Source organism: Athene noctua, chromosome 18, assembly GCF_965140245.1.
Source record: "Athene noctua chromosome 18, bAthNoc1.hap1.1, whole genome shotgun sequence".
NCBI classification, from domain to species: Eukaryota; Metazoa; Chordata; class Aves; order Strigiformes; family Strigidae; genus Athene; species Athene noctua.
This window is the reverse complement of record NC_134054.1, coordinates 7,166,685-7,288,580: the sequence shown is the minus strand read 5'-3', so window position 1 is coordinate 7,288,580 and position 121,896 is coordinate 7,166,685. Positions and strand designations below refer to the sequence as shown.

Genomic DNA, 121,896 nt, shown 5'->3' with positions numbered 1-121,896 from the left:
TTCCAATCAGTCTATCCTGCCTGTTTCCCCTGCATTTAATTACTCGTGCTATTATTTTTCTATTTATTTAAGCTACTGGGAGGCAAGAAGCACCTGTGACTAGAGAAAACAACATGCTTCTGTACAAATCCCCCTCGCACAGTCTTGACGATGTATCGGTCTCCTACAATCTCCCTCCACCTTTTATTTTAGCTCTGAAGAGGAAAGGGCAATGCCATTTGGACCTTCTGAAGTCCATTATCACCACTAGGAAGCAGGACTAGATGTGAGAACAAGGAAATAAAGCATCTTAAACCCCACTCTATTCTTCTACTTGGTACACAGCTTTTTTTAAGTGAGACTCAAAACACACCGGGTACTTTACAGAACAAAAGACAAGTGCCATTTCCCAAAGGACCTTAAGTTCTATTTTTAGAAATGATGCAACATCACAGAGAAGCAACCGCTGTGAGGAAGGGATCACAAGACTGATGTTGCTCCATGGTCCTGTTTTATTTTGCTCTCTCCACTTCTTCCTCCTTCCTATTTGAAGATCTCTGTGCTACAGGTCCAGGAGAAGGATTTCTTTGGGAGGTGGGATGAAACTGGTCAAGTCCTGAAAGTGGCAAGGACTGAGTGCAGGAATGGCATTAAGTGAGACATACATTAAGGCCAGCATCACAATTAGAAAAAAAATGTGCTTAAAAGGAGACAGGAAATGACACTAGATGAGAATGTATGGGATTTCAGTAACACTGGAGAAGTTATATGCACTCAAAAAAGCTGAAAACTCAGCTGTACCACCAATGGTCTCACCACCAATTACACAGATCTCCAGTCACAGAGCAGGTTTCTACAAACCTCCTATTTATATGGCTTTTCTTGTTATAGAGCAGCAGAGGAAACTCACATTATACAGGAGATTCGGTAGAGCTAACAATAAACGGAGTCCTAAAACCCACAAAGATAACTGGCTAGACAGCAGCACTCAGAGTGAGCAGCAGGGGAGAAGCCACACTGGGAACTACAAAGGACCCATCCTGCAGGGTCCAGGCTGCAGCAAAGAGGGGAAAAGGAGCAGCTTTTTGTCTCTCTGAGCTCCTCAATACATGGAGTTGAAGGGAAGTGAATGGCAAGCATCACAGTGAGAATTCCACAGAAATTCCATCTCTGGGAAAAAAATGCCACACGTTCCCTAAAATACTTCCATGCCTCGTTTCATTCTCGTACAGTTTTATAAGGAAGAAATGCAATGTGTCTAGATCTTGTAGAGCTTTTTGGCTTAGTTCTCCACCCTCTTCTGAAGAGGACAGGGAATATGGGTGTTCAATATACATTTCCTTTCACACCGAGATTTTAAATGAGATTTTTAAGACATTAAGCCAGCTACAAGCAGGTGTGTGCGCAGTGGCAAGCATAAGCCTACAAAAACAACTTCCAGCGCCTTCAAAACTGTGTATTACTTTGCAATTAGTTTAATGCAAGAATCAAAAGAAAGTGAGTAGGGCTAAGGCTGCCTTCTCAGTGTTTTAGTCAGGCTTTGCTCTTCATTAATACTAGTTTAGCATCAGGAATAGAAAATGCCTTTTGCCTGGGGCACTGCCTGTTCCGTGCCTTCCATGTTCATGATACTGATTGTTCCCTGTTCCTCAAGTCATGAAACAGCTTCCAAACCTCCTGTTTCACAACCCAGTAACTCCCCTCCTCATCAGGCCTTGATTTCCCCCCCACCCCTTTTCTTTTTCCCCTGACTGGAAAACAAGAACACTGTTTCTCTTTGCCTTTCTCACGGGACCCTACTCCATAGCCTTTTGAGCAATATGAAGTTCCATGCTGACATGGTGGTTCTCAATTCTGCTGAATTACATGGACTGGACAGGCACAGAAGCATTTTTGCAAGGCATGCAGGAGTCTCCCTCCTAGATACGTGCAGACCTCCAGCCAGAGGAGGACTAAGGAATGTCAAGATTTCATACTAAAACTCACCTTTCCTGATGACTTCCCCAGTAACCAGCCACCTTCCTTATCAGTTCAAGAGCATCAGATGCTGCAGATATGAAGAGTCACTTAAACTCTCTGTGAGCGAGCAAAGTGGACTGTACATGCCAAGAGACAGCAGGAGAGGATCACAGAGTTCGTGGACCACTTTTAGTGTCTCTCCAGGATGAATCCTGGAGCAGAAGAGGACACTGTCCCACTCCTAGATCCACCACCTCAGTAATCAACACTTCTCTCTTCATGCTGATGAAGAGAAAATAGGACCAGTGAGACTGATGGGCACTCTGCAGGGTTGTCAGGCCTTGCAATATAGTTAGTAAAGACTGATCACCTGCCTTTTGGCTGCCTCTCCCTGCGTGTATAGCTGTGGTTCCCTACAGAGTGATCCACAGACAAGTGTTACGTGTGGAAAAGGATAAAAGGAAAGCAAGAGAAACACACACGGCACGGTGAAAGCACATGGGGATGATCCAGGCACTGGAGTGTCCCTAGGAAAGCCTCAGGTGGCAAGTTGTGCTATCACAGTTGATACTCAAATGAGTTCACAGGGAGAGAACTCCTTAACTTCACTGCATGCAAAGCAGACAGCAACTCCCAATCCTTCTAACAAGGATCTCACTTGGTAGGCAAGTCTCAGATTTCCATTAAGACAGTTAGTCAGCTCTACAGTAATTAAGCATTTTAGGTCATTAGTAGCTTTTAATTATGATGCCCATACAGGCAGCGGGCTCTGTATTTTTCTTAAACACGCTGATAGCATAAGCCATGAGAAGTCTCCTACCAGTCACAAGAATCCGATGCAGTTACAGAAGCAGCACCTTACCCTTGAATAATGGTGGCAGAAGGCCTCTTACTGCTGGGGTTTCAGGCATCCAGTTTTGATTTGCTTCTGGAGCCGTTTTAGTAAGGTGTGGAAGGATATTTTGTATCTAGATATCAGCACTAACATCCTTGGAAGTCTGCAGCACCATTTTGTAAGACAGTAGATCAATCTGTACAATAGAGATTCAAATACATGCACATACCCCAGTTCCCCCCAAATACAGGACTTTTACCCACAATAAAGGATGAGTGTTCTTAAAACTGATGAATCTTACTTTCTCAAGCAGGTTTCTAAAGATTTAAGTTGTTCTACCCTGCAACAAGCCATTCCTCCTGACAGACCTGAGTAGGCACCACTCCCTTTTCTCAAGCATGATTGGTATCACAACATGCTCTTACCAAAGATAACTGCTAGCTTTATTTTTATTGGAAACGATGGATGCAGTAGCCAATAAAGTAAAAAAAAAAGAGACAATTTGCAGTATTTGTCATATGAGGACAGCGAATGATTTAAGCTATCTTGAAAATTTCTCAGCTTCTCTGGAAAGGACCAGTCTGAGAGGGACTGGCTTCTAGCTGCGAGTTCTGCGAGACAGCATTGCTATTTTTCTTAAGTGTATCGCTGCACGTTTGTTCTTGCAAGTAACAGCCAAAAAATGAGGAGAGCAGAATGGAGGGGAAGGACTTGGTTAGTTTTATCACAGCAAGTTATTAACAGATATTGAAGTTCAACTCCATCAGTACGTGAGCTCCCAGAGTTCGCAGCAGTGTCCAGCAGTCTCAGCAAGCAAACTCTGCCCAATCTCTAGGGGGTCTTAACTCCAACCCTGACCCCTGCCAGGCAGAGAAGGGAAAAAATTCTCATGACCCTGAGTTAAGTGAATGAGGCAGTGCAGAGTTCTTCCTGACACCTGCCAGCACGTCTCCCTGACCTGCTGTGATCGATCTAATGCTTCATTACAAGTCCTTCTCCAACCTGCAGGCAACCCACGGAAGTCATAAAGCACGTAATTTGATTAGTCAGCTTTATCAATGAGCTTGCCCGAGAGCTCCAGCAACTCCACTCCAGAGAATGTCACCTTCAACAACCTGGAGGCTCATCTATCTGCAAGTGTTTGAAGTGCGTAAAGAAATAAGAGAAACTGGTTATCGCACGGCAATCAAGTCAATGAAGCCAACACGAAGACTGTGTGGACTGACCAACTAGATTCCCGCGCACCCGGAGCCGGCACCGCATCCACGCAGCATTTAAACCCTCGAGACAAGAAAATAAAGCCGATCGAGACGGGGCGGCCTCCTTCCCCCGCTCCTCCCCGCCCCGGGCCCTGCGGGCCGGGTTCAAGGTTCAGGGGAGCAGCCCCGGGGCTGCTCGGAGGCACCTGCTGCCTCGCCGCCGCCGCCGCCGCGCTGGGCCGGGCCCCGCCCCGCCGCGGGCCGGCGCTCGGAGACGCCGGGCAGGGACAGCGCTCCGGAGACCGGCTCCCCCGCCGCGGGACTCACGGAAGCCGCCGCGGCAGCTGCGGGCGAGAGCGAAGCGGGGCCCAGCCCGCCCGTCCCGCCCGAGCCCCGCTCCCGCCCCGGCGGGGCCTTTGGGGCCGGCGGCGCTTCCGGGGCGAGCGGCCGGCGCCTGCCCCGAACCGGCGGAGACGCGCCGGGCCCTTTCCCCCGGCCGGCGCCTCAGCTCTGGCCGGCAGCGCCGCGGGGAAGCGCCGGAGCGCGGGGGGGGCTGCGGGGTGAGGCGGGCAGCGCAGGCAGCGGCGCGGGCAGCCGCGGCGGGGCCTCCCCGCGCACCGGCGGGCGGGAGGCGGGAGGGGAGCGCGGCCGCCGCCATGGAGGAGTTGGACGCGGAGCCACCGCTGATGGTGAGGGCCGGGCCGGGCGGGCGCGGTGCGGCGCGGCGCGGTGCGGGCGCCTCTGACGGGCCGCTCTCCCCTCGCAGGTGGTGCCGGGCGCGGACCCGTCCGCCAGGCAGCTCTGCTTCGCCTGGGGCCCCGCCGAGGTGCTGGTCTGCGAGACCCTCTTCGGCCGCAGAGGTGGGTGCCCGTTCCGGGGCGAGGCCGCGCCGGGCCAGGCGCTTTCCCCCGGGGCGCTGACCGGGCGTGTTGCAGGCACCGGGGACGGAGGGCCGAGCTCCTCCCGCGTCTTCGTGGTCCGTAAGGATCAGGACATCTACATCCAGACCTTGCGGAAACTCTTCAACGAGTCGCACGGGATCTTCATCGGCCTCCAGCGCAGCGAGGAGGAGCTGGCGGGGAAGTCGAGGAAGGCGCAGTGAGTGGACGGGGCGCGGGAGGGGGAAATACCCGCGGTCGCTGCTCATTCCCCAGCCAGGCAAGTGCCACTGGCTTACAGACGCCTCCAGTGAGGCAAAAGCCATTAACCGGGGCGCTTAGAGCTGCTGTGGGCAGCAGCAGTGCCGAAAAAGTGACTGTTTGGGGGTAATTTTACAAAACAAGGCCCTGATCCTTCCAGTAACCGTGCTGACCAGCACCCTTGCCTGCCTATAGCTGTTGTGTGTACAACCACCGATCCCCGCCGGATTCACCCGCGTACTGGGGGTGTCTTCTGCTGCAGAGAAACTCGCCTGGCTTTAGTGGACAGTAGGCATGAGGCTAAACCGCAAACTGCTCTCTCTAACAGGAGCTTTTTTGTGTTTGGCAGGTTGGTTCAAGTGAGTAAAAACTACCGGTCAGTGATAAGAGCCTGTATGGAGGACATGCACCAGGCAGCTAGTAAGTTTGTTCTCTTACTGCAATAAAAGGAAATGCTATTTGTGACTCCAGAAGTAGCATTTCAGTTATAAGTTATTGCAACTACTGTAAAATAGCATGCATAGATTTTAGTCATTATCAAGACTCCATTTCCATCTGGGAGATTTCCAAGTTGGTTTGTAAATCTGGTCAGAGATTTTATTTTTTTTTTCTTTCCCCACTGTGTTTTAAGTGATGTTCTGGGGACTTGCAGTCTTTTCGTATCCCAGGTTGCAGTTTTATGGGAAACTGAGTCCAAATTAATAGCTTGCTTCCTGCAAATTTTTACTCTTCCTTTCATCCATGCTCTGTAGTCATACCCAGATTTGCGCAGGATTTATAAAAAAAAGTTATAAAGTTTTATATAAAAGTTACCTTTGCCATGTGTGTACTCATTTAGGTCTGTGCTTTGTGAGTGATCAGGTATTGCTGTCTTTATTTGTGAGCCCAGAAAGGGCTGTGAAAGGTAAATATGTTGCTTTTTGATTTTCTTCATTCTTCCCTCAGTTTCAACCCGGGACCCTGCCCTGCACAGCCAGTACAGCACTCAGGTAATCTGCTGTCCTGTCACGTAGTCACAACTGAATGTGAATCACTGGCTAGTAAATTCATCAAGGCCAACACCGTGGCAGTAAGGCATTTGAGATTTAACTCTGGCTTGGTATACTGGATGCGTTTCGTGACCAAGAATGAATGGGAATAAATAGTTAGCTCCTGTATTTCTAAAACAATAAAAAGATGCCCAACATCTAGATTCACTGCCATTTCTTAAACATATATTCAGTGGTACAGGTGTGATGTTTTCTTGTCATAAAGCCAGCAGTGGGCTGGTACTCACCTGTCTGAAACTTCACCCCTCAAACACTCCAGTTCCAGTCAGCTGCACCTGAGCCCCGCAGCAAGCACTAGGTGCTCCCCATGAACTGTCAGACACTAGACAAGGGTTACAGGACGAGCAGGTTGCTCACAGTAGTTTTGTCCTATTAGCTGCACCCATGCTGCTTCATTGGCCTTCCTTCCTTTACTGTCTGTACTCTTAAATCTTGGGAGTGCAGAAAGACTGAAAATAACACTTCCTGTACTATTTAGTATTGCCCACTGATGATGACAGATCATCCCTGCATTCCAGTACAAACAGCTTCAAGATTTTCTAAGCTGAATGTGTGTAGAGAAGTTGTGGTTTGTTTCTGTCTTAATCTGTATCTCTGAAATGTCAGGGTGACATTTCTCTTGTCTGTAAGAGCTGAGCTTAACTGACTGCTATGGACAACAGATGCCTTTGTGTGGTTAAAAAAAAACCCCTAACTGCAGTAATTATTAAATCTCAAGCATGACCCTGCTCTTTTCAGGTTTCTATTCTCTCTGCAATGGAGCTGATCTGGAACCTGTGTGAGATTCTGTTTGTTGAAGCAGCTGCAGGTGAGCAGGGACTATCCTGATGTTAAGACTGAAGGGCTTTTTATTTACATATTTATTTGTTTAATAAGTGTATAGCATCCATTGTATCATATTTTAACATGTTTTAGAGATACGACAAGTGTCAACAGGCCTTTTAATATCACTTCTGCCTCAGTAAATTGCCTTCTTCATATTGAATTATGTCAAGCTATTAAATTTGCCTTCTACTTTTTCCCCTCATGTAGTTCACTACAATTTAAATTGTCTTTTTAACAGAAAGGTAGTGAAGAAGAGGGATATCAAAAATTGCCAATTTATTTGACTTTTAAGCATAAGCATATCTTTAAGCATCAAATATATTGCTACCAACTAACGTTTATGCGTTCTCTCATGCAACTCCTTTAACTTTAGGATGCAATTTTTGAAGTCAGTTTGTTTACACCAGCATTTTAAAGTAGTAAATAGTTTTTTAAGGAAATTGGATTGTGCACATAAATATGCTGCTTGCATAGTCCTGGAATTCAGAAGAGAGAATCACAAATCGTAGGTTACTTGATCTACAGATTTTCTCCTCATAATGAGTCGATGCAAAATTAAACAGAAGCATTCTGTGTGTCTTTTGGCCTTGCAAGATTTATAATTTAAATCACTCACCTTCTATTTCTTCAGGTAACTGGTTAGGGTTTTCTGCCAGACTCTGCTGCTGTTCTGTCTAAAATTTGTGACACAGAAATCTGTCAGGAGCCTGGTGCTCCCACAGCCTGGCTACTTAACAAACTCTATTCCTGTGTAATTTGAGTGTGGCAAATAGAAACCCAATCAGTAAACGTCATCTAATGATTGTCAAGCCATGAAGGTTAGAAGCATGTAAAATTGGGAACTAACAGAATGAAATCTTCTCTACATAAAGCTGGTCCCCTCCTGCTTCGCCTCCTGGACTGGGTTCGACTTCATGTCTGTGATGTGGACAACATGGTCCGTGAAGTCCTGAGCAGTGAAAATCCATCGAAACACGAGCTCTTCTGGAATGTGGTGAGTATAGTCACTTACAAAATTCTTCAGTGAAGAGAATTCATGCCTTTGTGTTTTCCCTTCCTCCTCCCCACTCACCACTAGACTTACATCTCAGAAGCCTATACCTAGGACACAGCTGCTCTCTGCCTGTATAGGTTTTAAGATTAAGCCATCCTGAAGATCATCCTACCCCTCATTCCCATCCTGATCCTTTCGCTTTCATGCTCCATAGAGGTCAAGACTTACACTGTGTATTTGAACTAGCAGGGCCTACAGCTTAAGCATTTTAACTCCACTTAACTTGCCTAATCACAAGTTAAAATCCCCCTTCGATACTCTGCCCCGGGTGTTTTGCAGCCTTGCACAGTGTGGTGCTCACAGACAGGTGGTTTTGCAGGTGGATGTCTTTGTGCTGCAAGGCCGCATGGATGAAGCACGGCACTTGCTCGCCAAGGAAGCCAGTGCCAATCCCACGTCAGTGAACATGTACAGGATCTTGGATGACTTAATGAAGAAGATGCCTGTGCCCAGTGTATGTACAAAGTGGATTTTTTTCATGCGGTTCCACTGGGAAAAGAGTAAGAGAGTTGACAGTATTAGTCCAGTCTATTTCATCTCTGCTGTGGCTCCTGTAATGTCACAATTTGTTGACCATTAAAACAACTCAGTCTTAATCCTTTACAGTAATAATATTTCTGTTCTTGAATTGCCCAGAAGACCCAACTACATGGGTAAAAACCTGTTAGGTGACAAACCAGCACAGTCAGAAAGATAATTTTTGCAGCAGGATACATTATTCCAGTTGTCTGGAGCAGTTCCTGTTGAGAACTGTTCTCTTTTACAGAATGTTTTCTGAAGACTCTGCCAGCAGTTTCCCTCCTTGTGAGGAAAAATTGCAGCTGCATCACAGTAACCTTTTGTGGGATGCTCTGAAGGTCCTTTGCCTTATTTAGATGGGTAAAGAAAGACACTTCAAATGTAACTGTAGGGCAAGGAAAAATTTGATGGCAGCCCCATGTTTAGTTTTTTGGGATGAATGAGTGTGAGTTCAGCCCAAGCGCCTGTTGTGATTTGACTTGGTGTTTATTTTATGTATCTTATCCCCTGTTCAGCTTGGCAACACCCAGACACTGACTGAGATGGAGCTGAAATGGCAGCACTGGCATGAAGAATGTCAGCGGTATCTACAGGATGGAACTTTTGCTTCCAACTCTCACATGGAATCCATCTGCAAGGTGTGTTTTTGCTGGGAAGGAAGGCAAGTGGACAAGTATTGGATCCATCCTTGTGTATTGCAGGAGCCCTCTGTAGCCATAAGTAACTTTAATATTCTGGATGATCTGTTCATTAAATCAGGAGATTTCAGCCAGTCGTTTGTACTGTGTTCTTTGTTTTGCAACAGCCTTTCAAAGCCTGGGCAGATGGTTTTCTCTTCGTATCCAAGGCCATAAGGCTGATTAGGAAACTGGGCTCTGAGAAGGATCTTTGTCCTTTTGTTATTTAATTTTGATTACATTTTCAACTTTTCAAAATGGGAGTGATGCCTCTGAAGAGTTACGATGAAGCTGTATACGTTGCTGAATTTGCAGAGTTACTCCTGTGTTTTTCTCCCGTTAGATCCTGCTGGGAGATGAGGATGCCATCCTGGAGAAGAAGGAACTCATGACTACTTGGTACCACTTCCTGGTTACCCGACTCCTCTACTCCCATCCAACTGTGAAGCCGATGGAGCTGCGGTTTTATGCACAGGCATGAAATAGAATTATTTTTACACTCTCCACTGTTTCATGCACACAAGGGTTACTGCACTTGAAGAAAAACTTTGGGAGGGTTGACATCTTATAGCAACTAACTAATGTAAGACATTTCCTAGAATTTGTAAATGGACTGGGAGACTGATACAGTGGACAAAGAATTGTTGAAGACCAACTCTCTTCAGTGTCTAATGTTACCAGTCTTGTTCCTGTGAATTGTTTTCCCAGTTTCCTTACGCTAAAAGAAGGAAAAGTATTTTTTGTTAATGTGTTCAGTCTCTATGACATATTCTTTACCATAAAATAAGCTAAACAAGGCTGCTACATCCAAACAAATGTCTTCCTTTTACCATCTCACAACTTCTGCATTTATCATGTCTTGTAATCTTATTCCACAGTCTAGTATGGACCTGTTCCTCGGTGGAGAAAGCAGCCCTGAGCCTCTAGACACGATTTTAATGGCAGCCTTTGAATTTGAGATGCATCAAGTGATCAAGGAATGCAGGTTGAGTTTTCAGGTTTTTGCTTTACTACTACAGTATCATTTCTGTGTGCAGTCTCTCCAATAGTATTTGGGGTAGAGGATAAGGGAGCAGCCCACCTGATCATCCTTTCAAAGAATTTAGCAAAGTATGTGAAGCAGACAGCAATTAAAAGTATCCCAGTAGGTTTGGGACATTGCATCCAGACACTGTACTGTAATACAGCTTCGGAGTTGGTGAGTGCCTAAGGCATTCCTTGGCACTGGGAGGCTCAGTTTTTTCTTTCTTTTCTCTGCTTCGAATGCAGCATTGCCCTGAGCAACTGGTGGTTTGTGGCTCATCTGACTGACCTACTGGATCACTGTAAACTCCTGCAGTCCTACAATCTCTAGTAAGTGTTTATTTGCACTGACTATTCAGACACCCAGCAGCAAGGATGACTGAAACAGCGTGTAGATTTTGGTTGAAAAGGAGTATTTTTGGCATTTGGAGAATAAAGGTGCTGCACGTGCCTTTGAAGTTACAGGCAGCCCAGATGCTCTGAGCAGCAGAAGCAGTTGTTGAATTTGACAAGCTATTCAACAGTGCCTCGGTACAGTGTTAGGATTTTTTTAAAATATAATTTTATCTGAAATATAATCAAGGACCCAGATATTTGTGGTAATTGGGAACAGTGAGAAACTAATTAACCAGTTTCTGTACTTACATTCTCAGTAAATTCAAGTTTGAGCAATTGAGTTTTCCTATCTGAATTCCCTTGAAGTTTCAGTTTCTTAAAGCACTTTCAGTTATATTTGCTAAGTGCTGTAAATATTTGGCAGGTGTCTCTAAGGAGAAAGGTGACCTGCATGCTTAGGCCTGAGGTACGAAGCTTATTAAGAGAGCCTGTGAGAAAACACGATGCCTAAATTAAAAGTACTTGTGAAATAAAGTCAGCAGTTTTTTTTCCAATGAGGTGCATATAATAATGCCTGTTTCTTTTCTCTCTTCCTCCCCAGTTTTGGTTCAAACATGCGTGAATTCCTTCTGCTAGAGTATGCCTCAGGACTCTTCTCCCATCACAGGTAGTAACTTTTTTTTTTTTTTTTAACTCGGAGAATAGACTAACATTGAGGCAACCAAAACAAATAACTCCACGTTAACGAAGTAAAAGGCAAAACTTAAAGAAGCCGCTGTTAGGATTTCAGCAAAGGTGTCCCTAAGGGATCGTACTACACTAGCATGTTTCCTCTCCTGAAGGAAAGGCAAAAACTACCTCTTAGAACCCATCAAGCCTTCTGACCAGGGTAGAATTACTCCTGCCACTGTGGCTTTTTTGGTACAGAGCAGCTTGCACTGAAGCACTTGTGAGATGCAGGTATTTCAGGGTTGTATAATAGGCAGCTGGTATTTGGTAGAAAGTAAAAGCCTTTTCAGTTCTGAAAAGTTAATCAGAGCTGTTTTTCATGCAGACTCAGATTCTTCTTGTGGCATTACTGTTGTGCTTATGTAAGATTTGATTGGAATGCTTGATTTTTTTTCCTCTCTCAGCCTGTGGCAGCTGGGGGTGGATTACTTTGACCACTGCCCAGAATATGGCAGGGTATATTTGGAGCTTCATATTGAGCGGATACCCCTAAACACAGAACAGAAGGCCCTCAAGGTGCTGAGGATTTGTGAGCAGAGACAGATGCATGAACAAGGTGATTGATTTTTAAATATCTTTGTTTTGTAGCGATACAGGTGGAACTACTGAAACTAATTCTTCCCCTCTTCTCCTGTGTTTTCTCCTAAGTTCGTAGCATCTGTAAAATCATGGCCATGAAGGCTCTGCGGAATAATCGCTTGGGCTCTGCCCTGTCGTGGAGCATCAGAGCCAAGGATGCAGCTTTTGCCACGCTAATATCTGATCGGTGAGTCCCAGTCAGAAGCTCTCAGATGGCTCCTGCTGTGGTGGTAGGAAGGGGAGGAGGCAGCTGGTCCACAGCCATCTGCAATGGACCACAAAAGGTCCCGCTGCAGGCAGACAGGGATCGTCTTTCCCTCAGAACAAGCACCAGCTTCTGGACTAGAAAATGACATCCCCAAGTACTCTCACCTGCAGTACCCTACCTGTTTCTTTTCTACACTGTTTTACTTCATGAAATCTAGAGATGAGACAGATTGGCTTTATCTCACAGTCCAACCCTCTTAGACCTTGCTTTGATAAACATTTCTTCTGGCAATATATCCAATGCACCGCCCTTCTACTTGCTCCACAAGGGCTGTTTGACGTACAGTGAACCAGGGAACTGATCTGGGTGGAGGATAATCCCCTTCTGAGCTTTATTTGGATTATTTTTAACCAGTCTAGTTCACCGTGCGGTCTCCAAACAAGTCAGTGGGAGCCACTCAAGCCCCCATTTCTGAAAAAAAATCTCAAGCCACAATTACACATAACAAAGAGTAAAGTTTTATCGTGCCCCTGTTTTCCATAAACTTGTCACATTATCTGACCTTGCAAGGGTGGGAAGGTTGTTATAAAGTTGAAGAGGATGCTAACATTTTTGCCTAGGCCTAGACAAAAGATAGGGGAACGTTCTTTATGCCTTTTAGATCGCCAGAGATTGTCATGTATTTTTTTGCTAATTGGAAAGAGGCAGGTACCAATCTCTTTGCATAGTTAAGAGTATAATTTTGAAATTACATTCTGGGCAGATGGCCAGGCAGTACTCCATCTTCAGCAGTGAAAAGAGGGAGTAGCAAGAGATTCTGGGTTTCTTTTTCATTTGTTCTTTGACAGAGTGGGAATCATTGTATTTCTTTCAACAGAAGGTAAAAGAAAACCATCACAGGAAGCAGCTCGGAAAAAAGCAGCATAATGAAAGCTGTGACAAAACAGACGAAAAGCTTTTAGAACTGTTTTTATTCCTGCTGCTTACCAACTTTTTTTACACAGCAGAAAAATAGAGCTTTTGTTATGATCTGGGAGTGTTATTTATGCATCCACCACCCTCAGCTTCCTGTGCTCCTTCCTTCACTTATTCCTTTTAAAGAACGGATCTCACCTACCACAAAATCTAGAAGAATAAATAAGGTGTCTGTTAAACACACACTACACCAGTTCATTGGCCACTCCCAGGAAATGTTTTGCTGTCTCTGAAACCCTCACGGGAGGTTGATTAAGATGGAACTCAGTTGTAAAGTTTTCTGGGAAGGGATTAGGAGATACAAAATGAATGTGGATGATGTTCTCCCCTCTAAGCTTTTATCGTGTTTTATTTTCTCCCTAGATTCCTGAAGGACTACTGTGAAAGGGGGTGCTTCTCTGACTTAGATCTCATCGATAATTTGGGACCATCTATGCTGCTTAGTGACCGGCTGACATTTCTTGGTGAGTAGTGTCTACAGTTTTCATTCTGCTCTGTTGTTTAAAACATAGTTAACTCCACAGAATTGCTTGGATTTGTCTCTTCCTCCATCTGGCTACATCCTGTGTTAGTGATGAGGGGAAAGCAAATGCCCGAAGGTGATTTGGGATGCAGCCTCCTTGCTACTGGGAGACTGCATTTCCAATTGCACTCGCAGTGGGCATCTGTTCTGCTAGTCTGGAATTCTGACATCTGTATGCTTCCCCTTTTTTAGTCTTTTTCCAGAATGTACCACTACCTAAAGAGACTGAAATATTAACAAATGCAATCTGGAAGACCTTAGGGGGCTTCCTTGGAAGAGTAAACCCCCGGTTTAAGTTATTTTGGCAATATGATAATTTTACTAACTTCATAAAGATCTCCAGAATCTTAGCTTTTCTTGGTTCAGTGTGCCAATTTCAAGCTCCCTCAAACAAAAGCTCTCTCCTACCCTTTCACTGTAGCAGTTGTGCCAAGTAACAGTGGAGGGCCTCCAGCTAGTTTCCTTTAGACACCGCAGCTTCCCCCTGGCGGGCCAGAGTGTGGGCTGTGGTAACCTGCCCGTCTGGCTGCAGCTGCTCTTTGGCCTTTGATTAATGAACCAAGACAGGAAATTGAGCTAAAATGCACCTTTCTCTGGAGCTGTGGCCGTTAGCAAGCCCCACTACAGGCGCCAAAATCTAATAGGAAGTTGGAATAGCTGCTGGCAACTGGACTGACTCCCTTCTGGCTGACACCAGCATTACAGAGACAGTGATCCTGAGTTTGATCTGTTCAGTACTGGAACTGTATTTCCTTCATTTAAATCTTATCCTAAATTAAGCCTAGAAGCTAACTGTGATTTACCAGATTCCTAATCCCTCATATCTCTGTATGCCCAGTGTCACCCAGCCCCAAAGAGTTGCAGTTTAACTATGTAACTGTTTATAAACTGTGGTGATAAACTACCTCCCCCTTTCTGCTTTTTATAAAAAATCCTAAAAGGCCTGAAAATATTTCTGCTTTGTTTTCCTTTGGAGTTTTTAGAAACATAGGTGTACTTTTGCTGGACAACTTCCACATGTCTCTGTCTTGAGCTCAAGCATGAGCCAAAGGTGAAACTGAACAGAAATTGTAACTTCCAGTAGTTTGACAGTTTAGTGGATACAAACAAAGCCCCAGAATAAAACTCACTTTCATCCTCAGTCAGGATATTGATCTAACTAATTCTTAGCAAAAGCAGAACTTTCCCCATGAACAAAGATCTCAGATTGCATTTAAGCAATCGAGAAGACAATGAAGCCTTTCAGACCTCCTGATACTCTGTGCTGTCCAAAAGAACATTCTCTCCCCCGCCTCTCCCTTCCCATTCCTGGTTTTTGCAGACATCACCAGTCTTGCTAAGCCCCTCGTGCTGTTGCTCACTCTGCAAACAGGCTGGATCAAACAGCAGACCTTACCAAGAACAGTAACATGTTTTTGGGCTGCCTTTTCAGCCAGCCTCTATTTTAACCTTCCTTCATGCCCAAGATTCCCATTCCTCCAGCCGCTTTGGACACTCGTTTCAGGGGGGTGGTGGTTCTACTCCAGGCTTCATGGGAGCGAAGGGACCTTCTAACATCCAGTAGCCACGGCCCAAGCAGGTCTGACAGATGCTGATGCCTTTTACCCTTCCCCAACTGCCATGTGTGTAGGCAAGTACCGAGAATTCCACCGGCTGTACGGGGAGAAACGGTTCTCTGAGGCTGCCAAGTTGCTTTTGATGTTGATGACAGCTCACATTGCTCCTTGCTCCTTCTGGATGACCCTGCTGACAGACGCCCTTCCCCTGCTGGAGCAGAAAGAGGTGAGTGCACTGGTCACCCCGACAGAACCCCACACACCCTTTCTCCTCTTCCTGACACAGTGTCTCAGAGTGGTGCCCCCTTCCTGCCCCCACGCTGGGACTGGCAGTGCAGAATAACTGCTGGTGGCAGCTGTGGAATGCACAGCGTCTGCGTGTCCTGTCAGTGGGAGCCCAGGGGATACCCACGATAGGATAATCAACTCGTAACTTGGTTCCCTGCTTTTAGAAAACGGGTGGATATGCTGATGCGTGAATCAGTACATGCTGCATCCAAGTACTGGTACTTGGCTTGAAGATTTTTCTAGTGTGCTTCCTTCTTCTAAGACCAATTTTTGCTTTAAGATCCATCAGCAAAACGACAGCTTAGCAATTACAGACCCATCGTTCTTACCTGGTGGCTGACCCTGCTTTGCACAGGAGGTGGCACTAGAGACCTCCCAAAGTCACCTCCAGCTGGAATTCTCCTCTGATCCTGTGATTTACAGGGTCAGAATGGATCTGTGGGAGTGTGAAAGCTTTCTCTTCCTCTCAACTGAGTTTTTCAGACTCTGTGATGTCCTGACACATGATCATTTTCAGTAAATACTTTCATCTCCACAGGTCATATTTTCAGCAGAGCAGACTTACGAGTTGATGCGATGCCTGGAAGACCTGACAGCAGGGAAGTCGGATAAGCAGAAATTCCAGGTAACTCCTGTTTTGAGGACAACTGTCTAATGGCTGGGTGGGGCAGTGGGGAGGAAAACAAGCTCTGTTCCTATGTGGGGGCAGAAAGGAGGGAGAGCCTGGGTTTCTGAGGCTGCATGAGGTGTTATTTTTCAAGGCCAGCCAAATGAGGCATCATTAAGAGACAGTTAAGAATAGGCAAAACCAGTACAAGAGTACTTCCGCTTCTCACTGTTGTGCTGATTTGGATTGGACTGTGATGCTTTTCCAAGATAAATAATTGCAAATTACACAGGCAGTGAGAATCTGAGATGCTGCCATCTAACAGCTCCAGCTATGAAGTGTTCCAGGCACGGAATAGGGAGCCATTTGCTACACATGCAAACCTCTGCAGCTGCCAGAAAAAGAAAAGTCTTGGCAGTGCTGTCTTGTGTTGATCTAAAGAGTAGGAAACGTAGCTTCTGCTCTTCTCAGGAGGTCTCTCTAACAGGTACATACACACGTAGTCTTCATTTTAATGACCTGCATCCTTACTTCCCAAAACTCAGAAAAAGAACCTACTGCCAGCTCATTACTGCATGTAGCTGTCTAACCCAAACTCTGCTGGCTTTTAGGATGATGACGTTGAGACTATGAAAGTGGAAATGCTGAGACTTGCTCTTGCACGAAATCTTGCACGAGTCATCGTCAAAGAAGGCACGTTGGAAGGCTCCTGAAGATGGCCGGGTGTGATTTTATTCTTCCTCTGGCTCACTGTACATAAACCTGACTGCTTTTCTAAGAATAAACGTCTTGTTTTGCATATGTTCTTATCTTCCATAATCATAACTTTAAAAAAACCTCTAAGTGTAACCTGTAAGGAGGAGCTGCATCGTTAAGGTTGCCTGTTCCAACTTGGCCTGATGACCCTCCCCCAGCAAAGTGAACCCCACTACCAGCAGCTGCCTCACCCTGGCTTGCTCAGCTGCTTTACCTCGAGCACCCAGAACTGAAACTAAGCCCACCTTTTAAATCATGGGGGTTTTAGAAAACAGCAACTTCTCTGTTTTTGCTTAGTTTGGATGGTCTTGAGATGATGGGTTGAGTTCTAGGATTTACACAAACAGCACTGCACCCCACCACCAGTCACCAGGGCTATCCACTGAGCAAAGTAGGGAAAACAATTTATTTAACATGCAGCAGAACAAACGCATTTGAGATGTATATATACAGTCAGGGCTGTTCAGTATGAAGCAGGAACCTCACCCTACAGACAAGGAACATTCATAGTTTCGTTTCCAAAGCTTTTAACAACGCATTTCCACCCAGCAAGACTACGGCCCCTTTCCATCTGGCTGTAGGCGCGGGCAGTGCGCTGCCGCTAACACTGAGAACAAAGCTGCTGCAGAAAGCACGTGCGCTCTCCTGCCTTCCCCCAAGTCACAGTGAGTTTCACCTGTAGGCATCTATAGCAGTGAAACCTTCCTCAGGACACACTGCCGGGACCTAAGCACTACCCCCATGCCTACTGTGTCTAAAGTGCTGGCAAGAACAGGTCGGAGGCAGAAAGAATTCTCTCCTTGTCCACTATCCCAGTCCATCGATTTAAAAGCACTTTAAGGATCCAAACAACATCCCCATCCCTCCCGCATCAGAAGCTGACAAGGCTGGGGACTTCACGAGCTTTGGACCATGAGTTTATAGCAAGTTCCTCAGCTGAGCTTTGATTTCACCTTCAGGGCCTCTACAACTGCCTGGTGCCTCCTGTGATCAGGACCTCAGGCCTTGGAACCTGCTGAGTTTTTCACCTCTAGTGATTTTTACTTTGCAACACAGTAAAGAAAAATTCAACTACAAGTAACTCGGAGCTGCGTTTGCAGTAATGGGTTTTACAGCCACCATTAATTTTCCCACACCAGGCCAGGGTCTCTTCCTGTATACTGATCTCAGTGCATTAGGTGACAGCTCCCACTCGAGGTTTGGCAGGACCTGGTTTCCAGCACGGCTAGAAATGCTGAGCTTATGCCCAAGGACCCGCCCTATCTGTGCTTTTGTCAATAGATGTTAAAAAAACCTGTTAATTTAGAATCGTCTGTCTCCAAGCTAGCTGAGGCACTGCTTGAGATGGGCAATCAAGAGGGAGAAGGAAGGGACTGCTAGAATCAAGTCCCAGTGATTTAAACCTAGTTACTGTGAGACTGTAGCTAGCGGGGTCAGCTCCTCTGCCCCCCATTAGCGCAGAACACTGATGTCCAGCAAAACTGCTTTCCCCCTTGGAGACAATTGCACTTAGCCACTTAATACAGGGAACAGCTAAAACAAGGCATTAAACCCAGCACATGCATCACCACAGCCCAGTGGAGCCTTCCTTCCTTTCACTGTCTGCTCGCTTCTATTTAGATATCCTATAGCTCTATTATTTACATCTTGTATGTCATTGTACTCATCTGAATAAAACACAGTATTCGACTACAATAATAATACTGCCTGCATGAGGGGAGGCGAGAGCCATCTCTCCTTATCCCTGGATTCAGTCACTGCACCTGATCAGCGATTGTAAAGACATTTCTGCCCTCCAGGCGCTGTCCTCCACCAATACTGACGGCTCCCTTCCAGCCCCACTTGCCTCCTCACTACGTATTTCCTCTTTTTCCCCACACTATGGAATGCAATGAAAGCAGAAAAATAACCAGTGTAACCATCTGCATACAAAACTGAGCCCCAGCTACCCCCAAATGTATACAACGGGGAGGCAGCTGGCAGTATAAAATAAATATAACAACTAAAGAAACAGCAGTGTCGCACAACACAGAGCGAGGGTCTGCTTACGTTGGCCGTTGGGAATGAAGCAGCGGAGGGGGAGGAAGGGAACTAAGTGCCATTTCAGTGTAAAAAATAAGCATTCCCTCACGGAGCCAGCATTATTGCTCAACATGCTTAGCGGGTCCGGTCTGGCACTGAGGAGGTACAAGTCCGAGGGAGGGCACGTGTAAGGGCTCTGCACTGAGGAAGCTCACGGTGGCATCATTACCCCACCAGCCTGTAGGTATCTCTGGACAGCAGTACAGGAACAAGCCAACTAAATCCCCTTCTGCTGACAGGTCTCCCCTCAAAATACAATAACTTCAAGTTTACTAGAGTGGAAGATAGAACCAGATTCACCCAGAGGTCAAGATAAAAGCAGCCAGCACTGCCTGTTACTGGCTGCCACTCAGTTCATGCTTGGCATAAATGTTCCAGGACCCCTTCAATGGGGGGCAAAACATTCTGGACTAAAGCTACAAGCAGAGTGGTCAGGACATGTAAACAAAGCTGAACATCACCAGTGGATAGCATGTGTGTCCCTCCCCACGTCACATTCATTCCAGGCCTGTGGGATCCTTTCCTGGTCCTGTCACAGAGTCTCTGTCAGTGTCCTAAGGTCATAGATTCCCCCACTGCTCTACCGGGGGAAACTGATCCACTTCGCCCACCTCTGTGCTGGGCTGGTCTCCCAGCGTGAAGGTCAGTCGGTATCTCAGCCTCACCTTCTCCTGCAGGAAAGACAAAACCCAAGAGCAACATCAGAACAGCCCCAGTTGCTCTCAAACAAAACTGTTTCAGCTCTACAGAGAGAGTAAGACTTCTGTTGCACAGAGCAGGGGGAAGAGGGCCAAGGCTAAGTTCACAGAATAGTTCAGCTATTTAGCAAACCTGAGTTATTTACCTCACAGTTTTTATACCGCAAAAACTTTATTGCTTAGCATGGAACAGTAGGAGAAAAGCACAAATGACCTGTGATAAGAGTTTGCACCAGTGAGCCTGAAGAACGCTGCTGGAATAGTTCAATGTTTTCAAAATTAAATTCCTCATTATGTGGAGGAAGATAAAACAGTTCCTGGCTGCAAAATCCCTAGTAAAACAGCAAGCAGGAGATGGTAACAGTCTGTGATGAGGGCAATCTCCATGTATCTCATGAAGTTTTTCAACAATCCACAAAACGCCCCTGACATTCATCCTTTTGGATCTCAAAGTTTTCAGCTGATACTTTAGGGACCCTTTTGCTGTAATTCTCAAGTAGTAACATCTAGATTTCTCAAGTAATTAGAAACTATTTCAGCATATCGAGCTTTATGGAGCAAGGTACTTCAGTGAGTAACCACAGTGAGGAAAAACAGCTACTCAGATGCTCCCAGCACAATCAGCAGAAAAGAGTTCACCACGTCGTTTCACTAGTCACAGGTACATCCTCAAAGAATAATGGAACAGACACAATCTGACATTTGTCTGTTGGTTCGGGTCTGTCAGGCTATAGCCTCAACACAGCAAAAAAGCATTTCGACAGCACCAGCTAATCTGACATCAATCTATCACCAAAGCTGGGCAGTTCCAGTGCACAAGGGAGCCAGACAAACTCCTGACACAGCTCTGACTGCTGCCTTTTAAAGCTGAGCCCTATACGACCATTGCCCTTTTGCTGGGAGAAAGCACAGGTCCTTCTCACCACCTCTCCTCGCTGACAAAGTCTGTTAAGGAAAAGCCTCCCTCTGGCCCTGAACTGAAGCACCGCTGTTATGGAGTAACCACCTCTGGAGGGCAAGTTAGGAACAAGCAGCTGTATCTGCTCAAATGTTTGGTCCAACCCCCCTGTAGAAATCAGCTTACATCAAATTTGTCTGACAAGGCCAGGGTAAGTCTCACTGCCCCTCTCACCTTTGTAGGGTTTGCCAGAAGCATGACTTGGGTGATGGCAGCAGGTGGCTGGATGGGATTGAATGGAGACAGCTCTGTGCCAGAGGGTGGTTGTAACTTCACTTTCATGGACTGCAAATGAAAAAGAAAGTGGAACCTCAGGGATTATCTCCTACCTTGGGGACAATGCAAGATGCATGCACAGGCTGGGGACATAACAGCATACAACCAAACTGAAGAGAATCAATCCACATGCGAGGATGAGGAAACGAGAGGCAGCCCAGCCTGCACAACACACTAGGAACAAGTAGACTGACAAGTCAGCCCAGAGTAAAAGTGAGGTGAACACCAACAGCACCTTCCTATCTGAGTGCTCTCGTGTCAGAGGTTTTAATGTGAACACCTTCATGACAGTAGGCAGATCTTAGCTGAGACTGGGTGAGTTTTCAAAACACAAAGCTGGTCATCCAAAATTATCTAGGTGCAGTAAGACTAGAATGGAACATACTGCCAGATTTAGGATATCTGTTCAAAAATTCTTATTCTAAAGACCTCAAAGGTGGCTCTATCCATGCAACAGTCCTGTCATGGTGCTATCTGAGCCACCTTCATGGACAGGCACAGCTGCATTGAGCTTAGGTAGCAAGAAAAACAGAACACTAACTTCCAGCAGTTCTTGACTTATCCTATTCAGGGTTCTCTGCCTATGACAACCACCTTTATGTTTTGGAAACAGGCAGAACACAGCCTGTAGAAAGGCAGAACCAGTCTGTCCCACGTCCCCGAGTTCAGACCCAGGCCTTCCCAAACACTTTCCTGTCGGCCTGAGCCACGCACCCCTACCTTTGGCACGGCAGCCTGCAGCACGATGTTCTTCACAGGAAGCGGTGCCGTGTTCAGCATCGAGACCACCACGACCAGCACATCCGACCTGCCTGGCGGGCACTCCCTGGCAAAGTGCAGGAGGATCCGGAAGCCGTTCTTGTCGTAGGCTGTCACCGGGAGGGCACTGCCTGCCGCGGGGAGAAGGGCAGAGGAACGCGGGTTTATGCTGCAGCAGATGGTCTGCAGCAGCATTAGGCAATCTGTTTGACTGGGACATCTCATCCTTGCCCTCTGCTTCATAAGCTTTGTCAGGAAGCTTTGCTTTTAAAAAATGTTCAGAGAAAGGTGAAAAACCTGAGATACTTACTGGGTTTAATGGATTCCAAGGGAACATGGACATTGGCCAAAGAAATTTCAGGTGCTTTCATGGGACTGCCTTGCTGCTGGAATGATGCTGGCTGGAAGAGAGGACTTCCTGAGCCAGCAGTGCAGCTGCTCGGGAACGGAATTGGAGGGGCTCCAGAGGCAGTGGCTGGCAGCCCTGCGGGTGCAATTAATGGGGCAGAGGTGACAGTGGTTGGCAAAGTAACCCCAGGGAACACCGAGGGTGTCGCCATGCCTTGGGTGGCAGTCCTGCAAGAGAGACAGAAAAAACATCAGAAATTGAGCTGAAAGTGAAGTGGATATTTCACCACAAACCAAGAGATAACAGCACATCACCAGGACAGAACAGTGGCCCGGAGCCAGACTGAAGTCTGTGACTCGGGATGGTGTCATGTCAGAAGGAGAGCTACAAGGAAATGGGTGGTGGTAGGGTTAGGTGTCACTTCTCTAAGTCAAGAAGAAAGCAGAATCCCACCTTGGCAAAGGTGGGCAAAGGCCTCTGCACCTCAGCAGCCTGTTCAACTTTACACCACACGTTTGTATCAGGCAACAGCCCAGCTGCTGTGCTCTACCTGGGAGTGCTGCCTTTCCTCCCCGAGGTGGGACCCTCATATCAATTTGTAAACTGAAACCCTATGAGAAGAAAAATCCCAATCACACATTTCTACCAAATCAGAGAGCTGAAAGTCTGTTTGTGAACGTGACGCTGCAGAAAGTTTGACTTTCTAACTGCAGAGAAAGCAAAGTCCAGGACTTTTGGTTACCCTTTGGCTTCTTCAAGGAGTTGTTCCAATGCATCCATCTTATGTGGCATATTGCTCCCCACGGATGAGCTGAAGTACCCAGGAGCAGCTGGAATAGTTTTAGGAGGCCCCACAGGGGCAGGTGGTCCAGCAGAGAATACAAATGGTGCTGAGTTCGGTGCTGGAATGCTGGGAGCAGTCTGAGAAGCTGTGAAAGCAGAGGGCAACGTCACCGACGTTCCACATGTGGTCTGTGATGTGTGATGGAGAAGAGGGTTCCCTGCAGGGTTGCAAGCAACAGTCACCATCTTCGGATTAAAGAAATCCAGGTCCAACTGGTCATTCTGAAAGAGAGGACAAGCAGATGCTCTAACTGCTGCCTGCTGTTGTAGAGGTGGCACTGTTACAGAGGGAGAGAGATTTACCGCAAAAACAGGTGCTGGGTGGCAAGCAGCAAAGTCTGTGGCCTATGTCAGGACTACATCTGATCTGTAATTTAAGCAAAGGAAGTGCTAACATCATGGGGGACAGATGGGAAACTGAGAAAGCCAGGTTCAGGGATATCTACTCTGTTTAGACACAGCTATCCCAGATTTTAGGGCTAAGTCTGTCCCTCAGGAACAGCTGCCCCTCTGCCTGTATGTGTGATCACACAGTTCTCCAAGGTGACAGAGTGTGTCCCAAGATGTCTCACCAATGACAGCCCCTCCCTCCCCATTCCTTGAGATCCTCCTTTGTACCTCAAACATGTTCCACTGATTGTTTTCTGATGTCTCCTTCAGTGCTGTAGGGGCTGGGTCATTCAGGCCTGAAAGGAAAAAAAACAAGTAGGTGACTGGGGGAACAAGTGAGTTCGGTGTCATCCCTTGGCAGTTGTTTCAGAACCATCAAACTACTTGATTCAGCTCTGCCAGAGCCCAAGAACCTGATGAAAGACTGAAATGGGCTGCAAGTCTATGATGAGGAAAAGAGACTGACAGTCACCCCTGCACGCAGCTCTTCTAACCCTTCCTGATCTGCAGCATCTTCTGCTGTTCCTGCCTGAGCTCCACAGGCATTCTGCAGGCTCCTATACACAACCCCTCTAAGGCACCTTGCTCTTTAGCACAGCCACAGTCAGGGGTGAAATCTGTACCAAACTGCAGCCTGCATGTCCAAGCACCCACAGAGATCTGACTGCAGTTACACTCAACCATTACTGCACTCGCAGCCTACTCTGGGAAGATCAGAGTTTTCAGTACTGACACTGACCAGTCTCATATTCGGGACGATGCAAGGGAGTGTCCCTGGACTTCTCTAGAAACCAAAGGCCTCTCATGCTCCTTTTAGGCATGCCACATGCACAGCCAGCCCTCACAGTGAAGGAAGAAAGCAGTCTTTGTTAGGCATGGATTGAGTAGCCCTTTTCTGGGCCCCTCAGCATCTTACCTAAGCACAGAAGCTCCTCATCCAGCAAGGAGAGGGAGTTGGCCGTGCTGCTCTGCTGAGCGGGTGCGGCTTCCACTTGGCTAGAGGAACTGCTCCGCAACTGGGTGAACGTCTGGGGAGGAGGCGGGAGAATGGGGATCTCGGCTGGGGCTGGGGCTACTGTGGGGGCTGGCGTCAGGGTGGTGGGTGGCATTGGAGGTGGAGGGGTGCTGGTGACGTCCAATCCAGCAAGGTCAATGAGGGTGTTGAGATTACTTGTGGAGTTACTCCCTGCAGCGGACAGGAGAAGAGCACTACTAGGAAAGAAGGCAAAAGGCTCAGAGCAAACCCAAAGTACAGAAGCAATGATCAGAGATGGTTTAGATAACACAGATCCTCATTTAATCAGAGCTTATGGCCACATGCTTTCCACCTAACCATTTACTGCCCACAAGCTACTGAAATCAACCCAAACACTTAGGACACTTCTATATGAAAAGCAACACCGGCTCCAACCACTGCTCCTTCCCCAGGGCTTCAGGGTACCATAACTGGTCATCTTTTCAAAATCTTCTGAGGTCAGATGAGGCTTTGGGAGATCCTACAGAACTACAGTAAACAAAGGCTACCACAGAGCTAGAGAGCTGAGGAAAATCTATATGGTCTGGATCTTCATATTTAGGACAGTCTTGTCCAGTAAGATGCTGCCGGGCAGCATTATGCACCCCTCTACTGCTCTCCATGCAGAAAAGTTTAAGTGACTCCCAGACGGTAGTTCTGCCACACACACGCCCAGAGCTTTCAATGGCGAAGCTGAAGTGTAAAGCAGGCAAATGGCCTAAAGTCACAAATGGAATTGCTGGCAAAGCCAGGAACAGAACCCCTGGCCTGGCTCCCACAGTCCTGCTCTTGTCCTTTTGATAAAATCGTTGTCTTCTTACACCTCACCATTAAGAAACAGGACAAATGTGGAGAGGAAAACATACAAGAACTTCTAGCCACAAAAACTGTTCAGATGCAGGTTTGCTACTGATGGCATCAAAGGTTTTGATTATACAAAATGAGCAATGGAAAATGCAAAGCTGCAGCACTGTTGCTCATGTCCAGAACTGTTTATCCACAGCTTATGATGATGAGTCCCCCTCTGATTCACAAACTGTTGGCCACAAGAACCATCAATAGCCTACTTTACCACAATTAACAGGAAACCCTGTCCAACAGACTTGCAAGATTCAAAAATTAAACGGTTGGCTTCCCAGGAACTCACCTTCCACTACAGGCACCACAGGGAGATCCACTTCACCATTGATCACTTGCCCCTCTATTATTTTTTTATAGGAGTTTATCACACGGGATAAATTGTCACTGGCCTGCAGAATATCCCCTATGTGTAGAAGAGACAAAAATGACCTCCGAGACATCAGTCACTTTGCTCCCACTAAATGCTGAGAGTAGTCAGTTATCAAATAAATAATCAAGCAAGAAAAAACATAACTATCTGGCTATGAGCTCCATTACTCTCTGTCTTTGCCATACTTCTCTAAGCAATATCCTGATCTTTCTAGGTCCATGCACATTTCAATAACAATGAAAAAATGAGTCCAAGGCTTTGTTCCCTACAGCAACTCCCCTTCCCTTCTCAAGCAGCAGCAGTCCCCCATTATCACCCCCAGCCTCCCTAACCACCAACTCTACTGTCAAGTCCTTGCCTGAATTTAAATGATAAGCATAAAGAGGCAAGGGTCTTGTCTTTTATCTGCCTGCTCAAAGCAAAGCACATCCACAGTGAAGAGGCATCTTTACAGCAGCTGTTCCCTTGCCGAATCCTTGCAGTCTCAGGTCACAAAAGCAATTAAAAAAGGAGAAGTGTAGCTTAGTTTACCCAAACTGCTGTCATTATCCTCTGTCTCACTGGCCAGCTTGAATAATGTCCGTCTTTTAGTTTCACACCTTTCATAGAGCTCCTAGGAAGACAGATTAGGAGAAAGGGTTTCATCAGCCAGAAGCCACTGTCAGCAACACCAGCCAGCACAGAATGGCTGCCCAGGCATGCACTGGAAAAGCCCAGAACAGAGAAACCAGTCTCGCTGTGCTGAACTTGCCAGTGTGACTGGCCAACCAAGATCCCCTGCCCCCGCCCTATGAGCAGACCTGTGCAGCATTACATTACCCTGGGAATCTAAACACAACCTGCATTTTCAACACAACATCTCTCAGTCCCGCCTCACATCAGCACTTATGGCCAGGAATGTTCATTCTTTCTTACAGTAACCCCTAAAAGCCCAAGGAAGAGCAGAATTGTGCTTCAACAACTATGCTTCAACGGTGCTGCAGCCACTACTCGGAGAGGCTGCAACCACAGAGAAGAAAGGTGGCAAGAAAGAAAATGTTTCACAGAAACAAACGAGTTTCTTAAGCTTCTTACCATAGTTTCAGGAGCTTGTTGTTCAAAATGAGTAGTTTCAATTTTTTAAATTAGATAAGGTGCAACTCTCCAAGGCCCTGTGCCCTATCCAACTGTCCCTGGTGGCTGTTTTGATTTTTACTTTCTTGGTCTTGTCCCAACTTTGTAATGCTAGCTAAAACTCTTCCTTTGAAGGGGAGGACAGGACATATCTTCTGCCCCATTCAGCCTTTAGTTTATCCATCCACAGTGCTGTAAGAGACAGTTACAATCTGCAATCAGTGTGTCCCAACAGGAGCAAGAATTACAAACTGCAGCTTCTTGATTCTGCCACGCTGCATCTTTGAAGAACAGCTGTACCTCACTTCAAGCATGTGCAAAATCGAGGTATTACCCACTGAGTCCTTTGGTAAAAGCTGTTAAAAGCATGGTTATTTTCTTTCCTGCCGTTTCCAACAACTGCTCTTGTTTCTCCCTGTTGCTCTCCATTTTACTGCACTGTTTGTAATTCTCTGCAAAACTCAAGTCTCTAAGAAGAAAAGACTGAGTGCAGGATTTCTGGGAAGAAGGAGCAGCTCAGACCCACCTTCATGAGCTCCCTGTCAGCCTCTGATGAGTCCTCTTTGCTGTAATGAACCAACATCTCATTCAGCAGCTTCACGTTGTTATTTACTTCCTCCAGCGTGTGCATGCGTTTCGTCACTTTTTGAATGCGAGCCTCATCCTTCAGGGTATAAGACACAGACATAAAAAGTGAGTTTCCCTGTAAAGGTCCACAGTACCACAACAGGTATTACCTGTAAATCATGTCAAGTACTGTCTATTTAAGGTTTAGCTAGGAAAAAAAAAAACAACAACACCCACAAAAACCCTCTCCATTCATGCGAAGCTTTGCTTAGTTTACTGTCTTTTCACCACCATTCTGAAATGATAGAAAACCCTGTATTTCCAAAGTCTCATTAAACAGACTTTAATGTATAATTATACCACTAAAAATAGAAAAGTTCCCAAAAGTTCCTTCCTGACCTTTTTGGAAGACTTTTTTTTTTTGTCACTTGATGCCATTTTACAGAAAAGATGTGTTTCAAGCAAAATATTTACTAGGAACAAAAAGCACTCTCTGGTAGAAAATGTTCACTCTGCTCTGATTTGAGATTCCAACTAAAGATGTAGGACAGTCTGCCCTGGGGACAAGAGAAGCTTGAATGGAAACATTTCAGTAACCTATACATCCTCTTCAGTCTAGAAACTATCCTTTTTTTTTTCCCCAGGATCACAGTGAGTCATTTCCTGGACTCCAGAGTTTCTAATGACTGCCATGGGTGGATGCATCACAGCTCTACAAACAGGAAGGTGTTTCCATGAAGGCTGCTTGTGAGAAGACCCAGTCCAATGACTCAGTCCTCAGTATCCAGGGGTGGTATTGTGGTGCTCCCACCCAATCCTGACATGAAATACCACCCTGAGTGATGAGAATGTAGTTAATTATAACAAGGGGCATTTGATACTTGCCCCTTCTTGCCCTGTCCTCCACTAGAGACACCAACTGTAGAGATCTTTGTGATATAAATTTCTCTCAGTTGTGAGCTAGAGTCAAAATTACAACACATTCATATCACAAAGAGCCCTACTAAATCATCAAATGGTACCCCCTTTATGCTGGTAACCACTGGAGCAGATGCAAGTTAGCCTGTTAGAGGTTTTTAAAAATAATAGAAGTCTGGATGTCGCTGACGGTCAGTCTCATTCAGTGCCCACAACTTAATTAAGGAATGTATTAACACAATGATCCCAGAGTGTGAAAAACCCAGGTTCTGCCATTTACATGATCCTAAAGCTCTCCACCATTTTGCAGTCAAATTGCTTAAAACATGGAAAGCAGACTGCTGACTGGGACCAATCCTACAGGAATTTCTTACCTCTTTTACCATAGATTTTATAAGCTTGTTGGCCTCTTGTAAATCATCTGGGTTTTTGCTTTTCAGCAGTTTGGCTAGAAGCTGTAAGTCGAGAAGAGGATATTCAGGAAACAAATAAAGATCCTTTGGCAAAGGAAAGCAGTGAAAGGAATCTAAGTGAACAATTTAGGGGTAAAGAGATACAGCCCAGTATTACAAGGCTTACACTACTTTCATAGTTACAGTGACTTCAGCAGGACTCACTTATGGTTTATTATTTTATGTGAGTTGTTACATTTTTGCTTCTATACAGGACATATACTGTGAAATCTCAGAGACTTCTGACACTAGGCAATTATTCCTCCCGTACATCATTTCTGGTCCTGTGTGTGAAATTCTCTGCCTTCCAGTACTACAGCAGGATGGTACTTTTAACCAGGAATAACCTCATAATGGTAACACAGACAAGGCCTTAACTGGAACTTCGGGTTAGGCAGGTGAAGAAAGCAATGAGTTCTGTGAAACTACACACCACCATCCCAAAAATAAAAGCCAAATCAGCATACTTTACTTCCTTATTCTAAATGTGCATTTGTCACTTTGCATTAGTGATTATGATAAAAGTCTTCACTGCACCTTGGACTTCTCCTCATCATCAAACACAGGGTTTTTGGGACGAGGCGGTGGAGAAGGAATCAGGGTTCTGTCTGCAGGAATCACAGGATCAAACATAACGATCCCTGAAAGCAGAAAGGGAACCCACACGGGTTTGCACATGCAGTCACACCAGGCAGTGCACCCAGATATTCACAGGCTGCTATCAAAGCAAACACACAGCCAATCTGTCCACTGATACTAGCACACTGTTCTAATGAACAATATAGGAGCAAAATCACGGAGCATGCTAGCTGGAAAAACAAAGCAAGTTTTCTTTGATAAAGGCTAAAGCCCCAGCAAACGTGCCCATACTGCTCCTCTAATAGCTCAGTACAATCAATAGCTCTCCACTACCTGTCTCTCCCCCTTTCACTTTAGCTGCTGAACCACTAAGCGAGCCCCAGACAACCCAGCTTTGTGCAGACTCAAGGGCATGACATTTGTTTCTATAAATGAGCTAAGCAGGGAAGCAGACAGCAATGCAAAATGGGGTGATGAGCAGACTCCAAACCACAAGTGGGGAAAGAGCTAAGCTTCCTGCTCGTTCCATTGTCAAATCCTTAGATTTGTGCTCTACCTCAAGAGCTTTCCTGGAACCAATTTTTCTTATGTTGAAGCCGCACGCTTCTCAGCTGAGCTTTTTTCACTGTGCCTACACAAGAAATTTGTATCAGTTGAACTAAAGGTACAATTGTAAAGCGATCCAGTTAAAAAAACACAAAAGGCTACATGGAGGTTCTTACTTCACTACAGACCTGTTCAAATCATTTAATAACTAGTTCCAGAAAAACTCAAAAAAGGCTCTGCAAACCGAAACAAAAGCATTTGCAAGGTGTCTCATTTATCTAGTTAAAAAAGCCAACCCAACCCAGCCCAAGGCATTTAAATACAATGAGAAGCTTTTCAGGGAATTTCTCCCTTGTTCTATCTCCCCTCAGAGCTTGCCTTGACCCCATGTAATTAGAAGACGTATATTTTGTGACACCCCTGCTTAAAGCACAGGTGGGAGAAAATGCATGAACAAGCAGCTGACTTCCTACCTTGTCGCTTCAGCATGTAGTAGGCATCCTTGATTTTGGATTCTTCTGGCAATGCCACTGTCCAGCTATACAGCAATTCAATGACTTTGGTCTTCACCTTCTCTGAGACTCGGTCCCCCAGGTACTAAAAGTGGAAAAAAGATCTAAATTCTCCACCTTCTTTTTTTTTTTTTTTTTTAGAAATAAAGCCCAAACCCAGAGAATGAAAGTTCAGTGATATACGTTAAAATGTATATAATAAAAGTTCCAAGGTGATCTACTATACATCTTTTTAAGAGGAAAAAATGCTCCTCTAATATATTTGAAATAACAGTAAAGAGAACCTCTGTGATTATCTTCAGCAAAAGAAAAAGCAGTTATTCTGTTGGTGTCAGGATTTTGCTATTTAAAAACTACAGCAATACAGATAACCACTCCCTCCCCTGACTTAATGGGAAAGAATCTGGGAATACTTTGCTGCAGCAATCATGCCATGGGGTGCCTCTATTTTTCACCACCTTAAACTGATCATGAACGTTGAGGGACTTAGCCAGGCACTCTACACACCCAGCCAACAGTAGAGCAAGGACTAGAATTCTATGGTGTGCTGCCAAGTCTCTTGTTTCAACCTCTGCATCACACCCCTCTTCCACTAACACTGGAGTTTTGTTTGGTTTTTTAAAGAAACACAGGACAAGCTTTAGAAGTCCTTGAGTTACATGAAGGATTAGAACAGTACAGAGACTATACACTGATGGTAAGGAAGCAGAGCTTATTGAGAAAAATAGTAAGCAAAGCATAAAAAAAACCCCAAAACTTAGCTCTTTAATATAGGCTAATAAATGCAATGAGCAAAAGAGAGCACTACAAACATTTTAGATGTTGCCTGTAGCTTATGGAGGCCAAACAAAAAGTAAATACAGCTCTAAGGCTCAGGGACTAACCTTTGGAGACACAACTTTTATTAACTCGTTTAAAAAGCGAAACTTCCCTACTTCATTATGAAATCTTCTCCCACAATTCTTCATACAAGCTTCTAGCACCTGCATTCAAGGAAGAAAAACAGGCTGAAATGAACATCAAAACTCTTCGGTAACAGTGTAGCTGTGTTCTGCTTTATAGGGGAACTGAAGGACCCATGTCAGTGAGACACATAATCCTGCTCTGCGATACAGGCATGAATCTCCCATCTTTAGGGGTGCCATGTCAAGACAGGTTGGTCTCCCACCTTCAGCCACGTGTATATATATGGGTGTAAGTTATCTCACCATTAGGTCTCGTAACAATGAACACAAATCTTACCTGAAGGTAACAAAGCAAAGCAGCTGAAACTAAACCAGAGTTATTTCTGATTGCTCTATTGCTAATGAGCAATCTGGACACTTCAATTACGTAACTGTGCCCCCTCTCACTGTCTGCTCCCCCCAGCAGAGGGGAATCAGGGCATTCAGAACTAGCCCCAGCTAACCCCACTGACACACACTGTGCCCCCTCTACTCTGCACAGATGATGTCACATGATAGATAACTGGATTTAAGAGGAGGGGTAAGGACTACCTACTGTCAAGGCTTGGACTGCCTCCCATTCCTGTGGCGACTGGATTTTGTGAGCCAGAAGTCTCACAGCTATCTGTGGCCTGAAACAAAGGAGAACCCCATTACAAACAAAGCAAGTGAACACTTTCACAAATTCTACTATTTAAACGAGATGCCTTTTACATAATTAAAAGAAATGCCATTTAGTTCTTTTCATCTTTCCATCAGTGTACAAAGACTAACAAGAAATATTCAGGGCATCTTCATAAGCCCGGGTGTTTGCACATATAAAAGGAAGTGAAGGCTGGTAGTCTGAGCCAGCAATTCCAGATTCCTGCTTGGGAGGGTTCAAACAACTCTCAGTATAATCCCCAGCCCAGGAAATCACTTCATTTCTCTTGCATTAGTTTCTTTTTTTGTAGAACAAAACACTTCTTCCTTAGCTCACAGGAATGCCGTGACCCAGGTTTCCCCAGTTAAGCCTTGTGAAGATTTTAAATACATGAAGCCCCCATCAGGCACTACGAGTTATAATCCCATTTTACAGACTGGGCAAACAGACTGAGTTTGGATAGATGAGAACACTGCAGCTGCAGAAGCTGACATTAGAGGCAGATTCAGAATCCCCTTTTTTCCTAGTGCTCTGTCTGTGCATAAGCCACGTTGCCTTTCACAAAAGCGAAACCACACTCCGCAGCATCTTCCTTCTTTTGTAGACAGATCTTCCTTGTGGTATCAGTATATATAAAAGAAAACATGGAATTCTGATGATCAAATGATGTATTTTAAACTGTGAATCTTAATTTATTAAGTCTAGAGACACCCACCCTTCAAGTTCTTTGTTGATCTGGTCACAGAATCCAATGATGTATTCCCAGTCTTCTTGCCTGTTAGATGGGTTAGTGGCTTTATCTTTGGTAAGGGAAAGAGAACATATTACTAATCAAGCAAAAGAAACAGTATAAAAGGTCATGCATTTCCTAGAGAAAAGCGTTTGACATCTGTTGCCAACTATAAAAAGAGGAGAAAGAAGTTCACACATGGTATGTCTGTTCAGGGAAAAGGGCATGTCCAAGTTGAGACATCCAAATATCCAGAAAAAATCACTGCTTTCCAAAAAACCAGGTGCCAAATCTCAAGTACTTAGAAACACACTCTTTCCATACTCTAAATGAGAGTACAGGATAAAATATTTAAGCTCACACAGTTTCCCTCCGCCTGAAATGCTACCTCTTTCTATTTGGCTGTAACATTAAATTCTTTAAAGGCTAAACCCTCACACTTTCTACATGGGAAATTATTTTTGTATTCCCTGGGAGTTTTGTAGACGTAAGGGCTGGAACATCAGATGTTTAATACAAGTCATTTAGCATTAACACTTGTTTTTAGATGATTTGTTAGATGCCTTAGCATTTCTCCAGGGAATTATGAACTGAAATTTATTATTGTACATTGAATTGTTCTTGCAAGTAACAGACACCACAGCCTGTACTGATCAGGAATTCAAATCTTATATGCTCAAACTGAGAGACCGATGCTCTACCAACTGGGCTATTTCAGGCTCCTGAAGGATCCTCCCTCGGGTACCAGGGCCTCACTTATTGTACTGATTGCATAATAGTGAGGCTATCAGCATCTTTTTTTGTTATGAATGCATCTTCTCCATGTATTCTACTTAACTCTGATAGAGCATCGAATTTACACTAGACAGGATTCCTGCTTTAACCTAATTTTCCAGTCAAGATGACTAGACATGATGATTTTTCTTTCTTGTAAGGGAAGAAACAACACACTGTAGCTATATATCCAAGGGCTGGCATTTAAGAAGCCTTCCTCAAAATTTTAATACAATGGAAAGAGATACAGAAAAGAAAATATTGCTTTGGCAGATAGTACAGAGCAGGGGATGAAGGACAGGAAAAAAACAACACCCTGTACTTTTATCATAAAGCACAACAAAATAAACACATGCTACATAACAAATTGTCATTTTAATAATCATTAAAACATACCCTTTTACCTTTCCACAGGCAGATAAAAACGGCTGTCAAACATCTCTGAAACGTCACTTTCACCTTAGTCCTCCTACTCTGGCAGTCCCTACAAGGTTCACTCATATTTTCCTCCTCACAGAAGGACAGTTGTAAAGAAAGCATTTTTGTAAATTGTTCCTTGGATTGCATCTGTAAAATATTCCACAGAGGTGAATCTCTGTGCCTGCTGATAACTTCCATGGGAGCCTAGATAAGCAAAAGGCAGGGCCAGGGAGGACTAACTGTAGGATCACATCTTGTACTAGCTAAGCTACCAAGCTATTTTTTGAACTCAAGAGATTCAAGGGAGGCTTAGTTTAAAACACAGCTGCTGCAGAGCCAACAACTGTTCAAAATAGCTGTGGCACTTAAACCTTATTACTACACTCACAACTGCTGAACACCCTGGAAGCATCATGGAATCGTGGACTTACAACAATCTAAAGGCTTTTCATGCAAGTCAAATGGCATCGGGTATGGTTCGGTGCTCCAAAGCACCTCTGCTGCTCTGCAGGCCTAGATGAAAAAAATACAGTTCTTGCTGGAGTTAATGGAATTTATTTAATAAATACAGGAAGAGCACAAACAAGTAAGGACACTCAACCAAATGAACTCTTTGTTGGTTGCACATCTTGAAATTAGAAAAGAGATGTGGTAAGACATGTTCCAAGTGCTAATTTTAAAGCTGTTGCCAACATCTCCAAAGATTTCTTGGAATGACACTGGATTATTTCACACTCTCAGATTGGGTTCAGACTCATCTGAGTTTTTGCACCAAAAGCTCTCACATAAACACAGTGAAGTCTCAGAAGGAGAGAGAGTGATTACTGAAGGGAAGGTACGTTCCACATGAAGAAACTCCCTATTTCTAACATTCATAAAATCTCCATGTGAAACCCTAGTTCATAAAAGTTAATAAGCTTGATCAGAAGTCCTGCCCTGGCTCTGGAGATTGATGTGTTTCCATGATACAACACAACAGATCGTATGGCTGCTCATTACCAATCTCAGTACAGCCACATGAACACAGCACCCCAGGTCAGCTAAATTACTCTGCTTAACCTTTTCTGGACATCCCTACCTGAAGCTGCATCACATCTACCAAGGCGTAACTTAAAATCCTCTATTTTTTATGCAGAATCTTAAAATGTGGGCAGGGAGCCCCTCTGCAATGCCTTTGAAATATGCTTCAACCCTTACATGAAAGGACTCACTTCAGAAAGGGGAGTTTGGTGCTCTGGAATATCAAATCCTTGGCTTCTCTGTTGAAACTGCCAGTAAAGGCCCATTTGGTACTGGTTATAAAGTTTCCTTTCAGAGACACTTCTGTACCAGGTCCCAACTTGAAAATCCCATCTCACATCGGCAACCAAGTGAATGTGAATTAGCAACCTGGGAACAAAAAGCCTCAGCACTACCCCACAGTCCTGCCACCATCTCTGAAAGCTCGGAGGCAGACGCTGCTGCGCTTAGGACCTAGAAAGTTGCTTCACCTACCCTAAGCACCAGAGCCATTCAGCCCTCAAAAACGCTAACGAGTCAACATTCAGATGCATCAATAGATGTGAAACAAAGGTGCTTATTTTCTCTATAGATAAACCACACTGGAATGCAGAGAACCACAGACCATTAATTGACTGGTAATGAATGCTTGTATTTTCCTGGGTTTACTTTTCTACTGAAATGAGACAAAAGCCAACCCAACAAAGGTTTTCCCCAGGTCAGGCTTAGGATATGAATTGGGAATCCCCAGCCCAAGCATGTCAAGTCTAACAGTCAGATTCTGTTTGTATACCCGGGAGGAGAAAGAGAATGCTGACCCATGACAATACAGTGGAAAAAGAAATTAAGACAAACATAATATTTTATCTATCTGCATTTATTACATAGCTGGCCACTGCCTAAGCCTGACCTGAGTGGGATACAATAAGCTTCCTTTCGCAGTAGAAAAGGCAGCACTAAAGTCAAAGGATCCAGCTGTGTTTGTACAACTGACATTATTTTCTAACCTCCTCTATTTCAGCTGAGTGCAGAAGAAGAGCCTGCCGGCAAGGAAAGAATAGAAAGCATCACCTTCTCCCATCCCAGCTGCCTGAAATGAGGCAAGGGACATGAAGATGCTAGATCATCCCTGGCTGAAGTGCAGATCTTGCTGCAGTATTAGGACACGAGGATGATGTTACTTCATGAGTCTATGACTCCACCTGATGACAGAGACAGTGCACTGTGGAAGGCTTTATACCACCAGTACAGAAAAAAATAATCATTGGCAATAAGAAATTTTCCATCTTTCCATGACTGGGAAGTTGGCTGCGATGCTGAGCAATTCTGGTCCTTCCCTTTAGTAAGGGCACAGCAGGTGCATGCCCTCAAGGTTAGCATCAGACACAGCACAGCTTTCTGATGGTTACAAGAAAAAAAACCTCAGGAGGCCTGGTGAAAGCACTCATACGCACCAGCCTTTGCACTCTTGCCTTCCTGGTCTGCACGACTCCTCCGGTAATTTACGTACACTAAATGCTCCATGCTCCCCTACAATGGGAGGAGCAATATAATCACAGCAGCGCAAATCACTGTAGCAGTGACCTGGCATAAATGCATCCTCTTCAGTGAGAGCACTGAAAAACCAAGCCTTGAAAAATGTGTACACCTCTGCAATCAGGATCACTGCAATGTTTCTTACAGTGAGTAAGACCTTTGCAACACTACCCTTTAGCATATGTTCTCCAGTGCAGAATATCCTTCCTACTGCTTGGCCAAGGAGAGATAACTTCTCTCTTAACTTCCATAATTAAAAAATAACCCCACAAAACAAACAGTCAGGAAGCTTTCCAGGCTATACAACCTAAAATATCCTTCCTACTAGAGATATTTTCACACACAAACTGAACTTGGTGAGTCAGTTCTCCTCCGAGGAAGATTAAAAGGAAGGGATGTGGGTGTTTCTTCATGTGTCTCACTGGCTACAATAAAATATATTGACAAACTGTGGGAGTTCAGAGGAGGAGCAAAAATGGTGAGGGGACAGAAGGGATTGATCTAAAATGAGAAGGGCGAGCTGAAAGCATCATTTAGCCAGCAACTCCTAGAATAGATGATGATACCATGTATGCACTGGAATTTTATATAAAAATGCCAAGAAAGAACATGAAATATTTAATCTTGTTTATGAAAGAATAATTCCAAAACAACAGGTTTTATACGATAACGTGTTTAGGGTAATGACCATCTTCTGCTGTTTGCCTTTTGCCCGACTACTTAGGCACTTCACTGACCGCTGTAATCAAACAACTATTAAAAAAAGAAGAAAATCTAGGCAACAAGCTAGCGATGTGCAGGATAACCTCCCAGGGACAGCAGCAGGAGCCCCTGTGTGTGGAATATACAAAACCCAATTATAGTTGTGACTGATTCATTCAAGAATCATCTCCTGATCTGCCGGCGCTGGGTCAGGATCCTGCAGTGCTCGGTTCTGTACAGCCAACAGCCCAAACGCCAGCCGACTCACGGGCAGCACGGGCAGACACACAACGAGGAGATACTCAGCAAGGGCCGTAGATGAACAAGCCGTGTTTTGGGTTTTTTCCCCCTCTCTAACATTTAAGATTCTGTGATAAAAAATACTTTATCTTGACAAAGGATTTTTAAATATTCCAGTCTGTATGGAATGGACATCCATAACTCCTACCCTGAAACTGCAGCTAAGCATAAAGCAGAATTTGTCTGCTTGAAAATCATGGTTGTATAACACACGAATACAATTTATTTGAGAAATCCCTACAGTTCTCAACCTCAAACAGCACTAGGGCTCTACACCTGGCTAACCAAAATCCAGGCGAGAGAAGAAGGGACAGCAGAGACCGACACGTACCACGAGCCTTTATGGTCAAAAAAAAAAAAAAAAAAAATCAACAGCCTTACAGGTGTCGAGCAAGGTGAGCTACAAACCCGCCCTTTCCTCACGCCTCCCAACCAGCAAATTGATTAAGAGACCCAAACCGCGGCTGTGCCCTACAACCACAGCTCTGCCCCTCTCCCTCAGGGATGCTGTCGCGCCGAGGGCGCTGGAGGCCAGAGCGGGCGGGCCGGCGGCACTGACCACCGGGAAGGGGACGGGGGGAGGCCTCAGCTCCTGCCCCGCGCCGGGAGGGCGCATCCGGGGGTCTCTGCTCTGGGGGGACCGTTCCCGGGGTGCTCACACCCACCGCAGCCTCCCCCGGCCGGCTCAGGGGCCCCCGCCTCGCTGAGGGGGGCGGCGGGGAAGGGCGGGAGGAGGGGGGCGGCGAGGCGATCGGAAGGGCCGGGGCTGAGGGGGCCCGGGCCGAGGGGAGCGGGGCTGGGAGGCCGAGGGGCCCCGGCCGGGGGAGCCGCGGGGCTGAGGGGAGCGGGGCCGGGGGTACTCACTCAGCCACGACTCCAGGCTCTCCCCTTCCGCCTCCGCCATGTTGCCGGCCCGGCCCAAGGCCCCGCCCCGGCCGCGCGAGAGCCGAGCGGAGGGGGGCGGGGCCTGTCGGAGGACCGCCCCCTCCCCGGGCGCGGCCCCGCCCCGCGCGCGGAGTGGCGATGGCGGCGCCCAGCGCGGCGGGGCTGAGCCGGCGGCTGCGGGCCTGGCTGCCCCGGTAAGCGGGGCCGGGGGAGCGGGCGGGGGGTGCGCGCTTCACCCGCAAACCCACGGGCAAGCGGCGGGGCGTTCCCCGGGCCAGCTGTCCTCTGGGCTCGCGCGTGACTTCGCCGTGGGCTGTCCGGGGAGCCCGGCCTCTGCGCCTGGGAAGCCGCCATGCTTCTCTCCAAAACACGCCAAACAGCCGCCTCCTGCTGAAAAAAAATGAGTAAAATTCCAGTGTAAGGTCTTTGCCCCGCTCCCAGGAGAACAAAAGAGTGTTTATTCAAGCCTCCCGAAACTTGGGAGCTCACGGTGCGGTGTCAGGCCTGTGGGCCGTTCGGCCCTGGGGAGGCTCGTCCGTGGGTACAGGCAGGGCCTGGCAGGGAGGCGAGCTCAGCGCTGCCGGCCCGGGACTCCCAGTTCAGCCCATCTCTTTGGCGTGGGCATTGCCCGGTAGTTTTGCAGCAAAACTGTGGGCCTTGGTGTTGATTTGTGCCTCTTGCTCTGCTGCAGTAGAGGAGCAGTGATGGAGAGGAAGGTGGAGATGCCTCTCAAGTCTAACATGTCCTGAGACGTGTTCACATCTATCCACATCACCGTCACAACGGACCATGTGCGTAAGTTTACAGCCCTCCTTCTCCTCTTGTTTGTTGCAGGCTGACGCAGGTGAGATGGAGTCGCTACAACCCCAGTTTTGTAGAGCCAGAAGTGAACAGAGAATTGTATCAGAAACCTTGGGAGGAGCTGTCTGAAGAGGAAAAGAAAAAATTCGAGCTTAAGGCTGTTCAACCTGTAAAAGCTGCTCCTCCCAGTGTCTCCAGCTCTGTGTTCAGCGACCCTATGGTCAGGTCAGAGAAAGCATCATCTCCTCCTCTGTTACAGCTAGGTCCCATGGAGCCAATATGCTTGGGAGCTCTGCTGTCCTCCTCAGCCTCACTGCCTTCTGTTACAGCACAATCCCTTTATTTGGGTTAATTTTTTCCCACAAAGCCAGTCCGTTGACTGGCAGTGATTAGAGATAATTACAGCAATTCTAGCAGGACCCAGACTTAACCATGGGAGCAACATAAAGGGAAGGGGCTTATTTCTGTGGGTGATAAAATCAGAATTTAAATCAGATTACATTTGGCTCTGTGTTTACAGTAAATTCACCAACATGATGATGAAGGGTGGAAATAAAGTGCTGGCCAGAAGCCTCATGTCTCAGGTGAGAACTCATGTTTCTTCTCACTATTATGTTAAAACAATATAAAATGGAAGGCTGGGACATCAAGCCCACTGGAATTAGGAGTTAACAGAACTCAGGTCATCTCTGCAGTCCTAACATATTTCTCTCTGCACACACTCTCACTGTTATTTATCTGATAAGATGTACATTTTGTACAAGCCCCAACCTCAGTCAGCTCTCACACCAGGTGGTGATAGCTTAATGGCATTCTCTCTCCACTCCTCAGTATCTCTTGGACCTTATGTACTGCATAAACTCAGAGAATACCCTTAAAAGCATAATCTTCTCAAAAGATCTTCCTTCCAGCTCTCTTTCATGCCTTCTGTATAACTTGCCAATGAAGTCCCACAAACATGTCACCTATATGACACAGCTTTGACCACTGCTCAGACCTACAGTAACTGGTATTAGCTGATCGTCCCATCTGGTGTGTTCCACCCTTGAAAGCCCTTGAAATGGAGATATGTGTTGCCCAAGTGTTCTCTAAGTAACTGCTGATTCCTTGTGACAGAAGAACACAGGCTCTGGGCTCCTGAGTCCAGGCTTTGAGGGAAAGGATGCTTAGCACACAGAGACCTGTATTCTTGTCTCTACTTTGTCCCTGCCCTTCCCTGGCTTCTGGCCCAGGTTTGTGCTGCTTGGCCTCCTCACCCCAAATGCAATGTCTGATAAAGAGACTGAAGAGCTGGAAGAGGAGGAAGTAAAACCTGAGTTAGAGAATCCTCGACTGGCCTGTTGTCTATAGAGCTAGAAAACCATCTGCTCAAGTGAAAAGGGAGTGCTTATAAAAGTGATGTAACTTCATGGAGTGGGATAATCTGTCTGCATGTCTCCTTCCTTGTCTTTGTCCCAAGACTCTAGAGGCCATTAAGAGGAAGCAGCTGGAGAAGTACCACAAAGCTCCAGAAGATGAGAAGGACACAATTGAATGCAATCCTTATGTCATTTTCCACCAGGCTCTGAAAAACTGCCAGCCCATCATTGGGCTCAGCAGCATCACTAAAGGAGGCAAAACCTACCAGGTGAAAGGGGGGGGGGGGGACCTGGGAGCACATCTGGTTGGGAGAGAATTAGCTAGGGAAGCAGATGAACTGGTTTCCGCCCCTTCAGCTCAAGCTTTCCTCTCTTTTGAAAGAGCCACTTTGCAGACTGGATTAAAACAGCACCTAGAAACTCTGTCCAAGATCAGGACCCCAGCCTGTGAGCGTGGTGGTTCCCCTGTCAGCAGCGGTCTCTGCTTCTCTGACTCGATAAGAGGAGCATGCGGCTGTCCGAGGTGACAGAGATCAGTGTCAGGCAGTAAAAGAACTGGCAGTTTTAGGACTACCAGTCCCATTTTCTCTGCTGCAGCATGTTGCTTGGGTAGAGGTCCCAAAGCCCTGGGGCAGGTCAGCATGGCAGAAAAGGTCAAACTAGATACAGTGCGGTGTTTAAAATGTGAGAACAATCTGTCCCTGAGTATGAGCTCTGCAGCACTTGAGACCTGATGGAGAAATTCCTGTAGAGGCATTTCTCTGTCATTGCGTGCAGGGGAGCGGTGACCACCTCCCATCTCTGCTAGCACAGACCAGCCTGGATCCAGGTCCCAAGCAGGCCAGAAGTCCTTACAAAGGCCAGTGTCTGCCGGCAGTACCCAAGGCTGATCAGAATTTCTGTTCTGGTGGCAGTAGCCAGTTTCTGTGGACACAGGAGGTGAATTGGCACAGATCAGTCATTGGGAGCTGGTCTCACTGCAGAGCACAGCATGCTGCCACTGGAGTTGCAGCATGGTATAATCTGCAGGTGTCCAGCCGGAGCTGTGTGACTGCTGGGAAGAGCAGTGACCGCAGCCTCGCAGTGCGCTAACTGCTACGGTTTAAACCTTTCCCAGGTCCCAGTCCCTCTGAAGGACAGTCGGAAGCGCTTCCTGGCCATGAAGTGGTTAATCACTGAGTGCAGGGAGAACAAGAACCGTCGGATGCTGATGCCGGAGAAGCTCTCCCTGGAGCTGCTCCAGGCCTTCAACAACGAAGGGCCCATCATCAAGAAGAAGCACACACTGCACAAGATGGCAGAGGCCAACCGGGCTTACGCCCACTTCCGCTGGTGGTAGGGACTCTGCCCTGGACACGGTGCCACCAGCCCCACAGCCTGGTGAGCAGAGCCCCAGGGCCTGGGAGAAGCTGGGCAGAAGAGGGAAAGGTAGAAGATCCCTTCCAGACGGCTTCTGAACTAAACCAGGGAAAGCTCATCTGATCCCCACAAGGTTCACTGCCTTTGTGCTTGTTTGGATGGGGAAAGGGGGAATCTGAAAGAGTTACCGACCCCTGCACGGATGCTCTAGTTATTTCATATCACTTTCCTGTGAAGACAAGCCTTAGATGTTTTCCTTCGAGCAATGATGTACAAAATAATCTTCCACTTACCTGTTTCCTGGGGACTTGTAAGTCTCTCTGCTCCTGTAATCGGCAATGTTTTTGGCTGCACAGCTAAGAGCAGAGCTGGATTTTTTTTTTTTTTCCACATTATAACCAGCCTTAGTGGGATTGGTATGAAAGGCAATAAAAGGCCCTTTTTGATTTTTCGTTTTGGTCATCAGCAATGTTGTCTGCACAGATTTGATGGGAATGTTAACAGAAAAAAATAAAACCAGTTTTATGGGGAAGGTTTCTCGATTCCAAGCCTTTGTCTCTGTTGCTTGAATCTCACACTGCTCTTTCCAGCTACCCTGGTTGTTTAAAGCCACCCTGACACCCTACACCGGAGGAGAAAATTAGTATCACAGCCTTAAGGCTTCACTCAGGAGCAACCTTTAAGTATCGTTCATAGCTCAGCAGCTGTGTAGAGAGAAAGCAGGGCACCTGTTAGTGGAAAACTTTTATTAGAAAAAATCCTTCAATAGACTATTTTGCTTCCTTTCTTCTCTCATTCTTATAAGAAACATACCATAGTTGAAACTCGCTAAATTCTGAAAAAACATGACAATTATTGTATAAAACTTATAAAACTTGTTCCTAGCTACATGTGCTCAGGGACGTGTCTTGCTGCAGGCTGCCGTGTGGCAGGTGTTGGTGGCTCGTGACCCATGAGGGAGGCTGTGAGCATGCAGGTACAGCCAGCGTGCTAGGAGTCTGTGAAAAAGAGCACTTGGTTGAGCTGTTTGTGAGGCCACAGTGTTTTCTGCAACTTGTCCCAGAGAACCAGGTACAACCTGAGCTGTGAAAAACTTCTCCTCTGCCTCCCGCAGCTCTGCTGGTTCTCGGGTGAACCAAAATGTTCTCAGCCTAAACTGTGTTTCCCTTAACACTGATATAAAATGCTGGTTTGAGCTAGAAGCCTGCCTTGCCCTTTGGCAGTAGCCCAATATTAAACAAAATCAGTGGGAAACTTGCCCTGCCCTTCCCACTTCTCCGAACCTCCAAAGTCAGGCTAGCACCAGTTGCAGCCTGACAGTTACGTGCCCAGAGACTCTAGCCAGTATAAATCCTATTTACAGGTAGTGCTAGAAAAACATTAACATGAAAAGAAATTCAAACTTGGTATGAAGCTTGCTGGTGAAAGCGCTGGGGCCATCTCTCCACCTCTACTGCAGAGAGGTTAATCCATCACTTCGCTGTAATAGTATTTCTGGGCAGCGTCCGTCATCTTCCAGTCGGCAGCTCGAAACTCGATGATCTCCAGCAGCAGGAGCTGGGACAGGGAGCTGAGCCCCTCCTGCAGGAGGAAGCCATCTCGGAGGAGGGAGAAGAGCTCATCCATCCGCTGGGAGTTCATCTTCTCCAGCTGCTCGCCGATGCGATGGAGCTGCAGGACCAAGCAGTCCACCTTCAGAAGGAAGAGAAGATGGCTGAGTACAAAGGACTGGGGAGCTGGGGCACATTTCTGCGGAGGTCCCTGTCAGTCACTTATGGACCAACTCATCCTGTTCCCCCTTCTGGATTTCCAACAGGCGACAGTTCTGCTTCCCCCAAGTCGCTGTGACAGGAGGCAGGGGAAGCTGAATGTCTCTTCTGGCAAAAGCACTGGAAAAGCACGTCCTGAACTCACGTGTGTCTCAGACAAAATTGCCAGAGAAATGCACCAGCAACAGGTGGAAAAAAGTTAATTCCCTGCAGGATGTCCGAGAGATGATGGCAAGGCTGAAGCCAAGGCCGGAGCAAGGAGGTGCCTCCAAGAGCAGAGGGAAGTGGTTGGAACATGCACTAAAGCTCCTAAAAAGTTTAGTGATTTGCAGGCAACAGGCACTAACTGAGTCTTCAGAGAAGAGGGGAAAGTCGATGGGCTGCTGGGGTGGGAAGGTTGTGCTAAGATGGAAAAAAACCCAAAGGGCCCATCCAAGGGCCCCTACATTTTACAGGAACCCTCGCCTGAGGGGCGGCTCAGCCGTGCCCCACGCAGGCTGCTGCACACTCAGACGTGTGTGAAGCTCCAGCTGCAGAGGAGCCTTTTCCAGCCCGCTGGGGTCGGGCACAGCCGCGGGCCCGGGCAGGCGAGCAGCAGCTACACAAAGCACTGCCCAGCACGTCCCGGGACCTGCAGGCACGCGGAGCGGCTCCACACACCTACAGTCACTGCAGCTCTCTGCCATCACCTCCCCCCACAGGTCAGTGTGACAGCTGGTCTTCCACATGTCCGGCAACCAGAGCTCTGGAAAAGCAGCTGGTTTCTGTGAAAATGGGGGAGAGTCATCTGCATTTTTCTCACGTGATGGGAGGTGAACCTGTGTAACACCGGACAGTCCCTGCTTCGAGGGACAGCTGGATCTCCAGTGAGGACATTTGGGCAACGGGCAAAAGCTGCCCCAAGGGAGGACGTGCAGCCTGGACAAGGGACTCACAACCAGCACCTCCCTCCTGCTTCTGGGCTGCAAACCCTCCTGCTCAGCGGGTCTCCTTCCAGCACATGCCAGGGAGGCAGCTCTCCCTCCTCGGCACCAGCACCCACTGCACCCCCCAGGCTCTGCCTTCTGCTGGTCCCTGGCAGGACAACAGGCGCATTCACAGAGTCACAGAATCTAGGTTGGAAAAGACCTTGAAGATCATGTAGTCCAACCATTAACCTAACACTGACCAGTCCTCTTCCCTGCACTCACCTCTTCCTCCTTCCGCAGGCTGTCGGGCTGTGCCAGCCGGAACAGACAGTCATAAACGGGGTTCACCAGAGCCATCATGGGCATGTTGTTCACCTGTAAGGAGGCAGGAGCCATCATCAGCTTGGGGCCAGAAAAGGAGGAGCCTGCAGCTATTTTAAATAGTCGTTCCCTTGCTGCTCTTCAAAGGAGAAGGGAACAGAACTTAACTGTGCTGCCAAATGCTGTATTGGTGGGATTTATGTAGGAGACCAGACATTCGAGTCTCCAGGAGCCAAAGAAGCTGAACAAATGATGTAAAAACCACCTATTTTTAAACGTAAGCAGATACTCATGGGAAATACACTTGTTGCAACAGCATTTTTCCTGTCTGCAGCTCTACTTGTATCATTTTTACATCTACTCCAAGCAGGCATCCAAGTACACGCACTGCAGCGAAGGCTTGCAGACAAACACCATCAGTACATGGGCTAGAAATTATCTGAGCACCCACCGGTCCCCACCAGGACCTCATACCAACTACAACAATCCAGTCTGGGACATTTGGGAGCAGGCAAATCAGGGGATTTCAAACACCGCGTACAAAATGAGGAAGCTCAGACTTTGTGCCTGTTCCCAGAGCTGGCTCTGTCTCTCCATGCCTGTTTGTAGCACCAGCCCTGGCAGCATCCTCGTGCTGAGAACCGGCTCTGGCCCCCACTGCTGCCCCACAGCCCTGGGGCTCCCTACAATACCCATCCAACACCCCTGCCCTGTCATCTTTGGGTGCCCAGGCCTTTCTGGCATCCCTCGGCAGCAGCAGCCGGGTGCTCCTGCTCCAGTTCCTTACCCTCAGGTAGTCGAAGATGTTGCAGATGAAGGTGACGTAGCAGATCCATGCCTGGAGCGAGCGGGTGCGCAGCTCCTCCCTGTCCTTGTACTCCTGCTGCAGCCGGTTCAGCAGGCTCCTCCGGAAAATGCTCTGGCCAACTTGTTTGCTCTCTGCCTACGAGCCCACAAAAGCAGGACAGAGGGATGAAATAGGGATGTGAGGGGGGTGGGAGGATGATGCAGGACCATGCAGATAGCTCCTGTGATCACCCAGAGAGGCAGGAAAGCTGCAACTAACAGCTTGCGCTCACCAGCTGCTCATCTGGATGCTGCCACTGCACGGGGCGAGCAGCAGAAGAGGAAAGCTGACTGGGGGGGTCAGAGCACAGGGCTGGGGCAAAGCCTCGCCTGGCCCAGCCTCGGGACAACCCACATAGCTTCAGTGTTTTGCTGTCTGGACACAAGGAGCTCTCACCTGGATGATGGTGTAGCAGATACGCCCTGCCTCCTTGCTGAACACACAGTCTTTGAGGGACTGATCCACTATGATATTGGCCACTTTCTCCAGGTCCACGTTGCTGGGGTCTGCAGAGAAGAGAAACCCTGTCAGGACTCAGCACCCTTTGTGCCCTGCTTGCTTTGGGGTACCTGGAACAGAACCAAGGTCAGCACAGGGCCTCATACGACCATGTTACATGGTGCAAAACCTCCCGCTCCCTCCCACAATGAGAGTCACAGCCCCTCTAGCACACCAGCTGCTTTGGAGATACCATCTCTAGTGGTGCATGGTCCTTCCTGGCTGGAGACACAGGCATCACGATGGGAAAGCAATGGAGGAAAGCAGGTAATATGGGAGGCAGGAAGCTGATCTGAAACCAAAGCACTGCTTCAACGCTGGGTTAGCAGGAGCCAGACATGCAAACTCCCACTGGGTTGTGACTAGAGATGTGACTGGTGAGCAGGAGACACCGGGAGGACAAGACGGCCCCGCAGTGGGGACGGGCAGAGGGCAGGAACTAGTCACTGGAGAGGGGTGAGAGGCCAGGTCCAGGGACAGATGCTGGGTTAGAGCAGGAGAGGAGGGTACCCCAAAATCAGAGAAAACCCCAACAATGAGAACCAGGAGCTGTTTGAACCACTGCACCATTAAATATTGGGGAGAAGGTGAGAGGGGGCAAGAAGAGTCAGGGAGTGAAGACCTTCCCGGAGAAGATTCACCAATGAGACCCAGTCAGGGATGAACGGTATTTATGAAACAGCTTTACTACACTTAGCAATCGGTGTCCCTTAAAGGGGTCCAAGCATCCAGCCTCATCTGCCAGCCACGCTGCATGTGGCAGAGGAGCTAGTAAAAAGCCTGCTGACCTTTGAGGGCTGTTTTCAGCAGCTTCTGAGTCTCACTGTCGAATGACTGTATTTTATACTCTTCTTTGCCTGTTTCCCCCATGACTGGCTTCCTCCAAGGGCAAGAGTCAAGGCAATGGATGGGCTAGTGACAGTGCCTGGGGAAAGAGCACAGGAAGCTTAGTTGGACAGAGAAGCAGACCTTCACCCAGCCATTTGGCAAATCCCATCTCAGGCTGGAGCACAGGCTGTTATCCTGACAGCCCTCCCACCTCTGTTATTAGGGGCACCCAGTTCAGCCCTAGATCTGAGCAAAGTCTCACTCCCACATCTTTTCAAGCCTTGTTTCCTACCAACTTATGATACAACTCCATCTTCAGAGCCTTTACGTCTCTCTGACATGAAAAATGTGTTTCAATCTGTTGATCTGCAGGTTCAAAGCAGACAGCACACCAAGGCAGCCCCAAAATATGCCTATCTCACCTCAGAAGGCTTCCCTATGGCTGTATCACAGGGAAGCACACACAGGAGCACCCTATGCAGCTGCTCCCTTAGACCTTTGAAACACCAATTCAGCCAATTTCACACCAAAGTCTGGGAAAAATCAAACCCAGCATCTAAACATCCAACTGTAAACTCACCAGAGTGAGCAGAGCACCTCTCCTGCACCAGAGCCAGGCCCCTGCAGCTCCCAGCGAGACACAAGCTCTGCAGCCAAACCCCCAACAGCAACAGCTCCTGCCTCATCCCCCTGCAGCCGAGCACAGCTCGCTGCAGTACAAACGGTGCTCCTAAGTAGCCTCTAGATTAATTTTCTTCTGCTTCGTGATAGAGCAAAGACAGCAAGAGGGTACGCACGGCACAGAGAGGAAGGGCTCTTTGACAAGCACACGAGATGATCTGCTGGATGCAAAATGCCAGCTGGCCGGACCCGCAGCACAAATACGAGAAGGCAATCGGCCAAATGAATTTCGCCAGCTCGTCGAAATTCCTGGGCCATTACTCACCCCTCTCTACAAACAGGTCCCTGCCCCGATTAAAGCTGAAGAGCCCTTTAGAGGCATGGGGCACGTACGGCAGGCAGCCCAACCCCTCGCACACGCCACTGGCCATGAAGCCATGGCACAACGTGTAACTCGGAGCAGAGATCAGGGCTCACTGGTGGGTAGAGGCCTGTCTGCCCCCCACGTGAGACCCAGGACAGACTTTGGCCCACGGGGGTGACAACCTGCTCTCGCAGCTGAAGCTCTCACCTGCGCAGTGTTACCTGCCCTGGGACCTGCACAGAGGTTTCTTTCCCAGATGGATTCACAAGCAGCTGGGTGCCCTCTGTGCCGCATCTGCTTTGCAAACGCCTTCCCATCCGACCTCTCTTCCTTCCGCATGGTTTTTCTCCCTCTGTATCTGCACTCACAGCATTCTGCGCTGCCAGCAGAGCGGCCCAAGCTCACCAGCAGCCCCGTGTCCCACCACCAGCATCACCGGGCAGCAGGAATCGGGCGAGGGCTCAGCGCCACACGCAGCACGGCGGGAAGCTCCTGAGCCTGTCTGGCAGCGTCTCTGCCGCCACCACCCAGCACCCCTCCCAGAGCATCCTTCCCCCCGGCTCTGCGGGGACGGGCACGGCTGCTTTGAACTGCTGTGCCAAATAACCCTGCCCAGAGCAAACCACCGCAGCGAGCGTAAAACCAGCCAGGCCTCATCTGCCCCAGAGCTTGAAGGGCGGGTGGCAGCAGGTGACACTGGGCACAGCGTGGCCCGTGGGGACCGATTCCTCCTCTGCGAATGGTCCCCACCAGACCAGCTGTGCCAGGGGCTGGCGTGGCTGGGGGGAGCACCCTCGGTCTGCGCGGCGGTACCCAGCGGGACGGGCCCTGGCACCGCAAGGAGAGGGAGAAGAGCAGCGGGTCTCCTCTGCCACCCCTGGGGCACTACCAGCCACCCGGGACCCCCGTCCCACCCCCGCCGAGCCGCCTCCTGGCCGGGGTACCTGGACCCCGGGGTCCCTGGACCCCCGGGCACCCCCGGTGCTGCCCCGCCTCGCCCCAGCCCCGCGGGGCAGCACAAGCCCAAGAGGCCCCGGGGACGGAGGGAGCGGCGGATCCCGGGGGAAAGCGTCCCCCCCCGCCCCCCGGGCAGGGCAGGGGTTGCCGGGCGCAGCCCCACCGACCTGCCGGCCGCCCCCGCTGGCTCCTCAGGCCGCCGGGGCATCGCCGGAGCGTCCCGGGCGCCGCCGCCCCGGCCCCGCTCCCTCCCGGCACGGCCCAGGTTTCCTCTTAGGTCATTTCCTCGCCTGAGCCGGGGGAGGGACGGGCCGGGACAGGGCGGGAGAACCGCGGCAGCGCCACCGCCTGCGAGCGCCGGGCCACGGCGCCGATCCCCGGGGCTCCCCCGGGCTCCCCCGGTTTGGGCGGCAGCACTTACCCCTCTGTCCCGGTCCCCTCGGGGCTCCCCCAGCGAGCACCGGCCGGGCTCTCCCGGCGAAAGCTGCACCGCGCTGCCGCTCTCCGCGTGAAAACCGCGTTTAATCCGTCCTCCCCTCCAGGGCAGGGCAGGCAGCAGCGGGGTGGCATAAACAAAATAAACAGCAAGAAAAAGAATCAGGAAAGGGGAGATGCACTAAACTAACTCACTGCAACAGGAGCAGAGCGTGGTAGAACATACTGCACGTTTTAACTTTAAACTCCCAACCATTTCACAGGGGAAGACCCGTCGGGGGGTGAAGCCTTCGCAGCATTTAGAGGAGAGCAGAGCAGCCAGGCTGCTGAAACCAGAGAACAGCCTCGGGAAACGCAGACTGAGCAGTTTGGGAACATTTTCTGCAGCGCTGTGGGGTCTGGCTAGACACAAAGCCTGAACTCGTCCACCCCGAGGGCCTGGCTCAGGACCAGCCGCCGTGGCTCCGACAGCCCCTCCCGGGCACAGCAGTGGGACCGGCACAAACCCCTCGGTGCGGTTCTCAACAGCCACACCATACCCAGAGTCTCACCCCGCACCGCAGAGGGGACCGGTCGGTCCTGCCCCGCGGTGAGAAGCACCCAGCGATGGGAAGGGAAAACCACATGGCTCCTGGCACCCCGCACTGTGGGCCCGGATCATCCTCCCCTCTGGGCAGCAGGAGGGCCACGGCTGCCCTGCAGAGTCCAGCCGAGCGTACGTGCTAGGAGGAAAACAATAAATATACTGCAGCCAGACACAGGCATAACAAAATATTTAATGTACCTTTTCTCAAAGGTAGGCACGCATTGTGCTCGGATGCTTTCAGACAACAGCTGCTGCAAAAGATCCACTCAGGCAACACAGCAAAACGCCGCAGAGAATTACAGTTCTACATCACAAGAGAAACTTAACCCCAAATTTAATACAATCTATTCCAAGCCCGACTGTAAAACATTCATTTCTTTTCAAAAACGATGCTGTGCAGCTCTGGATGAGCATCCTGAGAATAGGATTGTCCTAGAAACTCGGCAAGCCAGCTGGTGCTGCAGAACAGTGTGTTCCTCCCCAAACTGGTGTGCGAAGGCCAGCGAAGAGCGATGGTGGATCCCCTGACAACCCCCGTGCAACCCGACTGGCACACTTTGCCTGCTAAAGTGCATTTGGATGTTCTGATGGTAAAAGGCACTAGAAGAAAACAGATGTAACTGCTGAGCAGCTTGTGAGGTGAATTTCAGGCAACGCAAATCCCCCCCGATCGGATTACATCAGAGTGAAATCCCAGTCACCCCAACCGGCAAACTCCGGCAGTCTCACAGCAAGTCACTCACCACGTTGAGTCACTGGAAGCTGAACTGGTGTGCTGCGTTTCTGAGAGCAAATCTGTCCCAGCACATGGGAGAACAAGGTGACTACAGATCTCTCTCTCCCATCTCCTGCTTCTCTATTTCTAAGAGATTTATCTTCAGTGTGTGTTTTGCCAGAGCAGCATCAGAAATAAGACCTGTCCCTCCTAGTGCTTTGCACTTAAACCACTCTCATTCCCAAAGAGAAAACAATATTCCCTTCCCCAGCAGCGACTCCCAGTGAGCCAAGTGCATGTCGGAAATTTGAGACAGATGCTGCTGTCTCAAATTTGCTGACCAGAGGCAAATGATGAAACAACTGTTAGACACAACTTCCAATATTGTTTGGCTGAGGTCGTCACTTCTTTCTCCCTCACTCACTAGAAGACCAGGTGCCTTTCTGGGTCTATAACATTCATGACAGCCTGAAGGGATACATAAAGCAGGCTGTGCCCCAAAGCCCTCCGACCAGGGAGCGTCTTCGCAGCCTGGGCCAGACTGGCACAACTTAAGCTCTGACCTTGCCATCTGTTGGATGGAGGCAAGCTCACTTAACGGAGGGTGGAGGAAAAAACTATCCCAAAGAGGAAAAAAAGCTCTATACTCTCCATTGCTGCCCTCTCCGTGGAGCAGCTGAGTTGCACGTCCCTAAAGCTGTATGCCTGCTTCACCTCAAGCTCCACAGCCCTTGAGGAACATCATCTTAGCAGAGCACATAGTTTTCTGTTTATTCATTACCCCTGTGACAGCCAAAGCAACTCACCCCCTATTCCAGAGGTTGCAATTCCCACTTCTGAGTTCCTAACCAGTTTCCCCTTGTTTTGTGCAGTTTAACAGCAGCTCTGACATAAAGTGGAAAACGCGAGTCTTGTAATGTTTAGACAGGATGCACGAGTCCCAGTTTCCTATGGAAGCCTAGTTCAGCCCAGAAAATTTTCTGCTGTGGCCAGTCCTATCCCTGCTAACCATGACAGCATTCCCCTCTACCAGCAGCCAAAAGACAGTAGCAATCCCAACCTGTTTGTGTCTGTTTCGAAACAAGGTATTTCTCTCCCTCAGAAGGATGTCATGAGGCTGAGTTAATTCCAGTTATGATGCCTTTCCAAGAACAACAGATGAACAACAAACAAAAGCAAAATATTGTTAAGATTTTGGGGAAGTCTCAGAAGAGCCTAAATAACACAGGAAAATGCCAACAGGATTGAGGCACTTTGAGAAACTTTACTCCACATTCTTTGCATTTTCTCCTCTTTTTAGAGTACTTGCAGCTAACACTCACTCTTCTTTGAGGATCACATATCAGCCTCCTGCCTGACACTGCTCAATGAATTAGATTTTACATAGCTCTCCATCACCTGCAGTGAAACAGCCACTTTTTGCACTCCAAGATCTCAAATCACAGCAGACACAAAGTTATTTGGCCTGGGCTTGGAAGGAATCTCTCTAGATACCTCAGCCACCCGTGAAACAGCTGCTCTTTAAAAACCAGTTCAGGATAAGTGAGCAATGCTGATATGCTCAAAATCATCAGGAGAAGTTGCCGTCAACAGAATGGAATTGGTCAGGCTGGAATCTGGCCAGACCATTTGGGATTAACACCCTGAATGTTGCAAGAGAGCCACAAAAAGCCCTGCATTAAGAGAAGAACCATCAAATCATCCTCTAAATAACTGCTCTGCCCTACCCACCACTTGCCAGATGACTAACATGCTTTTGTATCACAGTGGCTCTTCCTCAGAAGTCTGCCTTCCACACACTGGTCCAGCCACACCCTGCTCAGCTTGAAAAAACAGAGAATAAAAGAGGAGGAAGAAAGTAATTTTCCTCTTTTTCCCCTGTTAAGTAAATCAGAGTCGGGTTTGGTTTTTTTTTTTCTTCAACCATTCACAAACCTTTGAGATTCCTGAAAAACACTTCTTCAGCTCCAATTCAACCATCTTTTTCTTGTCAAAAACCATCCTAAGTCAACCAATCCTGATCAGATGTTCAGCCCTGTCACTTCTGCTGATCTTGTCAAAGCATTTTCATCTGTTAGCACCACTGTAGGACTGAGGTTCAGAAATGTTTTGAGGCCACTACAGAAATACTTGCTAGAAACATTCGAAGGTAGTATTTTAAAAAGACATTTGCTAATTTCCACAGGACTCTTCCTTCATTATTCCAACTTAGACTAAGTATTTCTAAAACTCTATACAGCATTTGTTTACTCACTGCATTGAAGCAAAGAACCCTGAAGTAAGCATTGGACTTGTGCGTTGAATCCCCTTAGAGCGGGGTTCTTCATCTGCAGGTCTAAAAAGCATGACTGAGGCAATGCAAAACCCTAAGAGATGCATGGCAAGACATGCAGGAAGAGAAATGGGCACTTAGGATACAATCAAGCTCTCCAGAGTTAAAGAAAGTTTGGGTCAGCATGATCCACTTTTTCTGTGTTTAAGGTGGCTGAGAATGTGCAGCCAGCAAGTGGTAATCAAGAAGCAGCAGCTGGCAGCAAAGGATAACCAAGGGTCAGTGCACATTAAAGAGGTTGTAACTGAGTTCACAGCAGCGGGACAGAGCTATCTGTGCAACACAGAGAAAAGAATATGGTGCGGACAGCAGGCCGTGGAGCAAGGAAATAAAGCTGTGCGGATGCAGTGATAGGAAGTGACATTGGGTTGGTTAAGCAGCACTAGGCCAGGATCCCTCCCTGTGATCCAGCGCAAGCACAGGAATTCACCCACTTGATTGGGCGCCTTTTCAGAGCAGAGTCTCTGCTAGGTAGTCGTCTGCTTGGTTCCCCCCCCTCCACACTAAATGTATGCTGATATTAGAGAAAAAAAAGTGCTCAGCTAAACAGCTTCCAGCAAAGCAGTTCAGTATCTTCAGCAGAACTGCGGTCACCTTCTCCTTCTGCTTGGTCCCAGGAGGTGATTTCCTCCAGGCTGGTGGAGCTTTGGAAGCTCTGACATTTCCAACATGCTCATGACAGAGCAAAGCCATCAGTTTCCCCTCCTTGGGGAGATACCAGGTAGCCACATACATGTCCCTTTCAGCCTTCTGTCCTTGTAGTGCTGTCGCTGCTCTTCAGGGCACACAGCAGGCTGCAGAACAGCTCATACCAGAAGAAAACAAGGCCAGTCGAGACAGCAGCCTTCAGCAAGCTGGGCGAAAGGCCCTTAAAGAATCCACCCGGGCCCTCCTCTCGCATGATCTGCCTTATGCAGTCCAGGAAACCCCTATAGATCCGTACCTGGGAGAGAAATGGCAAAAAGATTAAACAAGGAAACTCCAGGACAACTCACCTGGAAAAGAACTAAAATCCCCAAACTATACCACAGAAACATAATCTGGATGTGCAGCCTGGAGATGTCTTTCTGGCTATTATTATAACTAACTGGAAGTTTCAGAGAGCCAGTTTGTAGAGAGTGGGGTGGAGGAGAAGTACATATTTTGCATCAGCAATGGCTTATGCAGATCATTCTAATTGAATGGCCTAAGATCTTTATGCTACAACAGCACATACTATTTGTGGTACAAGTTTGTGAAGTTATTTCAGACTGTGCTGTTACTGTTTTCCATTCCCTTTGCTCTATAAGGAAGAAAAATTTTTCAGTTTTCTGACAGAAAGAAAACACAACTTCAGCACTTAGAAGTCTCTAAATTAGCTGTCTGCATGTCATTGTGTCACACTGTGAAGGGTTAACATCCTGTGACACATCAATGCTAAGAACAAATTCTGTACTTCACTGGAAAAGCATCCACTGAAATAGGTTAAGACTTCAAATTCCTACCCCAGAGTTTCTTGAGGTACAGACTGATTTGCTTCTCAAATCCAAGGAATTTGAAGGAGAAAAGAAAATTTCCACATTTCACGGAAAAAAAAGAGATAGTTCCTGAAAAGATCTGTATTTATCTTACAGAGTATTTCAAGGTAGCAAGGATGGTGCTGAAGAACACTGAAAGTATTTAATTTGCTTTGAATTTCAGGACGTTCTGGTACATAAGACACATGCTGAACACTTGGTGCCCATTCCTTGTCTCAAAATGTTAAATGTTAACTGCAGGAAAGGATCCTGACAGTCAGGCAATCCCATCATAAAGCTAGTGTAATCCTCTGCTAGTAATTTGGTCCTGAATCAGAAATACCAAGCTGCAACTAGAAAAGTAAAGTAAATCAAAACTCCTTTGCCTGCCTAACTCACCCTCAGCTCCAAGACAGCCAACCTGATGGAGATGGAGGAGGAGGCAGAGCACAGATATGTTGGACAATGTCATAAAATTAACCCAGAATATTTATGCAGCTATTCTCATCATTAAGTGAGACCAACGCTCAGCTCTCAGAAGTTCCCGGGGAGTTCCCAACCCAAATATGACCCAACAGGTACCACTGGTGAATCACTGCTGCATTCTGGTGCGATGGATAGGCTCTGGATTGTCGTGATGCAAATCCACATTCAAGAAAATCAGACAATTCCAACATCTCTCACCTGCCCAAAGGCTGCCCGGGCATGCTCAAAGCCACCCACTTGTAGTCGTTTTTTGAACACGTCAAAAGGGTAAGTGAGGGTTTTGCTGATGATTCCAGCACAGCTGCCACAAACAAGGTTTTTAACGTTGCCTGAGAAGCAGAAAGGGGAGAGGATAGTGGTGAGGGGAAAAAAGAGGATTAGCAGGGAGTTCTGATTAAAGATCATGAGAGGTGAAGTTAAAAATCACTTTTCACAAGAAGTAAGGCCAAAAAGTTACCTCTTCAGGACAGTTTGGGCCACAGAACCTCAATCTGTATTTTCTACATCAGTCTCGCAATGGTTGTTAGAGCCAAAGCGTAACAGCTCATTTTGGTTCATTACACTGATTTATGTCTTTGCTCTGCCGAGTGGCGTTGCACAAAAAAAAAAAAAAAAAAAAATCAATCCAGTCACCAGAGAACCTGCCACTAGTGGGTGGAAAAGTTTTCATGCCCCCCAATAAAAGCCCAGTCCCGGGAAATCTTACACTCCTGATTGCTCAATCTGATTTATTCTGGATTGGAATAAGTCACAAGTTGACACTGCCTGATGACTTCAGAGGCTTGAAGGAATTGAGTTTTGTGATATTAGACTATTTCCCAAGTTCCCAGCACAAATCCTCTGCCATCTAAAAATAAATATGCAGACATAATATTGAAAAGTATAGTTCCTCCACTGAAGAAATTCTATTAAGGAACAACACCATGCTGATGCTGCACACCCTCTCTCTCAGGGAGGCACTAGTATCCAGAGCTGTCAAGGGGACAGGTTCCATCAGGATGAGGTTCTCTTAGAGCTAGAAATCAACATAAAAATATCAAATCAAGAGCTTGGCAGTTTTAAATTAGGCTAAATGAATCCTTTTCTGTAACAGCTGTGCTAGAATCTGCAGGCAGATTTCCGACGGAAGTCCAAGAGTCCTGTCCCCATAGCACTAATGAAACAGAAAGATTACATCAGCACTGTCTTCCCCCAGTATCAGTAACGTGACACAGCTCAAGAAAGAGTACCCTAGCCTGTGACACTTCACTTCCCCATCCATCCACATTTTGATTATGGTTATTCCATAACAGGAGCTGTTTGTAAACTTCCTGTACTTACTTTTGCACTATTTGTGCAGAATGAGAGAAGGGAAATTGAGATACTTTTCACATGTTGCATCCAAAAAGGGTGATAGAAAGAAAACTGAGCTTATGTCAGTCTCTCAAACTAGCATTCATCCTCTCTTTCTCTGCAGGTCACAGACATCACTGTCCCAAGTGCCTACCTCCTTTCTTTCCTTCAGCTGGGATCACCCATTCAGAAAACTGTTGCAGGATGTTGTAGAAGGAGAACTGGAGACCAGCATATGGAAAGATAGCAATGATTGTGGGGGTCAAGCCTCTGTAGAAAGTCCGAGGCCCTTCTGCCTGGTACATCGTCACCACTGCATGGCGAAGGTTGTGATAGATCTAGACAATAAAGGAGAGGCTGACTCCCTAGTGAGACAGGCTTAAAACCAGCAAACCAAAGGTCAGGCTGTTTCCCAGTAACAAGGACAGGCATTTCCCACTGCCCAAAATACAATGGACTGATTTTCAGCACAAAGAGATGAATAAAGTGATTTTGCATCACACAGTATTCGGAATATTCGAATATTATGAATCACACAGCATTCTCAGCTAAGCCCTTGTGCCTCTTAGAAGTAAACTGACAATCTCAACCTACCTCTGAGCCGCAAGAGGCTAACGAACAAACGGTCCTTAGCTCTGCACTGAGAGGCCTGGGCTGACATTGTATCCCACAACCAAGCTGTGCTGCTGAGGGGAAGAAACATGGCACAGAGCTGAGAGCTGTGGCCTGAGACCACCTGCATCACAGATATCTATTTTCCTCTTAACAGCTCTGCTTGCTCCTGCAACAGAATTCTTATTATATTGTGATTCTAGTGCAGGCTAAGTCAAAAACTAGAAATGGCTGATACAAACCCCTATGAGTCTAGTTACGACAGTCCTAATTAGCCTGGAGACCGATTCTTACACAAATAAGAATACAAAACACAGGTGAAAGGTGACTGGTTTCAAGTATCACCACAATCACTATCTAAACATGACTCTGTGCAAGTGGAAAGTTTCAAACACACGATGTTCAACAGACTGGGGAGTGCATTCTGTAAATGGCCAACAGGCAAAATGAAAATTGAGATATCCTGTTAAGGACAGTTTCTCCTTTCTGGATCACCTGTCAGGAGTCAAACACAGTCTGGAACTGCAAAACATAATTAAGAAAGCTGTGTCAACAGCACAGGGGATAACTTGGCAACAGTGCAAACACTGGCCAATAACAGCACCTGCTCCTTTATGTTAACCCACAGACTGTTACGTACTTTTCAAACCTCCTGTAGTCATACACGTAAAATACTGCTACTGTTATGGATGATAATTCCAAAGATTAAATCCTCAGCCATACCTTAGGCTCACCCTGAGCAGCAAAGCGGGTGCGTAGCGTGTCAACAGGCTGAACTGCGACAGTGGCTGTGCAAGCTGCCAGTCCACCGCAGACAAAGTGCACAAAGGAATCGCGGGCATTGTATGAGGTGACGTTGTGCACCAGTTTTGTCAAGCTTTCAAATGCCATGAACTTAAAGAAACAAACATACACAGGTCAAGGAGTCAATCCTTATCGCTGACATGGATGTCCCACTCCTCTCCCATTTCACCAAAACAGCTCCACCCACTGCTTCTAACCACCTTTTCTCTCTGTCCTTCAAAAGTCCTCCCCAACTTGTAACCTGTTGGAGCATGTGCTGAAAGAACACCTTGTAAAGATCACTGAGCAGCCTGGGGAATGCTTGGGATATTCTGATCTCTGACCCTTTTGCTAAATCTTGCATTTAGAATTGGGAAAAACTCGTTTTAATGCTCTGTGTGTCCTGAAGAATATTTGCTATATTACAGATAGGTTATCCACTACTCTTTCACCCATGGCTCATTAAAAGTGTTGTTAATACTTATAAATTAAGCATTAACAACGCTGTGTAACACACCATCATCAGCTTCACTGATTTTCTCCTATCAAGCTGTTAGGGCAACAACATTAACAAAAGGAAAAAACTACACAGACTTGGAACACAAACAGTTAAGCCAAGTGCCAGGAACAAACAGGGCTTGTCTGTGATACCAGATACAGCCATAACTCAGTTTTCTCTAGCTGTGCTCCAGGCAGGCTGCTCAGCAAGCTCAGGAATATTAACTTAGGAATTATACATCAGCATTATACAACTACACATCATTGAGACTAGGGCTGGTTTGCATCAGTACAGTTTAAACCTGGATCTTTTATGTGCTGCCCGTGCAGCCAGTCTGAAGAAAAGCAGAGTCCTACATATGTATGCTGGGCCCAGGTGATGTCCGGTCCCCTCACCTGAACTGCTCCGTAGCCAACTGAAAGGAACTGAGCAGGAACATGCCCCTTCCAGAAGGCTACCAGCCCCTCTTCCTGGAAGATGCGCCGTACAGCTTGTAAGATGCCATGATACTTAGCTGCTGGGTTTCTGGAGGAGAGCTGCTCAATCTGAAGCTGGAGGAAAATAGAGAAAATACTTTCAATTCCACATCATACGTCAACAAGGCTCAAGTGTCCCATTCAGGAATTCACAGCCCTGTCAGGCAACCAATGCTACGAGGTGGCATTCTGCCTTCCCACGGAATCACATCTAGAATGGACTGGGATGTTATTACGGAGGGTTCTAAAAGAATAAAAAACATGCACGCAACACAAAGGTTATCAGTAGGGATAATGGTGAAATTCAGATAGCGGAGATCATTCAGAAAAGCAGAGAGAGAGAACAAACTATGAAAAACACAAAACACAAGATGCCATTCAAACACACGAGTTAAGTTATATAAACAGAAGTGGTGACACAAGATAGTCCTACTACCTTGCATAACCTGTATACAATGTAGGTGAGGGCTGACGAGCAGATTTAGTGCTCCGTGGTTGCACAAGCGACCTATTCATGCAGGACAAGCCCAGCTCTGCTCTGACAGGCTCCTTCACCCCCCGTCCCCGAGCATGCCATAAGAAGGTACCTGAAAGCGGATCTTGATGACATCTAAGGGACTGACAAGCACCCGAGAGACCAAGCCAGATGCCGATCCTGCTACAGCCGCTTCCACCGTGGAGACGCACTTGGCCTCGGGGTCATATCCGACCATGCCTGCCTGGTGTCCCCGCGGCCAGGGCAGGGGGACAGGGGCCCCAGGGAGCCCTCCCCAGCCAAGAGGCTCCTGCCCACACCGAGCCGCTACACCTCACCCCGAAGGCCCGCAGCCTCCCCGCTCACTCCAGGGGCCACGCAGACCGGCCCCCCCGCAAGCCCCTCTCCCCACGGGCCCACAGCAGGCACCGGAGCGGGGTACGGAGCCGAGCGGCGGGCGGGGCGGGTGGCTGCCCGCGGCCCAGGGCGGCGGTGCACGGTCAGGGCCGGTTCCCCGCCGCGGGCCTCGCCCGCCCGCCCGCTGCTGCCGGCGGCACCGCGCAGCGCAGCACTGCGCCTGCGCGCCCCGGGGCGCGCTGGGGAATGGAGTCCCGCGGCCTCCGAAATGGAGGGCTCGGCCCCGGCGCTCGGCCGCGCCTGCAGGCGGGTCCGCCCGCCGGCAGCTCCCGGGCCGCTGCATCAGGCGGCTGGCGGCGAGATACGCGCGGGTTTAAGGTCGTTCCGCAGTGCGGCACCTGCTGTGCCGCGCCACGCGCCCAGGCCGGTGAGCGGGAAAGGAGAACACCCACAAATGCCGGCCTGGCGTGCCGCAGCCCCTGCACCACGGCCTCAGCCTGGGCATTATCCAGGCACGGGAGCAGAAATTTTATTTCCTTCTATAAAGCACGAGGGAAGGAAGATTTTCTCAACTTTCCAGTAGAGACCCAAGTTACAAATAGCACATCATTTTGAGCAACGTGTTCTGTTACAGCATTACCAAAAAGCCAAGAGCTCCGAACCACACTGCAAATCATTTCTATGTTGACTTTACTGGCACAAATTAAAGATAAATATAGGAATAGCCAGGCATTTTCTGAGCAACCATAAACTCCTTGGTTACATCTGTATTTGAGTGTAATACTTAAGAGCAACTTAAACCACTCAAACCCTCACGCGGGCCTTCTCTTGTTGTGCATTAAAATCAGCTGCAAAACTTAGAAGCACTTTCTGAACAGATGCAAAGGCTGGGAAGAAGCTGCAGAGCCAACAGACTGGCAGCTCCCCGCAGGTAACAGCAGAGCTGCCACACACCTTGTTAGCACCACGGAGCAGTTCTTTCTGCAGCCAGAATGACCCGCAAGGTGCTTGTCAAGCAGAGCAAAAACTTTGGCAACAGCCCAAGCCACAGCGGTTGTGCTTACACGCCCATCTTCCCCTCTGTCCGTCAGCAAGACATTCCAGAAATAACGGGTGTATGGTTCTCCATGACTGGCTCCTTATGACCTTAGTCCATGCCACAGGAGCACTTGAGCAGTTTGTTAAAAAGCTTAGAAAAAAGAAAGGGAAGAAGCCCTGAAGTGCCACCCTTGCACTCAGCTGATAAATACAGAGCCTTCAATCCTGGAGGCGACATGATCGTTCCTTTCCCCCTGCCTCGCTACTCATCGTGCCACATGTGCCAAGTGACATGACTAGTAATGAATTCAGCTGAGCATGCTGAGATTGAACTACGATGCTGAAGAGAGTCTGAGCACTTCAGGCCAGAGCACACCTTACAACTTTTCCCTCCCACAGCAATCTAACATCCTGTACATTAGCTCAGTCAGTCATCTTTTGGTCAGTTAACTGAAAGAACAGACAGATGCTCAAGTGAAGAATTCAATGTATATTTATTATTCACAGTTAATTACTACCTACCAAATGCTGCTGCAGAGTTAAAGGATTAAGTACATAGGCCTTTTTTATTTAAACACTGATTTTTTTTTTTTTAATATATATACACACACAAGACATATGTCTGCAAGGCTGCATGATATACACCAATTCCAAAATAAGGAAACAATCAAATGGTCCAGGTGTAGAATGCCATAGATTCCTTTTCCAATCACTTTACAAAGAAGGAAGAAAGTGAGTGACAGCTAGCAAGGAGAGGGGGAGAAAGTAATACTCTACAGGATAGCTCTCTCTTTCGTCTGCTGGAAAATTAAAGTGTAAGGCAGAGTCCATCTCAGGAATAAAACATTTGTAACACTTAGTACAAAAAAAGGCACCCTCCAACAAAAGATTGCCCATGCTTAGGCAGGGCAGTAGGAGATCTCCGCTGCAGTTTTTTGGATTCGTTGGTGGGGTGAAGGGATCCAGCCAAACGGCTGTCAAAAGGAAAAATAACACAACTTAAGATTGGCACAGAGAGCAGTGCAGCTTGATTGCTTTCCTTTCTGTCCAATTTAATGTCACACTGCTCTGGTGGAGGAGAAAATGGCCACAGTAAATGCCATTACGGTGCGGGGTGGGAATTACAGTCATCACACAGCCTGCTGTGAATGGGGAGCGGGGTGGGGGGAATCTACTTCAGCAATAACACTGACCTGAGGAGGGAGGAGAAACTGGAGAACAGTGATGCCGACCCCACTTTTCAAGAGCAACACGACTGCAAATATTCCCTATCCAGGCCAAAGAGACAGGCTGATTACATGCATCACATAGAAACATTCACTAAGAGCATAAAGTTTTTTCAAGCACTATTTCTTGAGGTTTCTCTGCATTATAAAGTTTTCCATCAAAGGAATGTACATTTTATAGGACATCTCAGGGCTATTATTTCTCAAATTCCCCCCTTAACCCTCCCTCCCCAAAATACTCTTCCTCATTTTCTCTGGTCATAACTTCCCCCTTTCTTACTTCTTTTGAGGCTCCTGGTTGCAGCTCCCCACCTCTGAGCAGCCTAAGCTGCTGCTTGAATGCCTTGATTTTATTTTCCTTGGAATAAGGGAAGTCGAACAGTAAGACAAATCTTAAGATTAAAGCTCCATCTCTGTTTGTAGATTTTTCTCAAGTGTCCATTGATAAAACCACCCTCCTTTACACCCTTCCCCCAAAAGTATTTATTTACACATAGGCAGAAAAAACCCCTCTGAAAAGCTCTGGACTGTCCTTTTAACTTAAAAAATAATAAAAAAGAAAATAAGGGAAAGGCACTATGGAAAAAATTACAGAATGTGCTCAACCGTACACCTTTAAGAAAAAACAAAAAAGCTGTCACCACAGCATTAACATACTTCAGTTGTACGTTGGAGTTTCTCAAAGCAGCTCTGTGACTCAAAAAAGAAAAAAAAAAAAAAAAGAACAAAAAGCCACACAACTCTTCTCCCTTCCCCTGCTTGGAAGCTGCTGAGCTTCAGAAGAAAGTGCCAAAGGAGAAGAAACAATAAAAATTAGATTAACACCTCATCTTTCCCAGGCAAGAAGAAGAGCTGAATGTTGAAGGCAAAAGCAGAGACTGATGATTTTTGTTTTTTTTTAAAGGCAGGACTGTGGATTTGGTTCTTCTCTCATGTCCCTTCATGTCAAATGAAGACCGTTTGCAGAGAGAGAAAATACCAGCAGAGTTTCTCCCTTTTCCTTTAACTGCATGGCTAGGACTTTATATGGCATTAAAACTTCATGCACTGATGGACAGAGGAGGAAGGGGAAACAAGAAGAATGAATAAAAGGGGGTAACCCAGGAGCAGCTGAGGAAATTTGTTATTTTCATTTTTTTCTCTCTCTTTTTTTTTTATTTTTAAAGATAAGTTTTGGTGTGTAAGTTGAACTCTTCCCCCCTCCCCGCCCCTGAAGTTCCGTACTGAGTGAAGGAGGATCACCTCACGGTGAAAGGTGACTCAGGTTTTATCGCCGTGTGATTTTAGGTCACTGGCTGCAGTTAGGCTCTGTATGTGTATTTACTGTTTCTCTGTTTTCTTTAAATAATCTCTAATATTTATCTCTAGATGTTCCGATTCACTGGGGTCACATAGTTGCGTGGAAACATGCCCGTCTGTCCGTGGCAGGCTCCCTTCCACCAGTTGGGGTCAGAATTGTCAAGGACTTGGATAAAGTCTCCACGACGGAAGCCCAGCTCTCCTTCCTCCTGGGGATCAAAATCAAACAGGGCCTGAACATACGTTGGTTGCTGAAAGGGGAAAGAAAAAGATACACAAAGTGAGAATCACCCACAGCACTCAAGAAACCTGCTCCCTCAGGCGGGAGCTTAGCTTACACTGGAGTTTATTGTTAAACATTCAGGCTGTTTCATCTCTCTGCAAGCCAGCTTCCAACATCTGTAACAAGATGCTAAAACAGGAAAGCACAGTCTACAGAAGACCTTAGAAAAAAGTCAAGCTTCTGTGAAAGAGCCAAAATAAAGACAGCAGATAACTCACATGTTTTCCTAGTATTTTCCAGTCTTCATAACTTACTATAAATCTATTGCAATACAAAAGCCTTTCTGCTTATTCATCCTCCTTTCACCGACAGTGCAAATATCACTAATCTGTCTAACACCGTGATACGCAAAGTTCCCCATAAAAACTGGATGTTGGCATTAAACACATTTTCCTTAAAATTCTCCAGTATCAAGAAATTCTGTCACAGAGCATTTTGCCTGGTCAGCAAGTACTTCCATTCTTATGGAAAAGCTAATGGTTCACATGAAATGCATTTGTATTCTTAAAATCACGAGGCCAGGAAGGTATTCTCCTGCTTATTATTTTCAGCCACCTGTTTTCTCATCCTCTGTTTATCCCTGACCCAACAGTGCAGAGACAGATTTATTTCAGACAAACTGTGGCAAAAGGTGCTGGTGGTGCCTGGAGAGCAGTACCAATTCCACACCTCCTGTCTTCAAGCTAGAACTATAATGCTGCACATGGAAGCAAAATGATTTACCCAAAATTGACAAAGGATCCAGTTACATGCAACATAACGTTCTGATTGGCCTGGGAAATGGAACAAAACAGAGCTAGATATACACAAGCTGCTCTGCTGGCACTCAGCAGTACTTTTTTGGTTTCTCTTAACCCTGGCTAGATCCAAACCAGAAGGCTAGAGATGTTCTATGTGCTATACCTGCAACCACCTCTTCAGGAAAGACCAGCACCAAAGCTTCACTGGCTACTGAGGGGTACAGTTCTGGCTATGAACTGTATAAATAGAACTAACCTTTCTTACCGTGTCCTAAACCAGGAGTAAACCCATTTTTAATTCACAGCAATCAGGTGACCTTCCTTCAACAGTATCCATAAACGTTAAGACAAGCTCTAAATAGTGCACTTCATGAGGACACTCCTCTTACCTGTGGCACCTGTTCAATATCCCGGAGAAATATTTGCTGGTTCCTGGAGACAGATGTGGATCTGTGATAATCTACCAGCTCGTTCAAAGAATTGAACTTCACCACCCAGAGGAAATATTTGCCAGCCCCATCTCTAAGCACCTTGAAGTGCTGCACATCATTTCCAAACCTGTGTGGAAAGAATGAAGTACACAAAAAAATTGCACATTATTAGTTGCTGAGTACTCCTCTTTTGAGATCGTCATCACAAAGTTTCAAACAAAAAGGTCTTTCAGGGCACCATGAAAACTGTCAATATAGATACCAATTGGTTGCTATAAAAAAGAGGTCTGAAACCTCCTTGTCAAATACATTTTACAGAAATCAGTGATCAAAGAGATAGAATACAAATACTGAATTTATCCTGAAAAAAATTCTGCAAGCTTCACGTGTGCTTTTTTTTAAATAATAGGACTTCAGTTTAAAACCAGCTTTTCAAACCACTCTGAATTTGCAGAAGTTTGAGGTCTTTTCGTAAAGGATGTGTCACAACACTATCTTGGATGACATGCAATATTTCAGTTTTCATTTTACACTACATTGCCACGTAGCTGGCAGCCAGTACGTGTACGTACATGTAGGTATGCAGTCACCTGTCGCTGAAGACAGTGCACAGAACAACCAGGACACATGCCATGGACTTCGCAGTACAAACACAAGGCCACATTAAAGTCGCTGCACCATGGTGCCTTCTACCTCACGTTCCCAAATACAAGATTTTGAAGTCAAATAGTACAAGTGCTTCGGTTTAGCTCTTCACATACAGCAATTTCACAACTGATTTGAATTAGCTTTGTGCTACTCTTGCTATGGTCCTGTACTTCTCACAGTCTCAGTCAGCACCACTGTGTGTGTGATAATGCAACACATAAGCACCAGTCCCATTATAGGTAAACTGCTGGGAAAACACTGCCACAGAGAGGCTAGGATTGTCTCTTCTGGCAGCCAGTCTGGACTTAGGCAAAAGACTGTCCTGAAAAGCAGAAGAATCTCTCTGGTCCTTAAAACAAAACAACCCCCCCCACAAACTCAAAATGCCCAAAAGGTGATGCTGCACATGCAATGCAGCAACCTCCATTCTGTGTTAGCAATTCTTTGTGACAAATGATGGCATTCAGTTGAAGTTACGTTTCCCACAATTTTATTCTGAATAAAGAGGAACTCTTAAGAGGTCCATTGGGATTTTCCAGATGATATTTTTACTTCAGTCTAAAACACTGAAAACAGAACACAACTGTTCCCCACTTGGCATGCACAGCCTCTATACATTGGCTGAAAAAGCAGACGCTATCTTTGCTACAAAACTAACATGAAATAACTCATGAGTACTGCCTCTGCTCTCCCTTGCTCAACCTGAGAGCTTCTCACTATTTCAACCCTGCAGATCACTGTTTAAGAAAAAGACTTCTAAATTAAACAGGGGGAAAAAAAAAAAATCAACTGAGAAATTACCACCAGATGGCAACACTAAGCTAACAGGCAGGCAGAGCTGTGCTATCATAACTGGATGTTTCTTAAAGGAATGCACTTTCTGGAATGAAGCTTCCATTCATATCTAGTATTCCAGCTCAGATGATTTTATCCAAGACAGAAATGTAAACATCTCTAAAATCAGTGGCTTTAATCCAGTTTGTTGGCATGACTCAGTGCTGCTGTACAGGACAAAAATTTGGTTACAGACTAAAAACAACCAGGAAAAAAAAATTATCCTGTCGAGACAGATCACTGATAAGTCACAGAAAACAGAGCACATTAGGAATTGTACATGAATAATAAAAAATTATTGTTACGATTCTAAAGAAAATCTTGTTAGTTTCCGGTAGGAAATGGGAAGATCACATAAGATTAAAAAAAGGCAAAATCTACTGCTAAGGACAGAGTCCCTCCCACCTCCAGCCCATGTTAAATTATGTCAGATACCCTTTAAAGTTTCTAATACCTCTATTTTACAGGAACTTCAGATGGGCAGGACAGGTAGCCTGGTATTATGTAGGCCGTGGCTAACTAGCAGGAACTAGTAGCAGTACTAGTTAACAGCCAGTACTTCTAGTATGGTTATTCAAGGCTGAGAATTGCTTCTCGCTACACTGTCGTTAGACTGAAGTTCTCTACCAACATGGAATGCACTTATGAGACATCCAAGAGACCTCTGTTTTCACAGCTCCATGTCCCAGTGCTAGACAACATGAATATCCCCAAAGCATGTGCCAAGCAGATATGAAAAACATATTTAGAAGTGTACTACACAGAGAGAAGACAGAGTAATAACTTGCGCTGCAGGACAGGAATGAAGAAGGATGGGAGAAAACACGTACACACTGGGCACTTCGTGGTTTTAAGGAGAAGGAATGGGATCCACAAATCAACAGACAGCCTGGGACTACATGATCCGGACAGGAACATGCCACCAGGTCAGCCCTGTAGGCTCATTACAAAGCAGAGCATATGTATTTGCCCTATCAGAGAGGGAGTAAGTATTGCTGGAAGAAGAGGAATGCTATAGGGCATCTGGAAGATTATTCCGGCTCCTCAACGCTGACAATCACCGGCCCTTTACTCACAAGTCCAAATGAGCAGTAGATGCCCTGATTACCACACATGGTTGCTTCTGGGCATTACTTACTTGACTGAGAGGGAGAAGTCCCCAGGAGCGCTCTCACTCTCCCTGATGAGGAAGGCACCGTCGTGTCTCTGTTTACCTAACATCTCTTCAGCCTTCGCTCGGGGAATCTTTCCAAAAAACCACCTGTGCAGTGAGGAAAAGAAAACAATAGGGAAAGTTAAGAATTTTAATCCTTTCGTGGAAGAGCCAGACGTAGATATTCGGAACACAGATTAAATGATTCTTAACAGAAATAACTACACTGCACCTCACGGCCACTCCAATGCAGACTAGTGAAAAGCTTTTCACAATGTTTCATCCTAGCAATGAAGCAACGGTGACTTGATAAGCAGGTGCTTATTATTTCATCCAATTTAGCACAGCAGCTATGTGGTAAGAGTGAAATCCTGAAATTACAGGATTTATTTTCAGAGGCAGAAGAAAACCTGATCAAAAGTGAATGCACATTGTTTTGCTCTACCAGTTTAGTATAAAAAAAATATCACGACAAGAACCTAACGTACACAATTGCTTCACAACAAAGTCCTGCTTTGTGAGATTACGACAGATATCCTGGGAACTGGCTACAACCTTGACAAAGTTAAAATGTCTACTGTGGTCTACTGCACTGGTATCTTAGTAATCAGGACTCGCAACCTAAAGTCAAGCAGACTAAATGCCTAGCACTCAAGCAAGAAGCTCAAGCCTCTTCTTCTGTCACTAAGGAATAAAGTCTTACGTCTCTACATCCAAAGTTTTAATTGTCCAAACTATATGATGCCATCAACTCAGAGACAAAAAAAAGAAGTCCTGCACTGGTGGCTGGTTACTACTGAACTTCCCTATGATAGAGCAGCATTTATTTCACTGTTAGTACCCAAAGATAGTTAGTGGGGAGCTGGCTGTTCCTGCAGCCCAGAGTCCAATCCTTCTGACCCCTACCACAACACTGTGGTCAAAGATGTCAGAAAGCTAAGGCAGGTGCCAGGAGTGGAGTTACATGCAGATCAAGTGAGAAAACTCCCCTCAAGGTGTCTCTGATTCATTGCAGAGGAGTGCTGAGCTGGGCATGCAATTCAGTTCGAGGAAAGATGCTGATAATATTTGTTTCAGTGACCCATTTTCTTGCTTTCTCCTACAGTCAGGACAATCTATCAGCTTTCACATAAGCAGTCACATGAAATAGCTGCACTGTGGAAGCCACATCTGAAATTCCTGACAGCTGCACAGAAGTCAAAGCCGCAGGCTGACCACCTCCATGACACTTACCCCACGCAACCAGATCAGCACTGACCAACAGCCCCTGGTCATGGGATTCTTACCCACATTCACATTTGCATTTCCAGAGTAATCCAAGATTAAAGGCAAACCAGGCCTGAGTGGTAGGTCACATGGCATGGGAAAAGCAGAACCATCTTCACAACCAAGAAGTACAGCTTTCAGTTCTGAGTAGCAGATCACACAGGATAGAAGCACTTACCACAGCCTATAACCATGCAGATGACTGACCTTAAAGGAGAGCATTTAATAACAAGAGCTCCACGCAAAGTTTACTTTCTACAGTGAAGGCTTTGGTGCAGCAAAAAGTCAGAAGTTGCAGAATCCTCCCTGAAACAGTTGTTCTTAAGAGAAGCTGAAGCTTTCAAGAAGTCACAAAGTCACCAGGTCTTCCTCTCTAAGAGGAAGCCATCTCCAGAGGTGGAGCACCACCGATTACTTGATTACCAGACCCTTCAGCTACTGGCAGCCCTCGCTCCTCTCACTGGCTGTCTTCAGTATCTGCTCACCATAGGAGACTACAAAAAACACATCCCTAAGTTGTATCAAGGTGATGAGTCCACAGATGTATTTCTATGATCTGCAACACATTCAATAAAACAACTCTAGGACATCCCCCTTGTAAAAGGAGCATGTATTCACTCCTTTTACTCCTTTAGCTATGCAGCTCCATTATGAAAAGCATTTTGGCACTGAAAATTATACAATCTTCTATACAAACTTGGTTTCCATGATCACCTAAACATGTTTTACTTGCTTGCAAGTCTTGTTGTGTACTTTTTATCCCCTGGAATAGAAAGGAAAAGCTTTCTCCCACAACCATCCTAATTTGTAGTGACAAAGAATTTCATGGCATTTAGTACTGTCCTGGTGGTTTAGCATCTGTGTTGCTTCTCGGTACCTGAGGTGGTGGCAGAGATAGCAGAAGCAGCATCTGTCTACCTATCTCTCACTGCACTCTGCTGCCTTCAGAAAACCACCAAGAGAAGCCATTATGTGAAACTCCTTTAGAATTCAAAGGTGGTATTTTGTTTCCTGGGCTTTTGGCACAATTGTCATAATGCTAAGTCTTGAATTTTGCCTCTGTCAAATGTTACATAAAGCAAGCCTGATATTATGATTTTAGATATCTTGCCATAGTTCCTGTCTACAAAGTGTTTTAGTTCTGTTTAGTTCTCAATTACTTGCATGTGACTTGGAAATGAAAGCCTCATCTTAAAAGAAAAATCAAAACACCTCACCCATCTCTAAAATAGAAAGAAAGCCTGAAAACTCAATTGAATGCCTACAATCCTTCCTGAAGCCCCAGAAGCATACCTTAGTTTTTCCCTAAAAGTTACTGAATCACTACAAAGAAGTGTACAATTCGATTAAAGGAATTAACACTTCCAAAGTAACAATATCAGTTTTCTGCTAGCTGTTTTTAAGGCACTTTAAATATAAAGACTAAATCTTTCACAATTCTTGAATTCCCTTGCAGTTTTATGACTTCACTACCAATTTAGCCAAAGAAGCTTGAATTCTAAATACAAAAAAAGATTAAAAGAAAACCCCATAGATGAAAGACAAAGTGATTTTGAAGGACTACTGTCTACTTAAGAACACAGTTGTAAAGCATCAGAAGTGTTGCACATGTATGCATCTTTGCTACAGAATGACTGAAAAAACTGTCAAAAATTACACATTGAGAACTAGGCCAAAGAACCAGACCACAGTATTCCCACAGCTTCCTTGCTGAAGGGCTAAGCTTGGTAACACTTGTCTTCAACTAGCTTTGTAATGTAGGTGAAACTCATCCAGTCAGCACTGCAAAACCAGACCAAGGCACTGCAGCTGATGCTGCACAGGATAAAGGAGATGCACTGACTGGTACAACACAAAGTTCACATTGCTTTCAGGCTCATTTCAATTGGCAGTTCGGCAATTCTTTTGGCTTACTTAGCACAACCATGTATCTTGGCCAATTTCCTCCATGTAAGTTACAATATTGCAAAGTGAGACTTCAGCAGTATTTCCAAGCAAAGCTGATTATGAACACAAACACTTGAGATACAGACACACAGCAGGACTCTGATCCAGGCCCTTTCATAAACAGCAAATTCCTTCCCAGCCCCCCTAAAGAGAGAAAGGTAGCGCTGCCACTGAACTGCACTGTTGTGCCTGCACAGGAAGGCTCCCTGCCCAGAGTTTCCTGCAGCTCTTCTCTGAGTATCATGCCTATGTCTACTTACATCTTTGCTTAATTGATGTGGCAATTCAGATTAACCCTTCAGAATCCAGGTGACTCTGGTGACTGAGAGGCACCACATTTTCCTTTCAGCTTCAATTGCTAGTAGTTACAAAGCAAACTAAGAATTGCAAAATACAAGCAAGAAGAAACACTGCACCTTAAGACTAGCTGTGGGGCTGGAGGATTTAAGTCTCAGATGCTAGGGCAGGATTTAAAGCCATTTTCAGTTGCTTTCTTTCCAAATCCTCTTGAAAAACTCTCGTGCTGCCTTCCCACAACACAACTTGATACTAGTCTGAGAAAAAGAACACTTTTCACTCTTGGTCAGCTGCCTCTAATTTGGTTTTTGTATGACCTGTATGACTACTCAGAGAGCTCTGCATTATAGCTAAGCAAACATAATGCTATAAAAACTTTTGCATAATTTCCCAGGGTTGCTAATGCACTAGTTAAGACTCCCAGCATTGCTGACACATGGAGCTAACTCCATTCAGCTGTCATCAGCAGTTTAAACATCTTCAGAAAAGGTCAGATTAACTACGCTTAAAAAACACTACCAAATTCACCCACTTGCAGGCTCAGGTTCATTCCCTTTTCATTTCAGAAAGTAAAAAACTGACAGCTCTATCCCTCTAAAACAAAATACCATAAATGATTACAGAACAAACTGGTCATCATCATCACAAGAGACTTCACTGCTGTGTAACTCAAATGCCTGCAAACCTGTTATGAGATGTATGATGATTCAAATCAACGAGGGAGAAATTGCAGTGTACATTTGTGATCATGAGTGGACTAGCATGATTGGGGTAAATGAGACATGTTACTGCAGAAGACAAGGCTTTAAAGAATTCCAGAATTTTCTTGTGCATCCTTGCTTCACTTCCCACTTGGCTGCACTTAAGCATTATACCTCCTTCTCTTTCTTGGGGCACAGTCCCTCAGAAGCTTCCTTCTGCTATTTCAAAAAAGTCTTCAGAAAAATAATTCTTGATTGGATTTAACTGCAATATCTTCATGTTATAATTACAGCTAACAATCATAAATCAAACAGTTTTTGTGAGCAACTGAAACACTCCTTGTAAAAACCCTGATTATAGGTTTTGCTGTTTCTTCCTGAACCTTTTCTCTCCTACTCAGAGCTTGCTGTTTTCTTGTTCAGATGGTAAAGGATCTCAAAGGTTGGCAGAACCAGAGTTTAGTAGAAGACAGCAGAAATACATGAACTGACACAAAGAAAATACACAGTCACGATACTGTCATATGCTAGATTCTTTTTATCTAAGAGGAAATGTAGTTACTCAAATACCGTTCCCTGGAGCTGTAAATCAATGCAACTATACTTGCATAACAGTACAGACTCTGTGAGGTTGGCCTGTTTCACGAGGAAGGTGTTGGACCAAATGACTGTTAGAGGTCCTCTCTGACCAAAACAACTATGATTCTACGCCCATGACACAACACAGACATTCTTTGAGTTCAGTTCCAAATATCCTTGAATGTTTTTCTGGTGAGCTGTGAATGCCACAGTTTTTACTCTTACCTGCTATGCTAAGTAAACCAGAGAATCATCACAAGAACACTCTCACTCTTTTTCCTGGGGCAGTGGTGGTGACAACTTGCTACTAAAGAGTTTTCTGCTGATTTATGCCTGCTACCCCAAGATCAGTTTGTCTGACCATAAAGCGAAACACCAGAGCAACCATCAAAAAAGCTTCCAAAAATACCCTGCTATATAGCTAGCTGTGAAATGAGTTACAGTAAACACTACAGCCAGAGATACAACTCCACAGTCATCCTTTATTTATCCATACATGTTAGATCTGGTAAAGTATGCTTTGCAAAACATTCCACAGAAAACCATCTGGTTGAGAGGATGTGCAAAAGTAAAATCAAGGGAGCCTATCACCAAAGCTCTACTTACGGATGTGGTTTCATTTCTATGTAGTTCTTGGGAATGAAGCCGTCTTTTCCATTGAGTTCTGCCTTGTACCAATTCTGATCGCATTCTTCATTCAAAACCTAAAGGTAGCAAACAAAAAATAAGCTCACCGCATTTCAAGATACAGCAAAACTGATGAAGGTACTAGCATATTCTTCCCATTCTCATTCCAAAGACTGCTCTTTGTAAGATGAGCCTATAAAAAATGATGCTAGCCATCCTGCTCCACTGCATCTCATGAGCATTCAGAGCTGTGGTGAACAAGTAATTTAAAATAACCTAAACACAAAGCTTTAGTAAAAAAGCCACGGTAAGTCCACAGGTACTTTTAAGACCATAACCAGACTCATATTTGTACCAAAGATTAAGTTGGCTGTGTTAACCAAAAAATTCTGCCCAAAATCTGCAAGCCAAGAAATTCTAATTCTTTATCACTTCTAATGATCATTTTTTCCTGAATTCAGCTCACAAACCTGATGCTTTCAGCATAAATGTGATTTCATCCAGCTGTTCTGCATTTGCACTGGTTCCACACTGGATATGCTAGAGATTCTAGGCAACATCTATATTACAGAGAATTTTACAAGAAAGACTCCCCCATGACAACATTAACACAGGCCCAGCTGCAGATACAACTGGCAACTTCAGCTGGTTTTGCTGATGCAAGTTAAAACCAGGTTAAGTCAGATGGCAGAAACAGTAACTTGCCTGTTAGACATTTTTTATGTTAATAAAGCAAGTTAAGCACATAAAAAAAGCAAATGTAGATGAAGCTGTTAGGTTTTGGGGGTTTTTTTTAGGGATATTTTTATGACTTTATTTCTAAAGTGTATGAAAGATCAGGAGTCACAAGAGAAGAGACACACGAAGAGGTAGCTTTAAAAAGCACAAATTGATACTTCAAAGCATACTTGTTATAAAAACTTTGGTGCTTTATTTTTCATTGAATTTCTGTCAACCAGTACAGTGCAACAGGCAAGCCTGGTACCCTGACTGAAAGCAGTCTCTGGAATAAAGTAGTATTATGTTTGGTAAATAAAGCCATGCTATAGTTTGAAACTACCCTTCCTCAAAAAGATTTGGCATAACACTGCACAGAACCTGCTCCCCACCCTTTACGATTAAGCACCACAACACTGTTCCCTGAGCACTTTCATTCCTTCTCAGCTTTCTGAGGTTCTTTTACAACTTTGTGACAAGGGTCAACAAAAGGCTGGGTCTGAGTTTAAAAAAAGACACACATTTAAGCTTCAAGTCATAAAAGTATCACATGATTAGCATTGCCTGAATGTGGGAAGACGAGGCAACACCAAGAGAAAGCCAACAGGAATGCAGATCCAAAGATCGATACTACAGACACACGCAGTTATGGTGAAGATATCCACCAAAACCCAAAAATCTTCATAAGCAATTACTGCCATTTCTGACTTCATTTTTTCTTCTCTATCTCACTATATGTCTTTTTTGAAAAGGTGATAAGAGGAAATAAAAAAAGGAAAAGCAGTAATTTGCAAGTACAGGCCTTAAAATTCTTATAGCTGACAGGAATGCTTCAGAAAATTGAAACTCTAATGATCAGTGTTGCAGTCTTTCAAAAATACACGACAAATCAACACCCTAATCTACCTCATTGCTGACTACTACATATAAAAGAGAAAAACCTCAACACCTACTAAAGTGAAATCCGGTAAAGGAAAAAGACAACAGAATCTGAATCTCCCCAGTGAATTACAGTGGGTAATAGTTACCTGGCTGCTCCTTAAGTCCCAACCGAAGAGGCTGATGGTAGGATGTGCATCCCCCGGGTGCCAGCCCTTCCACTGCAGAACTAGCACAGTAGCAGGGCCACATCTACAGAACTTCAGGTGAGCAAAGACATGCACCTTTATAGCCCATTTCAGGATATTTTCAGTTGAAGATACTTTAGTACTTAAAAGATCCCAGGTACTTTTATATGGATAAAAATATTCAAGCTATCTTTTGTGCAGTTACTACTGTGGGCTTCCATTTATTTATTTACAAGCATTGTTTTAGCATGCATTACAGTTCAGTCATTCAGCAAGGATAATCTGACCACAGGTCATGAGCAGTTCAAGTGTGGCTCTGTTAAAGGCTCTGAGGTAAAAGCTTGCACATGGAGAGCTGACGCACATCAGCTGATGTCTGCTGAATTGCCTTTAAGCAAGAAATGATGCACATCTCTCACAACCGCTGTACTGACTGACTGCAAGACAGCGTTCTGTGCAGAACTGATTCAACTCCAGAATATGAAATACAGGTAGATGACACCAGCAGGCAGCTCTGGTATGTGAAAACGTGAATTGTGTAGCGACTAGGGAGACAGAGAGCACACACTGCAGCCCAATCTACAACTTGGTCACATGCAAAGATTTTGACACATAGATTGAATGACCAGGAAGTTTGGTTGTTATATACTTCAGCTGCCATCACTACAGTCATTTACAACAGAACACAAACATGACACATTTTGATGTGATTTCTTATAAGCCAAATTTTATGCAATAGTGTGCATTCCTTTATCAAAGATAGCACAGATCAAACCTTTGATAAGATTGTGTACTACAAACTCATTTCAATACCATCAGAGAGCAGTTAAGGGATATGGCAGTCTGTTCTTTTTCCAAAAGTAAAAAAACCTGGGTAAATTGTAGCTTCATATGAAGGATATTACCACATATTTGTGCTTTTGGCAGTAGGTATTAAAAATTATCAGAAATTCTAATGCCCAAATGTAAATTATTTTAATGAGTTTTATCTTGCTCTGAAGATATGCTAATAGATTTGGAGGAACCAAATCACATAGGGCTTGGGGTACTCATTAATGCTTGGCCTGGAGCCAAATGCCAGTGAGGGAGCATTGCTGAGGCATGCATTAAGCTTTGTGACGGGGAAAAAATAGCTGGATAGAAGGCATAGTAAGGTGAACTGCCTACACATATGCATGTACGACCTGTTCAGGGTACTTCTGCTGTAATAACGAATCCTCCACAGCTCCCCCCCTTCAGCGGCTTTGTTTTCTCCAAGGACTTTTTCCTGCTTCACACCCACACTCCCATATCTTCATAGCCAGTTGCCCTTTCTAGGATCATTTTAACTATCTGTCACAGCTCCATTCACGCCCTGGAAGACAGCCAAGATACTCATGCCCTATATTATATACCAGAGAGCTTATACACACAGAGTCACCCTGTAAACATTCCCGTTTTCCCCTTTCAGGGTCTTTCAGTGTGCACTCTTCCAGAGGCAACAGAACATACTGTTTTCTTTACAAAGCTCTATGTTCACGTATCATTGCAAGAGGAGTGATTTCTACACCACAGATATCTGAAAAATAATTTCTTCTGACAATGTCTCAGACACCGCTGGAGCTGCTCCCAATGCTTAGTCAAGCAAAAAATGACTTGTACTGAATCAGTACCTGATATTCAGGACAACTTTGCAGTTGAGTACACAAGGCTGGAATTCTGGTGGCTGCTATGAAGTTATGTAGTTATTATTATGACAACTGCAGAACAGTCATGTACATTTCAACTTACAAAAAAATTTCACTAACATATATTAGTGAAATACAACTAAAAAGTAAGTTGGGAACACAGGTAAAAACTCTCTGCGTTGGCGTGTATCTGGCTTAGACACACCTGACATTGTCCTCTCCTTTAAAATTACAAATCCACTGAAATGAAAGAACTGACTTTAATTAAACCATTTTGCTGCAAAACATTTTAAGAAAAGCATCCAATAAATCCATCTATCCCATACTTACAACTGGCCTCCAAGTGATTTCCAAATAATAATTAAGATTGAAATTTATCATCAGGATACTTAAAAAAACGTGCTATGCCTCTAAGAAAAATAAAGACACTTAACTGAGCTGTGGTAAGATTTTCTCAAGACTTATTAAAGCTATGAAATTTAGTTTAAGTACTTCAGGTATCACTGAATTTTGCTTTGAAAATTTCTCCAAGTACAAATAAATACAGATAAATTAAGCAACAAAACTTAAAAGATACACCACTCCAAACTGAGACAGCCTTCACAAAGTCTGAAAAAAAAATCTAAAAGGTACAAACACTTATTTAGCCCAACATCTGTTAAAAACTGCTGCTCTTTGTATAGGTCAAAACATAAAGCATTCCTCTGCAGACAATCCTCTTGTCTGCTGTAAATCTAATCAAGTCTATGCCAGAGTGACTCTTCCTTTCACACTGGGGCATCTGTGCCTGAAAGGAGGAAGAAGGAAGGGTATTTTTAGCCACTATATTTGAACACATACTGCCATGTGATGTCCTCAGTCTGTAGTCAGCCCTGTTTTACAGTAATAGTGGCTCAACTGCTGCCCGTCAGTTTCCTAGTTTGATAATAGATCTCTTATCAACAAAAGCCCATCTGTTCCCATGGAAATGGAGAAGAGGCACTGCTGAAGAGCCGCACAACAAGGCAGCTCCCAAGTTTGAGCTGGAACAGCTCACACACACAGCAGGCATCCCCAGCCATTTTCAATTCCATACCTAGTGAATATTTCTAAGTACAGCTTTTCCACCCTTGTGAGTTGTTGCACACCAGTCTTTATCCTCACAAAGCTGAACAACTTTCAGGAACACGCAGGCACTAAATTGGAACATAACAAGCAGATCTGGCATCTCAGCTCTCAAGCTGACTCCCATATGCAAACATGGAGCTAAACATAAGGCCTCCAATGTATGTGCATGTGAATTTTGCCAAATTCATCAGAATGCTTGGGTTTTGGAGAGACAAAACCCAAAAAAACTTATTTAGAGGGGGCTCTCAGTTTTGACTAAACCTCCTCTTTTCCCTGAACTGTATGTAAGGTTTCAGGATTTTTGCTGTGCTGACTGAAACAGAAGGTAACACAACTGCTCAAGTATAACCTGTTAGTTACAAGTGTGGTTTTTCTCCTTGACAAAGCTGCATGGACACTGCCACAAAGAAAACAATGCAGTATATTAGAAACACTTCCAAAGTCTCAGGAATCCAAGGAAAGTGCTCATAACACTCAAACTTGGGCAGGAACTCAAATTTTTAAAGTAAACAAATGATTCAAGGCAGCAATGCTGCAAGAGAATTTTTAAGCCTGGAAGCTACTCATCCCAGGGTGAAATGGTGGTCGGAAGGACAGTTTTCACCCTCTGCAGAGATGCTTTAACACAGCTTTTCATTTCAGAGAAAAACGGCTCCTTTTCTGCTCCAAGAAGAGAGGTATGAACTAGCTACAAAACCAGCAAGCACCCACTGCTTCAAGGAAAGCTACATCTGGATTCAGCAGAGCAAGTTCAACTCAGTCCATTATATAGCATCCTCCTTCCCCACAAGCTCACTGCAAACGGCACTACAGGATATTCAAATTAAATCTCTTCAGGGTTTCGTAGAAGACAACGCAAGACACTGCCCGATAACCTGCAGCTCCCTGACTCATCCTCATATAGCATGAAACCAATCCTCTGAACAAATGAATCCTCCTCGCTCTGGCTGCCTAACACCATCAAGAAGGCGGCTGCACGGAGGAAATGGCATCTTGAGGAAACCTACGGTAATCTGCACCTCAAAATGGCACTGTAATTCAGGTCAAGCCAAATCACAATTTTTCTTTTCTTGGTTTACTCATCACGACACATAGTTAATTTTAACTTCAACCATTCAATACAAACAGATACATTAGACAATTAAGGTGACTAGCTCAAGAACACACGCTGCTAAAATATTTTAGACTTTTCCTTAAATTCAATTTGTCAAAATCACACATAGGAAAATCCAAAATATCCACATTTTTCAGCCCAAAACCTAAAGTACCATGTTCAGACATGCTTTAAAATTGTAAGTACTTGCTCTCTAGACGGGATACAAAAAGCTGTGAAAATGCCTAACAACTGCTGAGCAAGTATTACTGGAAACAGCCAGAGGAAGACTGTTTCTTAAACTGCACTCAACTACCAAGTATAATAATATAAGACCTAAATAATGCATATAGGTTGCAATATAAAGCTATAATTTGCTATGGATACAGGTTTTCATTCTCACCCTTGCCCCAATTCTCATTATCACTATAGAAACACTTCTTCCACCCTTATCTTTTCAAAGGCACAAAAAGAGCACAAAATACAAACTCAAAAAATTTTTCAAAAAGTCTTCCCACTGCAACAAATACGAAGTACAAGGGCCCTTCTTCCCCACGCCAAGTGGTGCTTTTGTCAGAAGCCTTATCTGAAGTGACGACTGTTACTTCAACACAGCACACATGCTGACTTCTCACACTGACAACATTTTCAGCAGGCCAAGCATCTCAAAGCAGGAATCAATGGTAGCAAATTTTGAAGCTGTGCAAATCAAAAAGCTAGTGTCTGGGTTACATACTTCTGTCTTTAGACATATTTTCTTCTTAAAGAAACTAAGTTATTTCCCATTCATCTTGAAGGAACCTGGCAATCTACTCCAAAGTAAAATACAAGACAAAGCTAAAAGACTACAAACCAAAAATGACAATGAAAGTCACAGTACACATCGATTCTATTACGTAAGCTTCTCTTTCCGAACTGTAATATTGTCTTGCCAGTCTATTGCACAAATCTACTCATTACTAGAGGTTCGTTCCACGTAAACATCTGTAGGTAAATCCAGTATTCGCCTAACTCTCAGAAAGGGCTGATGGGGAGGAGTAGCTGGGTAAGATTACAGGAAAGGATATTGCTTTCAACCACGTGAGATAAAGGCAAGTTGCAATTACAATTCCGTTCAATATTTCACCATGCAAAACTCCAGACAGAGACACAGAGATATAGTGGTCAAGAAATGCATAGTAGCACTGGTTGTTGTAACAAAGAAGGTCATAACAAAGCACAGTCCAAAGACAGGAATGTAGCTAGGAATTAGCATTCAAGCTTTCACTTCAAAGCCACTTCGATTATTTTGTGCAACACAAGAATACTTGAGGCAACCAAGTTAGCTGAGACACAATCAAGTCTAGCCACAGGGACAGAACTCAGCACAGTCTAACTTACCCTGTGTCTCTCACGCCTTCCAAGTCTTGTACTACTACTACTCCTCTGGCAAAAGTCTTCAGTTATTATGACTTATTTAAGATAATAGCAGAAAGAGAGAGAAGTAAAAAAAATGAGAACAATCTACACAACTCTCCTTCCCTGTGGCTCACCTTTTTTAGGTTTACGTGGCACAAAAATGGTAGAAAAAACCCAGTATTTCAAAGGATATTGTAGTGACCTCCAAAATGTCTAATGGAGATCCTGGAGAGAGTCAATCAGGCTCAAGGAACTCTGCCACAGATCTCCAATTAAGTTTCCTTCTGTGTAGGAAGTTTCCACGAGCACAAACATAGAGGTAAAATGATAACAAATGCAACAGCTCTGCCTACATTGCTTGTGAAGGATAGTGAGATGTCAGCCTCAGTGATTACAGAATTCTCTCCAGGTCAGCCCTCCCACTACTACCACTTCTATAAAGGTTAAGATATAGATACCACAAAATGCATATTTTCAAGCAGGTTAATGCAAAATCTCCACTATAGAAAGAACAGTAGTCTGCAGTAAAAATCACTATTGGTGATTTTACAACCCAAGCAAAAATAGCTTTACAGAGCTAGAAGTAGCTACAGCTACTGTTCTAATTAGGCTTCCCTCATCTAAAAGACCCCTGAGTGTTTCAGTAACAGCAGGGGCTCTCAGAAGTGAGATTCAGTTTATGTTCAGCAACTTTTATGGTGCTTAAGTGAACACTAATTCTGACGAACTTCATAACGTAAGGATGACTGTTCAACATTTGGATGTTGCAGTCAGTGAACGCACTGTCTCATTTCAGTGCTTGATCAAAATGGAGTGCAAAACAGGGAAAAAGACTTATCACAGGCTAAGCTCCACAGCTTGACTTGCACATGTAGAGAGCAGAATGCTAACGGGATTCACAAGAACAGTTTCTTAAAAAGAGGAAGGGGAGTGTTGTTTTTCCCTAACAGACCAAGGGTTAGTTTACAGTGACTAAAGACCAGGACCAGCCGCCTTTTATAACTAGCTGTAGTGCTCAGGATGTTATCACGGAAACAGAAGACAAAACATCCTTCCTTAATCTCAAACCCAATTCACATCGAATTTGGAAGCACTGAAGAGCACAGCATTTTGTCAGTTTTCTGTTGTGCAGTGTGAATTAGTTTACTCAGGTATCAGTTACGATGGTCATTTGCTCGCAAATGAGTGTCTTTCCTCATTGAGTTTTTATTTAAAGACAGATTAGTACTGTTTAATTTAAGTTTAAGCAAGGTCCCAAAAGAAGAACCACCAGTGAAGCACACAAACTGAAGAACAGGTTAAACTCTCTAGCCTAGAGAGCTGTGCGGCACCCCACCCCCCCCACCCCCCCCCCTTTTTTACTGAGGAAATAAAACAGCCTTGAATTCTAAGTAAAAACCTGATCTATTTGGAAAAGGTTTAAAACCCCAAACCACACCCCAAAATAACCCAAATGCATACATACACATCTGTACATAAAGAACAGAGTATACATTGCCTTAAGCATCTAAATAAACCCTCAATTTTGAGAAGAAAATTTTTGAAAGAACTACTTTTACCTAGTGGCCAGGGTAATAGCCCTGGTTTCTATTCCTGTATCTTCTGCTAACACAACTGCTATGAATTCCAGGCCCTCTTAAAAGAGCGGCTGTTTCCAGCTATCCCTTCAAGTTTAGCAACATGGACACCAAACATAAAATGCATCTGTTATCATATGCTCTAGACTATTTATCCAAGTACAACCAACTACAACTTTTTAGGCCTTTAATGAAATCATAAGGCTTTTGTAAGAGCTCTTGGCACAAGCTCTGAGGGATGAAGGTCAAAAGTCACTCTACCAGAAAATAGTAATAAAAAAAGCCATCAAGCATTCCAGTGAGAGTGTTTCAGAGTTGCTTTCAAGCTTAACAGCGAAACACTGCAGAAATACCCGCAGTGGTCTTGTGGCAGTTTGCAAGTATATCAAAATTGTGCATTTCTCACACAACTTCTCACATCACACAAACTCTGTTGTAAACCATTACCTTAATGGTGTGTATCAAACAGAAAAACTAAAAAAGGTAATGAAGAACAAGCAATCATAACATATGCTTGTCATTCCAAGCTGTGGTTGCCCTTTTAGAGCTTTACAATAGAAATGAAGCAACAGTAACATAAAAGTAAAAGTGGAAAATACCCTGGGGAAATACACATGCATGACAGTCCATAAATCAAACTAGATTCATAGCTTGTGAAATCCATTCTTAATCTGCTTTGCATAACAATTTTACCTGAATACCATATAGCTCCTAGTTCTGTGTGTGTCCTATTTTGTCCTAACCTCTCTTACTAAAATGCCCTGCCAGAGAATATATCATCTCTGAGGAAGGAGATACATGTTTCTCAAAGACAGGGACAATTCCTCTGCAATTCCTCGAGGACCAGAAGGCAGAATTCCTTGCTAGCTGTCCCACGCATTGCCTTTAAACACACTACAGCAGTCAACATGACCAAAACATGCAGTAGAGGACAAGGAAAGGCTTGCATTTCATAACAGGATATTGCAACAGTAACGACCAGTCCTTCATCACCTCATGCTTGGTACCCCAAATCTGTACAGAAATAAAATCCCCAAAACTCCTCTATCAAGAATGAAAGATAAGAAATGCCAAAATTAAGACACTGGTGCTTTCTATTCCAAATAGGATGTGTACCATTATCTCTGCGATACTTCACTGCCCAAAAACCCACCAACTTACATTCCTGCTTACCGCTTTTCCTAGCACACAAACTCAAGCAATTTACCTATCACTTTTAACCAGATAGTAACAGTTGTTTGTGGAGTGACAGAGCAACTGCTCCATGTAAGAGGTTCTCTATTCCAACCATTCTAATGCTTGTACACAATCAGAGTTGCTATGGTGCCCATAAGTGATAGCAGGTTCAAGTCTAAAAGGATGTGTTAAGGAAGACAAACTGCTTATGAACAGCTGTCAAAGACAGTGATTACAGTCACTGAAGCTGAATATTGCTCAGTTCAGTTGGCATCCTGCAAAAATACCTGGGCAGGACAAAAGATGAATACTAGTGGATCAACCTGATCAATCTTTCATCAGAAATTTAGGGTATGTGACTAGAGGGCAGTTTTATAGCAGTCTTGGGGATTTCAAACTGCAGTGCTCTGCAGCTAAGGCCTTACATGCACTGGGTGGAAGAGTTCCTTTGCATGTTGTACAGGTACTACAGCCCTGTCTACACATCTCATTATGAGTTTTGCTTGTCTTAAGAGCAGGACACCACCTCAATTTCAACCAGTTTTCCACTGTAATGTTTGGGGTATTTTCAGAGGAACTGATACCTAGCTAGTTATTCCCCGTCCTGCATTGGTGCAGTTGATTATTTCTGCCTACATGTATGACAGTACATTAACTGTTGTCGAACGATTCCTGTTTTTATGTAACATTTCTTCAAACCATCAAGATAATTTTAAATTGTATCTTCAGCATGCATAAGACTAACTCAACTAATAATCACAAATATGATAAGCATGCACTATTTCATCACCCAGATCATTAATGCAATATTAACATACCCAAGATTATACCGTGGAAAGACACTTCAGAGTCTTCAAATGCAACAGTGAACCACCACTACCTAAGCTTGATTGTGGCTTTCTAAATATCTTCACAGTCCCTCCTACACTAGGTTTCACCTAAATGAGGTCTCTGGTTGCTTATAAAACAGGCTCTCAATGTAAGTGGACTACTAGGCTTGACACTCAGGATGCACTGGCAATTTTAACAACATATCTAAATACATTATGAAAACTGCAGTCTTGGTGTACTTTGAAACCTGAAAGTGTTGAAGAAAAAATGCACATGGCTTGCACTGACAACAAGACTATTTGCTGAGAAACATGACAGATACCAATGTTAACTGCCTGCTGCAAAGCAAGCCAGAAGGAAGTAATGTAAAGGTTGCCTGAAACCACTACCAAAACACTTCAGTGCGAAATACAATTAGAAACACTATTTCCTACATTTTGAAGCACAGTAAGACACAACCCATAAAGGCCTTAAAGAAAAATTTCAAAATTGTTGAAAACAGACTGATTTTTTTGCTTTTAAAGGAAGTAAATTAACTTGATCTGCAGCTGGTCCATTTTTTCCAGTGAAAAAGCTATCAACCACATGAGCAAAAGGTCCAACATGCTTCCAGAGATCAAGACGCACATTCCTGCTATTAGCAACATTATGGGGAGGAAGAAAAAGCTTTCAAGTGCAACTGGCATATATTTACAAGATAGCTAATCTTCAAATTCTTTTTTTCTTTAAATGCACAGTTTTGTTTTATTACAGTATTTATTATGCATTCATTTTACAGTGTGGATGAGTTAACAGAGCAATAAAAACCTTAACTTTGCTTCGTCTCATTTTAAAATTTAAAGGCCTTAGGATTCTACTAGCATAGATAGTTGCATTTAATATTGATTGCTTAATATTTTATAGCATTGTAAATTTTAGAGAATGTGAAACAGTCTTACTCAGCTCTTTGCCAGAAAGATATCAGGAATAATATTTGACAACCAATTATCCATAGAACAAAGTTTCCTAGGTTAATTACACCTCATATGCCATATTAAAACCATATATATTTGAAAAGCTACATAACACTTTTGTACATTTCAATTCTCTTATTGATGGTCCTCAAAACCCACAGTTGTTAAGCCTTGAAAGGTGGAACACTTACTCAACTAAACACGGCAATATAACCAAAATCCAGATCACTTAAGCTTGCAGCCAGGAATGAGGATGTTTGCTGGCATCTATCAAAACTGTCAGGAATAAAATTGTTAATACTGATACTGTACAAATCTTGACCTCAGAATTAACAATCTTACTAGTTAATTCATATTTCTGAGCATGAATTCCTACCCAGCTACAAACTCAGAGGCTACACTATCAGTTGAGGCTAGACGTTTGGCAGCAGTACTGTTTGAGTTGGTTTATGCAGTCGCTGCCGTGTGGCTGCACCCTCCCACACGCACTCCCCACAGTGCTAACAGGCACTTGGGTAGTTCAACAGATTGGGGAACTGATCTGACTGAAATAGTTGAGGTGTATTTTTCACCTGTCTCAGTTGACTGGTTGGCTACACAGATACTTATACCTCCAAGTGTGGGGTCCAACTCTGGAACTGAAGCAAGCGCCTGAGGAGACGGGAAGGAAAGGAATAGGGCAGGACTGCTTGTGCAGGCACTGCCATGAAGGGAACACCCTTCATTCCAGTTTTGAAAGACACAAAAAAGGCCCGCTCCACAATTCCCCCAACAAGCTTACATATGCAAGGATTAATAGTTCCACTTGCTTGAAGTTTTATATAGGCAGAGTTAGAGCAGACTATGGGAAGATGTGGACAAGAGTTCACAAAGGAGCATGTGGGTAGTCCTGCAAAGGGGCAGGAAAAACTCAAGACAACCTACTGGGAGTGGGAGGAAGGGAAATGGGGAAGCAGGGAGTGAGGGACTCAGCTGAGGCTTACAGAGGGGTATTTGTGTCTTCTGATGACAGGCTTATTTGGTCAAGTGTTAAGACAGCTCTTTTTCAAGCTGTATACAAATAGAAGCTGGGACCTTTAATGGATAAGATGGAAAGAAAAATTACCTTCAGGTCAGCCAGCCAGGTTAAGATAAGCCTCATACTGATCCTGGCAAGAGACATCTGAAGGTTTCTGCAGCACAGACAGAAAAACCACAGACTTAACGCATGAAACAGCTATCAGGTTCAGGCACACTTACAAGAAATACTGGTGGGCCAATCAAATCTCTTTTTCTGCTCCATACTTTTGACAATAACAGCTGTTGGTCCTTCTGAAAACTTTAATTCTTTACAGATTACATCACTGACATGCATAGCAAAAGTCATCCCTTCCATCCAACTACACATTGCAAAACTGCACACATGAGAAAGAGCAGGGCTTTATGGCTAGATATTTAAAAATTACATGTTAATACCGGTGCACAAAACTCAAACCCTTGACAGAGGATGTCAAATGGTTAATATCTTTTTAACAGCAATTGAACCATCAATATTTACTAATTTCTTGCACACCTAAGGCATGCATGTACTTTTCTGCCACTCCCTAGAGCATACTCTGCAATTTGCATTTGAAAGTACAGAAGGAAAAGCCCATGTTCCACTACCTTGAGACAGCTGCCCCAAATGTCATCACTATTCAGTTCTGACCCCAGCTGCAAAGGCTGATCACTTTGGCCAATGAAGCTGAAGTCTGTTACTTCCGGTAGCACCAAAAAAGGCTTACAGCCTGAGTGATCTAAGAATATTATCACCATCTATTCAAACTGCATTTTCCCCAACTTCAAAATGCACCTATAACCCTCCACCCATACATTTCATTTGAAACCTCATTTTGAAATGAAAAATTAAAATTACTTTTAAAAAGTCTGCATCGGATTTTATGAGCAATCACTGCAAAACAACATCAGTGCTCTGGACAGGATCTGAGAATTGCTCCACAAACAACTGCCAGTCCAAGCAAAGAAGCCGCATTTTCTGTTGGTGTCAGGATGGGCAACAGTGGTTGGATCTGCACCTTTGGAAAAGTATAATTTAGCTTTGGCCATAAAATTTACCAGGCATACTGACAGAGAACAAAATGATATAAATGTTTGTGGGATGGAAGACAGATCTTTATTAAGCAGAGTTCATACACCGGCAAAATGGAAAAGATTAACTAATGATAATTAGACAAGAAAATAGAACTTAATATATTGCAGAAAGCCCCTCCATTTTCCTATTATGTTATGAAAAATCCTCCAATCTCAAGGCTATGTGAATCTTTCAGATGCAAGGCTTACCACAGTTGCCTTAAATGAACAGATAACACAAATTAAAGACATGCCTCATCAATGCAGAGTTCCACAACTATCTGCTAGAATTTTATATGGGAGTCTTACAGTTCTTGTTTATAGAGACAACCCTTTACCCAGACTGACTGCAATCTATCTCCTGCTTTGTCAAGAATGAAGTTCAGGGGAGGAAAAAAAAAAGTTTTACACTTGCTACAGTAAGGGTTCACTGTGCTCATCTGAATTATCCTTCTCTTACAACAGAGAAGATATGACTCATCAAGTGTCAAAGACACTGAATCCTCAACATCTTTATTTTTCCTTCCACCCTTTACAGCTCCTCACAGACGTTATTACTGGAGGAGTGTCACAGCCAACAGCCCTTACATCACCATCTATTCCCCCTTCCTCCTCCACTACCCCAAATGGAACCGGCATGCTATCACTAAGCCAGCTCATGCAATTCTTTATTCTTTGCAATTTCCTACCTCTCATTTGAAAAACAAATACTTCACTGTTATCTAAAAATATATTAAAACTTTGCCAGCAACTCAGCACTCAAAGCAAAACAACCATCACCACCCAGTGTGAATGCACAATAGAAGCAGCATTTTTGGTAAGGCAAATTTTTAAGGAGTTCTTGAGAACAGCAAGAAAAATAATTCAAGTTACAAAAAGAAAGGGCTGCTCTATAATTGCCACGAAAATGCTGCTCTGCCATCATGAGACTCAGCCAAACGTATAACCTGAGGGCAGGAATGAAGACTGCAGTTTGACAGTAGCAAAAGCATTCTGCAGCAATGCCAGCTTAGGGTATGCTGATCCAACTCCCATGCCAAAGCTGGTCTCCCCACAGTGCAGCCAGCACAACTACTTTAAACCAAATCAAAGACAACCTTTTCTAAAAAAACAAAAACCAAAACAAAATCCAAAAAACAACGAACCCCTCTCCAGTGCTGGCTGCCTTCCTGGCCAGTTCACAGCGCAACTCTAGAAATGTCTGCACTACCACAAGTAAGAGTGACACACAAAACAGCATATCCTGTTTGAAAAGCAGGAACATGTCCCCAAGGCAGTGATTCCACAAGAGAAGTTTGTGACAGAGCTAAATTAAGCTTTTCCAAATACCTTCTTCCCTCCAGCCATTCATTCTCACCTCTGCACTCTTCATCCCTACCTTGTGATGGCCCAAATCTTTGAGAAGTTAGTCAAGACTGAACATCGTGAAGAAAAAAAAAAAAAAAACGAAGTAATTTGCAAGGGCTCCATTTTTCCCAACTTGCTGAGACCCAGTGGAGCTCTGTCACTTACATGAATTTTATATCAACAGAGCACAGGAATTAGCAACTAGAGGAAAAGCTCAAGTGGTCCCTGTACTACAAAACAATGAAGCCTAATTAAGAGTCATATACTCAATGTACTCTAGGCAGTTAGGGCAGCAACTGAAATGATGATCCTGCATTGCATGCTCTTCTCCAAGCATAACCAGATGCAACAATATGTACCATTCTACAAAAGGTCCAATTTAGATGGCCTATAAAAATGACAACAAACAGAGGGAACTTGCGTTCTTCTATCCCATCTTTGTTTGATGTACTAACACATCTTTTCCCATTCCTTTCCAATCTTCTTTCCTGTCCTCCAAACACAACTTCAGGATAGGAACTGGCAAATATGCTTGATGTTGCAAGATGTAGAACAGTCAGAGCCATATTCAAATGCTTTAAAAAGAGTTCCTTGTAGTAGCTAATGTAGAAGTCCCTCAGTGTAGTACAATAGAATCTCAAATATCCTATGAATCTGTTAGAACAGGAGTTACAATAAAATACAAATCTTAGAGAATCATACTTGCTTTTTAACTCCCACAATCAGCAGCTGTCATTTTGCTTGCTTTCCATTTACAGGCCTGAAGAAGCAATAACATTTCATAATTGGTGCCTGAAACTCTGCAGAAAGGACATAGCTTCCTCCACAAATTTAAGACAAAGAACTTTTGTAATCTTCAAAATCCATCTGACATTTCCATTAATGTTCTCAGTAAAACTTACTAGCCCAGTGCAGAAGAGTCCCCTTTCTCCATCACAGACTAGAAAATTAACCCTTTGCAATCAACCAAAGTTGACTTCCCAGCAGCAATAGCAGAGTTGCACTGTAGATACTGAAAAGCTAGGGAATTTGGTGCTCCAATTCAGTTGTCTCTTCACTTAAAATACACAGCTACATATCTTACAGCATCTTGCATTAACTTCTGTGTACTTGTGATGAGATCAGGAGACAATAAGTTTTATATTTTTGTGTCAAAACTTTTGTGTCTGGAAAATCCCATTTCTTTTCAGGAAAGCTAGAAAAAAAAATTATGACTTATCATGAACTAAGGATCTCCAGGAGGTGCTCTTATGTTAGATTCCCCGAAGTATTAAACTGGAAATGGAATTCTTAATAACCATTACTTATTTGTTGTGATATATATAAGGGTGAATTTCATCCTCTAACTCAAATGAGTTGATTTACTCATTGTTTTAGATATTTTCTTTAGACAAAAAAAACCAAACCAACAACAAAGTATATTACTCTAGGAAAGTCTTTGAGAGATTGATTGTTTCAGGATGATAAACATTTAATCTCAAATTTGCAGAACACGCCTCAACTACCTTTTCAATAAATTTTGGTAACTGTTGAAGAAAGGGTTAAAACCAGGCCATTTTCAAATTTAGAGACTAAGTGTAATGAGATCAGAATAATAAGATTACCATAATCTGCCTCACACACATAGCTAGGATCAACCCTAATCTCTTCATTTTGAGACAGATGGAAAAAGCATGAAATCAGAGATAACAGGAGGCCAATTTCCTCGAATAGGCAGCTTTTCAAGGTTCACCATAGCTGTAAGTCAATATTTTGCTAGATTTGTACCTATTTAACCAAGTCTAATATAACATACTGGAAGGGAGAATCAGACATCCCCAAATCCATACTACATAAACAATAAGAAAAAGTAATACATCACTGTCATTTTAATATGTTGCAGAATACTAAAGACCAAGAGACTCATTTACTGAGACTCTAGCCAATACCATTCCCAGCTGCTTTAACTGGAAACACAATGAGTAAAGAGTCAATCATCTGAAAAACAAAGATCTCAAAACTGCGTATGATTAGAGACTGCTTATTGATTTTAACTATAAGGTGGATAAACACTGTTAAAATAGCAACTTGCATCTGCAACCAGTTTGACACAAAGCAGTCAGAGGAAGGGACAGTTCTAATCTTGGTTTAAAACAGCATATTAAAGAGATGCAGCATGGAATGACCCCTTAACTCTTTTATTCTGCAGGATATGAATATTGGCTGAGGGGGACGGGACGGGGTGGGGGCGATGGGACAGACACACACACAGACAGGGGAAGTATGAAATAGCCTCAGATATACAAGATAGCTGAGAGTGACTGCGGTGGCCACTATCCAGCTACCTCAGTGGAACCTGGCCAAGAATCAGCAATGAGGAAACTCAGAGAAAAGAAAGAAAAGCATGCTGTATTTTAGCACTACATAGGATCAGGAAGATGCCTTGAGATTAAATAAGAGTTAAGGGAAACAGAGGTAAGCAAGAAATCATGCAAGGAATTAAAAACAGACTGGTGGCTACGAGATAAATGGAAAATTAGTTTTCAAGCAGCTAAACGCTCCCAACTTTTTCCAGAAAAAGAGCCCTACCCTGTAGGTCAGCAAAAGCCTCAGGGTCTCTAAATCAAAACCTGCAACATGAAACATTTGAGGTTCAAGGTGAAGTTTAGCAGTTTTGTAAGCTAGTTATGTGAAGACCTGAGAAAGGGGGAAAAAAAAAAAACCACCACACCACCAACCCCCCACCCCCACTACAAGATCCAATCTCTTACCAAGCAGGTTCACCTGTTAGTTCAGACTAATTATTCTTGTAACTCTTACAGCACATTAGCAGTTTGCATGCATCTGCTCTTAGCCAGTAATTTTACAATATGTCTTAATTCAGCCCTCAAAAAGCCTCTTCACACTCTCACAGACCTTACGATTTTGTAAGGTATTATGTAGACAGAGCCACAATTCGTAATTTGGTTGGTATCCACACAAAACTTTCTATTGCCTTATCCCTGTTGGTACATATGCATAACTTGCTGCACCACCTCTTATCTGCGCCTTTAAAATGTTAAATTTAACTCTCCTTTGTGGGGAAGACATGCAGATCTGCAAAAAGCATTTATCATCCATTTCATTTTGGGATGATTCACTGACAAAAGCTAGAAGAGGAGACCAGATCACATCAGTTCTGCAGGGCTGGTCAGACAATCCCACCCACATTAAAAGAACATCAAAACCAAGAACAGTGTAACTTCAGCCTCCAGGTAGGGATGATATTTAGCTCCCTATCAGAATCCTAATCCAACTCCATGTAAACAAAGCCCTGCTTAAAATAAGACCCCTTCATAAATAGACTATAAATTCAGTTATAAATCAGCACTGACAAAAATTAATGAAGCTTATCTTTCCCTGTACAAATCAAGGAAATTTCAGTGCATACAACTAACAACATTTTGGCTCAGTTTTGCACAGTATATATATATATAAAAATCACCATTTAAGGCATGTAAAATACTAATTTAGCACTAAGGAACTGCAACTATATTCATCAGAGAAGACATTTGTCAGCTGCAGAGTGATGGTTTTAATTAACATATTTTTATTAATATAGTTTATTTAAACTGTATTTACTGATTTATGGCTAGCAACATCTCAAATCGGAGAGGAAACACACAGGTACTTTGTCTGGCTGATCTTCAGAGTGAGAATATCTGAGAGAGACAGGAACCCTTCTTGTTTTCCAGTAACTGCAAAGCTGCTCAGACTTCCTCTCTAATGGGACACGCACATGCAAGAGGAAGACACTTGCAGATGGTTTCTGATCAGAACGCTGAGTATCGTCTGACTCATTACTGTCACATTTGCATAATGCAAAGCACACCAAGAGATCTTGCAAACCTTTATGAGAGCATAAGTGTATGTATAAAACTAAGCAAACTGAAGGCAGTTTGCACAATCGGCTCTAGAACGTTATACCCACTTAAAAACATTTCACAGAATGTCTCCAATCTCATAAAACAGAACCAAACAAGAAGAAATGAGATGCAGCTTTACTGTACAACATTACATTAGCACCAGTGATTTTCCCACACACATAACACTGAATAAGGGAGAAAGAGAGGGCAATAAAGAGGCCCTTTAATGGAAAAACATTTTTTGGGGACTTGCTTTTAAAAGCCTGGGATGGCACATTGTCATTTTCTTGCACCCATGTTTCAATGTCAGGCACAGCTCCCAGCAGGTGATCAGCCACACTTTAGAAAACAAACCTAAAAACCACCACACAGAAAACCACCAACCTGGTTGCTTTTTTTTAAAAAAAAAACAACAACCAACCGGGATTATTCTGATGTTGCACTAATAATCTGAAGTTGAAAGACAGTTCAAACAGTCCCTTCCTACAGACTGTTCAATCCACTACTGGACATTGTTATGAGATACAACAGCACTTTCACCCAGCAACTTTGGTCATTTCCACCTGGTCATGTGGAAGATTTTAAACAACAGATGTACTGGGAGACCCTCGTTAGCCAAAGACATCAGGTACACTCCAAATTCAAACTTCTGGGCATGCAGGAAGCAAACTTAAGCTTCAGAAAAACAGTCAACAAGGCAAAAATATTAGATAAAAAAATACCCAGAAAAAAAATGGATTTCAGTGGATTTCGCAGCTAAATAACATTTAATGACAACTCTGCTTCACAGGTTGTTTTGAGAAATGTTTCTAACAATTTTAAAGGCTGGTAAAAACAAATTGCACCAACTGGTTATGCTCAGTTATCTTTCTAAATCTACAAAGTGGTCAAATCAACTTGTTTCAGATATAAACCCTTAATTTCTTCTCCAGGTTTCCTTAGCTCTTAATCATGAGGGATACAACTCGAACTTCAATATTCTTAACATTGTATCCTCAGTCATTTTATTAGGAAGACTGGGACAATACTTATCCACAATCAATCCCAGCTTTTACACAACTGCCAAAAATGCCAGACTTTTCTGCACAAAGTTTCTTCAGTGCTTTCACAGCAACTCATGCCTTTAGCATATGTAAACCTCAACAGGGCAAATGGACCAAATTCTATAAAAACACAGGGTAGGGTTGGTGTACTAATGTCTCATGTTGATCTTTAATTCATGATAACTTTAAGTTTAAGAAGAAATGTATGATTGTTTTCAGTCTGCTATGGAATAATGAACTATTATATCCCAGAAAACTTTTAATGACATTTAAGTTTAGCCTATTTTTAGATCACAACAGGCCTTAGTTAAAAGTGTTGCTTTACTCCAACACTAATCCATTTTTCTTTCCTCTCCAAATGCAGCATTAGATTATGGTTCAATTTCTGAAGAACCTATAGTATACAGAACGAAACACTCACAATTCTGTACTCAAGAAGTCGGAATAACAAAAGTCAGAATTACAACAGCCTTAATTTAACCATAAAAAGACCCAGAATTTCTGGCAAAACAGGAAAGATTAGCCTTTCAAAAAGAAAATAAAAACACACCCCACCAGAGTCTGTGAAAATACACACTCCTCGATAGACTGAAAAAAGAACATGCTTTGATAACTAATGATTGACTGAGGAGTTGGAGAGAAGGATATCTGAGCCATGAACAAGGAATTAGATGTTGAAGAATACAGATCATTCCTGTAAAACAAGGAAAGCTATCAGGCCTACATCTAACCTCAAAAAGAAGCCCATATGAAATGCCAGAAGTCATTATGAATGACAAAAAGTGGAAAGATACCAATAACCTTCTCTTCTGAAAAAGAGAGGGGAAAGATGACCACCATACAGTAAGGACTACACACATGCCAGAGGGCTGCCTGATGGTCTGTAATGTATACTCAGTCCAGTGTCAGTAGTGTTCCTACTCTGACTTAAACTGGTAAAGTGCAAGGCCCAAGAACTCCAAAGCAAGTTTAACTTGCGTTCTACCTCAGAAAAAGTCCAAAACCACAGTTGTGGGGGCTTACTGAAAGTAAACTTCTGAAATTGTGGAGGAGGGGGGGAAATTAGGAGCATTAAAAAAAAAAGGCAGCATCTGCACATCAAAGCAATGCTTTAAAAAAAAAAATCCCCTTATGTTACGAAGTTCCGCTTTCACTTCAGAGGTAATAAAATAGCATGTTCGTGTCCAATTCTCTCCATAAAAGGAAAATAGATGGAATTTGCTCACACCAAGTTAGAGCAGGAGAACTTTGTATATTCAAGAGACAGCCTACAATAGTCATTGTATCTCAATATCGCATGGATTGGGAAAACACTCGTGCAAAATTACTCAGGGTTAGGAAGAAAAATGTATATTAATACAGGAATCATTTTTAAATTTAAAAGTATGCACTACCTACAGTATCTCAGAGGAGCAGAGAAATATAAAACTCATAAATAAGTACTGATACATGCTTTTTTTTAAAATGTAACATACTATTAGAAACACCAGCAATCTCTACAAGAAAAGTCTATTGCTGCTTCCTTGGCTTATGGGCAAAAAAGAAAATCAGAGTCTCCTTACATGAATAATGCAGAAATGCAGATACTAAATGCCAAAAGCAGTAACTTGCTCCAGAATCCTAAAGTCAAGACAGCTGAGGCACCAAATTCTTTATGGAAAAGATCAGAGATAACTAAAACCATCTCCTAATTAGTGTCTCAAATTAGAAGAACTGTTCCAGGTCAAGAACAAATTAAAACAAGAATAGAACTCGTTACAGCTCCACTGCAATAACCTGGAAGGGATATGATAATGCAGGTCACTGACACCCTAGGGTATATCACTTGACCACAGACTAATTTTAAGCTCCCAAGTACATTATAGTAGCACAATATCTCCATTGTAAGTGTCAGTAAAAGCTAAGGCACTAAAACTCTCCCTTACTGCGAGATTCCAATCAGGAGATCAATGCCTTGACCACAAAAAACTCCCCCAGGGCCCTGACAAGGGGTTCCTACACAACAAAATGGGATTTTGCATGGATACATTCAAAAACTTTCCTGAAAGGGTGTTCTGGGAAGACCACAATATCTGGAAGCCATCTCACAAATGTACTCACACAAACCAGGATCAGGCCTTATCTAAAGATATTAAATACATATCTTGCACCATGACAGATGCCAGTTGGTCCCAGCTGGTTTGCAGCAATATTGCTAGTACGCAGCCATAAAACCTCCCTGGAAATACAGCTATCCAATTAAGTTGACTTTCAAGCAGCTGTTTGGAAGCTGGGCTCTTCTGTAAGGGCTATAAAAGCAAAAAGCAGTCTTCACTTCAGACCTCCATTTAATCAGTGGCAGAGAGAACAAAAATGAAACTCCATATAGAAGACAGATGAATCACTAATTGAGACAAACTAGAATAGCTGCAAGGCCAAGATTCAGGCTTTTCTAGGTTTTATGTGGGTTACTTCATGTAAAAAAAACCCTCCACGTTTCAGCTACTCATCTCCATTAACATTAACAGCAAAGGACCCCCCCCCTCAGTGGCTTAATATAAGGTTAACATGGAAGCCAAAGGGTCAGTGTCCACAGCGAAGGGAGGCTGTAGCACAGAGATCCCAGGGGGCTGCACTGTTCCAACAGCTTCATGAGTGGCAAAGTTCACCAAGACAGTTATTAAGTGTACTCAAACCTTAAAATTGATGAGTTGCACAGGTAACTTTTAATGCTAAAAGACCAAGTGATAAATGTCAGATTAAATACAATATGCAAAATAACACACATGGGGAGAAACACAACCAAAAACCCCGAAGAACTGTAACTATATGAAGCTATGTGTTTTAAACTATTACTCCTCAGCAAATGTCCTGGAATCATGGGGGTAGTAATCTGAAAACAAATTGTAAACATTACCTAATATTCTGTTAAGAAAGAACCAAACCATGTATTTTTGACACTGTAAATCTGTTCTGTGTCAGTCCCTGAATACTTTTGAGTACCTACACTCAACCCATCTCAAAAAATACCAAGATAAACTAAAAAATTTGAGAAAGGAACAAGGATAAATCAAAGTATGGAACAGCTTTTGCACTATAGGAGATCAGACTCCCCCAACCTCCTTCTCAGAAAAAAAGTGATGAAGGTAAGAAGACATTTGCAAATCTATTCTCCCCATGAGAAGTACAGGGAGAGATGTTTTCCGACTAACTCTTGCAAGGGGACGGGGACAGAAGAGGGAAAAAAAAAGGCAATAAAATTCACGGGTAGCATGTTTCAAATCAACAAAGGGAGTAACTTTTTTCCACACAGTACATGTTTACATTATGAGAATTTAATGCTGTAATGTACAGATGGACCTAAAACTGGTTTAGAGATGCACAGAAGATGTGGCCATCAGGGGCTGCTAAAACACTCCAGCTGAGAAAGCCACTAAAGCTTGACTATAAGAAGCCAAGACCTTATACAAGGATGATGTCCAGTGCTAAATGTCTCACCCAATGCAGCCAGCACTCGAGGGCTCCAATCTAGTCCAGTCTCTAATGGCAAATACTACAGATATTCAGAGAAGAATAAAGGAACATTATATGTGTAAAGAGTTTTCTACTACTTTTAATCATGAAAATTGCATATAATTTACTTCAGATGGGAACTGCTCCCAGAACAATAGAGGACAGTATTATAACATTGTCTTTGTTTTGTCTGGACAGAGTTAATTTTCTTCCTAGTAGCTGGTACAGTGCTGTGTTTTGGATTTAGTATGGGAATAATGTTGATAACACACTGATGTTTTAGTTGTTGCTAAGTAGTGCTTATCCTAAGTCAAGGATTTTTCAGTTTCCCCTACTCTGTTGGGTGCACAAGAACCTGGGATGGAGCACGGCCAGGAAAGCTGCCCTGAACTAGCCAAAGGGACATTCCACATCACTGGACATCATGCTCAGTATACAAACCGGGGGGAGCTGGCCGGGGGGCCAGGATCACTGCTCGGGGACTGACTGGTCTGCGTGTGGTGAGCAACTGCACCTGCATCTTTTTCTTGGGTTTTACTTCTCTTTTTGTTATCTTTCTTTTCATTACTGTTATTATTATTGCATTTTATTTTATTTCAATTATTAAACTGTTATCTCAACCCACAAGTTTTTAGGATTCTTTTTTTTGTTTTCTTTTCTGATTCTCCTCCCCCATCCCATTGGTGGGGGGAGGAGTGTGCAAGTGGCTGCATGGTACTTACTTGCCAGCTGGGGTTAAACCACAACAATTATGAAGGGTAGAATTTACTTCCACAGAAGAAAGTCTAAAGCATAATCCATTATAAAGGTATAATAGACTTTAGTATTATCTGTGGCAACAAATAATGAGTAGGAGAAAACCGACTAATACAGGTAGTTGGCAACATGGAACAAGGCCATGTGAAAGGTCAGCTCAAATCTGTCTATGATAGTGCTGAAAAACCCTGCCAGACCTGAGCACACCCCAGCTGTGTTACTTGTTCCCCTGCATTAGGATATGAGAGCTAGCTCCATTCATTTAGATGATGCCCCCTCCCCCTCCAATTAGTAAACTAGGAATTTTGGGGACCATGACTGAGGGAAAAGAGGTGGTTTTATAAGAGTTTGATTAGGCATGGCCAGACTTCTAATTTTGGACTGCAACCGTGAACAAAACCAGGTAAATCCAGTTAGATTTCAAGCAAACTAAGAAAATGGCATGTGTATTGGCTTTGTGAGGACTTTATAGAACTAGACCCTTGTGGGGTAGCTCAGACACTTCCACAGATAGATTTCAGTGGGTGATCAGACTGTAGAGTGATTCTTATGAACATATTGCCTTATGTTTAATAACTTCAGCTTTTTTCAAAATTAAGAATAATTTTTCTTCTCAACAATTAAGCTTTACATGGAATATATTACTCAATGTAAATAGTGTCAAAAGCGTCTCTAATCTTACTGCATCATCATGCACAAGTTTGTAATTCAGAGACAGATGGAATGAAACACAAGGTTTTCAAGGAAAAGAAAGCTCAAGGAAGTTTATAGAAACATCGGAAGCCCCTTTTTACCTATGCTTTTCCTTTTTACAATACCTAAACAAACTGAGTGAAGGTAACAGTTTGCAGGATTTCCAGACATGACATAAGGTGTAAAGGAAGGGGTGGAAGCCAGGAAAGCTGGGTCAACTATAATCACTTTGGTTATCTCTATTTTTCATGACCCTGTGAGGAGAGTTGTTAGTTTCAATCTGGGTCTTCCTAGGTAGAGTCACAACAGCCTTCATTTATCCATCCTGGCAGAGAGCAAGTCTTAACCTAAAAAGCAATTTTCATGAAAAAAAGAGGGAAATATATTATTTCCTGCTAAGGAGTAAGGAAGCGTCAGGACAGCTTGATGCTGGAATAAATTTTAAGCACCCTGGTACAAACTGTCAAAAAAAGACAAATCCACACATTAATTTTTGACAAACTATACTTTCATTATAGGTAGGGCAGAGATGTCAGTGCAAAATATATTTTAAGAAATAAAAACAGAAGTAAATGCAAGTTCTGCTTCCTCCATTTCAGCAGTCAGAAGAGAGCCTGAAGTGCCAGTCCATGCTTTATCACTTTCAGGGCTAAGGATACGTCTTGACAAAGTATTCTTCAAGGACATGCAAAACATTACAGAAAGAGAAAATTTAGCTGTGGAATATATGCACAACAGGTTTTCCTGATATCGCCTCCACAAGACACGTTTGTCAAGATGATGTTCATCTCACCAAAATTCAAGTACTGTTTTTCTCAACCTTGCCTTCAACCATAATTTTAAATGCCAAATTTCACCTTTAAAAGTTTTCACTGTACAACTTCCACCTCCTCATCATTTTCCTCCTTGCATTTGTTTCTTCCCTTCCTCTGCAACTGTAGGACAAGCTCTGAGTGCCTGTATGCCTTCCCCTCTGCGCCCCCCCCCCCCCCCCCCCCCAAGAATTTGGGAGTTTTCCCTGATTAGTTATTGCCTCTAGTAGTCGTGAAGATTAGGGCACAAGACCTGAACTATACAGGAGCTCAGGGAAATACCTCTTAAGTAAAAGTGGCAGATTTTCCAGAGGAACTAGCAAAAGACGCTCACTTCTGCAGCTTAAAATCCTTCCTAGTATTCTGAAATAAATTCCTTAAAACCTGGAATCTAAACGTAGCTCTTTCCAAGCAGATCATAATCTACTGTTAACAGCAGAAAGTAGAAGTCAGATCAAATGGTTAAAATATCATTTTTGTATTTATGCTTAAGAAGTGTAGGTAACAAAAGAATACTCAAAATTTGACTGCACATAAGGATTTATAATGGAAAAACCTACTCAAGCTCAGCAAGAGTTGCAAGAGTTTAAAATTTTGTGCCAATTTCTCACAAACCAGAGGGCTGACTAGCTTAGACCACAAGTCTTGTGCACTAGCAGAGCTGCTATGATTAGTGGAACCTGCTGGCTCATACATAACTCATGAAGAATTCCCCCCTTTCCTCCCAAGGGAAACAATTTTGCATAACAGCAGCACTTTTTCTTTCCTCAACATGTAAACCTGTAGAGTTTTAGTACAAGTTAGAGCAAGAAGTAGGTTGGCTCAATGCAGAAAGCATGAATTCCAGAGACAAATTATTTAAATGAGAGGTTTTAGAGACTAACAGTATAATTACAGTTCAGCTGAACTGAAAAAAAAAAAAGCTTTCTGCTCACTGCATGAGGTCCAACTGCATTGGAGCCAACATGCAGTTCACGACAAAGCACGCATGCTGACACGAACATATGCAAAGAAGCTAAATTCAGCAGGTACAAACAGAATAAATTACTCTATTATCTTTCTATATTTTATTTATAAAGGTCAGTAAAATTTGAATATTACAACTATAAATTAATTACTCTACAGAGGTTGACAATCTACTTCCTAGACAAAAATAGTTGTCCTAACTTCTGCCTTATTCCAGTCACCATTCTGACCTGCCCCCACAGGATCAAAAAACCTACTGATTTGAAGAATCTTCAATAATAGGACTGTCTATTTGTTTTCACAACCTCAAACAACTGCAGACAAAAGGATCCAAGATCAGGTACAGAAACTCAAGTGAGCAATCATTTCTCAAGGAGAAAAAAAAGCATCTTGGGCTCTTCAAGACATTTAAGACATTTTTTAAATGGGCTTTTATTTAGTATCTACAGAAAAACACTGTAAGTAAAGAGAGAAGTACAGGCTGAGGAAAACTCTGAACACAACCATTTAAAATGCAAATTTCAGATGCATCTAGTAACTAATCAGGAAGTATTGTAGAGTAGCATCTGGGTTTCAGGAATATAATAAATGTCCTAAAAATAATTATTATGAGCAGTTTTGGAGACTGTTGGTTCACTTTTTGCTCTATTAGAGCTCAGCTGTACAACCCCATGTGTTTAGCACATGTCACCGTGAAAAAACACATTCTTAAGTTTGTTAAACCAATTCTCACTCGAGTTGTCAGATGGTGGCACCAATCATGCATATAAGACATGGGAACAAGTTCAGGCTCCACCGCAGAGTCTGCTTCACAACCGTTTTTCTATTCCATTTGAACACCTACTCTTATGAGGTGTTACAAGATGACTTCAAAGTTGAAGGCATGTGCCACTCATGAGCAATGCTTTAAATGCTCAGCAACAGGGCATGAGCCTAGAACGTGACAAACAAAGCACAGCTTAAGTTTGGCAGATAAGATCGATGATGCTGCTGTTCCATCTAAAGAGATACAGCTATTTGAGGGAAGGGAACAATTTTACACAGCATTCCCCACACCGTAGGGTAATGCAAAGAAACCCCAAAATCACCGAAAATAATCACAGAACATATTCTCCTATCCTATTTTCTCTCCAAAGGCCCAAAGCATCAAAAAACCCCACATTTTTATTTCCTTGTGTATATGCTAGTCACTGATGTTTGCCCAACTTGGCAGATAACATTAACTACCACTGCAGGGCCAGCAAAGGAAATAAAAGAGCAAGAACTGCTGCGGGATAAAGCTGCAGATAAGAACTTGTGTTTTAAAACTACTGCAGTATCAGTTTGCTGATCTGCATATAAGTGCAGAATGCACTTCACAAGTCACCTACTCATTTGCATTTAACAGAATTTTCAGAGAAAACTGGAAATGATAGAGATCAAAGGCAGCTTTCCTAACAAAACGCTAAGTAAATTAAGTAAAAAATAGCAAAACATTGAGACCTAGTGCTTCTTTTCACTAGTGCCCCAATGAAATGCATTACTACACAAAAGCTCCATTTCTAAATCCATAAGATTAGGCATCAGAGGAAGAACAAATGCATTTCCTTGGTCACTCTTCTACCTAAGCATTACATTCTTTGTCACAGCTCCATTTCTCTGGCTAGCACCTACCAACCACCACAGAAAGGAGGGAGGGCAGGGGGGAAGAAGGGAAATCCTTTGCTACACATCTTGCTAATTAAGACCTCCAGAGTAGCTAGCTCAGACATTAACGCATCACACACCCTGTAACATGGAACTAAGCATTCATCCAGAGTCCTCTAAGTTTTGTAAATCACATTGAATCCCATGACATAGTTATCATTACTCCAGCTACCTGAAAGCTAGCCAGGATACAGCTACAGAAGATACAGTCCCATCTCTTGGCTGCACAGTGCAGACACAGACGGACCCGTAATCCTCTGCGCAGAAGGGTGCAATAGACTCCTCTCAGTTCTGCGTATCACTTTAACAACTCTGCTGTCAAACCTGGAAAGGACATTCTGCAATTCAACACCACAGACCAGAAGAAATATGATGCTACATACACAGTCACACAGGAAAAACTCAAACAAAACTCAGCTCAACTAGCTCACATATGTTGCCAAATCCTTTGCTGATGCCCATTATGTGAATGGCTTTAAATGTTTTGGGGTTTTTTTTGAGGGGAATAGGGATGGGTGTTTGGATTTTTTTTTTTAAAGTTGTTTATAGTTATGGTTCCAGAACTAACTTTGATTTTTCAAACCTTTCAAGACCTACATAAATAAAAGTATTAACAACTTAGCAAAGGTTTTAATTCAGAGGTCATCAGCAAGTTAAGGATGGAAATCTGGCATCATTGGTATAACAGCCTTAAAACAATACAACAGTTCAGTCCCCCAGCAATCATGAAAATGTCCTAATGTTATCTTTACTAGGTCTTCCAGTTTAGATTTATATTGTAAAATTCATCAGGTTTGGTTAATTACATTCTCTTTTTGCTCAATGTAAGATTATAAGATTTTGGGCTCCAGTGTTGTTAGGGGACTAATGCTTAATTTTCTTTCATTTTCAAGGAAATAGAACTGGCTTTGCCCAGCACATTTTTTTCCCCCGAGGTTTAGGCTTTAGTTATTGATTTCTGGCATATAGCCACTGGCAACTTTAAATCACAAGGGATTTTATCAAGGGGTCATATAGTTCACTGCTTACGTTAGACTGAGCTGTACGCAGACAAATTGGAGTCCTTATCTCTCCTTGCTTAGTGGGATCCTTATTGATCATAGTGAGAAATCAGAAAAGTCTGAATTTCACTGCAAACGGGATCCCTCTTCCTCCCTCAATTAGCAGCACTCTGCACAGAAACTGGAAAACTATGAATACTACATTTATGAGACACTCAATCCTTCACACATGCCACTAAAAATCATAATCCCTCTTTTCTTCCCCCAACTATGATCAACTTCTACCATTTTAATTTAAAAACTACATCAAAGTCCACTAACACTTGGGATGTCCCTCAGAATAACCAATTTTAGTGATCTGAAATTCTCAGATGTTCACTTACCATATAGTTAGCACAAGAGAAATGTCACTGCACCAAAGAGAAGAGACAACATTTTTGTGTTACCAGTAAATAAAAAAGCACATCACACTGTTTGCAGTTTGACATGCATGTTGAACAAAGCAAATAAATAATTTAGCAAGCCAAAATCTGATCTGCTGATATGTCTATGCTAACACTTCTCAGAAGTCTGTCACACCAGTCATATCAAAAACTGGACCTCACAAAGAAGCTGTAACGATAACACTTCCATTAAATTGGCAAAAGGCAGCTGGAGCTTCAGATTAGCATAATTTTCCCGAGTTATAAGAGAATGCAATATATGTTAAGTCAATATAATAAAATTAGCTGAGCTGACTGCTAGCTTTAATCAGTATCTTGTTTGACATTCAAAACTCCAGTAGGCTTCAGGTAGCACACAGCTCAGAAGAGCTAATTTTTCTCTGCTTTCAGTGACGAGTTAAAATAACCATCACAAACAGCTACTCAATAAAAACAAAGATGCCATTTTTAAGGAGGAATGTGTTTACTCCTTGCTTGCAAAGACCACTTTACACCTTCAGTTTGGAACACTCCCTATTTATGTCTTCTGCACAGAGACACCTTCAGCAATGCAATCTTGCTCTAGGCAGGTCCAAGCTCTTTTAGAAATACAGCACAGGAGTTCCTTCTTTTCTGTGCACTCACATCTTGTGGTGGTTAGGGAGTTCCTTCCCACAATCCCTCCCCCCAGTGCCTAGAGAAGTTGGCTAATAAAACACATCCCACCTTCAGATTACTTAAGATGAACAATATTTAGAAGTTTGTTCTAAAAACATAGGCATTGAATAGTTGGGTGGACCAGAAGAACGCAACTGCTTAGAGCAGCATCTCTTTTTAACACAGATCTCCAACTGCCAGGATGCCAAATCAACTACATTTAAGGTAGCTGCACCTGTCTTTATGAGTCTAAGACGACAAAACTGTCAGAAAATTAGACTGCAATATTGATCACATATTGATGATAAATATAATCTTCATCCAAGGCTGCCAGCGAAGGAACATGACCTAAGTGCACCTTTACAAATCAACCATCACATAAAATAGAGTTGCCACATACAGTTAAGTTACAGAGTAACGTAGGTTGGAAGGGCCTCTGGAAGTCACCCAATCCACTCTCCTGCTCAAAACAAGTCTAATTAGATCAGAGTGCTCAGAGACTTGTCTGGGTATCTCCAAGGATGGGGATTCCACAACTTCTCTGGGCAACCTCTTCTATTATTTGACCTATTTCACTATAAAGCACACAGTGCTTGCAACCTGCCCAAATCATTAATCCAGAAAACTGTTTCTCAGATATTAAAATCACCGAGACCACACTGAGTCCATCCCCTTACAGAAAATGGTGAAAGATCAAGTAGGTTTGTAAGGAAGGGAGAGGAAGAATGAGAATAAGGACAATTTCATCCAAAACAGAGAAAAAAAATCTTTGCACTACTCTTCAGCAAACCATGAATTTCTGTTTCTAGCAGAGACACCACGATGCAGGTGATGTCAAAGACAAGGGATGAGGAAGAAGAGAGGGAGACCACGCTCCCTTTGTTTATCACACTCCTCCCTCTATTCAGAATTGCTTCACTGTATCCAAACACAGAAAAATGGTTTTCATGCAGGAACTGAAAATGCCATCTCAGCATCAACTGTTTGCAAACACTCAATCCTCTTAAAGGCTGACAGAAAGAAGGTAAGTCTGGTGCCAAACAATCATGTGAACAGAACCTGCAATGACTGTCAAGTGTATGATCAGAGTAGGAAAAAAAAAAAAAGTCTTGACTTTGCTGAATGAAATTGCCAAGTAATCAAAATCCAATCGAGGAATTCCTTCTTCTAGCATACAGGGATGCTGGTTTGTGTGTCACACAAGTGAAAATCCGCAAATTAAAGACGATGGCCCTCTATTTAAAGCACCACCTGAATAATTTTACTCAAAAATAATCTGTAAGTGCCCCTGAATTATGTTGACAGCTACTGGGAACAGGAACTTACTCAGTTCTTCAGAAGATCACTTTCCAGCTATGCCCCAACCCTACCAAAGAAGAAGGAGAAAGAGGAAATGGAGCAGTGGTCGACAGTTTTTTTTAAAAAAACACAATTCTAACATTCAAGATATTCATAAATATGCTTAGTGCTTCTGTATTACCCATGCAGAAACAGTTATCAGAGCACCATGGTATCACCTGTACACTTCAGATTAGGTGTAGGAGGAATAGAGAAAAGACATGATGATGAGATGAGAGAAAGAATGATTTTTCTTCTCTCCTCCCCTCCCCCAGCTCCTGCCAAACCACCAGCAAGTATTAGCACACTTTAGGTCTGGATATCTGCCAGTTAGCACAAAGGCCAACAAAACCAGAAGGTGCTAGAAATACAATAGTTTTTGGGGACATAAAACCTGAATAACAATTGTAGACAGAGACTGAAGTTAACTACTTCCAACTTCAATAAATACAGCAAGTGAAAGGGGAAAAGACTCAAAAAGCATCGTGGCAACTGCCAACTATTCAAAGTCAAAAACAGTAAATCAAATTTTCAAGTAGGAAAGCCTCAATTTTCTTTTTTTCCTTTTTTACATAACAGGACAGGCCATCTTCACAGTCCCAAGAGGATGCCAGTCACCAGCAAGTTTTTGTGAAGCAACCACCAGTACATGAAAAGAACGGTGATCTTGGGAGCTGCAGCACTGCACTGTCATTAAAAGACTCAGAAGGAAGCAGCAACCTGTCCTCTGCTGGAAAAGGCTCGGTGTGTAGTATTTAGCGTATTTAAAGTTTCAAGAAAGCTGTCAGTTTGCATCTCCTGACTGTCAATGCCATACAGAACCACTAGACAAAAGGGTAAGGGGATCCAGCGTACGGCCAAGGTTACAAAAATCACAGAAGTAGCTTTTACCATACAGTGCCCACAAAAGAAAGGCCAAGCACTTTTCCTCTTCACTCAGCTGTTTTACAATTGCAAGCCAAAGGTCAACTATCTTCACTCAGTTTTGGAGACCAGCCACAAGGTTACTAACAACCAGCTTAATGGCTACAGTTCAAATGCTATTCAATCAAGTCCCGAATATGTGGGTATGCAGCAGTTATGGCACCATGACATCATAGGCAAGTTATCTGCTGAAATCAGAGGGAGTCAGGCAGCATGCATCCTTGCCTTCTCTCCCCACAAATAGAAACATCAACTTCCAAGGAGTGGAAGTTAAAGTGCTAGAGATTTTGTTCCTTCCTTAGCGTGGCCAAGGCGTAACATTTCACTACTAAACAATCCTTTGGCATCATCATATACACCATCAAACTAACCTAACTTCCTGGAGGTGTGTTCAAGATGGGTGCCTAAGAGCTAGATTTAAAGAAGTCTTCACATCAAGTTATATGTGTGCCTCAGCCAAGGATGTCAAAAGAGCAAAGCGTGCAGGCACATTCAACATGTTACAAGTTTATTTCTCTTCCCAATTCATGCAAGGGCAGCAGGATTGACTGGATTAATAAAACAGATCACATGAGGCACATGAATGGGATACCCTGAGATTTCTCAGTCATGAGCAAAGTACTAAACAAAACAGATCTGGCACATCTGACAGAAATTAATTTCCACAACCTGAAACACATTTGAAGCGAACCAGACTTTCAAAATGACAAAGCACCACAGAAGTTTGTCAGTTTAAGTGAACTGTAGCAATTGTAACTGGTTTTGGCTTATTTGTCTGAAATTTGCCAGCTTTAGACAGTGAACCTTACCATGCTGCACAGAACTCCTCTCAACTAAGTGCTCAAGAAGGATTCCTGAAAGTCTTGGAGTTTTCACTAACTTTAGTGATAACCTTGAGCAGTTTACCATTTCTATGACTCATCTATGAAGTAAATATGTAAAATTTGTAAGCAATTTCAGAATGAGCTGAAAGGAAATACAGTTTGAAGAACTGTTCATCAACACTTTGAGGAAGTGTTCAGCCTAGGCATTGTGTAGAGTAGGAAAATCCCTCTCTCTGTATTCTAGGAAAAATACAATTATTAATGTAATATAACAGCATACATACCACCATGTTTCTATTATTTTGACAAAACTTGCATCTATGGGATGGCATCACATGGCTAGGACTCAAGAACATCTTAATATCAGCCACTGTGAGCAGCTGTAAGAGTTTTAACACAAACTAAACTTTCGAATATCTAAAAAAGTTACTTTTCCTTTAATTCTTAAACAAGAAAATATTTTTAAAGGACTGCAAATCTCGTAAGACATTTTTTCATGTACTTCAGCAAACTTCTATAGCAAATTAGACAAAAATAAGAATACACTTTAGAATAAACTGTATTTCATTATAGTTTTTCCTTCCTTTTCAGCATTTTCTACAAGCTGACTTCAGCTGTGCTCTACTTCAAATACACTATAAAAGCTGAGGATAGCCAGTAATAACCCAGAATAGAAGAGTACAGCTCAGGTTAAGAAAAATAAGTGTAAGATTATCACAGAATACTTCTAAAATTCTGAGTCTTAAATGTTTAAAAGCAGCAAATGGAAATATCCTGGTATTTTACACGAACACCGGAATTGAGGTTTACAGGTCTAACAGGCATTTTTAGGGCAATTATGGACCAGGAATGTGCAGGCTATATACAGATGTCATTACTTCAAAAGTTAAGAATCTCAAGGCAGTATACATTTTTGCTGTTGATGGCCACACAATATTACAGCATTTTTTAACAAAGATAGGTTATTGAAATATCGGCTATAAAAGATGCATATTAAGTTTACACATAGAGGCTGTTTTTTCCAACTTATCTTGAAATAGTGGTTAAATTAAGCCCTTCCCTGGCAAAAATTTTGAGCAGCTGAGTAATCCCACTGAGGTTTGCAGAACCTGATTTGTCAGCATACAGAAAGTTGCAGCCTTACATCTGCAGGATAGTCACCTCTCAAACCAGCTTCTACTCAAAGCATTTTAGAAAGAAGCAGTTTAAAGTACTTTAATACTAAATACATCACACCAGGAAGGTAAAGCCCATCTTACACAGTTATGGAGCAATACTGACTCAGAATGAAACTCCATTAAAACATTCCGCTATGTGGCTCTTATTACTTGGAAGCAACAAAGCTTAGGGCTATGCTTCACTGAGGCCAAATCACTACGGATTTTTATATTTTACTTGCCTCAAAGTAAAATTTTGGGCTTGTTCTGTGCATCAAAATTCAAATATTTTTCAAATCCCTTTAATATAGCCAAGAGGAAGCCCAGAAAGCCTTGATATATTAAAAGAACCATAGACCAAAAATTTCTCTAATGCACTCCAACATCCACTTACATCTGCACAGATCCATTAAATATTCAGCCACAAGATTATCACTCGAGTTCATCAGGACTAAAGATAAAACTCAGCACCAATATTTGACGGCCTGATGCTAAAAGATTATCTGCTGAGAAATAATCTAATCACCGTTCTTTGATGGTGAAATCCTTGGCAGGAGCCAAAGGAAAAAAATACCAAATCGATCTTGATTACTTTAAGGGGTTTCCTCTCGTGGAAGGGAATTCAGCACAGAGATTATCTTGTACTTCTGCTTATTCGCTACCGTGTTTACGACTAAGTTTTCAAATATTCCCATCTCAGAAGAGAGAAATGAGAGACTCGGGATGAATGCTTAAGGCAGGAGCGAAACAGCCTCTCCCCCTCTTAAAGGGGTCAGAGTGGAATTGAGGAAATCCTGAGGTACCCCGTTAAAAGGAGATGGCGTTCGCTGGGGACGCAGAGGAGGGTCAGGTCTGACGGACAGGAAGAGACTCAGGAGAGAAGCCGAAAAGCCCAGGGCCAAGGCGGGGAACTCCCGGGCCCTCGCCCTCCACTTACCTTTAGGATATCCCCCCGTTTGAAGCTCAGCTCGTCGTCCGCGGTGGCTTTGAAGTCGTACTTGGCGATGGCTTCCATGCTGGGGCTGCCGCGCAGGGCGGTGCGGGCGCTGGGAAGGAAGCGCTCCCCGAAGCCTCCGCTCCTCCCGCGGCCCGGCTCCGTCCGAGACGCCGGCCCCGTCTCTCACATACAGGGAGGCCGGGGGACGATCCGCCCTAGGGGAGGGGGAGGAGGAGGAAGAGACGGGCCATTAGGGGAAGTGGCACGGATCGATGGCCGGGGCCGCGCCCAGAGCCGCTCCCTCCGCCCGGCGCGGCGCGGCCGCCGCTTCCTCCCGCCGCCGCTCGCCCAGGCCCGGCTCGCCCGAGTGACACGTCCCGCGGCCAATGGCCGCCCCGACGGCCCCGGGGGGAAGGGGGGGGGGCGGCGCCGCGGCCGGCACCGGCCCGCCGGGAGGAGCCGCCCGCGCCGCGGCAGCCTCCGGCCCTTCGCCCCGCGGGGTGGCCGGGCGGGCAGGGCCCGCCGCCGGCACCGCTTCACCGCGCCGCCTGCCTGGCCCCGGGAGGGCAGGTCCGCCCCTTGCCCGCCCGGCAGCGGAACCACCTCCCGCTCCCCGCGGCCGTACTGACAGCGAGACGGAAAACGGGAGGCGGGAGGGCACGGCGAGAGCGGCGGGGAGCAGCGGGGCGCCGCCCGGCCTCGGCGCTGCCGGGGCTGCGCGTCCCCGCTCCCGGGGCACAACACCGACCCCCAACAGCTCCAGCACTCGAGGCAGACAGGCGGCCGTGGTGGGACAACGCACCTCTCTCCCCACTGGGAAAGACCGGTCTGGAGAAGCTTACAGCAATGTGGGGGGTTTTTCCATTCATCCAGCTCATATCAATGCAAATACAGGACGTTAGAGAAAGCAGAACACTTCTGTGGGTCCTCTATAACAGGACTTCTGGGGAATTGAAATGCCTATCGAAAAGCGTCCTGAGATAACATTACACAGAGACAAAAGTTTGGGCTCACTCTAACATAAAAGCAACCGCCCTGAAATTCCAGCATCTTGAGCAGCAAAACACATTAAAAAAATCTTCGTAAGCACAGCAAGAAAATCAACAAGTTTGCGTATATGGGCCCAGAGAAGAAATTGCATCAAACCTGGCAAGGCATATATAGACCCAATGAAACCACTGAAAAGGCTTAAATCTTCATCTCAAGTTAGAATAGGAAGGATTTAATCTACCTCCAGCTACATTTGATAACAAAGAAGGTAAGAGATCTGGAAAAAGTCAAGCAAGATAGTCTGTAAGCTAAAAAACACCCTGAATATCCCTCTGAAGAACAAGCAGAGAGCTGGTACTTGTCAGTGACAATTAAAGACAGAAAAGATCTGACAAACACCAATGAACCCACGCACCTGCTAATTCAGTCTCTCTGGTTATGGCCCAGAAAGAGCCCCGCTATACGCAAAGGCAGCAGATGGCAATAGTATTTTCTCATTTCAGGGAAAAACCTGCCTTACATAAATGCAGTTCAGCAATTAACATGCTTATATTCCACAAGTCCCATGTTTGCCCAACCTTCAGCTCCCCATAAAGAATAATGAAGCTCGAGGCAAACACCAGAAATGAGATTTCCATCACAGGAAACAGGCAGGATGAGAAGAGGTATTTACAGGATTTACCTTGATCAAAAAAATACCAGCATAGTGAAGTCCCACATGGGCAGGGCTCGGGGTTTTCTGTGGCACTCCTACACAGCACCACTGAAATGTCAGTAAGACTGACAAAGCTGTCAACAGCCATGAAGATCGCAACTGAACAATCTGCCTGTGCTGCTGCAGCTATTGGAAAGAAATATACTGGATCCAAGCTCTGACCAACACACATACTTAAAATCAAAGAGTGTATCATCTTAGCGACATTTGGATGATTCTAAAATACTTTACTTTTCAATGCTGATGAAAAAATACCCGTCTTTGTGATCTCAGTCTTCCACGCTGCTCTAGCATACTCATGCAAACTGCAACAGTTATTTTCCTTCACCAGGAACATTTTCCCACAGCCTCTGTTGTGTTCAGTTCACCATCTCATCTTTCTAACCTGACCTCTTTGGTTTTTTAACTGATGGTATTTATAATTTTCTGCTATTACAACAACGTTAAGGAGCAACATGAGTGATTGCATTTGAAGCCACAGAAAATGCAAACATTTGCTCAAGAATTCTGTCTACATGTCCTGTACATTTCATGGCAAACATCATTGTTTCTATCGCTTCTTAAAAAATTATCACTGGCAGCAACCTTTGGTGTTTCAAATAGCACAATGCTACGTTTGATGATGTGTACCATTATATGCGGATGCACACACCACCAGCTAAAGGAACACTGCTTGAAAACCCAAAGTTCCAAACCTAAGAATGTAACAGCAAGATGCACAGCTTAAACGGTATGTTATAGGCTCAAGACACATTTAAAGCAAGAAATGACTGCCAACTGGTAAATGTTCCTTTATTTGGGGTACACAGGTATTGCTGCCTAGTACTGCACTAGCACCTAAGAATTTTTTTTTTTTTTTTTAATTGAAGGAGTTAATACGCAACTTTCTCTAAGAAACTGATGCAGCATTTCCAAGAACTATATTGGCATTTCCCTGAGCTTAGCAATAGTACAATGCTGGGAAATTTTCCAGCACAATTCAAGATGAAAGAGATTCATCATGCAATTTTCTTTAAACATGCATTCATATTACTACCACCATCATATATACTGTCAGCATATAAAGGAGGGATGTTTCTAGGTAACGATACTAACAACAGCTGCAGTGTAGAACAAAAATTTAACCATCATGACTTTAGGCAAAAGTGTAGCTGCAGTTAAGGTGCAGAAGTTACATGTAAATTAGGGAAAAGCCTTGAAAATTAATAAACCAAGATACTTACACAGCAAATGTCAGAAAAAGTAAACTTAGAACATCAATTCCCTTAAATCACTTAGAAAGCATTTGCTGTTACCTGATTTTACTTAATAAGTTCTTATAGACAGTCAGCCACATAATTATTAAGATACAAACAAACCAAATGCACAAGGGAAAAAAATAAGCTTACTGGGGAAGTAGCTCGTGCTAGGTCTCTGCCCATTGAGAGCACGGCTGTAGGTATTTGCTTCAGGCAGAGCACTGAAACAGGACACACTGCAAATACTACAGTGTGCCCCAGCTCCACAGACTTCAAATGGAATAAGACAGGTATGAATGAGTAACAGTCAAAATATGAATACAATGAACACACATTACAAGAATTATCGGATGATCTTATGAGAGAAATGACTAAGATTTCTCAGAATATCAATACATTTTTCACCTCTCACCTTACTGTGATTTGGGGCAAGATGCCATCTTGCTCTTAAAAAAATCTGGGAGGGGGGAGAAGAAGAAAAGGCAGCACATGCAGCTCACAGTAAATTCTTACTAGCAATACAGTGCTTCAGCTCAGTATGGACTATAAGTAACTATAAATACAAACCTCACTTGTAGCCAACAGGAAACAATTCTCATGTTGTTTTCAACAGATATTTCAGAAAACACTGGTAAAGGTGGGCTTTTTATACTGCTCTTACAAACAGCATTTCTTCTAGCAAGTGAGAGCTTTCTCATTGTTCTCTTTCCACTATTTTACTGTTCTTCTGGAAAGTGATATGGGCAGGAATAGAAGAACATACACTTTAGAAAAGCCAAAGCAAGGGAAGAAAGATACATTCAGTGGAAGATTCTGCAAAGAATCAGATCCTAAGCTCCATCAGCTGTTATAGGACAAATTATTACTGAGGGTGGTGGAAAGAAAAATGTGTGGATACATCATCTGGAAGACATGCAGAAATGTTAAGTGCCAGGCTCTAGACAAAAGAATAGAAAGAAAAAAAATCATAAGGGCTGAGCACTAATTCAAATTAGCCAAATAAGGAAGTATAACGTAATAAATGAATGATGTAAAATATAATTTAATTTATCAACATACAAACCCCAGAACATTCAGGGTCACACATGATACTCATAATCTGCTAGTTTAATATGTTTCAACTTCCTTAAGCACATCTTGTCCGAGGACAACTCAAGACAACACTTACAGAACTAAGCTACAGCACAAAGCAAAGATAAAATTTATCAAATAATTTTATCAGGTAATAGAAAACTTCATCTCTGCCAAAAGTTATTGCCATTTTTTTTTCTTACTTTAAACCATATAAAGCAGCTTTAAGTGTTACAAGCTTGACTAGTATTATGAAATACTTAAAACACTACATGACTTAATCATGAGATGACAATAATTGAAACATCTTTTTTTGGCACAAATTCTCATTATGCAAAGTTTGCACAGAAATGGATTACAAACAACACTGTGTTTGAAAATTAACAATCTGTGACCCTTCAAGTTTTGGCCCTTGACCACAGGCATTTTTAAAACAAGGAATGAACTTCCCTAAACACTACATTTATCTATGAATTGCTCTCCCAGTTATTAACTGTGCTATATAGTATTTTTCTCTTCAGGTTATAAAACAGATGTCAGTTAGACATTGTGGGAGTTAACAAGACTGCATCCTTGTCTTCTACCTGTTATTTGAAACTATATTGGCAACTTAAACTTTATCCCACAAAAGCAGCACCGAATCTCAAGCAAGACGTTCAGAAGAGAAAAGAGTGAATGAGAAAAATGTCTTTCTCTGTCACAGAAACTCACACATGAAGCATGACCCAAAAGGTCTTCGGAGAAACAAAGGTATGGATGTTAACCTGCCTACAGGGTACTCGCAACCTTTTAACCTTTGGAAGCGGCCTGAAGTTACAGAACTCTTCCGGGGAATATTAAAAATAAGCCCCAAGAGCAACTACCAGCCAACACTCCACAGACGTACGGCAAAGCGAGAAGTGACCCAAGCCTAAAACCCGTCGGGGGGACGCAAGAGCTGCGGGGAGAGCGAGGGACTCTCGCCCGGCAGATAACGCCTCCACAGCCCAAGACCTCACTCCAGCCCCCCCGCCACGCAGAGCCCGCACCCCGAGAAGCGCCAGGCGCCCCACGAAGGTCGGGGCCCGCCGGGGCACAGGCCCAGGGCTCCGGGGCGCAGGGACAGCGCCGAGGCGACTCCCGCGGAGCGCGGGGGGGAAAGGCGGAACGCCCCAGGGGCGCAGGCCGCGGCACCGGGGGACGCCCGCCGCCTGGACTCAGCGTACGTTCCCCCTCCATCTCCCCGCCCCGGCCCGCGGCGGGCAGGGGAGCCGGGGCTCCGCCGGGACGGGCCTTCCCCGCGCCGCGCCGCCCCGCGGGCTGGGGTGGCGGTGGGGGGGGTGTCGGCGGCCCGCCGCCCGCCCTCCATCCGCACCCCCTGCACTCACCGCGCAGCGCTGGGGGGCGCCGCCCCGCCCGAGGGTCCTCGCCGCCTGCCCGGCCCCACGCGGCCCGGCCGCCCCTCCAGCGCCGCCTCGGCTGCCGCTACGGCCCCGTCCCGCGGGCCCCCCCCCACCCGCCGCCGCCTGCTCCGCCGCCGCCGTTCCCACAGCAACTCTCGCGAGAGCCGCCCTGTCAGCCGCCCTGGCCCGCGCCCCGCCCGCCGCCGGAGACGCGCCTGCGCGCCCCCCCCCCCCCGGCCGAGGGCGGGCGCTGCCCGCGCATGCGCAGCGGCGGGGCGGGGGGACGCGCGGGCCGGGCTTCCCCTGCCCGCAGTCCCCGGGCACCGCACCCCAGGGGCGGCCTCGCCGCGGGGTTCGCGTGGAAGCGAGCGCGGAGGAGAGGGGTGAGGCAGCTGAGGGACGGGCGGGCAGTGTAGGAGTGTATTAATCCCCGGCGGAGGAGGTCCGGAGCACAGGTTTCCGGAGGTGAAACCGCTCAGAGTTTGTGCAAAGTATTTGCCTCATTTATCAGTGGCTCCGCTCGTCTGTGAGACGGGGCGGTCTACCACACCATGGAGCTAGCAAAGAGAAATTAATTTAGAAGCTACCTGTAACTACCAGGGAAATCTCCACGCCAGCGTTAAAGCCGAGCTTGTCCACGCAGTGTTTGAGCGGGCACTGGGGCGCAGAACCACTCCCCCAACTCGGAGAGCAAAGGCTACACCTGGTAGAGCCGTTACGTGACAACTACCATCCCTTCCGAGCACTGATTAAGGCACCCATGCTGTAGGAAAACAACACAACAGTGTGAGCACACATTGCAATTAAAGTATGCACAGAGGGCAAAATTGAGATTGCACAGGCGACTAATTCCAGGGTTTAACTACATGACCCTCCTAACATTCTTTTAGCTTGAAAAGACTTAATTACAACATACACAGACAGTTGCTTAGGTAAACATCAGGCCTCAATTCCTTGATAAAGCCACTGAATGAAAAAAAAAAAAAAAAAAGCTGTCCTCTGGCTCTGGAGAGGAAAGCTAGTTTCTGAACTACAGGCTTTCCACAACTGTGTTCCCGCTCCCCCGAAAGGACGAGCATCTATAGGCTTTTTTTTTTTTTGATAGTCTGTTCCCCACTCCCCCACCCCCAGCAAGATGCTGAGATTGGGAATGTGGGGTTTTAAGGACAGCACGTTCCACAATATCAAGACATGAGCCCAGATCTGAACTCTAGTTCAGATGTAAATTTAGGATTATTCTGGGTTGAAGACTTACATCTAAATTAAGTATAGATAACTGATATTTTGTTGTATGAGATACATATTTTTAGCCTCCGATTAAACTCACTCTCTTTTTTTAAGTAAACCACCACACTGGTTGATCTCCCTGGCTGTACTCTGCATGGGGGGGTGTCATGGTTTCATCCACACCAAGATCAGAGTAACACCAGAATACGTAATTTGGCTTTACAGATCATGTTCTGTCAGCAGGCAATGTTTGCATTCTCATTCTAAATGCTTAAGCAGCTTGATTCCAAATAAGTTATTTTTGGATTAAATTTGTGGTTTAAACCCTTAGCAAGATCATTTTCTCATCCTAATAGCATTGTATTTAAGGGATTTTAACTTATTCCCAGATTTGGGTGTTGGAAGGTGTGAATTCTCCCAATACTTCATTCAAAAATTGGGAAGGGTGGAAAAAAGAAGTCATAGGAGTTGAAGATGTTAGAAATGTTTCAGACATTCTTTCTGAGGATGCAGAAGTGATTTATTTAGGATGACAAAGATTTATGAAGTCAGAGCTAGATTCCACGACCCCATAAGTCCCCAGCATTCATTCCTAGAACAGGCTTACAGAATCTCTGGTTTCACATATGACCTCAAAATGAGGATTTAAAAGTTCTTAGTAAGCCTTCTGTAAGTTAAATAACATCTCAGAAAAGTTAGAGCAGCTACTTTTAGCTGGACTTGAAAAGTTAGATACCACTAACAGCTGCCAGTTGAATGATGGCTACTTTAAGAGGCTGCAGCTGCCCGACTTTAAAAGGGCAGCCCTAGAAAATCAAACAAGCAACAAATTTTAGAAATAGCAGAGATCAAAGGGTTATAGAAAGATATTCCTGATAAAGGAGTTGCTGAGATATACTTGCTTGCAAACCAATTAATGTAGAACGTTCCCCAGCTTGCAAACAAGTTAATGCTTTAGAAAAATACACAACTTACTGTGTAAATACAGTGCAGCTTCACTACAGCAAAAGCTGAAATCCTGGCATAGCTGTTAGCAAGGGTGAAAAAGGCACAATGTTTTGCTAGAGGATCAATTTCAAATGTTTTTTGTAGTCTAGGAATAGCTTGAATTTTCTGACAGTTTGTGGTGATAAAATATAATCTAAGATTAGCTCTGAGTATTTTAAGAAATACTAAGGGTAAGAAAAATTTTGGTGTCTGACATTTCTTTTGGATACTTTTTAAACTTCTCAGAGAAGTCTGGGGAAATAAATGTATGGTTTTTGCTATCTATAGATCAGAGGAATTATTTGTTAAAAAGTGTATTTTTGTAGAAGCAGCCACTCTATGTTTAAAATTGCTGCTTGGAATATTCATATTAATACCATGTTACTGACTCAAGACAATAGTTTTTGCTGACATGAAATCTAACATTAATAACAACAGTTACATTAGTTCAAATGTTACTGAAAACAAATTGTAGTGATAATACTGTGCCTTATCTTGATACAGTCTTTAAACTAGGCTCCATTAATGTCTGTGTCCTTGCAATGGAATGTAATTATTGTGGAAACTTTTACATTATTAGGACTCAGAACTACCACAGTATGTCATCTAAAGATTAACTTTTTCTAGTGTTGTCACAGCAAATGCCTGAACTGAGCATGTTTTTGTAGCATGCTGCTGCTTCTCCAGCCCAGCAACTCTGGCATGTATTAAGAGATACTATGTACATGTTCCTAATTTTTGTCACCATCTTAGCATTACTGTATGCAGTAAATTTATTCCCTTGTAAGGCTGATGCAAGAAGCTAAATGCTAACCAGGAGATAATTCTAGACTGTTTCTTTTCATTCAAAGGAATAAAGAAGTGACCTCTCACTCCCACTTGCTGAGAGCATCAACACATGCAACTTCAAAGGTGGTTTTGAAAACTAAGCATCAGAGCTTAAATTGGAGCCCAGGGGCCTCTGCCTCAAACAAAAGAGCAACTAGGAACTATTGGGAGAGCTATTGAACTTAGAGAGGGTTCATAGTCAGAAAATATTTGCTCTAGCTTTGATTCATATCTGTTCTCTCTATTGGCAAACACAAGTTAAAAGCTTGTGAACTGACACAGTAAGGAAAGAATGAGCTAGTGTGGTCTCCATGTTCTGCATGCACTGTGAGCAAATTTAACTACAGCAGAATCTTTCTGGTGATAGTGCAAGAAAGAGCCCAGAAAGCAATCATATCTCTCAGGGTGGGTCAGAGGCTGCAATAAGAAAAATTCAAGCCTCATTGGAGAACAAGTGATCCTGAATTTGTAGATTCTAACTTGATGCAAAGTTGCATGAGGCCAGATTCTTTAAGGCTTCTAATCAATCAAGAGGAAAAATCTAACATCTGAGTAATTTAGATGCTGTCAGCATCAAAGATAAAATAGGGTGGGTGTAATTCCCTTGAGCATGAGTAGGAGCTGCTTGGTGGTTGCTGGTATGTGACATCACATCCCAGCTCTAACAGAAGGAACCTCTGGCCTTGAGTAAGTCCCTCCACCAGTGCTGGTGTTTCACAGGCAGATCACCCTCTTGACAAACTTCTGAAATGTAAGCAATTTCTTTACAACCATGTGGTTTAACCCTACATTCCATGTGCTTCAGCCTCTGCTGAACCACAGGCAGAGGAAGCTTTTCTGCTAGAGGTCTCCAAGATGTCTCACTTCATCCTTTCTGTAGTCTTTACATTTGTTCCTAAGCCTGTTCTCCTCAGACATGTGAATCTAGAATCATCATGAACTGTAATACACAATTTCCAGTTTAAGGAACTTTGTGTCTGTTGCAATTATTTTTTTCATGGCATCTAGCACAATAATGGTAAGAAAATACATTGCTAATATGCACCTTTCTTCCTCTGACACATTTCCTGATGTCAAAGAACTGTAGTGATCTATTTTAAATCAAACCCCTAATTGCTCAACACACCTGAAGATGCTCAAAATCTAACATTGTGACTCTGCATTATGTTGCTACAGTTCACAGAGCCCAACACTGTGTGTTACCCAAGTTGTATATAAGCAGCCTGATGTATGAACCAAGACAGAAAGCTTCCTCCCATAGAAAACAATTCAGACAATCTGCTATGGGGAATGTAGAATGGATATAGATAACTCAAGATATCCCTGATCAATTTTCTTGCAAGCTGAAAATTTAATGCCATAAGACTGTTCTGACAGCTGTAGGGGAACTGACTTGCTGTATACCTCAGAGATGTGCAGGAATAAAGTGGGTGCGGCAAATAGGGGAATGCCAGGAATGTAGGCACAGCAAGGAGGGAATGCTGGGAATAGGGCTGTTGATACTTACTGCATGAATGTTACCTTCCTGCCTTTTTCTTTTCACGTGAACCCAAGTTGGCCTCAGTGTAACAGTCAAGCCAGGGACATTAGCCCTAAGATCCCAAACTATTCCATTTACTAGGTATTTGAGTCTGTCTTGGAGCAGAAGTTGCTTCACCAAACACACCTGACGCAACAAAAGAGCAATGAATATGACCTGCTCTAGGAAGATGCTAAACACCTTGAGAAAACCTAGCATCTAGATGACAGTCTTAAAGTTAGGCCATATGCAACAGACCTACACATAGTACTTACAGACAGAAAAGGTAATAAATCCCCTCCGTTCTTAATTAAGTATTAAAATGGTCACCAACCAAGCTTAGCCCATTGACAGAGTCTACAAGACTTATCTGGTATTACTAGAGTTTCTCTAAAACCTTCATTCAAGATCTAGGTTTCTGGTCTAGATAGAGGATTTCCCCACATGCCCGTCTCTGGAACATTGTGTGTCAGCTAATTAGAGAATCTGACAGCAAAGCTAAGGAAAAAAACCTGTCCAAATGAGTTTTCTGTGTTTATTTTTTAAGAGAGCAGGATAGTGAATGGATCGGGTAACTACTTGGCTGTATATTGACTACTTAGTTTCATTCTAGTTTACAGCTTTGTGTTATTGATAAAGGCAACAATATCAAAGGGATATGATAGATGTGCACACATATACACAATATAAACATCCATATTCTGCAAACGGGGAAACACAGGCATAGAGGGCTTGCCCAAAGACATATAAAACTAACACCACAATGTTCAACAGCATTAGGAACAAAATTTATAGTTCTTGACTTCTGAGCCTTGCTGTAACCATCAGCCAGCTCTCCCTGTTCAGAAACTCTCTTAATGGCTTTCTCACATACACATGGAAACGTTATCACAACTGTTTCTGTGAAACTGCCCAAGTGCAGTAAATAAGTGTGGTGCTTGTGACCCAGACAGAACAGCTGATCTGCCAGAAAAGCTTCACAATTTTACTCATTACAGATCTCAAGAGCAATTGTCTCACGTGGTGATTAAGCTGCTTCACAAACAGGGACTGTTCTGACTTTTTATAGACCAGAAGACAAAAAAGTTAGCTTAGCCTCAAAACTAGCAGAAAAAAAAGGTCCAAAACAAAATCAGGCATGAGTCTTACAGCGAAGCTGAGTGAGCTGGGAAGAATGTAATAAAAGCAGATTCTCTTCCGTACCACATGTGTTTCTATGGTCACAAAGAGAAGAAAGGACAAGATTGTTATAAAATGACTATGTAGGAAAAGCTGCTCTACCTGAGGACTGTAGTAGCCATTTCTGACATTAAGAAATTAAACAGTAAAATGACTTGCCTAGGGTCACCCAAAGCTGCTTAAGCTCCGAAAGAAATCTGTAAAAGGGAACCAGATCCAACTATAGTGTGCCATCTCCCCTTTCTTTAGTACAAAAGGGCTTCTGCTTTCTTCCTACTCCCAATTCAGTCATCTGTCATTTTCAGGACAGCTTGGAATTGTCAGTTCAATTACCTTTCAGTTTGAAGAAAAACAAAGCAGATGCTGTTTATTACTAAAAGGCAGAATCTCTCTCTTTTGAGGAATATATCATCTCCTTTTTTATAATTAGACATTGCATTATATGCATCTCCCCTATTTATTAAACAATACACAGGAGCTGGGAAATAATATAATTCAGCTAAAATGAAATACTATCTTCCCTACAGCTCTAGTAGGGGTGTTGGTCTACTCAACTACTGCTTTTAATTTTTAGACTCAGCTTTTGTATCAATCTTCCCTTTTTAATTCCTCTTATCACTACAGACATATTAGAAACATGGTCAATTCCTAGCATCTGTCATGAAATGTGCAAAGGGGTGGGGGAATCAGACATACAGCAATTGCCTTTTCTAAACAATACAAAATTTTCTCACTGATTTAATTGATTTTTAAATTATTTTGCACTACTGTTCAGAAATGCTACTCATCGAATATTGATTAAAATGCAACTTCAACATCTTGCCAGAGAGCTTAACTAAAAAAAAAAAAAAAGGCAAAGAAAGATTTTTTGCATACAATACCTGCTTTAAAGTGGTCCTACTCAAATTTTCATGTCTGCTCTACCCGCAGCAGCACACTGATGAGGACTGACTGAAAGGCACATGCAGGGAGGTCAAATAGTTCCCTTAGATCTGTCAGGCACTGCAAGCCATTCAGAGGCGGAAGCTTACTGCAAACTGAGCCGTGTCTCTGCCCATATGTTGTGGTCCCAAGAGGAGACAGTATATCCCTGCGCTGAAGACATGGTGAGCATGAAATTAAGTATTTTCACACTACACACATAGGTTTGCAGTAGCTGTTTCATTTCTGTAAATTCACTTCCTACCAAAATGATATGAGGCCTTTACACAGTGAAACAATTCCAAGAAGTGCAAGGATGTGGAAAAAAGCACCCAAGAAATAGTTTTAATAGCTATTTTGAAGCAAGTATGGGAAGTGATCTTAATTTGGAGGCAAAAATTGACAGATCTGAGCTTGCCATACCGGAATATTGCATTACTATAAACATTCAGAAGTAACATTATATTGTTTACCTTTAGACCATTCACAATTCTGTAATGTTAAAAACTAGAGAGGATGATGGCTTCACATAAGACAGAGCCCTTTCTTGTAGAACACCAATGTTCTCAGATCCAAAAATCATACCAGTTTAGTGCCTCGAGTACTTCACAGCCTTTTGAGTTTTCCTTTTGTCATCTAGTACTGGAATACATGGGAAGTATTCTCTGGATACCTGTCCTATTGCTGAATCTATAGCAACACTATCCATTTCGAGGGTGTTTCTGGTCTCCCAACCATCTTTATAATAATGCATTTTAATGATGTTTTTCATTTAGTCTCAACACACTCTACAAGCACTAGGTCCCTAAATCACTCCAGGGTGAACAGTTTGATCAGATTTATCAAGAAGGAAATAAAGCATCAAACAGGTTAAAGGTCCAGTCTATCAGCCCCTCTAACTGCATGTTTCATTGACAGAAATTCTATAGACAGCATAGTGTGAGTGAAAACAGGTTTTATTAGTGGCTTGTTCAAGACCCACAGGGAATCAGTGTCAAAGGCAAAATAATCCAGACTCCAGATCTCTGTTCAAGATGTATCCTTACTCCAACCTTTTATTTAAAACCTTCTACTAATTAAGTAAATTTTATTGGGGGTGGAAGAGTCTAAAGAGGAACTAACAAGATGCTCACGCAGTATGAAGCACAACTCATGATCTTATGTTATTACAATTCCAGTAACACATTTATCCTCTTCCCCTTCCTTGTACTGTCTCTAAATAACACCATAAAATTCCCCAGACCTGCCATTTTATTTCCTTCTAAGATACCAAAACCACTTAGTGTCACTTAAGTGTATTTGAGTTGTGGGTTTTGTTTGGGTTTTTTTGGTTAACTGATTCTAGGGAATTGTTCTGGGTAACAAGAAGCTCAGAAAAAAGACTTTTGTGGCCTTCATTCTCCTCACTAAAATTTAGATAGCATTTGAAAGTGCTGAATTCACACTTGTACAACTCCTGCACTCTGTATGTATCCAGACACCCTGAAAGTAAACTGTCTCAAAGGAGTATTGAGTACACTCCCAAAATGCTACATGCTCATCCAAAACTACATCTCCAGGGAAAACAGTGCAGAGCTTAAGTTCTTTGTACAATTTATTGCCATAAAATTGCAAACAACTCCACCAGGCTTTGGCCTTTGTAGTTTAGCACACTATGAACATCAGTTTTATAAAGAAAAATTTCAGGTGGGAACTGCCACATCACAGCCTGGGATAATACAAGCTCTGCAAAGAATTACAGTAACAGGAAAGGAATTAAAGCGAAGTGACGTGCATCTTTTCAATTTAGCCAGTACACTATGAATTCAGAAAACATGCGAATCTCTGTACACAGAGGCACCGAAGCAGGCCACTCTGCCTTGCACCTCCGATTTCCTTTCCAGAT

General features: G+C 44.0%; 6 protein-coding genes across 15 annotated transcripts; 2 read left to right on the top strand and 4 right to left on the bottom strand.

Annotated features, from left to right (window-relative positions):
• The first annotated feature begins 4,268 nt into the window (after nt 1-4,268).
• Nucleotides 4,269-16,858, top strand: NUP85 (nucleoporin 85). 3 transcript variants are annotated; one of them, XM_074922305.1, is made up of 19 exons: nt 4,274-4,661; nt 4,739-4,832; nt 4,908-5,070; nt 5,461-5,531; nt 6,057-6,100; nt 6,899-6,968; nt 7,858-7,979; nt 8,359-8,493; nt 9,074-9,196; nt 9,579-9,710; nt 10,114-10,220; nt 10,505-10,588; nt 11,196-11,261; nt 11,728-11,879; nt 11,972-12,089; nt 13,449-13,549; nt 15,239-15,390; nt 15,991-16,077; nt 16,671-16,858. In XM_074922305.1, exons 1-19 carry the CDS (start codon nt 4,629-4,631, stop codon nt 16,770-16,772), a joined length of 1,956 nt encoding a protein of 651 aa, XP_074778406.1. In that variant the 5' UTR covers nt 4,274-4,628; the 3' UTR covers nt 16,773-16,858. The 3 variants fall into 3 exon arrangements, with proteins under 3 accessions (XP_074778407.1, XP_074778405.1, XP_074778406.1); XM_074922306.1 differs by lacking the exon at nt 16,671-16,858 and adding an exon at nt 16,352-16,663 and having other exon boundaries at nt 4,269-4,661; nt 4,739-5,070; XM_074922304.1 differs by having other exon boundaries at nt 4,272-4,661; nt 4,739-5,070.
• A 118-nt stretch (nt 16,859-16,976) lies between these two features.
• On the bottom strand, nt 16,977-38,071 carry GGA3 (golgi associated, gamma adaptin ear containing, ARF binding protein 3). 3 transcript variants are annotated; one of them, XM_074922302.1, is made up of 18 exons: nt 38,016-38,063; nt 34,046-34,127; nt 32,406-32,490; nt 31,604-31,679; nt 30,988-31,086; nt 30,065-30,188; nt 29,004-29,107; nt 28,389-28,469; nt 27,056-27,193; nt 25,948-26,029; nt 25,333-25,449; nt 24,087-24,356; nt 23,399-23,466; nt 22,680-23,002; nt 21,899-22,164; nt 21,550-21,719; nt 20,728-20,838; nt 16,977-19,568 (listed from the first exon to the last, which is right to left on the bottom strand). In XM_074922302.1, the coding sequence occupies exons 2-18, from the start codon at nt 34,080-34,082 to the stop codon at nt 19,458-19,460; spliced, it is 2,262 nt and encodes a 753-aa protein (XP_074778403.1). In that variant the 5' UTR covers nt 34,083-34,127; nt 38,016-38,063; the 3' UTR covers nt 16,977-19,457. The 3 variants fall into 3 exon arrangements, with proteins under 3 accessions (XP_074778403.1, XP_074778402.1, XP_074778404.1); XM_074922301.1 differs by lacking the exon at nt 34,046-34,127 and having other exon boundaries at nt 38,016-38,071; XM_074922303.1 differs by lacking the exons at nt 30,988-31,086; nt 34,046-34,127 and having other exon boundaries at nt 38,016-38,071.
• On the top strand, nt 38,054-42,096 carry MRPS7 (mitochondrial ribosomal protein S7). 2 transcript variants are annotated; one of them, XM_074922307.1, is made up of 6 exons: nt 38,054-38,105; nt 38,203-38,230; nt 38,871-39,062; nt 39,358-39,421; nt 40,297-40,464; nt 41,313-42,096. In XM_074922307.1, the coding sequence occupies exons 1-6, from the start codon at nt 38,054-38,056 to the stop codon at nt 41,532-41,534; spliced, it is 726 nt and encodes a 241-aa protein (XP_074778408.1). In that variant the 3' UTR covers nt 41,535-42,096. The 2 variants fall into 2 exon arrangements, with proteins under 2 accessions (XP_074778408.1, XP_074778409.1); XM_074922308.1 differs by lacking the exon at nt 38,054-38,105 and having other exon boundaries at nt 38,137-38,230.
• A 189-nt stretch (nt 42,097-42,285) lies between these two features.
• On the bottom strand, nt 42,286-48,938 carry MIF4GD (MIF4G domain containing). The gene is made up of 6 exons (XM_074922309.1): nt 48,835-48,938; nt 46,686-46,822; nt 45,796-45,905; nt 45,340-45,495; nt 44,514-44,606; nt 42,286-43,246 (listed from the first exon to the last, which is right to left on the bottom strand). The coding sequence occupies exons 2-6, from the start codon at nt 46,765-46,767 to the stop codon at nt 43,019-43,021; spliced, it is 669 nt and encodes a 222-aa protein (XP_074778410.1). The 5' UTR covers nt 46,768-46,822; nt 48,835-48,938; the 3' UTR covers nt 42,286-43,018.
• A 922-nt stretch (nt 48,939-49,860) lies between these two features.
• On the bottom strand, nt 49,861-59,405 carry SLC25A19 (solute carrier family 25 member 19). 4 transcript variants are annotated; one of them, XR_012634759.1, is made up of 7 exons: nt 59,007-59,405; nt 58,339-58,494; nt 57,385-57,555; nt 56,204-56,387; nt 54,916-55,046; nt 53,330-53,678; nt 49,861-50,288 (listed from the first exon to the last, which is right to left on the bottom strand). XR_012634759.1 is itself a non-coding variant. In XM_074921948.1 (7 exons), the coding sequence occupies exons 1-7, from the start codon at nt 59,130-59,132 to the stop codon at nt 51,609-51,611; spliced, it is 1,035 nt and encodes a 344-aa protein (XP_074778049.1). In that variant the 5' UTR covers nt 59,133-59,405; the 3' UTR covers nt 49,861-51,608. The 4 variants fall into 4 exon arrangements, 3 of the variants coding, with proteins under 3 accessions (XP_074778049.1, XP_074778050.1, XP_074778051.1); XM_074921948.1 differs by having other exon boundaries at nt 49,861-51,720; nt 53,524-53,678; XM_074921949.1 differs by having other exon boundaries at nt 49,861-53,678.
• Nucleotides 59,406-60,764: 1,359 nt separating this feature from the next.
• GRB2 (growth factor receptor bound protein 2) lies at nt 60,765-113,476 on the bottom strand. 2 transcript variants are annotated; one of them, XM_074922106.1, is made up of 7 exons: nt 113,336-113,476; nt 107,955-108,169; nt 101,724-101,783; nt 72,300-72,397; nt 66,889-67,011; nt 64,227-64,395; nt 60,765-63,065 (listed from the first exon to the last, which is right to left on the bottom strand). In XM_074922106.1, exons 2-7 carry the CDS (start codon nt 108,030-108,032, stop codon nt 62,880-62,882), a joined length of 714 nt encoding a protein of 237 aa, XP_074778207.1. In that variant the 5' UTR covers nt 108,033-108,169; nt 113,336-113,476; the 3' UTR covers nt 60,765-62,879. The 2 variants fall into 2 exon arrangements, with proteins under 2 accessions (XP_074778207.1, XP_074778208.1); XM_074922107.1 differs by lacking the exon at nt 101,724-101,783.
• Between the last annotated feature and the right edge of the window lie 8,420 nt (nt 113,477-121,896).

Excerpts from the sequence above, each read along its gene's own strand:
- GGA3 (XM_074922301.1), bottom strand. The coding sequence starts at position 38,055 with ATGGCGGAGGCGGAAGGGGAGAGCCTGGAGTCGTGGCTGA. Across the intron at positions 23,467-24,086 it reads TGAGGAGCTTCTGTGCTTAG|GCCTGAATGACCCAGCCCCT; the intron begins GTAAGATGCTGA and ends TTTTCCTTTCAG. Across the intron at positions 22,165-22,679 it reads CTCCTTGAAGAAGCCAAAGG|GACTGCCACCCAAGGCATGG; the intron begins GTAACCAAAAGT and ends TCTCTCTTGCAG.
- GRB2 (XM_074922106.1), bottom strand. The coding sequence starts at position 108,032 with ATGGAAGCCATCGCCAAGTACGACTTCAAAGCCACCGCGGACGACGAG. Across the intron at positions 72,398-101,723 it reads TGCGTACAGCTCAGTCTAAC|GTTTTGAATGAAGAATGCGA; the intron begins GTAAGCAGTGAA and ends TGCTACCTTTAG. Across the intron at positions 63,066-64,226 it reads ATATTGAACAGGTGCCACAG|CAACCAACGTATGTTCAGGC; the intron begins GTAAGAGGAGTG and ends TTCCCCTTTCAG.
- NUP85 (XM_074922304.1), top strand. The coding sequence starts at position 4,629 with ATGGAGGAGTTGGACGCGGAGCCACCGCTGATG. Across the intron at positions 5,532-6,056 it reads GGACATGCACCAGGCAGCTA|TTTCAACCCGGGACCCTGCC; the intron begins GTAAGTTTGTTC and ends TTCTTCCCTCAG. Across the intron at positions 10,589-11,195 it reads CTGCAGTCCTACAATCTCTA|TTTTGGTTCAAACATGCGTG; the intron begins GTAAGTGTTTAT and ends CTTCCTCCCCAG.
- MRPS7 (XM_074922307.1), top strand. The coding sequence starts at position 38,054 with ATGTTGCCGGCCCGGCCCAAGGCCCCGCCCCGGCCGCGCGAGAGCCGA. Across the intron at positions 38,106-38,202 it reads GCCGCGCGAGAGCCGAGCGG|GCCGGCGGCTGCGGGCCTGG; the intron begins AGGGGGGCGGGG and ends CGGCGGGGCTGA. Across the intron at positions 38,231-38,870 it reads CTGCGGGCCTGGCTGCCCCG|GCTGACGCAGGTGAGATGGA; the intron begins GTAAGCGGGGCC and ends TGTTTGTTGCAG.
- SLC25A19 (XM_074921948.1), bottom strand. The coding sequence starts at position 59,132 with ATGGTCGGATATGACCCCGAGGCCAAGTGCGTCTCCACGGTGGAAGCG. Across the intron at positions 53,679-54,915 it reads CCCGGGCAGCCTTTGGGCAG|GTACGGATCTATAGGGGTTT; the intron begins GTGAGAGATGTT and ends TTTCTCTCCCAG. Across the intron at positions 51,721-53,523 it reads GAGCTGTTCTGCAGCCTGCT|TGTTAGCTGCAAGTACTCTA; the intron begins GTGTGCCCTGAA and ends AAGAAGAGTGAG.
- MIF4GD (XM_074922309.1), bottom strand. The coding sequence starts at position 46,767 with ATGGGGGAAACAGGCAAAGAAGAGTATAAAATACAGTCATTCGACAGT. Across the intron at positions 45,496-45,795 it reads TCTGCTACACCATCATCCAG|GCAGAGAGCAAACAAGTTGG; the intron begins GTGAGAGCTCCT and ends GTGGGCTCGTAG. Across the intron at positions 44,607-45,339 it reads ACATCTTCGACTACCTGAGG|GTGAACAACATGCCCATGAT; the intron begins GTAAGGAACTGG and ends GCCTCCTTACAG.